A 120,303-nucleotide genomic window follows, 5' to 3' on the forward strand; every position below is an offset into this window, starting at 1 on the left:
CGTTCCGCCCCCTGGCACGGACAGCTCCCTGTAAATACTCAGATCCGACACACGCTTGGAGGCAGTTTCCTACTTAGAGCAGATTTTTGTTCTGGTTCAGGTGCAGCTCCTGGGGACTCGTGGTGAGAGCAATGACCCAGCCTTGCCCTGGCACGGTTAAACCCTGCCAGGAGCGCCCCGAACTCGAGGGCACCGTGTCTCCTTCTGTAGCTTTCTGTAGCCACCCCGTGGTAGCTGAGTGTGGTCCAGGTCGGCTTTCGCATTTGCATCGAGCAGGTTTCATTCGCTGGCTCCAGCAGCTCTGCTTCCCAGGCTTTGTGGGCTCTGGGAGCTGGGCCGCAGGGCAGAGCTGAAGCCACTCCAGGCTGCTTTTTGGGCTCAGTTTGTCCCTTTCTGGCGAGGTTTCCCATGAGGTTTTGGGGTTTTTTTGTACAAGCAAAGCGCAGCAGTCTCAGCTCGGCCGCCTCCAGCACGGCACCACTTGAACCATTTTGTATTTCTCGGTGATACAACCCAATAAAAACCTCGTTTCCATGACTCCCAGCTCTCTGTGTCTTTCTGGGGCAGATCCAGGAATCCCAACTTTCCCTCCCCACGGGATTTTGGCAGGAGAGGGTCAACACTGGGGGTGCAGCACCAGCGGCACCTCCAGCCCTTTTAGAACCCTAAAAATGAGGAAAAAACCTCCGAGATCATCAAGTCTGGCATGAAAACAAAGCTCTCCTGCTCTGGGAAAGGTGGGATCAGTCATTCCAGGGAGGGGAGAGTCCAAGATTCACCTCACTGCCCTCGGATAATCCTGCAGGGACGTTTTTCCCGAGGTTCATGTTCACAGGATAAAAACAAACAAACTCCTTTATCCTCACCCAGATTTAGCTGGAATCACTCAGGAAGCTGGACAGGCTTTGGCCAGGCAGGAAAGGATGAGATTTGTCCTCTTTCCAGCCCAGGTGGAGCAGTTTTGTCTCTCTGGGTGGGAGCCAGACCCTGCCCTGCTCAGCAAGGGACAAGAGGCAGCTCCCAAAGGCTGGACAAACAAAACCCCCTGCTCCTTTCCAGGACTGAAACCATTGCTCAGCAATAATTCCAGGGCACAAAGATGATTTATTTTTTGTCTTCTCACACTTTATTTAGCCAGCCCACACTACTCACTAAGCACTCACACTTTACAACACAGTGCAGGACACCTCCCCCAGGCCCTGTGTGGGCACCAAACGCCCCCCTCCCTCCCCCAGGTGTTCTTTGGTTAGGAAAAAAAGGCTTTTAGAAAAATTCACCACGCAAAGAGCAAAAAAAACCCCAGCCCAGCTGCACACTAGAACTTGTTACACCAGCCCTGCCCCTGCCAGGGCCTGCTCAGGCCCAGCACACAAATATGGCTTCAATTCTTCAACTGGTTTTTTTTTCTTCAAGTAATTCTTCTACAGAAGAGCTTAAACTAAACATCCAGCACAGAGGAGGAACTCGGGAACGCCAGGAGCTGGGATTGTGAGAACAGAACCATCGAGGCCATCGCTGCGCATCCCACGGGATTGCCTCGGGAGGAGTGTGGATACTCCCAGCTCTGCACGAGCTTCCAATAAATACCTGTGACCTCCGGGCAGGGAAAGAGCCCCGCATGCCAGACAATAAATAAAAATATTGCATTTTCTATCGGCCTGTTCAGGAGTCAGTCTGGAATGTTGAAAGGCAGAGGCCCTCGTTAGGCCCAGCTCTGAGGGGCCCTCCTTAGGCCCAGCTCTGAGGGGCCCTCCTTAGGCAGGGAGAGCCTCGAGCTCTTTGGGTTTCAGCAGCTTCTTGGCAGCGATGATGGTGTTTTTCATCAGCATGGCCACGGTCATGGGCCCCACGCCGCCGGGCACCGGCGTGATGTAACTCGCCTTCTTCCTCACCCCTGAGGGGAAAAGCGCAGCTTAAGGGCAAGGCAAGGCTTTCCAGCCTAAAGCCACGCAGGTTCTGGCAGGATTAATGCTTTAGGAACAGGGTCCAGGTGTTTATTCCCTGTTGGCCAAGGGGGCACGGCCCAGTCTGTCCTGCATGGGTGTGAAAGCGGCTTAACTGCGAAGGCTGAGGTGGGGAAAAGCACCGAGCCAGGCCCAAAAGCACCAAGCAAGGCCTAAAAGCACAAGGGTCCAAAAGAGCAAAAAGCCGGGCCCAGAAGCGCCAAAAAGCTGGGCCCAGAAGCGCAAAGGTCTGAAAGCACAAAAAAGCTGGGCCCAAAAGTGCCAAAAAGTCAGGCCTAAAAGTGAGGCCAAAAAGCACAAAAAGCCAGGCCTGGGAGCCACAAAAAGCTGGGCCTAACAGCACCAAGCCAGGCCTAAAAGCACAAAGATCTGAAAGCGCCAGAAAGCTGGGCTTGAAAGCACCAAGGCCTAAAAGCACCAAAGGCCAGGCCTAGAAGGACCAGAAAGCCAGGTCCAAAAGTGCCAAAAAGCCAGGCCTAGAAGCATCAAAATCCGGGCCTAGAAGCACTAAGGCTTCAAAGCACCAAGGCCTAAAAGCACCAAAAAGCTGGGCCTGAAAGCACTAAGGCTTGAAAGCACTACAAGCCAGGCCTAAAAGCTGATTTCCAGCACAAAAACGCCAAACCCAAGAGCAGAGTTCAGAGCCCCAAGTGCGGAGGCTCCGGAGGCTCCTCTGGAGCACCCCACGGAATATCCCGGGATACGCCCCGGGACACGGATGCACCGGAAGAACTGAGCTCAGCCTCCGTCCAGGCCTCCGGCCCCTCTCCCCAGCCCCCTCAGAAGCCGATCCAGAGCCTTTCCCTACCTTCAAAATCCACGTCCCCAACCAGCCTGGGCTTGGCAGTGACGGGATCCTGCACCCTCGTGATCCCCACGTCGATCACGGCGGCTCCTTCCTTGATCATGTCGGCTGTGATCAGGTTGGGGATGCCTGGAAAAGCACAACCACCCCGCTCAGTGGTGCCCTGATCCCCCTCATCCCGCGTTCCCAGCATGTTCCAACCCACCTGCGCCTTCCTGCCTCCCTAAACAATGGGATTCAAGAATCTTACGGGGTTTTTTCCCCAACCTAAACCATCCTAAGAAATGCAATCCTAACCCCAGAGGCACAACTGGCGTTCACTGCAGGTGTTTCAAATTGCAAGAGGGGAAGTTTAGGTGGGATTTTTGGAAGGAATCTTTCCCTGGGAGGGTGGGAGGCCCTGGGCAGAGCAGCTGTGGCTGCCCTGGGAGCCCTGCAAGTATCCAAGGCCAGGCTTGGAAACCCTGATGTGGTGGAAAGGATGATCCTTAAGGTCCTTGCAGCCTGAACCGCTCTGTGATTTCTGTTTTCTGCCAGAGTTGCTCCCTGATAACCTCAGGGCACAGAGCAGGAATCCTCCCCCCGGGAGCTCTGGCAGAGCAGGCAGCACCACACCCCCCTCCACGGGGAAACCTTCCAACATTTCAGCTCCGCGGCTCTTCGGTGCCCATCTTCCAGCTGCCCCGAGGCACGAGGCAGTGCCCGAACCCATCCCAGCCGGGCACGGCTCTGGCTGTGCCAGGAAGGGCTGGCAGCAGCTCCCTGGGGCTCACCCAGCCTGTGAGGGTGGGGTGAGCGTCTGCTTCTGGCAGATATTGGGGGATCCACTCCCAGCCCGCCTTTACCTCCCTCTGCTCCGCTCACGCTTCCCCCGTCACTCCCACCCCGAGCCTGGAGCAGCGCCCGGCTCCGAGGGGATCCTGGTGCCCTGCAGGTGCCTCGGGAGCAGAGGCCACTTTTTGGGACCTTTTATTTCCCCTCCTCCCCACATAAACCCAGGCCCGATGGACAATAGAGGCTGTTGTTGTCCAGCTGCATGGCAGGGCAGGCACAAAGGGTGTCAGGGACACCAGGCTGGGGGCGGGCACTGCTGGGTTCTGCAGGGCTCCATCCTTGGCTCCTCGGCATCCTCACCAAGGGCCTGGGCTCAGGAGCGGGAGGAGCACTGGGTGTGCTGGTGATGCTGAGCTGGGAGCAGCTCTGGGCTGCCCGGAGGGCAGAGAGGCCCTCAGAGAGACCTGGGCAGGGCAGGGAGGGACAATCCCCAAACCTGTGGAGTTTAACCAAGGAAGGGCCGGATTCTGCCCCGGGGGTGGGTACCCCTGGCTGGGTGGGTGGGCTCTGTGTGACAGGGACAGAGCCAGGGAACGGCCGGAGCTGGGCCAGGACAGGCTCAGGCTGGATTTTGAGAAAGGTTCTTCCCCCAGAGGGTGCCGGGCATTGCCCCGAGGCTGCTCCAGGAGCGTTTGGACAGCGCTGCCAGGGATGCCCAGGGTGGGATTTTGGGGTGTCAGTGCAGGGCCAGGGGTTGGGTCAGGGATCCCAGTGGGTCCCTCCCACCCAAACACATTCCCTGATTCTCCATTCCTGCTGAGGATGGCATCAGCTGCTCCCTGCCAGGTGCTGCTTCCCACTCCAAAGGCAGAGCCCCAAACCGGGAACACCAAAAACGCGGCTCTGCCACAGGAGAACCCAGCTCCAAGAGCCCCTCGCCTGCTGCTCCGAGAGCCCAGACCTTCCCAGAGGTCTGCCAGAGGACATTCCACGCCCAGCATTCCCAGCAGGATCACCCTGAGCCCTGCTGGGGCCCCCCTCACCTGCGGCTGCCACCACGATGTCCGCACGGATCGTGTGCTGCTTCAGCTGCTCCTTGGGCGTGTAGCGGTGCGAGATCGTCACCGTGGCGTCACCTGCGGTGACAAGGGGACTCACACACAGCACCCAAACCCAGCCAGCATCTTCCCCTTCAAGGCCAGCCCTGAGTCCATCAGGAACGTCAGGGAACGGCCCCTGGAGGGAGAGGGAGGGATTTGGGGTGGAACGGGGCAAGGAACTGCTGAAGGGTGCTCAGGGGGGACCTCCTGGCTCTCCACAGGATGACAGGAGAGGGCAGCCAGGGCAGGGACAGAACAAGATAAAAAAGCCTCGAGCTGTGCCAGGGGAAGTTCGGGTTGGATATTGGGAAAAAATTTATCATGGAAAGGTTGTAAAGCACTGGAAGAGGCTGCCCAGGGAAATGGCGGAGCGCCCATCCCAGAGGTGTTCAAACCACGTGTGGATGCGGCACTTGAGGCCGGGGGCTGGTGGTGACCCTGGCTGAGGACCTGATGACCTCGGAGACCTTTTCCAACCTGAGCAACCCCGTGATTCCAGGACCGTGTGCAGGATTATGCCACCCTGGGCCAGCTCCCTGACCAAGGAGTGGCTGGGAGCGCTTTAGGAGGCTAAAGAGGAGAGCTGTGAGGTTCCTCCCTGAGGCCACCCCGCTCCTACCTCCGGGCCGCTCGTGGCTGCCGTCGGTGTGGAGCAGCATCGCGATCGGCATCCCCACGTTCTTGGACCTGCCTGCCACCACCACGTTCCTGCCCAGCGTTGGGATTCCTGCAGGGGACAAATCACAGAATCACAGCCTGTCCTGAGCTGGGAAGAACTCACTGGGATCCCTGACCCAACCCCTGGCCCTGCACAGACACCCCAAAATCCCACCCTGGGCATCCCTGGCAGCGCTGTCCAAACGCTCCTGGAGCAGCCTCGGGGCAGTGCCCGGCACCCTCTGGGGGAAGAACCTTTCCCAAAATCCAGCCTGAGCCTCCCTGGCCCAGCTCCGGCCGTTCCCTGGCTCTGTCCCTGTCACACAGAGCCCACCCACCCAGCCAGGGGTGCCCATCCCCGGGGCAGAATCCGGCCCTTCCTTGGTTAAACTCCACAGGTTTGGGGATTGTCCCTCCCTGCCCTGCCCAGGTCTCTCTGAGGGCCTCTCTGCCCTCCGGGCAGCCCAGAGCTGCTCCCAGCTCAGCGTCACCAGCACACCCAGTGCTCCTCCCGCTCCTGAGCCCAGGCCCTTGGTGAGGATGCCGAGGAGCCCAGGGCCGAGGATGGAGCCCTGCAGAACCCAGCAGGTGCCACCGCAGTCCCTGATACCCTTTGTGCTGACCCACGAGCTCCCCCATCACACAACGAACTTCTCCAGCTGGGAACCCTTAAAGCCGAGCTGGAATTATGCTGGGAATCAGCCAAATGCTGCAGCAGCAGCAGCTCTCACCTGTTCTCTTGATGATCTCCCAGACACCCCAGGGCGTGGCAGGAAGCATGGAGTACTGGTCCAGGCACATGCGGCCCACGTTGATCACGTGGAAGCCGTCGACGTCCTTGTCCGGGCTCACGGCGTTGCAGACCTTGCGCTCGTCGATGTGCTCTGGGAGAGGGCAGCGAGTGCTCAGGGAGCAGCCCTGAGCCCGGGCTGTGCTGCCAGCCACGCTCGGCAGCTCTGGCCCTGAGCTGCAACTGGGACCCCAAACTGGAGCTCTGACCCTGAGCCCTGAGCTGCAACTGGGACCCCAAACTGGAGCTCTGACCCTGAGCCCTGAGCTGCAACTGGGACCCCAAACTGGAGCTCTGACCCCAAGCCCTGAGCTGCCAATTGGGACCCCAAACTGGAGCTCTGACCCCGAGCCCTGAGCTGCAACTGGGACCCCCAAACTGGAGCTCTGACCCCGAGCCCTGAGCTGCAACTGGGACCCCAAACTGGAGCTCTGACCCGAGCCCTGAGCTGGAACTGGGACCCCAAACTGGAGCTCTGACCCTGAGCCCTGAGCTGCAACTGGGACCCCAAACTGGAGCTCTGACCCCGAGCCCTGAGCTGGAACTGGGACCCCAAACTGGAGCTCTGACCCCGAGCCCTGAGCTGCAACTGGGACCCCAAACTGGAGCTCTGACCCCGAGCCCTGAGCTGCAACTGGGACCCCAAACTGGAGCTCTGACCCCGAGCCCTGAGCTGCAACTGGGACCCCAAACTGGAGCTCTGACCCTGAGCCCTGAGCTGCAACTGGGACCCCAAACTGGAGCTCTGACCCCGAGCCCTGAGCTGCAATTGGACCCCAAACTGGAGCTCTGACCCCGAGCCCTGAGCTGCAATTGGGACCCCAAACTGGAGCTCTGACCCCGAGCCCTGAGCTGCAACTGGGACCCCCAAACTGGAGCTCTGACCCCGAGCCCTGAGCTGCAACTGGGACCCCAAACTGGAGCTCTGACCCCGGGCCCTGAGCTGGAACTGGGACCCCAAACTGGAGCTCTGACCTGCAATTGCAACCTTGAGCCCTGAGCTGGAATTGTGACCCTGAGCCAGAGTTATAACCCTGAGCTTTGACCCCAAGTCTTGAGCTGGAACTGTGACCCCGAGCCCCAGGCTGGAATTGCGACCCTGAGCTGGAATTTTGATCCCAAGCCCGGACCCAGAGCCCTGTCAGAGCTCTGGGGGCCTGAAGCTGCCCAGCACTCCCAGTTGCACGCTGCCAGCTCCCAGCACGGGGCACTGGAAGCGCTCTGCAACCACAGCCCTGCTCACACCGAGGGTATTTTTAGGCAGCCCCAAGGCCACCGCCCGGCTCGGGAAGTTGATACTCCCAGCACAGGAATAGATTCCCTGACCCCCAGGGGCTGAACTGCTGCAGGCAGCTGGTGCTGAGGAGCAGGATCAGGGCAGGATCCCCCCCGTGCTGCCCCACACCACTCAGGGCAATCCTTGGAAGCTCTGTGGCAATGGAGGAGGAGGGAACTGAGCCGCTCACCAGGCAGGGGAAGCTGCACCAGCAGCCCGTCCACGGCTGCGTCGTTGTTGAGTTTTCCAATCAAATCCAGCAGCTCCTCCTCGGTGATGGAAGCCGGCCTGAGGATGGTCTCGCTGCTGATCCCTGGAATTGCCGAAGCCACGGCATCAGTGAGGCACAAAAGGGCAACTTCCCCGGATTTCGTGGATTTAAGCTGGCCTGGCTCGGTGCCTGGCCAAAGCTGGGCGGTGCCCGCTGAGGATGGCAGGGTTTGTGCAGCTTCCAGGCTGGAGCAGCCTTCACAGGTGCTGGGATTTGGTATTGAGGACAATTATATGGGGCTGGTGGCCTGGGAAAGGGTGTTTGGGACCTTCCCAGGGCAGGGAGAAACCCAAGCAAAGCGTCCTACCGTGAAAACAAAACCACACAGCCTGAGAGCCCCCTGGACACACTAAAAAAGGGATGTTTGCCTAAAAATCTCAGCTCCAAAAGCAGCAGAACCCAAGTTAAAATGACACCAATTATTGCCCCAACCCCGAGCAGGACCTTGGATTGCGAGACGGGTGGGAGTCAGAGGGCAGCGAGGCTGCTGAACAGGGGCTGTGTCGCAGGCAGCCGAGGAAAGGAGGCCAAAAATCCCCTCCTGTGCCTTTTCTGGCTCTGGGAAAGCTGAAAAACCCCAACCACAGAGCTTGGGTTGCCCTGAAGGAGCCAATGGATCACATTTATCCACCACACCCCGGTCCAACCGGGCAGCCACAAGAAGCCAAACTCCAGAGGAAGGCGAAAGGGTGGGTGGATACATCCCAAAAAGCTTCCAGCATCGAGGATTCCCAACCAACCTGCACTTTTTTGGGACGGGAACACCAGACTTACCCACGTCAGCCGCCGCTTTGGTTTTGTTGAGGACGTAGGAGTGGCTGGCTGGGTTCTCCCCCACCAGCACCACGCTCAGGTGGGGCCTCTTGTTCCCCGCCGCCACCCACTGCTGCACCTCGTGCCGCGCTTCCTGCCGGATCTGCCGGGCCAGCTTCCGCCCCGAGATCACCACGGCGTCCCCCCTGCACCAGGGAAAGTGTCAGCACAGCCTCAGGGCCACCAGCTCCCAGCCAGGGCAGGATGGAGCAGGAAAACCGGGAGGAAAAGGCTCCTTCCCTCGAGCTCTGCGGGGGCCTTTGGCACCTCCGTGCTGCTTCACCTCAAGCAGCGCCTTTCAGGCTCGTTTACAGCTTCAAAGCTGGGGCCAAAATCAGAATATCCCGAGCTGGAAGGGACCCAGAGGGATCATCCATCCTGGCACTACATCCCAAAATCCCACCCTGGGCATCCCTGGCAGTGCCAGGATCCTGGAGCTCCTGGAGCTCTGGCAGCCTCGGGGCCGTGCCCATTCCCTGGGCAGCGCCCAGCAGCCTCTGGGGGAGGAAAATCCCAAAAATCCAGCCTAAATCCCCCTGACCACGAGGTCACTTTTTTCCCCAAGAAAAAATAAGGAATACTGTTCTCTTTTCTCCACGGGTATCACTCGTGTGGGGCACGTTTTGAGCTGGGGTACTCTGCGTTCCCATCTTTAGGGAGGCCGTGCCCTGGGAAGGCACAGCAGCTTCCCTACAGAGGGCTGGCACCAGGCACAGCCGACTCCAGAGCAGTTTCTCCAGGTCTGTTCAGTGATCCCGGCAGGAGCAGCACAGGAGGCTCCGAGGGCTGTTCCCACTGATCCTCATCCCCCACAGATTCCTTGGCAAGGCCGTGGGGCCACCCAGCACAGCCCTTCTCCCCCATCCCCTGCTGCATCATCACCACCACAGTCGGCTGCCCAGGCTGCTGGAGTCGAGCCCTGTCCAAGCAGCTCCTTGCACTGATTTCCAGGCTAAACAGGGACTGGGAATATCCAGTCACATTCCAGGCTGCAGTGAGCTGAGAGGCCACAGCTGCTGATCCCACAGGTGGGGTTTTGGGGTGTCTGTGCAGGGCCAGGGGCTGGACCAATGATCCCAGTGGGTCCCTTCCCACTCTGGACATTCTACGATTTAAGCCTGGCCTTGCTGCAAGGTCTCATGCCCAGCACTTGCTGGCCTGATTCTCCTCACCTCCAAGCAAGAGCAGGCAGATGCTCCCCACAGCATTCCTGGGGCCTTCCCAAATTGCTGGAACCTGCCCATTTCTGGAGCAATTCCCAGCCAAACTGCATCACAACTCCAAAACCTACTCCACCTGCCCCAGGAATCCAGAGACAGCTGACCCACAGCGCAGTTTCCAACCCTCCCTGCTCCACCCCAGCCAAGCTCGATTGCTGCACTTTCTCCTCAAAAATGCATCAGCTGCCTCTGGATGCATCTTCTCCTACCCGGATCCTGCATTCAGTCCAACAGCGCTCTTTTCTGATCTTCTCTAGCTACAATCCCGAGCTCCAGGGACAGCTGGAATGATGGAAAACCACCCCGAGGACTGCTCCAAAACTCACCGGGACCTTCCCCCAAGACTGGGCTGCTCCCAGGGAGAGGGAGAAGCACCAGAGCCTCTCAGGCAGGCAAAGAATGAGCTCAGAACCCCGTTTGGAGCAGGGTGGGATGCTCGGGGGTCTCTGCCTGGAGAGTGCTCAGGGTGCTCTCTGTCCCTGTCACCCCAGGGAATGTTTGGGGGTCTCTGCCCCTCTCACCCCAGCACCTGGAGAGTGCTCAGGGTGCTCTCTGTCCCTGTCACCCCAGGGAATGCTCGGGGGTCTCTGCCTGGAGATTGCTCAGGGTGGTCTCTGACCGTGTGCCCCCGTGCCCAAGGAGCGCCTGGGAGTGCTCTCTGTCCCTGCCATGCCAGGGGATGATCGAGAAGCGGGGGTGGTCTCCGTCCTTCTCTGCTCCTCTCACCCCCCGGTCCCTCTGTGCCCGGGGCAGCCCCGCACTCCCACGCAAGGCGGCCGCGGGATTTCATCAGCCTGCAGCGCTCGGCGCGGCCGCTGGGGCCCGCCCGCTCACCCCGGAGCCGTGAGGGCAAAACGGGCCGCGACCCCGGCCCGGGGAGCGACCGAAGCGGCCTGGGCCGCTCCCTCCACAGCCCTCAGCGCGCCGGCACCGGGCGGAGCGGGGCGGGCGCTGCTCCCACCTCCCTCCCAACCACCCCAACACACCCTCCCGGTGTCCCGGGCCGTACCGGGCGGCGCTGAGGTGCAGGCGGCGGTCGCGGGGCTCCAGCGCGGCGCGGCTGAGGGCGCGGAGGGGCCGGAGCGCGGCGGCCATGGCGCGATGGGCACCTCAGGGGCGGCACGAACAGCGCTGAGGGAAACGCCGCTCCTGCCCTTTATATACCGCCGGTAAGCCCCGCCCCCTCCCTCGCGGCAGCCAATGGGGTCGAGTGCCAAAAATGATTCATTCGGGTTCGCACCTCTCGGCACCTTCGCGGCTCCGGGGGTCGCGACAGAGCCGCTGCTCCTGACCTGAAAACCGAGTTTATGACCCGGGAGCGACCGCGGCAGCTCCAAACGGGGTAAAAAAATAATATAAACATCGTCAGGTTGGTTGTTTTGGGTAGTGGGTGCCGCCTCCCGCAGCGGGCACAAGTGAGCGTGGGCGAGAGGCTGGACACGACCCCAAAGGTGGCCTGGGCTGACCCCCAGCATGGGCAGCGGCTCCGGGGGGATTCTGCCCCTCGGTCCCCACCTGCAGCGCTGCCCCCAGCCCTGGGATCCCAGCGGGAGCGCGTGGAGCTGCTGGAGAGAGTCCAGAGGAGGCCACGGAGCTGCTCCAGGGCTGGAGCCCCTCTGGAGCCGGGCTTGGAAAAGGTGGTGATCTTCTTCGTTTGGGGTCTCTCTCAGCTCCAGGGGGGTGCTGGGCTCTGGCAGGTCGATACCTAGCCGTTATCCGCCTCCTTTCTCTACCTGCGGCCACCCTATTTGCCAATAAACAGGTGTTGTTTCTTCCATCTCTGAGCATTCATTTCTCGCTGCTGGAAAGGGATTATTGGAACCCTGAAGGAGATGACTCGTGCCGTTAAATTCTCCTTTCGATTGTCTCGTCCCCACGCCTGAGAGAAGCCGTTTCCAAAGGCAGCAAATTGTTCCTTCCTTTCCAATCCCCCCACCCCCGATCGTTCCCGGACAGGAGACGCCTCAAGACCCCCCAGAACAGAGGGACAGAGACAGCCCCGGGCCATCTGTACTCCTCGCCCTGGCTGAGGCTGGGGGGGCTCCGGCCTCCTCTCCCAGGGGGAGGGCGGGGGCTTTGGGATTTGTTGGGATCACAAGTGACTCGCTGGGAAAGCAAAGATCAGTCAAGGCATTTGATATGATTTTTGCCAATTTTACTTTGTTTTTAACTTTGGTGGGCTGTGGACGGTGTCCGAACTCTTCCGATTTGGCCCCTCGTTGCCTTGGCGGAGTTCCGCCCCTCTCCGTCGGTGTCCGCCGTCCTCACCCCGGGGGACGCTCCGTCGGTGTCCGCCGCCCGTTGCCCCCGGGGGATGCTCTGTCAGGTCCGTCATCCTCACCCCGGGGGACGCTCCGTCGGTATTCGCCTTCCTCAGCCTCGGGGGACGCTCCGTCGGTATCCGCCGTCCTCACCCCGGGGGACGCTCCGTCGGTGTCCGCCGCCCGTTGCCCCCGGGGGACGCTCCGTCGGTGTCCGCCGCCCGTTGCCCCCGGGGGATGCTCCGTCGGTGTCCGCCGTCCTCACCCCGGGGGATGCTCCGTCGGTGTCCGCCGCCCGTTGCCCCCGGGGGATGCTCTGTCAGGTCCGTCATCCTCACCCCGGGGGACGCTCCGTCGGTATCCGCCGTCCTCACCCCGGGGGACGCTCCGTCGGTGTCCGCCGCCCGTTGCCCCCGGGGGATGCTCCGTCGGTGTCCGCCGTCCTCACCCCGGGGGACGCTCCGTCGGTATCCGCCGTCCTCACCCCGGGGGACGCTCCGTCGGTGTCCGCCGCCCGTTGCCCCCGGGGGATGCTCTGTCAGGTCCGTCATCCTCACCCCGGGGGACGCTCCGTCGGTATCCGCCGTCCTCAACCCCGGGGGACGCTCCGTCGGTATCCGCCGTCCTCACCCCGGGGGACGCTCCGTCGGTATCCGCCGTCCTCACCCCGGGGGACGCTCCGTCGGTATCCGCCGTCCTCACCCCGGGGGACGCTCCGTCGGTATCCGCCGTCCTCACCCCGGGGGACGCTCCGTCGGTGTCCGCCGTCCTCACCCCGGGGGATGCTCCGTCGGTGTCCGCCGCCCGTTGCCCCCGGGGGATGCTCCGTCGGTGTCCGCCGTCCTCACCCCGGGGGATGCTCCGTCGGTGTCCGCCGCCCGTTGCCCCCGGGGGATGCTCTGTCAGGTCCGTCATCCTCACCCCGGGGGACGCTCCGTCGGTATCCGCCGTCCTCACCCCGGGGGACGCTCCGTCGGTATCCGCCGTCCTCACCCCGGGGGATGCTCCGTCGGTATCCGCCGTCCTCAACCTCGGGGGATGCTCCGTCGGTATCCGCCGTCCTCACCCCGGGGGACGCTCCGTCGGTATCCGCCGTCCTCACCCCGGGGGATGCTCCGTCGGTGTCCGCCGCCCGTTGCCCCCGGGGGATGCTCCGTCGGTGTCCGCCGTCCTCACCCCGGGGGACGCTCCGTCGGTATCCGCCGTCCTCACCCCGGGGGACGCTCCGTCGGTATCCGCCGTCCTCACCCCGGGGGATGCTCCGTCGGTGTCCGCCGCCCGTTGCCCCCGGGGGATGCTCTGTCAGGTCCGTCATCCTCACCCCGGGGGACGCTCCGTTGGTATTCGCCTTCCTCAGCCTCGGGGGATGCTCCGTCGGTATCCGCCGTCCTCACCCCGGGGGACGCTCCGTCGGTGTCCGCCGCCCGTTGCCCCCGGGGGATGCTCCGTCGGTGTCCGCCGTCCTCACCCCGGGGGATGCTCCGTCGGTGTCCGCCGCCCGTTGCCCCCGGGGGATGCTCCGTCGGTGTCCGCCGTCCTCACCCCGGGGGATGCTCCGTCGGTGTCCGCCGCCCGTTGCCCCCGGGGGATGCTCTGTCAGGTCCGTCATCCTCACCCCGGGGGACGCTCCGTTGGTATTCGCCTTCCTCAGCCTCGGGGGATGCTCCGTCGGTATCCGCCGTCCTCACCCCGGGGGACGCTCCGTCGGTATCCGCCGTCCTCACCCCGGGGGACGCTCCGTCGGTGTCCGCCGCCCGTTGCCCCCGGGGGATGCTCCGTCGGTGTCCGCCGTCCTCACCCCGGGGGACGCTCCGTCGGTGTCCGCCGCCCGTTGCCCCCGGGGGATGCTCCGTCGGTGTCCGCCGTCCTCACCCCGGGGGATGCTCCGTCGGTGTCCGCCGCCCGTTGCCCCCGGGGGATGCTCTGTCAGGTCCGTCATCCTCACCCCGGGGGACGCTCCGTCGGTATCCGCCGTCCTCACCCCGGGGGACGCTCCGTCGGTATCCGCCGTCCTCACCCCGGGGGATGCTCCGTCGGTATCCGCCGTCCTCAACCTCGGGGGACGCTCCGTCGGTATCCGCCGTCCTCACCCCGGGGGACGCTCCGTCGGTATCCGCCGTCCTCACCCCGGGGGACGCTCCGTCGGTATCCGCCGTCCTCACCCCGGGGGACGCTCCGTCGGTGTCCGCCGCCCGTTGCCCCCGGGGGATGCTCCGTCGGTGTCCGCCGCCCGTTGCCCCCGGGGGATGCTCCGTCGGTGTCCGCCGTCCTCACCCCGGGGGACGCTCCGTCGGTATCCGCCGTCCTCACCCCGGGGGACGCTCCGTCGGTATCCGCCGTCCTCACCCCGGGGGATGCTCCGTCGGTGTCCGCCGCCCGTTGCCCCCGGGGGATGCTCCGTCGGTGTCCGCCGTCCTCACCCCGGGGGATGCTCCGTCGGTATCCGCCGTCCTCAACCTCGGGGGATGCTCCGTCGGTGTCCGCCGCCCGTTGCCCCCGGGGGATGCTCTGTCAGGTCCGTCATCCTCACCCCGGGGGACGCTCCGTCGGTATCCGCCGTCCTCACCCCGGGGGACGCTCCGTCGGTATCCGCCGTCCTCACCCCGGGGGATGCTCCGTCGGTATCCGCCGTCCTCAACCTCGGGGGATGCTCCGTCGGTATCCGCCGTCCTCACCCCGGGGATGCTCCGGCCGGTGTCCATCCCTCCACATCCCGTCGCGCCCCCATAGCTCCGCTGCGCCTCTCCTACCGCCTCCGGCCGCACCCCTTTTATAGTCCCGTCAAGCCCCGCCCTCTCTGTGCCAGCCAATGGGAGCTCGGTGACGTTTTGGGGGTGGAGGAGCAGTCTGTCTCCGCCCTGTGTGATATCACAATGAGGGGGCGGAGCCAGGAGAAGCAAGCGGCCTGATTGGTGCGGACGGGGTTTCCCGCGCCAATTGGGCCCGGCGGCGCTGATTGGTTGGTTCGAGGTTGAGGGTGGGGCAAAGCCCGGGAACGGGCGTGGCTGACGTGCGGGGGTCCTGGCCCCGTTCCGGGGGTACCCGGGCCCACGGGGAGGGGTCTCTGAGGGTCCCGGCCCCAATTCCGGGGGTGTCCGGGCCCACGGGGAGGGGTCTCTGGGGGTCCCGGCCCCGTTCCGGGGGTACCCGTGCTCATTCCGAGTCCCAGCCCCCCGTGACCGGGAGGCGGGGCCACGCCTCCTTAGTGAGATTCCCCGCCCCTTCCCGAGCTCTCGCGAGAGTTGGCGGCGCGGGCGGGGCCGGTCCCGCCAGGAGCCGCCGCCGCCGCCGCCGCCGCTCCCTCAGCGCAGCCCGGCCCGGCCCGACCCGTTCCGCTCCCTCCGCCCGGCCCCGCTTCCCTCAGCCCTTTCCGCTCCCTCAAACCGGCCCCGCCTCCCTCCGCTCGCTCCCTCCGCCCTTCCCTCTCCCGCATCCCGGCCTCTCTTCCTTCCGCCCGATCCCTCAGCCCTTCCTGCTCCCGGATCGCGGCCCCGCTCCCTCAGCCCATTTCCGCTCCCCTCAGCTCTTCTCGCTCCCTCAGACCCTTCCCGTCTCCCTCATCCCGTTCCCGCTGCCCTCAGCCCGGCCCGGCCCGTCTCGCCATGAGCTTCCTCTTGTGAGTGTCCGGGCTCTGGGGAGGGTCCTGGGGGCGGCCCCGAGGGGTCCGTGGGAAGGGGCAGCGAGGGGCCGGGGGAGCGCTTGGGCTTGGTCTGGGCGAGGTTGTTTGTGGGGGAAGCGTTTGGGGAGGGACGGAGGGCTGTTCTTTGAGGGGGTTAAGGAGGGGAAGGAGTTCGGGGAGGCAGCTGGGTGCCGTGGGGAGGGGGTGTTGTAGGGATTCCCGAGGGGAGGCCTGGGCTTTGACGAGGATTTGGGGGGGGTCAGAGGCCTCCAGGAGCTGAGGAAGGCTCAGGAGGGCTCTTGGGGGAAGGTTTAGGAGGAATCGCAGAGTGGTTTGAGCCCTTGGAAAGCATCCTTGGGAATGTACAAGGAGGGGCTTCCTCCGCTGTGGGAAGGCTGTGACAGGACCAGAGGAAAGAGCCTCAAGTTGCACCAGGAGAGGTTTAGATTGGATTTTAGGGGAAAATTCTTCACTGCAAGGGTTGGAAAGGCTGCCCAGGCTGGCGGTGGAGTCCACATCCCTGGGAGCGTTCCAAACACGGGGGGATGTGGCACTCGGGGACAGGGGTTAGTGGCCACCGTGGGGGTGGTGCTGCACCGGACTCGATGATCTTGGGGATCTTTTCCAGCCTTACTGACTCCATGGTTCTGTGGCTAACTGGAAACGCTTTTTCTCTCGTCAGTGGGAGCCGGTCTTCGAAAACATTCAAGCCAAAGAAGAACATTCCCGAGGGATCCCACCAGTATGAGCTCCTCAAACACGCCGAGGCCACGCTGGGCAGCGGCAACCTCCGGCAGGCCGTGATGCTGCCCGAGGGCGAGGACCTCAACGAGTGGATTGCGGTGAACAGTGAGTCCTCTGAGAGGGGGAAAACCCCAAAACCACGGGGTTTATCCTTAAACAAACCCCTGAATTCCCCTGGCACGCTCTGCTGGGGTGGCTGAGGTGGGATAAAAGCAGCGGAAGCAGGGCCCACGTCAGGGGGGTGTTGTGCAAGAAGGAAGAGACGGAGCAGCACCGGTGTGGTTTTGGGGTGGCTTTTGACGAGTTCAGGCTCACAGAGGGGATCTGGTTTGTGAATGGTTATTTTTGGAATTATAATATACATATAATATAATAAAATAGTCCAGGGAGAAAACGGAGCTCTATTCCCCCCAAACTCCAGGATTGTAGAGTTTCTTTTTTGGTTTCTCTTTTCAAATCCAATTTGCTTTGAGCAGCTGCTCCCCCTGGCCTTGACCTTTGCTTCTTTCGAGGTTAGAGGGGGGGGAAAGCAGTTTTAAGCAAGGAGGGTAGCGATTCAGGCCAGGAGGGCTCAGCCTAAGGAAGGTCTCAAATCAAACCAAATCAATCAGGCTTTTGAGGAGCCTGGAAGCTAAATCTGCTTTTCCCATGGAATGCTAAGTGGAGCACGGGGTGGTAGCCAGGGGGTGAAAAATGGGCGAAGCAATCCAAATTCCTGGATGGCTGAGGTGTCTCGAAGCCGGGTGGTGTTGTAGGGAAGGGTTTGGTTTTGCCAAGGCTTTTGTGGGACGTTGGTGCTGTGACAGGAAACCCTCGGAGGTGCTGCGGCCTCTCTCTGCTCACACCTTGTCACCCTGAGGTGTTTTCCCTTGGCAGCTGTGGACTTCTTCAACCAGATCAACATGTTGTACGGAACCATCACCGAGTTCTGCACGGAGAGCAGCTGCCCTGTCATGTCTGCAGGGCCCAGGTGAGGAGGGCTGGGGGCTGTGGCCGCAGCTCCTGCCTGAGGGAGCAGGGAGGTGTGTGGAGAAAGAAGCTGGAAAGAGGATGGGACGTGTCCAGGTGGAATCAAGGTGCCACGTTTTGCCCCTCTGGTGTCATTCGTGGTCACACCATCTGGGTGTGTCTTTGCCCCGTCCGTCCTGCCCTGTGTTTGGAAGGTGGTTGTTGGAAAAGGTCTTTTCTTAAATTTTTAAATGTTAAAGGAAATGAGAGATCTGACTTTGCTGGGAGGGGCTGGTCTTGCTGCCAGAGTCTGAGGGAATCCTGGAATGGTTTGGTTTGGAGGGGACCTTAAAGCCCATCCAGTCCCACGGGCAGGGGGCTGCTCCCAGCCCTGTCCAACCTGGCCTGGGACCCTTCCAGGGATGTGGTGGATTTTCAGGAGGCACATTTCATCAGCTCTTAATTTAACTTAATAACTTAATTTAATAATGTGGTGGAAGTGCTCTGTAGGAGAAGGCTGTGGCCTCGGGGAAGGTAGAAAGAACAGAGTGAGGCCTTTTTGGGGGCACCTGGTTGGTTTGAGGCGTGAATTCCCGCAGGGACGCCAGGTGTTGGTTCTGCACTTGTGTGTTCTGCCAGGGCAAAGCCACAGCTGGGAATCCTCCCCGGGAGGTTGCCAAGGCTCTCGGTTTGTAAGCCCAGCACCCTGTGGGTGCCGTGGAACACCCTGCCCTGCTCTCCTGCCCCGCAGGAGCTGCGCTGCCAGTTCCTGGCTCTATTTTTGGGGCCGTTTCCTGTAACAGCTTCCTCTTCGAGTGGCACCGCTTGTTTGCGCTTGTGGTCGGCTGGGAGGCAACAGCCAAGCACGGAGGGGTTTCCTGCTTTTCAGGGACCTCGGAAAAAAGGGGATCGTGGTGGTGTGGGGTGATTCCAGGCTCTGCCGTGGGATCCAGAGGCTCCAAAAGCCTTTGGCTCAGGTCGCACACACAATCACCAGGTTGGAAGAGACCTTGGAGATCACCGAATCCAACCTAACAGCACCTCAGCTAAACCACAGCACCGAGTGCCACATCCAGTCCTTTTAAACACATCCAGGGACAGTGACTCCACCCCCTCCCCGGGCAGACGATCCCAGAACTTTATCACTCTTTCAGTAAAAAACCTCTTCCTAACATCCAGCCTAAACTTCCCTCGGTGCACCTCGAGACTGTGTGCTCAGTTGTTTCCTGGAAAAAGAGACCGACCCCCAGCTGACTGCAGCCTCCTTTCAGGGAGTTGTAGAGAGTGATGAGGTCACCTCTGAGTCTCCTTTGCCCCAGGCTGAACAACCCCAGCTCCCTCAGCCCCTCCTCACAGGGCTGGTGTTCCGAGCCCTTGTGTCCAACCCTCGGGGAGAAGATCCGAATTCCTGGAGGGTGTCTGAGAGCCCCAGAGGGGAGTTCATCCAGGGAGTGGGTGACAGCCCTGGTGCTGCTGCTCTGGTCAGCTTCTGGCTCGTTTGAAGGAAATGATGATGTCAGAGGAGGCTGCCACAGAGCTGAGGTTCACTTTTAACATCCTCCCGAGGGCACCTCTGATCTCTGAGGCCAGGGACGGGATCTGATGGAGTGGCTGGAGCTGAGTCAGGGGGGTTTAGGGTGGATTTTGGGAAAGGTTCTTCCCCCAGAGGGTGCTGGGCACTGCCCAGGCTGCCCAGGGAATGGGCACGGCCCCGAGGCTGCTCCAGGAGCGTTTGGACAGCGCTGCCAGGGATGCCCAGGGTGGGATTTTGGGGGGTCTGTGCAGAGCCAGGGGTTGGATTGATGATCCTGGTGGATCAGCACATTCCATGATTCCGTGACGTTTGAGGGTGGCCGGAGGGGTCAGCACCGACCGTCGGCTTGGGCCGGGAAACCCAAACAGGCTGAGCTCTGCTCTCCTCAGCCCCGAGCGACGCAGGTGTTGCTTGTGGCACCAGGAGGGAGTCCCAGGGCCTGAAATGCCGCTTTTCCTGTGGGAGCCAGGGCTGAACCCCCACCCCACCCCACCCCACAGGTACGAGTACCACTGGGCGGACGGCACCAACATCAAGAAGCCGATCAAGTGCTCGGCGCCCAAGTACATCGATTACCTGATGACGTGGGTGCAGGACCAGCTGGATGACGAGACTCTCTTCCCCTCCAAGATCGGTGGGTGCAGCTTTGTGACCCAGGCTGGCCCCTCCTGGCTGAGCCACGCCCTAATCCCTGCCTGTCCGTGCATTCCAGGCGTCCCCTTCCCCAAGAACTTCATGTCGGTGGCCAAGACCATCCTGAAGCGGCTGTTCCGGGTCTACGCCCACATCTACCACCAGCACTTCGACTCGGTGATGCGGCTGCAGGAGGAGGCTCATCTCAACACCTCCTTCAAGCACTTTATCTTCTTCGTGCAGGTGAGCCGGGAGGGGTTTCAGCTGCCCTGGTGGCTTTTAAAGGATTCGGGTTTAAAGCACCCCCTGGGAGATAACCCCAGCTCCACCTCCCAGCCCAGCTGAGCCCTTCGCACTGGGGATTTTTGTGGGGTTTTTTTTCAGGAATTGAGGCTTGAGTTGGCTGTAAGTGCTCAGATTTCCCTCTCAGGTTTTAATTATCAACCTGCAGCCAACAAAACCAGAATTGGAGGAGAATTCAGGGGGTCTGTAGCTCCAGAATCACCTTGGAAGGAGCAGCAGCAGCCCCTCTTTTCCCTCTCGGTCCTGTTCCGTGACTTGCTGTGCATCCCACATTCGATTCTAACGTGGCTCAGGTTTCGTTGCCCTGAAATGGGATTTCTCCACGAGAAGCAGGAGCGGTGGCTGTCCCAGGAGCTGGCCCAGCATCTGCAGGGTGACACTTTCTCCAGGTTCCCTCAAGTTTTGTGTCTCCTTTTCCCCCGCCAGGAATTCAACCTGATCGACCGGCGGGAGCTGGCGCCGCTGCACGAGCTGATCGAGAAGCTGGGCTCCAAGGACAGATAAAAACATCCCTGGGAGGACCCTTCTGGCCGCTCCTTTTCCGCTTCTTCTTCAGCCACCTCCGCGCTTGGCTCCAGCGGCGCCGGACGGCACCGAGCGGCCTCGCCGCTGCTCTGCAGCCCCCACTGGGCTTTCCTTGCTCGAGTCCGGCCTGGGCGGAGGTGGAGCTGGTTCTGTTTCACACAGGGTGACCTTCCAGGTGCTGCCCAGCCACTTTCTGCTCCCAGAGCTCCCCTCTGGACTCCACAGCCCCACCAGGGCACGCCCAGAGTGGCTCAGCTTAATTTTGGAAGTGCTTTTTTTTTTTTTTTTTCTTTTTTTTTTGGATAAAAGAGGTGCACTTTGGCCCAGAGCCTTAAGCTCCCCGTGGCAGCAGCAGTGGGGGGTGAGGAGGAGAAGTGCCTGGCCCCAGGGGGGGCTGTCCCTGTCCCTGGGTGGGAGGAGCAGCTCTGGGATGTCCCACGGGAGGGGGAGGTGAGGGAGGGACCCTCCTGTGTGGCAAAGGCAATAACAATAATAATAATAATAAAGTTTCTTCCTGCTCTTCTTTCAGAGGAAGAGGGGCTGCTCCTCTTCTTCCCCCCTCCCACGGGGCCCCGAGTGAAAACCCAACACTGGGTGGAGCTCACATCCAGGGAGAGGCAGCCCTGGGCCTCTCCCGGAGCGTTTATTGGTGGTGCGAGCAGCCTCAGGGCTTGGGGGCCGAGGTGAAGATGCGCAGGCCGTGCATGTGCTTGATCTCCTCGCTCAGGGCCTGCAAGGCAAGCACAGCTCTCAGGGCAGCTCTGGGCCAGGGGCCGCACCCTCGGGAGCACCTGAGAGAGTCACACGGACTCCTGGTGCTGCCACACCCCGGTGCACAAACCAAACCCTGCAGGGCAGCTGCACCAAATCCAAACTGCCCTGCAGGCCTGGGGACCCTGCACAACAGCCCAGCGATGTTCTGCCCCCAGAGGGTGCCGGCCACTGCCCGGGCTCCCCGGGAATGGGCACGGCCCCGAGGCTGCTCCAGGAGCGTTCGGACACCGCTCCCAGCGCGGGGTTTTGGGGTGTCTGTGTAGGGCTGGGAGTTGGATCGATGATCCCAGTGGGTCCCTTCCAGCTCAGCAGATCCTGTGATTCTGATTTATTTATCCCCAGGACGGGTGGGCTGTGCTGAGCCCCTCACAGTGGGGCACCCCCGGGTGTCTGTGCACACACAGCACCCAGAATTAACTGCACACTCATCGCCCCGTTACCAGGAAGGGCTGTGCTGTCTCCTCAATAACCAGGGAAGGGTTGTGCTGATGATTGGGGTGGTAAAAAAGGGCTACATTCATTATAGGGGAAAGTGCTGCAGTCCGAGACGTCGGGGCCCTGCTCCCGTTCCCTCACACCCACTCGGTGCCCCAGGGCACCCCCGGAGCCCCCTCACCTGGTTGACCATCTGGTGCTGCTGCACCGTCCGCTTCTCCCGGAACTCCTCGGACTCGATGTGGATCTCGTACATGGCGCCGCAGCCGCCTGAGAAAGCCAAGCCCAGGCCTGAGCACAGCGAGGCACCTCCGTGCCCCCACACTCCTGACCCTCCTGGGGGTCCCCGCAGCCAAGGGAGGGCTGGAGACCGACTCGGCTCCTCCCCCGTGAAGCGCAGGGCTGGTTTGGGACCATAAAGAGCTTTTCCCGTACCTGAGATATCCACAACCTTGATGGCCGAGGCCCGGGGGAACTTCTCCCGCAGCACCCGGGCCAGGCGCGACTCCCCATCCGTGTGAGAGGCGAAGCTGCGCCAGGAGCGGCAGCGCAGCCAGAGCTGGGGGGCAAAACAGCCTTGAGAAACAGCCCGGGGGGACCCCAAATACACGCAGGGGCTGCGCTCACCGGCAGGGGGAACGGCGGGAAGGGGAGGGAAGGCTGATCACCAGCACCGGGGGAAAGGAGGGGAAAACCGGGGGATAGGGGAGAAACCGGAGGATGGGGCGAGGGAAACAGGGGCTGCCTTCCATTGGCACCGAGAGGAGGCGGGAGGGGGCTACCTGTGCCTGGGGGACATTGTGAGGAGCGGAAGCACGGGGAGGGGTACTAGGAAGGGGGGAAAACCGGGAGATGGTGGGGAAACCGGGAGAAGGAGGGATGGAAACGGGAGCGGCCTTTCCCCGGCAGCGGGGCGAGGGGAGGGGAAGGCGCTTCCTCGACCCCAGCACAAGGGCTACCAAGGGGGGGTACGGGCGTGAGGCGGGGATGGGGCACCTTCCCCCAGAGCGGGGCCCCGGGGAGGGGTCACTTTCTGTGAGGGGGCGGTGGGGACCTTCCCCGCGCCCGGGGACTCTCACCGTGAGGGGGCGCGGGCCGCGCTGACCAGCACCGGGGGGACACAAGGGGGAGACGGGCCGGGAGGGGGGCACGGGCAGAGGGAAGGAGGGAGGGAGGGACACAGGGACAAGGACACACGGACACGGGGACTGACAGACACTCACCGGACCCCGGCCCAGCCCCGCCGCCGCCATCCCGGGGCGCGCGCCGGGGTCACCCTCGGCCCAGCCAATCAGCGCGCGGCGAGCGCAGCAGGGGCGGGGCCAGCTCTGCGCCGCCCGACCGCCCCCTGGCGGCTCGGAGGACCCTGGCGGGGACCCGACGCCCCTCTCATGGGGTCCCCTCCTGACCCCCCCCAAAAGAGCCCCCTCCTGACCCCCCCCAAAGAGCCCCCTCCTGACCCCAAAAGAGCCCCCTCCTGACCCCACAGGGCCCCCTCCTGACCCCAAAAGAGCCCCTCCTGACCCCACAGGGCCCCCTCTTGACCCCCCCAAAGAGCCCCCTCCTGACCCCTCAAAGGGCCCCCTCCGGACCTCCCCACAGGGCCCCCTCCTGACCCCCCCGTGCTCATAAAGAAGGTCCCATCCTGCCCCTCCCCTCCATTCCCAAATCCAGGATCCCATCCTGCAGCCCACCCCCCAAGAGGATCCCATCCGACCCCCCCATCCCATAGATGCAGCCCCATCCTGATCCCCCCGCCAAAAGACCCCATGCTGCTCTCCCCCCGCCTTGCCCATACCCAGAGTCCCATCCAGCTCCCCCAATCCCAAAGACCCCCATCCTGCCCCCCATTCCCACACCCAGAGCCCCACCCCGCCCCTCTCCCCCCAATTCCAGCCCCATTCCAGGAGGAATTCCAGCAGAAAAGCCACGGAAGCCTCGTGTTGAGTGCAAAAAATAAATATAAAATTTATTAAAACACCCACAATATTTTAAAGATATCAGGAATAATACAGCCCACGGCCCCGCGGCCGCGCCAACTCAGAATAAAATACAAATTAAAAAAAAAAAAACAACAACAGAACAACAAAAAAAAACCAACAAAACCAAAACCAGGGGGGAGGGGGAGGATCCAAACTTGCAATTTTTAGGCATCCTAAAAAATAAATTTACTGAAACACTGGGGAAAAGGGGAAAAGAAAAGAAGGTTAAGGGGGGAAAAACAACACAAAGAAGGGGAAAAGAAAAAGGGAAAATTATACAAAATAAAATTATCAGCATAAATTTACGGTCCTAGAAGTATCTACAGTTTAATACACATTAATCCTATTGCCTTGAGACATGGGAAAAAAATCTACCGGTCCTCAATCCGCCCCGGAAAAAAACTTCATTTCAAGTAACCACAGTCCCGAGCCGACCAAGAAATCTTCAAGTGTGAATTTTTCGGAGCCGCCGGGACACCCCTGCGGTGTCTCCCCCCTCCACCTGCCGCCGTCCCACCTCCCCACCTCGATTATCCCAAAAAAAGCCCAACGAAAACGCCAAAACACCCGCCCTGCCTCCGACCGAATTCCCGAATCCGAGAAGAAACGGCGCTTGGTTTTTAAATTTGGATTTACCACCTCTTTTTCCTTCGCGCCGCGGTGCAAAAATAAAAACCAAAATAATAAAGTAATAAAAAAACCCCACCGGCCAAAAAAAAAAAAAAAAACCAACTCCTCGCTCCCGGAATCCAAATGAGGCTGAAATTCCGGCGGTTTTGTAATCCCTGAAGGATGCGGAGAAATGAGGAAAAACCCGGGCGGAAAGGGAAAGAGAGGAGGGCGAAAACGAAGAGGGGAAAAATGAAGGAGGAAACACCGCTGCGAAAGGATCCCTGATTTCGGAAAAGCTTCACCCCGGACTCGCTCGCGGGGCTGGGGGGGGCTGAGGTATTTGCCTGGGGGGCTCGGGGGGGCTGCTGCCCACGGGGGAGGAAGTAGCACCAATAAACCCCAAAAAATGGAAAACCAGAAAGGTTTCGGGAAAAGGGGAAAAAGAAAGAGCCGGGCAGAAGCGGGATGGGCGGGGAGAGAGCGGCGAGGCGCGGAGGGGACGAGCGCGAGGAGCTGCGGGAGCGCGGGGCTGAGAGAGGACGGTGCGGGGCTGGACACGGGATGGACACGGGATGGACACGGGATGGACACAGGAATGGACATGGGGATGGACACGGGATGGACACGGGATGGACACGGGATGGACACGGGATGGACACGGGGATGGACACGGGATGGACACGGGATGGACGCAGGGATGGATGTGGTGCTGGACGCGGGATGGACACGGGGATGGACACGGGGATGGACACGGAATGGACATGGGGATGGACACGGGATGGACACGGGATGGACACGGAATGGACATGGGGATGGACACGGGATGGACACGGGGATGGACACGGGATGGACACGGGATGGACACAGGGATGGACACGGGATGGACACGGGGATGGACGCGGGATGGACGCGGGATGGACACGGGATGGACACGGAATGGACATGGGATGGACACGGGATGGACACGGGATGGACGGGGGGATGGAAATGGGGATGGACGCGGGATGGACACGGGATGGACGCGGGATGGACACGGAATGGACATGGGGATGGACACGGGATGGACACGGGGATGGACGCAGGGATGGACACAGGGATGGATGTGGTGCTGGACCATGGGATGGACACGGTGCTGGACACGGGGCTGGACACGGGGCTGGCGCCGGCAGCATGGGGTTGGTGCTGTGGGGGAGCAGTGCCAGGACCGGGCCTGGCCGGGTGGTGCTGGGGGCCAGTGCTGCGCACCGGCGCCGCGCTCCGGCACTGCTGGTCAGCACCGTGCCCATCGGGGTGCCATGGGGGTGCCCAGTGCCTGTGCAGGGTGGGCAACCACCGTGTCCATGCTCCGTGCCCGAGCACCGTGTCCATGCTCCGTGCCCAGACACCGTGTCCACACGCCATGGCCGAGCACCACGGCCGAGCACCGTGACCACACACCCCAGCTCAGCACCACGTCCACACGCCGTGGCCGAGCACCGCGGCCGAGCACCGCGGCTGAGCACCGTGTTCACACACCCCAGCTCAGCACCACGTCCACACGCCGTGGCCGAGCACCGCGGCCGAGCACTGTGTTCACACACCATGCCCGAGCACCGTGTCCCTGCACCCATCCATGGTGGGGGGCCAAGCGCCGTGTCCGCGCACCGTGCCTGAGCACCACCATCGAGCACCGTGCTCAAGCACCACGTCCACAACACATGGTCAGTCACATCGTGGCCGAGCACCACGTCCACGGACTGTGTCCGAGCACCACGGCAGAGCACCGTGCCCGAGCAGCACGTCCAGGACACGTGGCCAAGCACCGAGTCCACGCACCAAGTCCAAGCACCAAGCAGAGCACCCACGTCCAAGCACCACGTCCACAGTGCGTGGCTGAGCACCGTGCCCGAACACCACGTCCATGCACCATGTCCACACACCCTGGCTGAGCACCGTGTCCACACATCATGTCTGAGCACCACGTCCAAGCACCACGTCCACGGTGGCATGGCTGAGCACCATGCCCGAGCACCATGTCCATGTCCGAGAACTGCGGTCAAGCACTGTCCACACACCCTGGCCAAGCACTGCGTCCACACATCATGTTCACGCACCACGGCTGAGCACCATGTCCATGATGCATGGCTGAGCACCATGCCCGAGCACCATGTCCATGCACCATGTCCACACACCCTGTCCAAGCACTGTGGTCAAGCACCACGTCCACACACCATGTCCAAGCACCACAGCAGAGCACCATGCCCAAGCATCATGTCCATGCACCAAGTCCAAGCACCAAACACAGCACCATGGCCACGCACCACGTCCGAGCACCGTGCCCGAGCACCATGTCCATGATGCGTGTCCGAGCACCACGTCCAAGCACCACATCGAGCACCACGTCCACACACCATGTCCAAGCACCATGTCTGAGCACTATGTCCGAGCACCATGTCTGAGCACCGCAGTCAAGCACCATGTCCGAGCACCGTGTCCACGCACCACGTCCGAGCACCACGTCCATCATGTGTGGCCAAACACCGGGACCGAGCACCATGTCCATCATGTGTGGCCAAACACCGGGACCGAGAACCATGTCCACGCACCGGCTCTGAACGCACTGCCGAGCGCCACGTCCGAGCACCACGTCCACAACGTGTGGCCGAGCACCGTGCCTGAGCACCATGTCTGAGCACCACACCCACAAGGTGTGACCGAGCACCGTTCCTGAGCACCACATCCAAGCGCTACGTCCATGACCTGTGGCCGAGCACCACAACCAAGCACCACACCCACAATGTGTGACTGAGCACCATGTCTGAGCACCATGTCCGAGCACTCCGGCCGAACACCGCGGCCAAGCACCGAGACCACACACCTGGCCGAGCCCCGCGCCCGGATGCCACCTCTGAGCACCTCATCCCAGGACCACACCACACAGGGAACGGCTCCGCCACGGCCCCGGCCGGCGGCAGGCCTCGGACGCGGCACCTCTTTCAGTTTGCATAAACCCAACCGGCTCCCGGCACGCCTCGAGCTGTCGCTCCGGAAAAGCAAACTTCCTTCTCAACGACATTGCTTCTTAATTTTTTTTTTTTTTTTTTTTTTTTTAATCTTGGTTCCTTAATTTCATTATATACATTAGTAGCACCTCAGCGAGATGGAATCAGGCAGAAGCGTGATACAGTTTGTTAAAACACCATAGCACCGTTTGTATTACAAGATTTCATTTAATAAAAATATGCCTTATAGAGCCCACAAAGCGTACTCCAGTATTAAAAGGAAAAATCAGCAATTGAGGCACCTCAGGGATTCTGGTTTCCTTCTCCTTCCCATGCCTCATCCCGAAAGCATCGAGATGGGGGGACCCAAGTTGCATCCCCCGTTTCCTGCCCGAGGCGAAGCATCGCGGCCAGAAAAACCGAAGCGGGATGACGGAGCCGGTCGGGGCTCCCCGCGCCGAGCCCTCCCTGGGGTTTCTACCGTGGGTGTTGTTCTAGCACCATTGTGGCCACGACCTGCTGCAAAATCAGGTCCCCACATCCCACTCCAAAGCGATTAAAAACATCCCTCCCCCCGAGCTCCGTGACCCCCGTGGCTTCGGCGCAGGCGGGACGAGCGCGGCCGCCGGGACGGGTAAAGGAAAAGATTTTGCTTGGAAACAGCCTCTCAGCAGCAAGGGGTAAAGAGCTGTGCATAGATTTCGAGTTTGTGTAGAAGTCTGAAGCGTGCGAATTTGTAATGACTGAGAGTTGAGGTAGGTTAGACGTTATGTAGTGTAAAAACATGAGACTGCAGCAGTTCTCGCTCCCCCGACCCGCGGCGCCAGCAGCTCCCCGCTCTCCCGGGATGAACCCGCCGGAGCCAACGCCGCGCCGGACTGACCCCTCCCTGCACCGAAAAACCTCTGAGGAAGCAGGACTTAGACAGGTTACACGGACCATTGCCTTCTCCGAACGCTCCTTCTCCTCCCGACGCTCACCCCGCTGGGCGAAGCTCCAAGGCACCCCCGTCACGCCAGCCAGAGACCCCCGGGCGATGCCAACGGGGCCGGCACCCGAATCCGGCCCCGGATCAGCCGGGTCCCCTCTCCGCGTTCCGAACCACATCGACACGGCGGGTCCCCGGCATCGCCCGCCGGCATCCCTAAAATCTGACTTGCCGTCGACTCTTACAATCCTGATATGCTATTGGGTATTTATAAGAAAAGCGGGAATAGCTCGTTGAGTTTCCTTGTCAAATATACGCGACTTTACAGATTACGGTTAAAAAACGAACCAAAAAAAAAAAAAATTCATTAATGATGAAGGACGGACAAAGCATGTTAAATATTCTGCCAGTATTTACAGTTCTCCCACGAAAATCTTGTTTAAAACATACTGCTTCAAGTTGGGGGCTGGGGGGGGGAGAGGAAAGAGGGGAGTTGTTTGCTTTTTAAGTTTCGCTTTCATTTTTTAAATCTAGGTGAAAGTGCTTTTAAAAAAATTCTTTCCCTATTTACAGGTTTAAAATCAGACCACGTAAATGTTCAGGCTGTTTTACCGAGATCCTGCTGATCCGTGCCCGTGCGCGAGGAAGGAGGGTGACAGTAAACACGAGGTGATCCTGCACGGTGACGGCGTCGGCGCTGCCTCGCTGGCTCTCCAAAAGGCACCTCAAAGTGCAAAAGCAACGACCCCCGGGGACGCCGGTCCCCGGCTCCGGCCACGCCGCGCTCCCAGCGAGCCGCGGGGCAGCTCGGCCGCCCGCCGGCCGTCCCGGCGCGGCTCCGGCGTCAGGCGGGAAGTCTCGACTGAGAGTGTTCGAAAAGCACCACACGGTTGTCGTCGTCGTCGCTGGGTTTATTGGTTGGGTTGGGTTTTTGTTTCGCTTTGTTGGGGGTTTTTTTGCGGGAAGAACGGTGATCCGTAGGAAGGAGGGATGGCACCTGGGGAGAGAAAGAGCACCGAGCCCCAGCGGCGCTGGCCGCGGCTCGCCGGCACCGGCAGGGAAGGCGGACCGGCGGGGTTTTGGCCAGCCAAGTCTTGGGATTCGCTCTTCCCAGAGCCGATTGCACGGAGAAAAGTCCCCCGGAGACGGAAAGCACCAGACTTTAGCAACAGTGATGTACAGAGAGCAACACTCGCTATTCACAGTTTGGGGTTGGTTTGTGGTTTTTTTTCCTGTTTTTTGTATTTTTTGTTTTTCTGTTTTTGTCCCGTCGGCTCCTATGGAGATGCCGCCGCTGCCGCTCACCCTGGGGCCGTGGGCAAAGGAGCCCCAAGTCCGAGCCCGAGTGCGGCCCCCCGGCAGCGGCATTCCCCAGCCCGGACGTGTCCTGAGGTCTCCGGCGCCAGGAAAGACGCCGGCTTGCTTCGTCGCGGCAGAACCGATCCCGCCGGAGGCGAGGAGCCGAGCGAAGACGCGCCGTCCCGGGACAGCCCGCTTGCTCCCGGGCTCCCATTGCTGTAAGAAAGGACTCCTCAAGCTGCAAAATTGGTATTTTTAGGTCCTTGGAATAAAAATAATTGGATGTTCAGCGTGTCTGGCTGACAGTAAAGCACACGGTCCCACCAGCCCCCACGCGTCGGAGCTGGAGGGAGTCACCTCTTGCCTTTAAGCTGGTTTGGTGTTCAGGTTGGTTTGGATTCATGATTAGGGTGGTTTTTCAATGTTGGCTTCTCTTTTGAAGATCGGCTTCGTCATTGTCATCGGAGTAAAAAATAAAATAAAATCAAATCCAACAGATAGGCCATTTTAAGTGGAATTAAAAACCTCTCCTTGCGAAAGGACGCTAGGAAATTCATCCAAGGCTAGATTAAAAAACATGGAGATATAAATATGAGATTACCTAAAATCATCAAACAGCATCGTTCCTCTTGGGTTCTTCAACCAAGATTTGCTTGGTTTGCCAACTCCTCGCTGGGCGCAGCTCTCCGACGGCGTGAGCCCGCGCTGGCTCCGCTGCTCCCGAGTGCGCGCGTTGGTTCTTTTCCTATGGGTTGGATTTTTGTTTTTGTGGTTGTTGTGTTTCGCTTCGGTTTTGTCTATTTACTTTTGTTTTCTTCTCCCCCACGCCCGAGGAGAAAGCACCACGAAGCAACGCCGGGCTCCGGCGCTGCCGAGGGTTGAGGTAAGATGGGGCCACGGCGGTTGCCTGCGTCTCAGATCCAGCGGCTGTAGGGGCCCGTCACCTTGGTGTAGGCGTAGGAGGACACAGTGATGGCGGAGTTGGTGGGGATAGCCACCGCCTGCCGGGTGGGGACTGAGTCCCTCCTCTCCTTGCTGGGCGCCTCGGTCGCCAACGCGCCGCCCCACTTGCGCTTCTTGGCAAAGGCTTTGGCGTCCGGCGGCAGCCCCAGACGCGCCGCCTCCTCCTGCCGGGCCCGAGCCCGCTCCGCCAGCTGCTTCATCTTGGCCTCCCACAGCGCCAGGCCGTGGTTGGGCTGGTTCAAGTTCTTGTGTTGGTAGAAGACGAGGGAGATGCGGGTGGGGTGGCAGCGGTTGGGTTTCTTCAGCGGGGTGGTGGCGTGGAGCTCGCGGCGGGCGCACTCGATGAGGATGGAGCCATGGGCGGCGCCACGGCCACGCCGCCGATGTTCTCATCCAGGAAGTTGTGCTCGCTGTCCGACCACTCCTCCTCCTCTTCCTCCTCCTCTTCCTCCTCCTCGTCCTCTTCCTCCTTCACCGCCTTCTCTGGCAGATCCTCCTCCAGGCCAAAGGGGTCCCACGGCTTCTCCTGGCGGGGCCCTGCCGCCCCCTTCTCCCCCACCGCTGCCTCCCACGGCTTCTCCGGCAGCCCCGGGCTGGGTGCCGGTGTCCTCTGCTCCTCCACCTTCACAGACCCCCATGGCTCGTTGGGGAAGCTGGGCAGCCCTGGCAGAGCCGAGCTGAATCCCAGTGACCCCAGCAGGCTCGGGGTGCCCACGCCAGCCAGCGCCGTCTCCCCCAGCTTGCAGGGGCTCCACGGTTTCGGCAGCAAGCCCGAGCCATGCGCCGCCACTGCCGCCGGCTCCCCCGCCAGGACGTTGGACCACTGCTTCTCTGGCGGTGGCAAGCGCACGGCAGCGTCGAAGGCACTCAGCTTCTCCCGCCCGCCCGAGCCCGGCGCCAGCGCGCTCCACGAGCCCTCGGCCGTGCTAGTCCTCTCGGGGGAAGCCGTGCCCCGGGGTGCTTTGAAGGGGCTCCACCGCTGCTCTGGTGCCGTGCCGTGCGCGGGGACGGCCGGCAGCGCTAAGCCGGTGCCGGGCATGGCCGCTGCGCTGGGAAGGGGCTCGATGGCGGGCGGGGGGTCCGGAGGCTCCTGCTTGATGGGCCGGCTGCCGAAACAGTTCTGTGCAAACGACGGTGCCTCCTCCGAGCCCGAGCTAGTCCTGTGCGCCCCGGCCGCCGCCGCCGCTGCTTTCTGCTGGCTGGCGTAGCGGTTGGCTCGCTCGTAGGTGCGCTGGTGATGGTTTTTGCTCCGCACGCTGTGCGGGACGGGCTCGGGGAAATTGGTGTTCCCGTAGGTGTGGTTGAGATTCTCCTGCAGTGCCGAGACGTCAGGCTTCTTCTCGTAGCCATTGCTCACCCAGCTGCTCCCACTCCTCTCGGGCGCCCCGTAATTGAGAAACTGCGAGGGGAACATGTGGTTGCTGGAAAAGCCGTAATACCCGAAGGAGGGAAGCGCGAACTTGGAGTGAAACCCGTTCACGGAAGGCAGATTGGGCTGTGCATAGTAGGAATGGTAAGAGTAAACACTGTTCATGCTGTACGGGTCGGAGGGCCGGCAGCTGCCCAGCACCGAGTAGCTCTCCACCACCGCATTGCCGTTGTACTTGAAGGCGTTGTAATGGCTCTGGGGTTCCACCTTGATGGAAGGTTTCAGCGGCTGCGGGGGTATCCCGCCTTTCAACGCCATACCTGTGGGACAGCACACACAGCCCCCGTGACCTGCCGGCCGAGGAAGCCACTGGAGGGGAGCCAGGACCCCAAAACACTCAGCCAGACTCAGAAATCCCACGGTGATGGGTTTGCCAGCCAACTGCAGAGGTTGGCATCCCTTGCCATCACCTGGGGCACTGGCATCGATTCACACCTTCGTGAGAACCCAGGTGCCATCCAGCACCGCAACACACCAGCCCAAGAAAGCCCGCAGCCACATCCCCATCCCCTCACGCGCTTTCCGGGCGGCTTGGGGCGGCAGGACCTCACCTCTGCCCCCGTTACCTGGATTTGGCTGGAGTGTGGGGAGCTCGAGCGCTTCCTGCTTGATCTTCTCTGGCGTCATCAGCTTCTCTTTCTGCAGCTTCTTCTTCTCCGCAGCAGCTCTCCTGGCTTCCAGCTGCCGCTGCCGGCAGGACTTGGCGGGCTCGGGCAGCTTGCGGACCTCGCGGGGGAAGGACGTGAGCACCTGGATGGCCCCGCTGCCCACCTTGGCGTTTTGGTTCTCCTCACTGCCGAACTCATCCGTGCTGGACATCTTGTAGAGGGGGAGGACGTGCAGCTGCTCATCTTCGGGAATTTTCCCCACCACACGATTGTCTTCCTTCGTCAGCGTGCAGACCTGGCCAGAGCAGGTGCTGTCAGTGGGATGCTGATGGATGTGGCCCGTGCTGGACGAGCCAAACCTCCCACTTCTTCCCCACACCGACGTGAAGCCGCACCAGCCTGGCATCCCCCCAGCCTGCTCCGGTCCCCGGCTGGTATTTGGAAACCTCCCATGGGGTTTGGGTTGGACAAAAGCAGATGCTGGTCCCTGTTAGCACCATGCTCAAGTCTGGCTGGGGCGGGGGGCTCTGAGCAGCTCGTGTGAGGTGTGCCCATGCCAAGGACCCGGAGTCACAAGGGTGGGACTACTGGGGATGGAGACCCTCAAAAAGGAGCACCCCAAATCAGGGGAGAGCACCCCGAAAAGCCCTGCCAGGCGCCTGCTCACCACGGTGCAGCCGTTGTAGAGGTTATGCTGGTCCTTGTGAGCGTGAGCGCAGAAGTCCATGCACGCCGTCACTCCCGAGAACGGCCTCCCCTCCTTCAAGCCCAGCCGGCAGTCGATCGCTACGTCCTCGTTGGTGACCTGTGGAAGGAAAGAGGAGAGAGCCCTGGTTACCCAGAATCTCCCAAAAACCACCACCCCTCACCCATTCCAGCTGCCTGGCCGCTGTGGCCAAGGGATGGGGTGACCAGCACCTGGTTTTGGTAGGCTTGCGGCGCCAGCCTCTTGTAAAGCGGAGCAACCTCGGTGGCCAAGTCCTGAAAGCTTCTCCGGAGCAGCTCTTCCTGCAGCAGAGAAAAGAGGAGGAGATTACCCAGGGGTTTTGGCAGCAGGGATGGAACTGGGGACAGAGCCCACAGACACCACACGGCACCCAACCCTTCCCACAATATCCACCATGGCACAGAGGACTTCAATTCACACAGTGGCTTCAATTCCTCCTGAGGGTTCGGCCTTCCAACCTCCAGCCTCAGTGTTTGTTGTGCTTTCACTCACCCGACCAAAGAGCCCTCTGGCTCTTCCCTGGGATTTCTACAGAGGCCCCATTTGTGCCACCCTTCTTTTCCTCATCTCTTTAGTCCATAAAAAAGCCCACAAGGAATCCTATTTTCAGCCTGCAAAGCCTTCACTGAAAGGAAAGGAGCTCCAAACCAGCACCGCCCCGGCGCTGCCCCGCTCCACCCGCATCACCCACCTCTTTGGGATTGTCTCCCACCAGCCTGAACTTGCGGGGAGTTTTGCTGCGGGCGTATTTGCAGCCGTTGAAGTACATGCTCCAGGAGCAGCCGAACGAGAAGGAGGCGCCGCAGGTGTTGGGGTCCTTGCCTTGGCACGCGCAGGTCCGGCTGCGGGGGGGACACGGCGGAGCAGCGTCAGCCGCCGGTGCCGCGCGGTGACGGCAGCTCTGGAACGGGAGGGAGCCCCGCATCCCGCATCCCATATCCCACTCCCGCATCCCGCTCCCGCATCCCACTCCCGCATCCCACTCCCACATCCCATTCCCGCATCCCATTCCCGCATCCCATTCCCTGCATCCCGCTCCCGCATCCCGCTCCCACATCCTGCTCCCGCATCCCGCTCCCGCATCCTGCTCCCCCCTCCCGTTCCCACCTTCTGTTCCCGCATCCCGCTCCCACATCCCATTCCTGCATCCTGCTCCCATATCCCGCTCCCGCTTCCCGCTCCTGCATCCCGCTCCTGCATCCCATTCCTGCATCCTGCTCCCACATCCCGCTCCTGCATCCCCCTCCCACATCCCATTCCCACCTCCCTCTCCCGCATCCCGTTCCCAGCCCGGGCTGTGGTGGTGGTGGGACTTACTCATCGTTGAGGCCGCAGCGGCGGCTGGTGGGGTTGCCGTACTTGGTGAGGGTGTCGGTGAGTTCCTGGTACAGCGTGTCGCCCAGCGTGCGGGGGATGCCCTCCCAGGCCAGGATGAGGATGATGATGACGGCGTTCTGGCAGTGGTGGCCGGCCCGGTGCCGCACCAGGCACAGCAGCTTCTCCTCTTGGTTGTGTCTGCGGATCACCTGAGAAACAGAGGGGCCAAGTCAGAGCGCTCCAATGAACACCTCCCGGCGTGGGGAGGATCCCAGAGCGGGTCCTGGATGCCTTCCCCAGTGCCCTGTGGGGTGTGGGGGAGCAGAGCCGGGGGTGTTCCCGTGGCTGCATTCACCCCACGGGCTTTGGGAGGCTGGGCCGAGCTGCTGGCACTGGACATGCCATTCCCCAGGTGCCAAGGGTGGGAAGCCCCACGGAGTTTCCCTGGGGGTGGACACAGCTCCCACTTCCTCCTTGCCAGCCACGAATTGAGCATCCTGCCCCTGCCCACTGTGGCCACACCAGCTGGGGAATTCCTGGCCCCAAGCTCAGGAGGCTCCAACCGGGTCGAGAGGCACTCACCCACTTGGCGATGGGGCAGCCCCGGGAGCTCTTCCCTTCCTTGCCTGTGTAGATGACCTTCTCGATGCGGATGGCCTTGCCCTTCTCGCCGTACCTGCCGGGGGACGGCGGTCAGCTCCACAGCCCCCACATGCCTGAGAGCCCTGCTCGCCTTCACAGGCCCCTCAGGAGCCCCCACTCACAGGACGGACCCCACTCAAGCTCAGGAGCCCCCATCACCCTCACTGGACACTGCTCACTCTCACAAACCCCATGTCCCTGACAGGACCCCACTCACCCTCACAGGACACCACTCACTCTCTCAAACCCCCACATCCCTGACAGGACCCCGCTCACCTTCACAGGACACCACTCACTCTCTCAAACCCCCACATCCCTGACAGGACCCCACTCACCTTCACAGGACACCACTCACTCTCTCAAACCCCTACATCCCTGACAGGACCCCACTCACCCTCACAGGACACCACTCACTCTCTCAAACCCCCACATCCCTGACAGGACCCCACTCACCTTCACAGGACACCGCTCACTCTCTCAAGCCCCCACTCAACTCTCACAAGCCCCCATTCCCTTGACAGGATCCCACTCACTCCCTCAAGCCCCCCTCTCCCCATAGGACCCCGCTCACCCTGACAGGACCCCACTCACTCTCTCAAGTCCCCACTCCCCTGACGGGACCCCAGCCCCTCCTGCACTCACAGCCCCCGTGCTGGGCCCCGTGGTGAGGGGCTCTTACCGCTCCTCCATGAGCTCCCGGATGGAGGCCACGGTGGGCCCTGAGCCCAGGTGGGTGTAATACGGCCCCTCATCCTTCTCCACGATTTGCTCTGCAGAGACAGGAGCGGGGGACAGAGATTTTGGGGTCTGCACCTTTGCCAGCTGCCTTGAAGGATTCCAACCACCCAAATTCCCTCAAACCGAGCACGTGTGCACCAAAAATCAAGGGAAGGAGAAGGACAGTGGGGCTTATGGCAGATGGATGCTGGAGCTGCTGGAGGACACTGGGGCTGTGGGAGGATCCTGAGGATGGTGGCGCTATGGGAAAAGAATAATCAAAATACAGGAGGAGGATGCTGGGGCTGCAGGAGAAGGACACCGGGGCTACAGGAGATCCTGGGGCTGCAGGAGGATGGTGGAGCTATGGGAAAAGAACGTTCAAAATACAGGAGAAGAATGCTGGGGCTGCAGGAGGATCCTGGGGCTGCAGGAGGATGATGCTGGGGCTGCAGGAGGATCCTGGGGCTGGAGGAGGATGCTGGGGCTGCTGCAGGAGGATCCTGGGGCTGCAGGAGGAGGACGCTGGAGCTACAACCCTGCAACCAACACCCCCCTTGCAGCAACAAACCCCTGGCGGCTTTCAGGACACAAAGGTGCCGGTGTGGGAAGCGATGGATGCTCCAAGCAGCCCCAGCCCCGGGTGCGGGGTGGATCCTGCTCCAGTGCTGCCGGGCAGGATGCATCCGGCACCACAGCCGGGGCTGATCTGTCTTTGCATCCCTCTGCTCTCACCGCCCTGATTTTCATTCCCATCATGTCCAGCTGGCTGGGAGCCAGGCCGAGGAGAAAGCCGGGCTCAGCTGGGCTGCAGCTGTCCAGACAGGGATCAATACAGGACGTGCGGCAAAGGCTCGTTTTATTACAGCCTCCAACAGCACTGGCACCCAATAAAGCACCAAGCCTGGCTCCTGCTGCATTTCCTTCTCCCACAGCTTTTCCTTGAGAAAACAGAGAAGTGGCGGGGGGGAGAATCCCCTCTCCCCCAGCCCCTGAACGATGCTGGAAAAGAAAAAGCAATTCCAATCTTCTCCTGGTGACCTCCGAGATGGGTTTGAGCGGCTTCAGAAAAGCTTTCCCTTCTCTCTGTGGAGGTTGGGCTAATTCCTGCTGCCATTTACAAGCAAGTAAATAAATAATCGTGAGCCTCGCTAATAAAGTGCAGCTCGTGCTTAGCCCAGGGCCTGCTCTCCCAGCAGTGGAGGGGTTGTTTTTCCAGAGGGATGCCCCAAATCCTCACCCCTCTGCTCCCAGGGGAGCGCACAGGTCCAGTCTAAATACTGGGGAGGGAATATCCAGCTCCCCCATCCAGCTCGGAGGGAGGTGGACTGAAAGGACTCTCTAGCACTTGCTGCAAAGTCTAACAAATGCTGATACACACCCAAAAAAACCCACCAAAAAAACGCAAATCCAAGAGTTTGGTGATTTTTCAACGCAGCCTGGTGGGACTGGCCAGCGAACAAGGCAGCATCTCAACGGCAAGTATTTTTTCAGTGATAAGCACAAGCATCAAGCCAAAGTTTGGGTTACTCAAAGTAACCTGAACCAGCTAATTTGGCTGAAAATACACCAGGTGAGAGGGCCTTTAGGTGGGACCACCATGGATTCCTGGGATTCAGCCGGTTGAGGTTAAATAGAAGGAAAACCCTACAGCCCTTTTTGGTTTTGCTGCTCATGCAATTCCCCCCCCGGCACAGCCAGGTGCCACCCCCGCGGTGACGCGGCAGGCGCTCGGGATTTCCATCCAACTGTAAAAATAAGAGAGGAGGAGAGAAAGCAAAAGGGAGCTCCACAGCACTGGGGTTTCACCACATGAGTGCCTCACTTCCCCGGAAATCGGGGCTTTGCTGGCGCCACGGCCTCAGTCCATTATCTACCCAGGTCAACCCCACCCTGCAAAGCCACCTCCTCACCCTGCCACCCTCCTCACCACCCCCCAGCACGCCCCAGCACGGCTGCTCGCTCACCAACACAGTCACAGGTGGGGAATTCCGCTTGTGCCCTCTTGGCCGGGGTGTCCAGGAGGCTTTTGGTCGGCGTGTCCAGGTATTTGAGCGGAGACTCCAAAAAGCCGCTCAGGGTGGGCGTCAGCGGCACCTCGTCCTTGGTGGGTGTTCTGTCGACGTTGTCCACGTCTGGGTTTTGGCTTTCTTCAGAGTAAAAACACGTGGTAGACACCACGGTGATAGCACCAGAAGACTCGATTTTGATCTGTTTGGGGGACCGGGCAGTGAAGGGTGGCTCTGACAGCGGCCCCTTCCCTGGAGAGACGCTTTTGGGTCTGACTTGGGGAGCGCTGCTCGGAGCCGGGGCAGCGGTGGCGGTGGTGGGGGACCCTTGCGGGGCTGGTGCTGGAACCCCCGGCAGCTCAGCAGCCCCAGGGGCGAGCGGGGCAGGCGTCTCAGGGGGCGGCAGGTTGAAATTCTCCCCAAATTCGGCTTCAAATTGTCGGATGAGCTCTTCCAACTTGTCATCCACCATGACGGGAGCTGAGGTGGCCGGCTGGGGGGCAGCCGGTGCTTCTTCCGAGCCAGTCGAGCCCGCCGGCGCCAAGTGAATTTGGGGGCCCCCCCCGGGGGCACCCCTTTCCTGAGAGTCGGGAGCCGGGGGGACGCCGTCGAGGGGGTTTGGTGGCGGGGGGCATGCGGCGGGCAGGGGTAGTGCAAGAGGCTGGTGCGGGAAGGCCGGCGGTGGGCAGCGGTTCCGTTTGCATCTCTTCGGCGGGGGGTTCGGCGGGGGGTTCGGCGGCGCCCGAAACCCCTCCAGGCTGATCTGCCAGAGGGGTGGGAAGAGCGGCTGCGAGTCCTTCTGCTTCGCCTTCTTGATCTGCACTTGCTTGCGGAGAGGTTTGGCCGGCGGGGGCTTTTCGGGCGGCGTTTTCTTCTTCTTCTCTTTGGGCTGCTTTTCGAAGGGCTTGGGGGGCACGGCCGGGGTGCTGGGAGCCCACCAGCCACTCGGCTGGTCCGGGGGTGCTGCCGCCGCCGCCGCCAGGCTTTGCTCGAGGAAGAGGCTGCGCTTGTGGTGGAGATGCTGCTGCAGGACCAGCTGCGTCTTCTTGTGCAGGTCGGGCTCCGGCGGTGCCGGCGGCAAGCGGGGGCTGCCCGGTGCTTCCTTGCTGGGTGCTCGCTCGGGAGGTTCTGTTTTGGGGGCTGTCACTTTGCCGGCCGTCGCTTCGGGTCTCTTGAAAGCCGCCTTGATGTAGTCGTCAGCATTCCCCAGCAGCTGCTCCAGCTCTGCCATGGGGTCTCCAGCCCCCGCTGCCACCTCGGCTCCAGCCCCCAAGTGGCTGCGAAGTTTCCCCCGCGGAGGTGCCGCGCCGAAAAATGGCTCAGGTGCTGCTCCCGGCTCCGGCGGGGTAACGGGGCTCATCCCCTCGCTGCCACGCGGGCCCCCCGGCGGGCCGAGGGGGCCGGGGCCGAAGGGGACGGCGGGAGGTGGCGGCGCGGCGGCGGCGGGGGGCTGCCCATCGCCCACGGGGCTGGGCAGAGCGGGCCGAGAGCTGCGTGAGGGCTTCGATGGCTATGGCGGTCTGCAGGCTGATGTTCTTTCTCCTTGGCGATGGTCACGCGCTTTGGGAAAAGGGGAGGCCGTCGGGCGGGCACGGCTCGGCAGCCTCAGGCACCGGCTGGGGGTCGATAGCACCTTCTGGGGGAGGAGGCGGGGGGATGGCGGTGGCGCGGGGCCGCGGCGATGCCAGCTCTTCTCCGAGAGCCGTCTTGATCTTCTGCTCCAGCCATTCCAGGTAGTCGGGGCACTCGGGGCCGTCGCAGTTGCAGTTGGGGGGCTTCACACCGTGCTTGGCCAAAGCCAGGGCAGCCTTGAGGGCGTGCAGGTCCTCTCCCCGTGGCACCCCGTCTGCCGTGCCCAGCCCGCCCCGGCTCATCTCCGAGTCGAACTTCTCGTACAGCAGCGACGGCGACCCCGGCGGCGGGAGCCGGTAGGAGGAAACGGCTTCGGCCACTGCTGAAAAGGCCACCAGGTTCCTGACATCTTCCAAGTGGGCTTTGCCAGTGGCAGGCGGCTGGCCCGGCGACCACCCGCTCGGCTCCATCAGCGCGGTCCCCCCCGCCTCCGGCCGGCCCCCATTCACCAGGCTGAGCCCGCTGCCCTCGTTCAGCCGCCTTTCTTCCACATAATTAATTGGCCCTTCTTCCATTTGGCTTCTGCTGGGTCCATCAACCGCGTCGCCCGCCGAACCTGTCTGTGAAGAGGGAGAGAGAAGAGATGTGAGCATCCCCCTCCACAACCCACCTGCCAGCGCTCCCAACCTTACTTTTTCCCTCTGTTTCCTTTAGTCCTCCTTTCCTCATCTCTTTTTCTGACCGGGGGGGGGGGGGGATGAAGATGAAGACACAGACGAGCCACGCGAGAAACTGATCGCCGTGGGCAAAGCCACGCGGGTTTCTGCCCGGCTGAGTAAGGAGCAGCTCGGCTCGGAAGGAACTCGCTTTCCACCGCGCCGGCCCCGTGCCACCCACGTCCCCACCGGCCGCCGCCCGCTTTCGAAATTGCTCACGGGACGGTTCGGGATTTCCATCACCCGCCGAGGGCGACGCGCGCGGGGTGGGACAGGGAGGGCGTCCCTGGCTCCGGTGACACAGTTTTCCCCAGTGAAGGAAACAGCACGAGGAGAAGAGGGGGGGTTTCTGGAGCCGCGCCAGGAGCAAACATCCTGGCCGGGAGCAGCCGTCCTTCGCCGGGGGCCGCGGCACGGCAGGAAGCCGCCGAGTTGGCTTACGCCGGTGCCAGGGGCTGCTTTCACCTCAAATAACCCGGCGTCTGTATCAACACGGCTGGCCAGGGCCCCCGGCCGCGCCGAGCGGCAGCGCTGGCAGCACCGGCGGCGTGCCAGGGATCAGAGCAAACCCACCCGTCCACGCCAAGGCAAGGTGGTGGCACCCGGGGAGCCCAACACCCCAGCGTCGGGGCTGGACACCCGATTAACGCCCTCCAAGGGGTTTTGCCAGGGATGGGGGGGGGGTTATCTTTCTGTTCTCTGTGTGCTGTCCCACCTCAGCAGCGGGGATTTCAGTGCCGGGCGCTTGGCAGCGCATTGAGCCGCTTGCCAAAAACCAGGGGGAGCTTCCGGCAAGCTAAAAATACAGCAAAGTTCACTGGAAAAACCGTGCCAAAGCAAGCACAGGCTGTGGGCAGAGTTTCCTGCCTCTGGACGGTGCCGGCACCGGCTCGTGGGAAGGATCCGCAGCTCGGATCCGGCGGGAGCCCCGAGTTACAAAGTCACGGCTCCGAGTTAAGCCGCTGCTCTGCGTCCGTGTGCGGCTTCACACACACACGGACTTAACCCTGCAGGCACCACGGCTTCGGCACAGAGCCCTCCACCCTTCGCGGTGAGAGCGTGAGCAGAGCCACGCTGGAGAGATAAGAACGCGACGCTGGAGAGATAAGAACGCTGCTGACTCCGGCGAAACCTTGGAAGAACCACTCCCAGCACGATTCTTTCCCGAAAAACCCCTTCTCCCCAGGGGTGAAAACCCGCAGGGGAGCGCAGCGCCGGTGCAGATCACTGCGGCTCCGCTCCGGCATCACCCCGATGCCGCCGTGGATTTAGAGGGGCTCCGGTGCCTTCGCGGCAGCCGCGGAGCCGCCGCCGGAGCCGCGAGCGATGGGACCGGTCGGTCAGGTCTGAGGAGAAAGTGTTTCTGCCGCAGCCCGGGCAGGGTGGGGACAGCACGCCTCCGCTCTCCTTTGCAAAGCGAGAGAGAAACGGCCTCGCCCGTCCTTCCTACGCCGTCATCCTCCTCCTCCTGCTCCTCCTGCCCAGCCAAAGGGGATTTTCCCAAGTGCCAGGGAGATAAAAGCCCTGAGCCCCCCACCCAAGGGCTCGGGGGGACACGCTGGTGGCCCGAAGCGTCGCGGTGGTGACGCCAGCCCAGGGAAATGATGGCAAGCCTGTTTTGCTCCGGGTGGGGAGAGGCCCCAAGGGTCTCCCCAGGGAGGAACCTGCTGGGAAAGGGCAGGGGAAGCCCCAAAAATCAGCCACAGGGCCAGGGAGGCGTCCTGGGCTGCTCCATCCCATAAACTGGGTTATGGAACCGGGCTGGGAATGTAGGAAAATAGTCCATCCTGTGAACTAAAGGAAGGAGCAAAGGATCCCCCGCTGCTCCTAAAGGGTTAACCCAAAAGCCACAACCTTCCCCAAATCAGTGGAGGAAAAAAACTTCACATATATATATATAAAACTTTTTTTTTCCCTGGCTCTCCCACCCAGCTCCTTTTGTTCTTGGCCCTGTTGGCTGGGAGATGGGAGGACCTTGCAGCTTCTCCCCAAAAATCGATCCCCCTCCCAATCCCGACGCTCTCTGGCTGCATCCGCAGCAATCCCCCCCTCCCTGCCGTGGGCACCAGTTCCTCCGCCCTCAGGATATTTCCCTCGGAAAAAGTGTTGCCTGCCCAAACCTCCTTCCATTCACCCCGGGAAAGGATAAAATCTGGGGAGGGGAGGCAAGGAGGGAGGGGAGGAAATAAATGAAAATAGAGAACCAAGCGATATGGTTCAGGTTAACTCAGCTGCTCCTGCACAGCCCCTTCTGCATCCTCTGGGTGCTACAAAAGGGGGGGAAATCCCCGTGAGGACAAAAACATTCATTTTTTTAAAATCCGTTTTTCCTCTTTTTAATTCCTCCCCCCCCCCCAGTTTAAATGCCTTAAACAGAAGGAAGGAAAAAAAAAAACCAAACCAACCAACCAACCACACGGGCTGAGCCCGGCTTGGAGCGTTTCCAGCCTGGGCTGCGCTCCCTGGGAATAGTCCGGAGCCGTTTATAACGCAGCGAGAGCGCCGGGGAGCGCGGCGGGGGCACGGGGCCGGGTTCGGGCACGGCTCTGGCTCTGGCCGGGCGGCACTTACGTGTGCGGGGCGGGAGGCGAAGCCGCAGGCGACGGCGGGCCCGTCCGGGGAGGAAAGAGCGAGCGGGGCTGCGGGAGCCCCGGGAGCCCCGGCCCTCCCCGCCCCCTGCCAAACCAGCTGGAGGAGCCATTGGTGCCGGCGCCGCGCGCACGTACGGACGGGCCGGCTGCGGCCGGAGCGGGGACGGACGGACGGACGGACGGACGGAGCGGGACGGACGGACGGACGGACGGAGCGGGGATGGACGGACGGACGGACCGAGCGGGATGGACGGAGCGGGGATGGACGGACGGACGGAGCGGGGATGGACGGACGGACGCATGGACAGCGGAGGCCCCACGCCCGCCGCCTTGGCCGGGCCCGAGAGCCGCCTCGACCCCCACGCCCCGTGCGGGGGGACCCGGCGGGGAGGGACGGCCACAGCTCCGGCTGCTGCGGCAGGAACAGCGGCCCTGGAGATGCCAGTGCCCTATGGATCCACTGCCCTGGAGATCCCAGTGCCCTACAGACCCCAGTGCCCTATGGATCCAGCTGCCCTAAAGATCCCACTGCCCTACAGATCCTGCTGTCCTATAGATCCCGCTCCCCTACAGATCCTATTGCCCCACAGATCCTGCTTCCCTATAGATCCAGTGACCCGTATATCCAGCAATCCCATATATCCATCCACCCTATATAACCTATACAACCAAGGACCTGTATATCCAGCAAACTTATACATCCAGGGCCCTATATAATCAGCAATCTCTGACACCTCCACCAGCCTGCATATCCAGCAGCTTATATATTCAGCACCTTAAATGTTCCACAATCCTACACACCAAACAAACCCTAAACACTCAGCAATCCTAAACATCCAAGTCCTGTATACCCAATCGTGGGACCTACACATCCAACAATCCCATATGGCCAGCAGTCCATATATCCAGCAACTCCACACATCCAGCAACCTTATCTATCCAGCATCCCTATGTATCCATCAGCCCTATAAAATCAGCAATCTCATCCATCCAGCAACCCAGGAACCTGATAGATCCAGCAATTCATTCTATCCAGCAACACAGATATTCCACAATCCCATATATCCAGCAACCCTAAATTCCTGAGTCCTATATGCCCAGCAACCCTATATATCCAGTGACCTATACATCCAACACCCCTACATGGCCAGGAACCTGGATATCCCACAGTCCTATACACCCAAATCCCAAAGCAGCCTCAAACTGACCCAAAAACAAGGGGATGATCTGGGTCCCCCCAGGGACACATGTCCGTCCGTCCGTCCATCCATCCATCCATCCATCCATCCATCCTTCCATCCATCCATCCATCCTCCTTACAGCCTGAGCTGTTCCAATCCCGCTTTTCCCCCTTTATTTTTCCCCTTTTTCACGTTTTCAAATTAACTCTTTTCACCTCCTTGCTGGGCTGTACGATGAACAAACTAAACCCGCCCAAACCCAGCAGGGAAATGGATTTTAAATCCCTCGTCCTCCCAAAACACCTGCTCCCCACACCAGGGCCCCAAAGATTCCCCAAAATAAATATTTTGGGAGTTTGTTAAACCCCTCGGCAGGAGCCGAACGGGTCAGGAGCTGCAGAGAACGGAGCAACTCGGCACACACACAGCAGCTGGGACGCTCGGTGCCACCCCACTGCAAAAACCACATGATTTGACTAAAAGCATGGAATTTGGGAGTCAGAGGAGCGCGGAGGAAGCTCGGTGGGAATGCTGAGCCCTTCCCAGCGGCATCGGGGTGGCTGGGGGGGGCACCGTGTGCCAGGGCTGCGGCGAGGGCACGGCCGGGAGCTGCGGAGGTCAGCGGGAGCTGCTGCCAGCCGGTGGCACGGGCCAGCCAAGAGGGAGCTTGGCTGCCGGCCCCGCTCCGGTGGAGCCCGGCCAGCCCCGGCACTCGGATTGTGGTTTTCCTCCTCTGGCAACAACCCCGGGGATCCTCTGTTGGGATGGTGGGTTAGGGGCGCTGCTGGGGGAAGCCCTGAGCATCCCTGAGCACTGGAGACCCTACAACAAGAAACCGCTCAGCTGGTGCCACCGAAGGGCTGTGCCAGGGCCGGGAATGCTGCCGGAATCACACTGATGCTCCTGGGGAACACCGATCCGCGTCGCCACAGCCCAAGAGATGGGAAACCCCCTCCCGGTCCCAATGCACCGCCGCAGTCCCCCGATGCCAGCGGGAGGCAGGCCAGAGAGGAGCAAATGACCTAAATCCAACTCGACGCCCCTGAAAAGGGAAATTCAAGGAAAACTGGGAAGCCCAAGCGCCGAGTGAGACTGGTGAGAGCCCCCCGTGCCCCCCCGGCTCCCCCCGGCCGGGGTACCCACCGCGCCGGCTCGTGGTCCCGCTGCCTCCCGCCGCCGCGGGCGGCCACGGCCGCCTCTCCCGCCTTGTTTTCCAAGCTGTTTCCATGGCCCCGGCTGACCCCAGCGCTGGGGCTGAGCTGCTCACTCCTGTCCTCATTTAGCCCAGAGAAAAGCCGGAATAACGGCGATGCCGAGGGAGCTGAGCTGATTTACGCTGCGGGAAGCCCGGCTCTGCTTTACTCCAGTCCCAGGAGCGCTTTCAGGGACCCCCATGGCCATGACCCCTCTCCGGACGGTGCTGGAGCAACTACTCCACCCCCTTTTCCTCCTCACTGGGGTGTGATGAGCCAGTTGAATGTGACATAGTCCCGCTCCCAGCTCCTGCACTGGCATCCCGCCAGTGCCGGGGGCTGACGAGGGAGATGGAGGATTTTTTCCCAAGGTGGAAAAGAATTTGTTCCCACCTCCAACTGCCTCGTTTCCTGCAGGAAAAGTATTTTCCCTTTTGGAAGGGATGCTTGGGGTGGGGATGTTTGGGGTCAGGATGCTTGGGGAATGGACGATCAAGAGTGGGGATGCTTGGGGTTGGGGTGTTCGGAGCGAGGATGCTTGGGATCAGGAACGCTCAGCAGAGGGATGTCGGAAGCAGGAATGCTCGGTGAAGGCTGGGGCTGGAATGTTTGGATGGGGGATGCTCAGAGTGGGAATGTTTGGGTGAAGATGCTTGCGGTCAGGACACTCGGAGCAGGGACATTGGGAGCAGGGACATTGGGAGCAGGGACACTCGGAGCAGGGACATTTGGAGCAGGGACACTTGGAGCAGGGACACTCGGAGCAGGGACACTTGGAGCAGGGACATTGGGAGCAGGGACACTCGGAACAGGGACACACGGAACAGGGACATTTGGAGCAGGGATACTCGGAGCAGCGACATTGGGAGCAGGGACACTCGGAGCAGGGACATTTGGAGCAGGGACATTGGGAGCAGGGACACTCGGAACAGGGACACACGGAACAGGGACACTCGGAGCAGGGACACTCGGAGCAGGGACATTGGGAGCAGGGACACTCGGAGCAGGGACATTTGGAGCAGGGACACTCGGAGCAGGACACTCGGAGCAGGGACATTTGGAGCAGGGACATGGGAGCAGGGACCTCGGAACCAGGGACACACGGAACAGGGACACTCGGAGCAGGGACACTCGGAGCAGGGACATTGGGAGCAGGGACACTCGGAGCAGGGACACCTCAGAGCAGGGACACTCGGAGCAGGGACACTCGGAGCAGGGACACTCGGAGCAGGGACACTTGGAGCAGGGACACTCGGAGCAGGGACACTCGGAGCAGGGACACTCGGAGCAGGGACATTTGGAGCACGGACATTGGGAGCAGGGACACTCGGAGCAGGGACACTCGGAGCAGGGACATTTGGAGCACGGACATTGGGAGCAGGGACACTTGGAGCAGGGACACTCGGAGCAGGGATGCTCAGCGCTGCGGACAGGCGAGCGATGCCTCAGCAGATGCTCCCAGCGGATGCTCCCACTGGAGCAGTTTTTGGGAAGCAGGATGCCGCAGCCAAGCCACGGCGTGTGTTCCCACCACGCTGCGTCTTCCCAGCGCGGCGCGGAGCCGAGCCGGGAGCCGCCAGTTGGCGCGGGCAGGGGGAAAGGCTTGGCACGGCACAGAGCCGCGTCAGGCTGCCGGCTCCGGGTGGACAGGGAGGGAGCCGAGCTCTTGAAAGGGAAAAGAAGGAGGGGAAAAAAAACCAACCCCACGGGACTATTTTTGTTTCTTGAAGCGGTTTTTTCCTTAAACACAGCTGGCTCCTCTCGTGCCGGCTCCCAGATTGGCACCGGGGCTGGCTTGGCAAGGCTGAATCACAGTGCCTGCTCCGTCCCTGGGGAAGGGAAAGGAGGGATGGAGAGGAAGGGGAAGAGGAAGGGGAGAGGGAAGAAAGGGAAGAGGAAGAAGGGGAAGAAGGGAAAGAGGAAGGAGATGAGGAGAATGAGATGGAGGGAAAGGAAAAGGAGAAAGGCAAGGTGAAGGAGAAGGGGAAGAAGGGGATGGGGGAAAAGGGATGGGGAAGGAGACGAAGGGAATGAAGAGAAATGGGGAGAAAAGCGAAGAAGAGAAGAAAGGAGAAGGAAGGGGAGAAAGGGGATGGGCAAGGAGGGGAAGAGGGGAAAGAAAAGGAAGATGGGGATGAGGAGGAAGGGAAACAAGGAAGAATGGGAAGGGGGCAGGGAGGAAAGGGGCAGGGGCAGGGAAGGAAGAGGACCCATATGGGAAGGAAGTGGAAGTGCATGGTCCATACGGGGAAGGCCTGGGGCCTCTCCTCACCTCCCACCCGGCCCAGCTGCATTTCCCATCCCCCTCCGGCCGCCCCGGTGGCACCGGGCCCAATTTCAGAGCACTCCCCACAGCACCCGGCTCCGTCCCCTCCTGGCCACTCCAGCCCCCACAACCCTCTGTGGGGGCACTTCCACCCTGCCGATCGCTTTGCACCGCAAGCCAGGGCGAAAAGCCACATTTGGAGGAGCGAGGAGGAAAGCACTAACCCAACTGCACCCCAGTTTTCCAGCCTCTGCCCCCGGTTTGAACAGAGGAGGAGTCCCTGCACCCTCCCAGTCCCCAGGTGCAAGTCAGGGATGTGCCAGCCAGCACCCACAGGTGCTCGGCTCCCCTCCAGGTCACCCCCATCCCGTCATACCTGGGGGATGCTGCCGTGCCCCCCTCCCCGGGACGTGGGGCTCCTCACGCCACTGCACAGCCCGACCTTCGGCAGAGGAGGAGGAGGAGGAGGAGGAGGAGGAGGAGGAGAAGAACCGTGTGTGCCGCCACCCTCCCACCCGGCAAGCACGGGCAAGTTGGCGGCGCGACGGCCGGCGGGCAGGAGCCGGGAGATGAGTGGGAGCCGGGCCCTGCCCCATCTGGGAGCAGGAAAAACGCCGCCCCTGCCAAACCTGGAGCTGGTTTCGCTGCCACGACCCGTTTCCCGTGGGGAAAAGCATCTCATGGCAGGTGGGAGACGCGACCCCTTTGGATGAAATCCCTTTTCCAAAGCCGGAGGAAGGTGCACGGGGTGGAAAATGCGTTGGCAGCACGGATACTGGCTCGGCATCAGCAAACTGCAGCACGCTGTACAAAGGAGTCCCTTTTTCTACCCAAAAATTTCAAGCTCTCCCGCTATCCCACTGCCTCCCCGGGGGCCGGGGCCGCTGAGTCAGCACCGGCACTGCTGAGTCACCAGAGCCACCTCAGCCGATGAGCTCAGCGCGGGGGCTTCGGCATCTCCACGCTCGCCGGCACTGCCGGGCCCCCAGGAGGCTTTTGCCAGCACCTCTGCCAACATTTTGGGATCCTCACCAGCTTTTTCTCACCCATCCCCAAAACCACACCGATCAGCATCGCCTTAAATCCAAGGCTGGGGAAACAACCAACAAAGGGTGAGGAAGCCGGGGAAGCCAGTGACGTTTCAACTCTTCCCACCCTCCAGCCGGTGCCGTGGTCCTCTCCAAAAACACCTCGCCACAGACCACCCACGAGCCGGGATGGCAGCCACGCTCGCCATCCGCATCCTCCCCATCTCGCTCGCCAAAAGTGGAAACGGGGAATGGTTAAAAGAACGGAAAACCAAAGTCTGATTTTGCCTTTTGTTTTTTTTCCCCCCCCGCCCCTGGCTGGGGTCAGCAGCACCACGGGGAAAGCGCCGACGCCGCCTCCGGCTTCCCCGGCCCCGGTGACGGGGTTGATGACTCACGGGGAAGGAGGGGGGGAAGCGGCGCGTGCACGGGCCCGTCATGTTTGTAAACCTAAAAAAAGCCATGTGCGGGCAGGCAGCGTGCTCCGGCCGGCAGCGTGATCCAGAGGGGAGGCAGCGTGATCCAGAGGGCAGGCGGCGCTCCCAGTGTGATCCCAGTGTGATCCAGAGGGCAGGCGGCACGCTCCCAGTTTGCTCCCAGTGTGATCTCAGTGTGATCCAGAGGGCAGGCGGCATGCTCCCAGTGTGATCCCAGTGTGATCCAGAGGGCAGGCGGCGTGCCCCCAGTTTGCTCCCAGCGTGATCCCAGTGTGATCCACAGGGCAGGCAGGACGCTCCCAGTGTGCTCCAAAGGACAGGCAGTGTGGTCCAGCCAGCAGGGACTGTGCTCCCAGTGCGCTCCCAGTGAGCTTCCAGTGTGCTCTGGAGGACAGGCAGGATGCTCCCAGTATGCTCCCAGTGTGCTCCAGCTGGCAGACAGGGTGTTCCCAGTAGGCCAGCAGTGTGTTCCCAGTGTGCTCCTGCACCAGCTATTCCAACCAGGAAGGCTCATGGAGACACCTGGCACGGCTGGGAGAAGCCGGCACCGCCACGAGGGCTGGTGCAGTGATGGCGTTAATTAAGTGCCAGGGCTTTAATTGCAACGGCATTAATTGGCGAGGATTTAGGCGCCACAGCTTTAACTGCAGCAGCTTCAATGCAACGGCCTTAAGTGCAGAGGCTTTAATTGCCACACCACCGGGTTCCTCCGAGGCTCAGGGTCTTCGGAGCCCCTCGCTCTGTTGTTCCTCATCCTGCTCCCCATTCCCTGCCACATCCCAGCTGCAGCTCCCGGGATGTTTCTCCATCCTTTCCAGCCAGGCTGGGAAGTGGAGCTGCAGTGAGCGGGGCCGTGCCACCAGCCCCGCGGTGACAAACCCTCCGGTCACCCCACGGCATCCCCGGCCTCAGCGCTGACAACTGCAGCAATTACAACTTGCTCCAATCCGTTTTTTTTTTTTTTCACAGCATTTTCAGAGCTCGGGGTGGTTCGGAATTTTTTTTTCCCCTCATTTGGCTGCGATGGGAACTGCAGGCTCAGGAGCTCGTGGTCCCCAGCTCCCCCCTTCGACAGCAAAATCTCATTTAATCAAAAGATGCGGCGACTGGATGTGCAGAAGCACTTCGCTCTCGCTCTCTTTTTTTTCCCCTTAAGAACTGCCATTTTAGCTGTAGCAAACAAACACACTGCATTGTCCCCGCGACACGGCTCCCTCCGACAGCCCTGCCTGCAAATCCCAGGCCGCCCCGCCGCCGCCCAGCACCCCTGCTCCCGGGGAAAGGGGATTTTGGCCCCGGGATAGAGGAGAAAATTGGGGCTGAGCTGGTTTTGCGGGGCTGGCAGTGGTGTGGCGGGCAGATGTGGAGCGGGGACAGAGCTGATCACAGCTGTTTCACCTCCAGCCTCTTCCCGTTTCATTTCATCTCCCCTTGGATGCCGGCCCGGGAAGCGGAGGGGATAAATGAAAAAAGCTCTTTCATCCTCAAAAATGGTCTGGCACCCTTTTACACAGAGCTCAAAGCACCGAGATTAAAGCGCTGGCAGAGGAGGGAGCAGGGGGGTGTCCCCGAGAGGGATTTGGGGGCATCTCCCTCATCCCAGCCTGCATCCCAATCCGCAGTGGGGACAGCGAGGGGACAGGGATGGTGGGTTTGGCGCTGGCCCCTTCATGACATGCCCTTGAGAAGATTCCCGGCACGCACGTGGAGCGAGGGACACGGTGGGGGCAGGGAATGGGGACCCCAGTGCCACAGGAACAGGGACAGGGAAAGCTGGCACATGCAGGCAGGGGACCGAGGACCCCCCGACATCACAGGAACAAGGGAGCTCAGCACAGGCAGGAAGAGCACTGGGACCCCCCCAGTGGAATGGGAACGGGGACAAGGGAGCCCTGTCCACGCAGGGAAGGGACTGGGGATCCCAATGGCATGGGAATGGGGACAAGGGACCCTGCACATGCAGGGGAGGGATCAGGAACGCCAACGCTGCAGAAACAGGGAGCAGGGACCCAAGCGTGCACAGGTGGGGGACAAGGGACACGGCTGCCGTGGGGATGGGGACACCAGCACACACAAGCAGGGGACCAAGGATCCTGACGCAGTGGGGATGGGGACCGGGAAACTCCCACAGGGAGCAGGCAAGGGGTCGGGAACCCCACTGCTCTGGGGACAGGGACACACACAGCCACAGGGACAGGGGAGCCTGGCACACACGGACTGAGGATGCCGATGTCACACGGATGGGGACCAGGGATCCCAGCACACACAGGCAAAGGACCACGGACCCCGATAATGTGGGAATGGAGACTGGGAACGCTGGTGCATGCAGGAAGGAGTCAAAATCCCAACGGCACAGAGACGGGGACCAGGCACCCCAGCACATGCAGACAGGGGACCAGGGACCCCGATGCCATGGAGACAAGAATTGGGGACTGCAGCACATGCAGAACCGGGACCAAAGACCCTGCTGCCATGGGGACAGGGAATGGGGACTTCAGCACATGCAAGAAGGGGACTGGGGACCCCGGTGCCGTGGGGACAGCTCACTCCCAGTGTGCCAGCGCCAGGGACACCTCAAGAAGGGCTTTTTGGGACACAGACCCAAAGCACAGCCATGTGTCCCAGAGCCATCATGCCGTCCTTGCTCCCAGTGAGGCCACCAAAGGCCCCCACGGAAAAGCCAAAATGTTGGGGACACACACACTTTGCCTTCCCCAGATCCCACCGTCTCCTCTTCGGAGCCACCTTCCCCCCTTAATTACCTGCGACAAAGAGTCCATGTCGGGCAATCCGAAAAACAAACCTCGCCACAGCTAATGAGGTGCCAAAGGCCAAGAGTGGGGCTCGTTTATGGGGCCACCGTAACAACCTGCGAGGACTCTGCTCCGGCGCTGCCCAGCCCTTCCCAGCATGATGCAACCTCGGGGCCGCGCCGCCGCTCAGCGCATCCCGGCACCCGAACCCACCGCCCCGGCACCTGCCACCGGTGGAAATCGAGCTCTGGATTCTTTTTTTTTTTTTTTTTTTTTGCACAGCATCCGCCGCTCCGGAGGCAGCTCCGGCGTTGGCGGGCGCACGCGCCCGGCGCATCCCCGGGTGCGAGATCTGAAGCATCCCCATCCCTGCGAAAACACGTGGTGCCAAAAGCCGCTCACCGCCGACTCCAAACTTCGGGGCGGCCGCGCGTTTTGGCAACGCTCTGCCCTGACCTCGGCGACGTCCCTTGGAGCCACCAGCATCCGCAGCGCTGCCCGCCACCGAAGCACGCCGCTCTTGGCACTGGGATAACCCAAATCGCCGCCTGGGCGGGCAAGTGAGACCCCGCCGAGGAGGACAAGCTGCTTTTTCTGCCCACCTCCATCGTGCCCCCGTGGTTGGCGGCGTGACGGAGAGCGGGGGGTGCCCGCGCCGGACCCGGGTCCTCGTCACGGCGAGGGATGACAGCTGCCACCGGCGGGTGACGTCACCGTGACGTCACGGCGGGGAGCCTCATCGCCCTTGTTCGCATCACCCCCGCCGCACCTCTGAGCTCAGCACATTTCGGGGACGGCCGGCATCAATTAATACAAACGATCATTAATAAAGGCGAAAAGCACACGGGGGAATAACGATGGGGGGGGGGGGGTGGGCACGGTGCACCTTAAGGCTTATCTGCCTCCCACCCCTATCCGTTCTCCCCGCCACCCCCACCCTACCCCCCCCCCCCGCACGAAGCGATGCTGGAGGGAAAGGAAAAGGGATAAAAGAAGGAAAACAGCCACAAAACGGGGGCGGGGGCGCGGGGCGTGTGTCCCTCCCCAGGCCCCGCCGCTTTGTCCTCGCGGCCCCGCGGGGCCGCCAACACCGCGGGGGGGGGGGGTCTTTAACCTCCCCCGCACCGCCCCGCAAGCCCGGCGGGGGATTATTTTGGGGGGGGAGGGGGCTGAGGGGGTGCAGAGGGGGTGTTTTGGGGGGGAAGGGGTGCTCTTACCTCGCCGCTGCCCCCGCGCTGCCCCCGCAGCCCCCGCCGGCCCCGCACGGCGCCGGCCCTCAGGAGGAAGCCATCTTGTCTCCCTCTCCTCCACGCTCCCTCACCGCCGCCCCGCTGCAGCCGGGGGGGGGAATGAGCGCCGCATCCCTGCTCCCCCCCTCTCCTCCTCCTCCTCCTCCTCCTCTTCTTCCCTCCTTCCTCCTCCTTCCTCCTCCTCCTCCTCCTTCTTCTTCCTCCTCCTCCTCCTCCTCCTTTCCCCCCCCACGCGCAGCCCCCCCCTTCCCCACGCAGTGGCACCGCCCGCCCGCTCCCTGCGCTGCGCAGGAGCGGGGACATGAGGGGGACACGGGGGGGGACGCGGACACGGCGCGGGGGACGCGGGCACGGACACGCGACCCCGCACCCGCAAAAAACGGGGTAACGGGACCCCCAAAGCCCGGTCATTGTGAGATTGGACCCCCGGGAAACTGAGGCATCAGCCCACGCGGGGGCCGGGAGCAGGCACAAAACCCCCGGGGACATGGGGTGGGGGGCGTGGGGGGACACAGAGGGGACACGGGAGGGGACACAGGGGGACACTGGGGGGAAACGGGGAGGAACACGGGGGAAACGGGAGAGGGCACGGGAGGACACTGGGGGAGGAAAGGGGGGGCACGCAGCGGGGACACAGGGAGGGACGCAAGGGGGACGTGAGTAGGACACGAGGGAGTGCAGGTGGGGCGCAGAGGACACACGAGGGGGACATGGACATAGACACAAATGCGCGACCCCGTACTCCCAAAATGGGGTAACGGGACCCCCAAACCCTGGTCAGAGTGGGGTTGTCCCTCGGGAAACTGAGGCATCAGCCCACGCAGGGGGGTGGGAGCAGCCACAGGCCCCCCGAGAGCAGCCGAGGGGAGCCCCAAAAACGCTCTTTGCACTCCCTCCCTGCAGTATTTTACCGCCATTTAAACCCCTGGCAACCTCGTTAGATTTTGTGCATTAATTTGGTTGGGTTAATTTGGGAACATTGATCATTTGGGGCCCTCATCAACTTGGGGATATCATTAATTTGGGGTCATCACTAATTTTGGCCCCTAATTAATTTGGGGACATCAGACCTTCGAAACATTTAAATCCTCCTCCAACAACATGCACGTCGTCCGATTGCCCCTTCTTCCCCAAAATCCAGGCCCCGCTGAAGAAAGGGGGGAATGCGGGCGTTATCCCGTGGGGAAAGCAGTGGGAACTGGACGGCGAAAGGGTTAAGGTGGGGCTGGATCCTTGAAAAAGTCCTGGTGGAATTCAGCTCCAGCTTTTCCAACCCGTGTTGGAGCTGGCGGGTCTCCCTGTGATGCACAGAAGTATTTTGGGGGAGGCAGCGGGGAGGGAGAAGGAAAAAAGCGAGCAAGGAAGGCGAATTCCCCCCAAAACTCCTCCATCCAGGCTTGGAGGTGATGCTCCTGCAACGCTTGGAGTTTTCCAAGCCCGTTCTCAGCTAAATCACCAGCAAAACGGCTACAAACTCAAAATTTCCGAAGGTTTCCCAGGAAAACTCTTTTCCAAAGGGATCTGAGGGTCCTGTGAAATGCCCAGTGGGTTGGATGAACCAGATCCCGAGTCCAGGTGGAAGCGCAAGCACAGACCTGACATCCCCATCCCTGCCACGTTCCCTGGAGCTCCTCTCTTCCCGAAAAGGCCACGCGTGAGCCAAGAGCGCGCCGGGATCCGACCTCTGCTCTGAGCGACGCGACTCCCACGGGAATAGCTGGGATAAACCGGTGCCGGCAGCTGGTTTTCCCCCAAATTTCCAGCCTCGCACGGCAGCGCCCGGGCTTGCAAACCCCCTGTGCCCGGCCCAGCTCGGCTCTGCCGGGCAACAGCTCCGTGCAGAGAGCGCGGCGGGGATTTCATCCTGACAGACGCCTCTTCCCTCCCGTCCTCCTCCTCCGCTCCAGCACGCGCCGGCATCCATCGGACTTGCTCCCGAGTCCTTTTAGCTGCTCACATCACAGCCAGGACTGGGAATATTTCCATTTTCCAGGCACGGAGATGGTGAGAATCCCCTCGGATTACCCGGGGACAGCCCTCGGCAGGCGGGTGACATCCTGCAGGTGACACCGGGATGTGCCGAATGAAAATGAGCCGAACCCGAGCCTGTCCTTCATCCCATCCATCCCCCTGATGCTTTTTTTTTGGAGATGCCAGACACGTTTTGGGGCGATTTCACACTGGCGGGGGAAAAAAAAATCCCACCTCAACCCTCCAGGGAAAGCCTCGGAGATGGACAAATTTAGTAACTTTTATTAGTAATGCTTTAAATGAGATTATCCCTAATCTCCAGCGCTCGGCCCCGAGCCTGCCTGCCAAATTCAGTTAGGGGCTTTCATTTCCGAGCGCCGGGAATGCCCCAGGGACGTGCCAGGGACACCTTGAGCTGCGCCACGTCCCATCGCCGCCACCCCACAAAGCGGTTTTGGGGGCCTGGTGTGACCGTTCCTGCTGGGAACGGGGTTTTCTGTGGGGTTTATTTCGGGTTTGTTGCCCAGAGCTGAGGGAGGCAGCTGGGAGCATCCTTCCCTCGGTTTGGGGGGACACCGGCGGCTCCCGGTGCGGAGCGGGGCTGTTCCGCGGTAATGAGCGGCTTCCCGAGACGTTGATTAGTTATGCAAATCAGGAAGACACCCAGAGCCGCCTGGGAAGGCAGGAGAGGGTCTGACAGAGCCGCGCCATGGGGAGCGGAGATAAACCTTGACCTCTGGTATCTTCCCTCCTCCTCCTCTCCCAAATCCTCATGGATGGGGACCAGGAGATCAGCCCCCAAGGGGGACAGCAGGAGCACGGAGCTGCGGGGGCAGAGCCGGCTTTCCCGGGCCTGGCCGAGCCGGAGGAACTGGTGGAACTGGTGCTGGGAAGGGGCTGGCTGCCCGGCTGGCTCCGTCTGCCAAACCACCCCGGGAGAGACGCCGGGACGTGGGAATTGTGGCACACCCCTGGCTCGGCCACCGGCACCATCCCCGGCTCCTGGGCGATCCCGCCGCTGCCGGCCCTGGCTCCAGCAGCATCCTCATAAATCATCTTTTTTTCCCCCCCAGATCCTCGCTGGAAAAGCGCCGGGGACAAACCTTCGCCATCGGCTTTCACCCGCGTTTCGCCAAGGGCAAAGTCCTTCCCCCGCCTCGCCGTGTGCCAAGCGCCGGCCGAGCCACCTGTGCCAACATCCCCACCGCCCCATCCCAGCTTCCCACCAGCCATTCCGAGGGAAAAACCCGCTGGATACGACCCAGAGGCGCAGGGCAGCCGCGCACCCTCAATACCACAAAAAAGCAAAGCAGCGGCAATTTTCTTTTTTTTGGGGGGTGGGGGGGGGGGGGGGAAGCACCAAAACAACCAACCCCGAGCAGATGTTTCTCTATTTCTCCCTCACTCCCACGCTGGAGACCCCCCAGCTGGAGCAGCCCCCCCTTTTCCCTGTCTCCTGCGTGGGCACGACGGGCACAAAATGAGAGATCCCGGTTCCAACCACCCCGGCCGGTAAAACCAGAAGCGCCGAAGGAAGGCGTTGGAATTCTTGGTGAAGAAAACGCCGCGACTTGTTAGCTCCGAGATGCTCCCCCCGGGCACGGCTCTGCCTTCCCTTTCCTCGCCACCCCTTTCTTTTTGGGGACCCCCCACCTCCCCCCCGCCCGGGTGGGTTTCGTGCAGCGTTTTCCTCTTCCATGCCAAGAAATTCCAAGGAATTCAGTTGAAATGTGGGTTTTGTCCTGCTGCCACCCATCCCGCGGCGCTGTTTCGGGGATGCCCCAGGGAGGAGCTGAAATTCTGGGGGGGGGGTGGGGTTTAAGGCATCAAAGTGGCCTTTTAGGCAGCAGAAAGTCCCATTTCCCACGGAAATACCCTTAAAAAAAACCAAACCCATCCACCAACCGAGAAGGGGCTTTCCCTGCCCACCCCGACGAGCCCCCTCCAAGTCACGGTGACGTTACAAAGGAGCCACAAATCACCCCGAAACTGCGGAGGTGTGGGGAGGGACGGATGGGTTTGGGGGAGCCGGGGATCACTCACCTCCCGGCGAAGCCCCTCGTGCGTCTCCATCTCCATCCCGGGGGCAGCCTTAGATTTCGGGGCTCCCCCCGGCCGGGGGGGCAGCGGCGGCTGGCCCGGGCTGGCGGAGCCGGGTGTCCGGCGACAGGGACATCCCGCCGTCACCGCGTCCCCCACCCTGGGGACACCGCCGAGTCCTGCGGGGACAGAGCCGAGGGAAGCCGCGAAGTCACCCCGACTTTTAACCTCCGCGCTGATTCCACCCCGGGGGGCGGCCCCGCTGGGCTCCCCACCCCTCCTGCCCCCGAGCTCCCCCCAAACCGGGGTGCTGCCTCCCCGCTTTTAATCCCACCCCTTCTTTCTTCCAACCCCATTTTCCTTTTCGCTTTTTTCCCCCCCTCCAAACCGCGCGGCTCCGCACAAACTTCACAACTTCAGCCGCGCACCGGCAACTTTCCACCTCCCCCCCCCCCTCCCCAGCTCCCCAAATTCAGATATAAAGAGAGTTTACCGGAAAAAAAAAAAAGGGGTCCGGCCCCCCCCTTGAGAACGGGGGCTCGCCCCGGAGCTGAGCGCTCGCCCGGCGGCGGGGGGCGGCGGGGACGGCGCAGAGGGGCTGGGGGCGCCTCTGGATGTCGCCGGCACCCCGAGGGGACCCGCGGCGGAGCTGCCGCACGTTGCTGCTGCTGCTGCTCTGCTGCTTCCTTTGTTCTGCAGCGCCCGCTCGGGGGGACCCGCCGGGCGGCCGGGGGGCTCCGGGGCAGCGCCCGCAGCCGCCCCCCGGCCCCCTCCGCACCCGGGGGGCACCCGGAGCCTCGGGGGGGGGGGAACGGGGAGGGGGCCCCGGTGCTGGCCCGGGGGAGCGGGGGAGAAGGGGGCTGCGAGTTGTGTGGGGGTGTTTGTGGTGGGGTTGTTGGGTGTGGGGGTGCGCCGGGCCGTTGTTGGTTTGGGGTTGTTGTTGTAGGGTCGCTGGATGTCGGGGTGCGCCGGGTTGTTTTTATAGGATTGTCGTGGGGGGGGGGGGGGTTGCGGCACCGCGTTGGTTTTGTAGGGCCGTCAGCTGTGGGTGCTCTGTTGTTGTTTTTGTAGGGTCGCCAGTGGGGTCTGTGCGGGTCTCGCTCTGTGTTATTGTAGGGTCTCCGGGGAAAATCCCGGGGGATGGCAGCCCGGCTCCTGTGCCGCCCATACCCTGCTCCACAGCCCCCCAAGTTATCCCACCCCAGGTTCCCCCCCCTCCCGGCCCTATATCCTACCCCTCCGCCTCCCAAATCCCCCTCACCACGCCAACCCCGCCCCCCCGTCCCAGTCCCCGCCCCTCCCGTGTTTATGTAGGGTCTCACAACCCCACTAAAGGCCGAGCACCATCCCCCCCCCTTTTAGGTGTCCCCCCTAAAGACCCAATGCCCTCCCCCACCAGCAAACCCCCCCAGCAGGTCCCAAATCCCCTTCGTTTGCCCCAAATCCAGCCCAGCCTGACCCACACCTGGGAGAGCCCCAGGGCACTGCTCCTCCCCCATCCCAACGCCCCAAAACTAAGGGAATAATGTCCCCCCGTGTCCCCCTAGAGCCGCCCTGACCCTGCACTCCCCCTGGTCGCAGACACGGAGCAGCTCCGCAGGGATTTGATCTTAATTTAAGGGGAAAAAATTAGATACAAAATAACAAAATAACAAAATAAAGTACGGGGGTCGGGGGTAACTTCAACGCGGGGATTTTCCGTCGGAATTCAACCAGTGCACGAAACCAACCTCAGGGAGCACCCCCAGTTGGGGATCCCTAAAGGTGGGGAGGGGGTCACAGCAAGGACCTGGTCCCCCGAGCACGGGGAGCCCCCTCTGCCCCCAAAACTCCTCACACGGCTGCACCTCTGAGGATCCGCCTCAAATCTACCCCTCGCCCAGTACAAACAGGCTGAGGGCGCGGCGGGGGACCAGGACATGTCCCTTGTCCTTGGGATCGGGGTCTTCAGGAGGACGATGCCCCTTCCCCGGCTCCGAGAGGGTCGGGAGGTGACGGTGAAGTGCCGGCACTCAGGGATGCCACGAAGGCCTCCACCTGCAAGGAGAACGTGACTGAGGGTGTGGCACTGGGGTGGCACCGGGATGGCACTGGGATGGTGTGGGGTTGGAACTGGCATGGCCCTGGCACAGTGATGGTGTAGGAATGCACTGGGGTGGCACCGGGATGGCACCGGGATGGCGCTGGGACACCTGAGGTTTAAACCAACTCGGACCCACGATGCCAAAGTTATTTTTTCCAAGGAAAACTGAAGCGCAGGCGGAGGCTCGGAGCCAGCGTGGCTCTGATGGCACCGGGAAGCCACCAGGCTGTGCCACCCCACCTGTGCCATGAGGACGCCCTGCAGGGCCACATCGTGCTCGAAGTCCTTGTCCACGTCCAGCACCAGGACGGGCGCGCGCTGCGCGTCCGCAAAGTGGATCCTGCAGGAGGGAGGGAGGGATTAAAACCCCCCAAAAACCACCCCCCAAACTGGGGGTCACCCCAAAGCCCCAGCCCAGGGTGCCAGCCATGGATTGGGACTCACTCCGTGGTCCTGTCCACCAGCCAGTGCTGGTGCTGGGCGTGGAGCTGCTGCAGGTATCCCAGCTGGATCCCGCCCTCCTCGCTCCTCGCCCGCCGCCGCAGCCGCTCCAGGCACGTCTGGGCGGATATCGACGGATGAGATGGAGAAACGGGAGGATAACGGGATGCAGGGACATGGGAGGTCAGTGGGAGAGAGAAGGGACATGGGCATCAAGTGAAGCAGCACCGTGGGAGATGCTGCAGCCCCCTCTCCCCAAAACCCACTCCAGAATCCACGGCAAAACTCCCACCGGCATTCCCATGGGAAGAGAAGCAGGCCCTGCTCCTCCAGGGCGGCGACTTTTGGTTAAACCCCAACATTTTGGCAATTCTGCCGGGATCTAAGTGGGCCTGGTCGCCTCCTGCACCCGGCACCCACCTGGGGCCTGGCCTGCAGGTAGAGGAAGCCGTGGAGGGCGGCGTGGGCCCCCAGGTGCCGCAGCAGGAAATCGTGCCAGTCCTGGTAAATGGCCCATTCCAGGGGCTGCAGGTGCCCGGCCTCGAAGAGGTTCTTGGCAAAGACGTACCTGGGAAGGGATGGAGAGAGGGCACCGGGCAGCTCTGTCACCCCCCACGCCCAGGAGGTTTCGCAGCCATTTGTTTGTTTGGCTTTTTTTGCACCGACGAGGAGCTGCAGGTGGTTAAATCGAGGTGAAAATCCCTGATTTGGGGCACGTGCAGTGCCCAGCACAGCTCAGCCCCACCGAGCCCGACATCACCCAAAGGGCTTCACGCTGCCACCGGACATAGGTGAGGATGTGGCAGCCCCCAAAAATCATTAAAGACCCCCCAAATTACCCCAAAATCCCATTCCTGAAATTAAGCATCGCTCTGGGAGCCACTGGGGACGGTGGCTCTGCTACCCTGGGGACCCAGCATCACAACCCGGCTGCTGCGGATGCTCCCTGTCCCATCCCATCCCTTCATCCCTCTTTCCCTGCTGTTTTTGGGGTGCCGGGTACCTGTCACTGAACACAGAGCGCTCAAAGACCCTCACGGGGTGGGGGGTCCCGGGGGGCCCCTCGTCCGGCGGCTCCAGCATCGCCTTCAGCCGGCTGATGCAGGAGAAGGTCTGGAAGGTGTAGGACCAGCGGGCTGGCTCCTGGTACATCATCTGCAGCAGGTTGGCCGAGCCCACGGACGCCTGCGGAGGGAGGGTGGGGGATGAGGGGGCCGGTGTGGGGCCGGCGGGGCCCGGGCGCGGCCGGAATCGCCGTTACCTGGGCAGCGCCGCCGGCCGGCACCTTGCGCCACTGTGCCACGGGCTCTGTCACCAGGTGCCACTGCGGGAAGGTGGCACCCAGCAGCTTCAGGAAGGTCGATTTCCCCACGGCTGCGGGAGCGGAGGAAGAGTGGGGTGAGCCTGGGTGTCCCCCCCAGCTCTGGACCCTGGGGATTTGGGGTGAGCCTGGGTGTCCCCCCCAGCCCCGCTCCTGGGGATTTGGGCTGAGGCTGCGTGTTCCCCCCAGCTCTGGACCCCGGGGATTTGGGGTGAGCCTGGGTGTCCCCCCAGCCCGGTTCCTGGGGATTTGGGGTGAGCCTGGGTGTCCCCCCAGCCCGGTTCCTGGGGATTTGGGGTGAGCCTGGGTGTCCCCCCCAGCTCTGGACCCTGGGGATGTGGGGTGTCCCCCCCTCAAATCCCAGAAACATGGGGTGAGCCTGGGTGTCCCCCTGCTCCAAATCCCGGGATCCTGGGGTGAGCCTGGGTGTCCCTCCATCTCTGCTTCCAGGAATGTGGGGCGAGCCTGGGTGTCCCCCTGTTCTGGCCCCTGGGAACACGGGGTGAGCCTGGGTGTCCCTCACCCCAAATCCCGGGAACCCGGGGGGAGCCTTTGTGTCCCCCGTCCCAGCAGCGCGGGGTTTTGGGGTGCCCCCGCAGCACTGAGAACCAACCACGGACATTGACTCGCAGCCCGGGATGCTCCAGCCCGCGCCGCCCCCGCTCCCTCCCTCGCACCCCAAATCCCCCCGCTCCCCCGCCGCTCCCTTTGTCCCCGTGTCGCCCCCGGTACCGATGTTCCCCTCCAGGGCCAGGCGCAGCGCGGCCCCGCACCGCCCCATCCCGCCACCGCTTCCGCCTTCCCGCGTCATATGCTAATGACATGGTAATCAGCAGCGCGCGCCACCGCCCCGTGACGTCAACGCGCGGGAAGTGGGCGGGGGAGAAGGCGGGGGGCCGGAAACAGCGGCGGGGGGGGCGGGACGGGGGGGGGCTGAGGGCAGTATGGTAATTAATGCAAATGAGACGCTGCCCACAGCACGTCCAAGCAATGCGGGGGGCGGGGGGGGAGAGGGCGGGGCACAAAAGGAGGGGTGGGGGGCACCAACACGGGGTCAGGGGCGTCAAAGCGGGGTTGGGGTCACCAGAACGACATTGGGGTCACCAGCACGGCGTTGGGGTTACCAGAACAACATTGGGGTCACCTACACGGGGTTGGGGTCATGAGAACAACATTGGGGTCTCCAACACGGGGTTGGGGTCACCAGAACAACATTGGGGTCACCTACACGGGGTTGGGGTCACCAGAACAACATTGGGGTCTCCACCACGGGACGGGGGTCACCAACACAGGGCCAAGGGTGTGGACACGTGGTTGAGGTCCCCAGTGTGGGGTTGGGGTCACCAGCTCAGGGTCGGGGGCATTGATGTGGGGCTGGGGGCATCCCCTGAAGATGGCACCACTGTGGGGCTGAGGGTATCAATGCTGGGGGCATCAGCAAAGGGTCAGGGGCACCAACACGACACTGGGGACACCAATGTGTGGTCAAGGGCATCAGGGCAGGGTTGGGGTCACCCACGTGGGGTTGAGGGCATTGCTGTGGGGTTGGGGGCAGCAAGGCAGAGTCAAGGCCATCAGCAGCAGGACGTGGGCACCAACGCGAAGTCAGGGCTGCCCCACTCTTCCCCCCACTTCACTCTCAGTCCCCCCCCCCCAGCCCCTCCCGGCCCCGGATCTCCCAGGAAAGGCGCAGAGCCTGGAGAAAAGGCTTTTTAATGCGCGGTGGGCGGTGGGGAGGAGCAGCGGGGTCCGAGGAGGAGCGGGACACCCCAGCCTGGGCACGGGGGGCCCCCGCGGGGTGGGGAGGGGGCTTAGAAGCATTTTCGGTGGACGATGGAGGGTCCGGCCTCGTCGTACTCGGGTTTGCTGATCCACATCTGCTGGAAGGTGGAGAGGGACGCCAGGATGGAGCCGCCGATCCACACCGAGTACTTCCGCTCCGGCGGGGCGATGATCTGCGCAGACAGAGCCCTTAGGGTGCACCCCTGATCCCCCCCAAACCCACACCGGGAGAGGATCTGGGGTGCTGGTGGCCACAGTTTGGTCACCCAGCACCTACTTTGATCTTCATGGTGCTGGGAGCCAGCGCCGTGATCTCCTTCTGCATGCGGTCGGCGATGCCGGGGTACATGGTGGTGCCGCCGGACAGGACGTTGTTGGCGTAGAGGTCCTTGCGGATGTCGATGTCGCACTTCATGATGGAGTTGTAGGTCGTCTCGTGGATCCCGGCGGACTCCATGCCTGGGGTGGGAGGGGGCTGTCAGCTCCCTGTCTCCCTCCCGTCCCTCCTCAGGGCTCCCCGAAAGAGCCACAGGGGCACCCATGAGTCTGCCCCACCATTTGGGGTGCAAAGGGCACCCACGGGAGCTGTTTGCCTGCTGGTGGGGATGGGGCAACCACTCCTGGGGGCATTGGGGCGGGCTCACCGATGAAGGAGGGCTGGAAGAGGGTCTCGGGGCAGCGGAAGCGCTCGTTGCCGATGGTGATGACCTGCCCGTCGGGGAGCTCGTAGCTCTTCTCCAGTGAGGAGGAGGAGGCGGCCGTGGCCATCTCGTTCTCGAAGTCCAGGGCCACGTAGCAGAGCTTCTCCTTGATGTCGCGCACGATTTCCCTCTCGGCTGCGGGACACGACGGCGGGAGAGGCTCAACCCGGCGGCACCGCGGGGTCCCCGTGACCCAGCCCGCCTGCCCAGCCCCGTACCGGTGGTGACGAAGGAGTAGCCCCTCTCGGTGAGGATCTTCATGAGGTAGTCGGTGAGGTCGCGGCCGGCCAGGTCGAGACGCATGATGGCGTGGGGCAGGGCGTAGCCCTCGTAGATGGGCACGTTGTGGGTGACGCCGTCCCCGGAGTCCAGGACGATGCCTGGGATGGGGGGGAAGGTGAGGGGGGACACTCCGAGCTGGCTCAGTCCCCATCACCGATGGTCCCCTACTCACCGGTGGTGCGGCCGGAGGCGTAGAGGGAGAGCACGGCTTGGATGGCCACGTACATGGCGGGGACGTTAAAGGTTTCGAACATGATCTGGCAGGGAAAGGGAGAGGGGCAGTGGGGTAGAGGCGGGCACGGGGGTCACCAGCACACCCCACCCCACCCCAACCCGTGGGGGCTGCGCCTTCCTGGGGTCGGGGCACTGCAGGGAAAGCACAGGGATCGCTGCAGTGCAGGGAACAGCGGGTGGATGGTGGCGTTGCACGGCCACGGGGGTCAGTGCAGGGCGCAGAGGGGACAGGGATCGCCGAGCCGCGCCGTGGAACACGGAGCGTGGTGTGGGAGCACGTGGGTAAGGGGTGGCACGGAACCGTGAGGCATTGCCAGAGCCACGTGGGGCCATGGGGAACCCGTGGAGGGGCCGTGCCTCGCGGGGCAAATCCCGCATGTGCTGCCGAGAGACCCCCGGGGCCACCAGGCACACGCGAACTTCCCACGGGGATCTCTGCCCTTATCCAAGCACCAAACTGCCCCCCACAAAACCCCCAAATCCCCCAGCCCTTCCTGTGGTTTTGGAGGGTCCAGCCCCATCCCCAGGGTGCTGCAGTGCCGTACCTGGGTCATCTTCTCGCGGTTGGCCTTGGGGTTGAGGGGTGCCTCGGTGAGCAGGGTCGGGTGCTCCTCGGGGGCCACACGCAGCTCGTTGTAGAAGGAGTGGTGCCAGATCTAAGGCCGGGCAAAGAGTTGGCATCTTACCCCAAACCGAAGGCGGGGCTGACGCCCGCTCCCCATCCCGGGAGGGTCTCACCTTCTCCATGTCGTCCCAGTTGGTGATGATGCCGTGCTCGATGGGGTATTTGAGCGTGAGGATCCCCCTCTTGCTCTGCGCCTCGTCGCCCACGTAGCTGTCCTTCTGCCCCATGCCCACCATGACACCCTAACGCCGGCGAGAGAGGCCTCGTTAGCCACGCTGCGGTGATTAGAGCAGGGCAGGGGCAGCCCCCGGCCCCCCCCGGGTACCCACCTGGTGCCGGGGCCGCCCCACGATGGAGGGGAAGACGGCACGAGGGGCATCGTCGCCGGCGAACCCGGCCTTGCAGAGGCCGGAGCCGTTGTCGCAGACCAGGGCAGTGGTTTCCTCCTCGCACATGGTGGGGCCGGCAGCGCTTGGTGCTCAGGGGACCTGGGGGAAAAGCTGTGGCGAGGGGGGAAAGCGGCGTTAGAGAGCGGCTGGGGGATGAGGTTTGTCCCGCGGCACCGCGTCCGGCACTGTGGTTGGAAGTGTTGGAGTCCTTGGGGATGGGCAGCCCCACAAAATCCTCCAGGGATGCTCTGACCCCGGTGCAGCGATGCTGGGAGGGGGGTGATGCTGGTTCCCCGTGGGTGCTGCTCCACGCTGATGCTGCTTCTCCATCCTTCTCCAGCCGGTGCCCAAAGTCGGTGCCGAAGCCTCCTGCCCGTGCTCCCCGGGGAGCTCCGGTGCTGCCATGCCCGGCTGGTGCCCCCCAAAAGCGGGCAGGGGTTGGCAGGTGATGCCCTCTCAGCCACTTCTGTCTCAGCAGCCTTTTGCTGCTCTGACCTCGCATCCACTCCCAAAAATGGGGAGAAAAAGAGAAGGCCCTTCCCAGGGGTGCCCCCTGCACCAGAGGATGGGCTCCCAGATCCAGAGGGAAACAGGCAAAACCTTGCAGGAGCCCAAAAAACCAAAAAAACCCAAATCACGGGGATTTCTACAAGAGCACAACCTGCTTTGGCTGCAGCCCAGCTCTCGTCACCTCCTGGGAGGCCCCCAGCTGCGGGGTCGTGCCGAGGTCGGCACCCCCTCTGTGCCACGCAAACCGAGCTGGGGCCACCCCATAAATGCTGGGGCACCCCAAAACCACCCCGGGTGTTTTTCCTGCCGGCTCTCCTCCAAGGAAAAAGGGAAGCAGGGCTGGGAAGGGCAGTACTCACCACAGAGGCGAGAGCTCCTTTCCTCTGGGACCGAGCCCCGATGTGCCGTGGGTATAAATACCAGCGAGCCCGTGGAACCTCAGAGGCGGATCCTCTCTAAACAAAGACCCTAAATAGGCTCAGTGATGGTGTGTTGGCCATATGGCCATATAAGGTGTTTTATTTCATTAAATTGACCTTGGGCTGGTGGTAGGACCCAGCACGGTTAATTATTGTAGGAAAATGGATGTGGGGATGCTTGGGAGGCAGCGGCCCCGTTGTGAGGACGTTCCTTTTATGCTCCGCTCCGATAAACAAGCGAGACTCAAGTCCTTATAAGCGACGGGCTCGGAAAAAGGAGGTGCGAGTGACCCCAGTTCCTGGGGAGCGTGTGGAGAAACCCCACCCGGGTGGAGGTGGGTGTTGGGGCTCCGCCGTGGGGACACCCCGGAGCCGGGATGGGAATTTGGCATCGCTGAGATGCTGGAAACGCGCGGGGTTGGTGCCTCGCCTCCTCCCGGCCTCGGTTCCCCCCGCAGCCCTGGCATCCAGCGCTTCTGAGCTGCCTCTCCCTGTGGTTTTCTGCCCCCGCCCCCGTTTTTGGGCTTTTGGTGTCCCAAAGCCCCTCGTGCCCCAAATCCTCGGCCTGAGCCAGGAGTTGTGGCCGGGAGTTGTGGGTCCGAATCCCGACCCCGCGCTGCGGCTGCACCCAGTGCTGATCCCTGCCGGGGGATTTTGGGGGTGGGATGAGCTCAGACCCCTCCAGGGGCCGGGTGGGTGCTGTCCCCGAGCCCCCCTGCCCGGACACAGCCCGGGGGCGCCGGGGCCACCCCCAGCCCTGCGGCCGAGCCCTGGCAGTGGGAGCGGAGCCGCAGAGGCCCCTGGCCCTGGCAGAGGCCAACCAGCAGCTCCCGAGCTCCCGGCTGCCTTTTTAAGGACAACGGGCCCTCACCAGGGAGTCTCCCGGAGCACCCAGGGGAGGCAGGAGAGATGCCCCGGAGTCACCCCCCAGAGCTCGCGGGGCTCGAGGGAAACTGAGGCACGGGGGGGCCCAGGCTGATCCCGAGCTGTGCCCGGGGCAGGGACATCCCGGCACTGGAGCAGTGACAAGGAGCTGCAGCGTCCCACCGCAGCCAAGGGACCAAGGGAAGGTCCTGGTGGGCCCCATGGTGCCAGAGGGAAGGAGCGGGCTCTGGGCTGCCACTCCAGGAGCGGGACAGGGACAGGGACAGGGACACGGGGCGTCCCCAGCGCTGCCAGTCCGTTCACAGCTCCAATGTCCCCCAGGGATGGCTCTGTCCCACCTGGGCTGTCACCCCCGGAGCAGGACAGGGACACGGGGTCCCCCAGCGCTGCCAGTCCGTTCACAGCTCCAATATCCCCCAGGGATGGCTCTGCCAGGCTGTTCCCTTTCCCTGTGACGCAGCTCACAGGGGCTGGATTTGTCCCCTGGCCGGGCATTTGGTGACCCCCCCACGCCCCCAGCCCCGGGGTCCCGCTGCCACCTCACATCCCAGCCCGGCTGGGTCCCCGCCAAACATGAGGTCACCGAGGGGGAAAGGCTGCCATATATGACATGTTGGAAAAAAACCCCTTTAAAATAAATGATCCCCAAACCAAACAGAGCGGGGGTGGGAGAAGGGGGGTGATGGAGGCAACAGCGGCAGAGTCCCCTGTGGAGGAGCACGGCTGTGCCAGGAGTCGCACGGAGTCGGTGGCAGGATCCCATCCCGACCCGAGGCAGGGGGACATTCCCAAAGCCCCGGCAGGATCCCATCCCGACCCGAGGCAGGGGGACATTCCCAAAGCCCCGGCAGGATCCCATCCAGACCCGAGGCAGGGGGACATTCCCAAAGCCCGGCAGGATCCCATCCCGACCCGAGGCAGGGGGACATTCCCAAAGCCCCGGCAGGATCCCATCCCGACCCGAGGCAGGGGGACATTCCCAAAGCCCCGGCAGGATCCCATCCAGACCCGAGGCAGGGGGACATTCCCAAAGCCCCGGCAGGATCCCATCCAGACCCGAGGCAGGGGGACATTCCTAAAGCCCGGCAGGATCCCATCCCGACCCGAGGCAGGGGGACATTCCCTGACCCCTGAGCTGGTGCAAACCGGGGAACACCGACCCCGGACACCCCTCAGCAGCTCCGGGACTCGTCGCTCCTGCTGGGGACGGGTCAGCTCCAGGCTCCCCCATCCCTGTGGGATCCCGACCACGCCGGCCCACGGCGGGGCCGGAGCGGGGCAGGCGGCAGCGCAGCCCCGAGCGGGAGCCCACGCGCAGCCTAAAAAGGCAAGGTTTGGCCCCCGCAGCCAATCCAGCGGCCGGCGGCCCCGGGATGCTCGCAGGAACGCCAGGCATCCCACGGCACAGGCGAGGCCGGGAGCAGCGTGGGACGAGGAGGGGGCAACCCCTGCTCGGCCGCTGCGTTTCAAAACTCCCGGCGCCGGCCCAGCCCTCGGCACCTCCCTCGGGGGGAATGTTCGTGCTTGGAGCCTCTCGGGATGCTGCTGAGGATGGGCAAACCACGATAAGAGGGATGGTGAGAGGGATTTGGATCCGTTCCCTTTCCTGAGGTGGAGATAAGCATCACTCCCTGCCTGCAGGAACCCCCCAGGACACACGACCCGCGTTGTTACAGCCAGTAAATCATTCCTGCCCCAGTAAATCATTCCTGCCACGCGTAGCTCATGTTCACTTTCAGCTCCTCCCAAATCCAACCTCATTTTGGGCGATGTGAAGGTGTGACAGCCACATCTGGCACAGCTGGAGAGCCAGGGTGGGCTCGTGGGACACGGGCAGCAGCGCCAGGACATTGACACACAAAGGGAGGACTCAGGGACTCGGGGTGAAAAAAAAGGGATGAAAAAGCTGGGAGCACTCGGAGCAGCTGGGCCCTGACCTGAGGAACACCCTGCTCCAAGGAACATGGAAAATTCCCTGGGAAGGTTTGTCAGTCCCTGGGACAACACAAAAGTGGTGATGTGCCACCAGCTCCTCTCCTGGAGCCAGCTCAGACCTGAGACCTGCAGGGATGTGGAGCTGGGATAAATCCCTTGGGATATTCCCAACAAATTTGAAGGAATTGCTGCTTTGCAAGATGTAATTTTGCACTTTGTGTCCCCACGCTGCTCCGGGGGAGCCCTCGGGGTGAGGAGCTGCTCTGAGCTGTGGAGAGCTGCGGGATGAACAATCCTACACGGAAACTGCACCCCCCTTCCGAGCATGGTTTAAATTAATTAGGTCTGAAATGAGTTCCCAGAGATGCCCCGAAGGCCCCTCGCTCCCCTCCCACCCCCGGGGCCAGCCTGTTCCCAAAAGCGACTTGGGAAAAGCTGGGAGCAGCACTTGTCACGCAGGGATGGATTCCCTCCGAGCCAGACCCCAACCCACAGACAGAGCTCAAAGAAAACCAGTGGCACAGGAGGCCCGGCCCGGATAATCCCATCCATGTGTGCCCAAGGAACACCACGGGGGGCTGGGTGTACAAGCACACGACAGAAGGACGGCGGCGATGTTTGCTCGCCAGGTGGAAGGCAGCTCCAGCCCGCTCCCCTCCCCGCTCGGCCATGTGCCACCCAGCCCAGCCCAGCCCAGCCCAGCCCAGCCCAGCTCAGCTCAGCCCAGCCCAGCCCTCGGCACAGCTGCTTCCCACCTTGGAATGCTGCTGCTTCCCTCCCCCCCCGAGGGCGGGGGCTCGGCACGGAGCACAGGGGAGGAAAATCTCGGCTTGGCACCCGACTAAAGCACCTCAGAGGAGGGTCCCACACAACAGCGACGTCACGGAGCACTCGGGTTTGGCAAGGACAGGCTTCCTGCTGCTTTGGGATGTGCAGAGGCAATCAGGCACAGGGATCCGTGAGGATGGAAGTGGTCAAAGCTGTTGGAATCCTATCCTGGAGCGGCGATGGCGGCCAGGAGACCGAGCTCCTCCTGGTAACACCAGGGCATCCCCCAGCCAGGAGAAGGGATGAAGTGCCCAGACACCCCTAAACGCTGCTGGGATGGTGCAAAGCAGCGCCACATCCAGGGATCTTCAGCCCTGAAACGCTGCAAGAGGGATCCCAAAGGAGGTCGGGCCCTCTTCCCTCCCCAGAGAGACACACGAGCACCAGGAAGCAGCACTGAGCTCGTGTGGGGCTCAGAGGGGTCAGCAAGGTTGGACTTTAAACTGCAGGAAAGATTTATCTGCTCCTGGAAGCTGTGCTGAGACCAAGCAGCCGGGAAACAGGGACGAAACAGGGCATGGGTTAAACTGGGCAAGTCCCAAAAGCACTTGAAGAGGTTTCCACACCTCAGGGTTGCAGCAAGGCACGGGGAACCTCCCCAGGAGGTCGCTCGAGCCGTGGATTGGAGTTGAACGACTGCAGTAGTGTTGGCTTCTGTCTCTGAGCTCCCAGCTGGCTTCTCCCCACACCTGGAGCTCCAGCCCCATCCGCCAGCCCCACGCGGGCATGGAGGTTCCAGGGGCTTCTGCAGAGGGCAGGGATCCAGCTCCAGCGCGGGGGAGGGAAGGGAGGGATCACTACACGATAGAAATCATCTGCTACAGGAGGGAGAAAATCGATTCCCTAGGCCTAAAGGACGGTGGGTGGTTCCCGGGAAGGGGTAAGGCAAGAGGCTTATCGGAGATCCATCAGCACCACGTCTCTCTCCACTATTGACACGTGGTTGCAGGTCTGGAAGAGAGGAGAAGAGGGGACAGGGGGTTATTCAGATATTCCCACAGCTCAGGTGAGTCTCCTCTACCTCCTGACACAACCTGCAGCCGGTGCTTTCCCAGAACAGCCCTCGGATCCAGTTCCTCGGATCACCCCATCCGCTGGCCCTGCCCGGTGCCACACAGCGACCACGGCAGGCCCCAAACACAAATCCCCGCCTCCAACAGCCCTTGGCTGCTGCCTCACCCTGTTCCTGCAGCCAGGAGCTCTGCACCACACTTCCAGCAGCTGGAAAACCTTGGGAAGCTCCTGCACCTCCACTCTGGGAATTGGAGACCAGCCCCAGCCAGGCTGAGCCTCCTGGTCACAGCCCCGCACCTCAGCGTGGCTTTAATTCAAACACAGCGTCCAACACACCAACTCCCCACCCCACAGCCCCCACGGCCCCAGGGGCACTCACTATGAAGAGAGGGGGGTCTTTGGGGTGGGGGTGGAACCCCTTCTGCCGGCAGGATGAGATCTCCTCCAGGCCGTGCTCCGTCAGCTTGAAGAACCCTGTCCTGGAGCAGAGGAACAGCAGCGCTGTAGCTGGAGCCTCTGCAGGGACAGCCACATCCCCTGGGCCCCCAGGAGCACCTTTGGGGCTGCTCATCTCGAGCAGGAGCAGACATTGAGGCTGAGGGGCACCTCAGTTCCTGGGAAACTCCTCTCCCCAGCCCTGAACCTCGTGTCAGGGGTGGGCAGCCAGACACAGCCCCTGAAAACAGCTCCCAGGAGCTGTCAGGTGTGAGCTGTGAGCTGACACTTCATCCCCTCACCAGGAATCTGAGAGGGGATTCCTTCCCAGCCTTCCCAGCCCACCCCCAGACTCACTGCTGGCATCCCTACTCACTCCTGGTATTTGGGAGAGCACACGATGGCGATGGACTCTGGCAGCATCATCTGGTAGGAGCAGTGGGTGTGCAGGTCCACGCTGGACAGGAACGCTGTCTGTGTGGGGTGGGTCTGCAACGGGCAACACGGGGACAGCAGTTACAGCAGGCTCGGAAAACTGATCCCAAGGGATCGGGTGTGCCAGGAGAACCTTGGGACAGAGGAGACACAGCTCCCTGCAGGGCACAGGGGATGCCCCTGCACACCTGGAGTGGAATTCATGGAATGGTTTGGGTTGGAGGGACCTTAAAGTCCATCCAGTTCCAACCCTGCCACCTTCCACTATCCCAGGTTGCTCCAAGCCCCGTCCAACCTGGCCTTGGACACTTCCCAGCTTCTCTGGGAATTCCATCCCAGCCCCTCCCCACCCTCACAGCCAGGAATTCCTTCCCCATACCCCATCTAACCCTGCCTCTGGCAGTGGGGAGCCATTCCCTGTGTCCTATCACACTCCCTGCTCTTGTCCTAAGTCCCTTCCAGCTCTTTCGGAGCCCCTTTTTTTGGATTATCCTAAACCAGCCGTGCTCCTCTTTTCCATTTGGAGTTGCCTACAAAAGGAGCTCTACATTCCTGCCACATTCCATGGAAAAATCACACCTTTAAGCCACAACCACGGTCCTTGCAGGGCACTTCACACGTTCCTCAAGTGCAGCTCCAGGGGCTCAGCCCATCCGGGGTGCCACAGCACTGCAGGATATCACATTCCATGGAGGATATCACATTCCATGGAGGATATCACATTCCATGGAGGGCTGCACAACCCCTGACCACCACCACCTCACCCAGCTCCTGCTGACAGCCACATTTCACACCTTAACTCCTGATGGAAGCTCTTGCTCCTTTTGCTGCTTGGGTTTGTTTTATTTTGGTTTTTTTTGCCAAGACCACCAGGAGGGCCAAAGGAATTCCGGAGGGTCCCAGAGCGTGGCAGGGCTGTCACTGCAGAGGTGGCCTTGGAGCAGCCACTTGGAGCAGCAGCATTTCCTTGTCCAAGCCCTCGGGGCAGCTGCTGCTTTCGAGAGATTACTCAGCAGCTCTGAACGCTTTGCTTGGCACGGCTCCGACTGCCAAAGGCTCCGTGGGGACAGCAGGGCAGCCAGGGAGGAGCCTGTGACTGGCACAGCTCACAGCAGGGCACCCAGGGCTGCCTGCAAGGCAGGACTGCACAGGGACCCAGCGGGGGAGAGGTGTCCCTCTGGCAGGGGAGCTTGGGATGCCCCCACGGCGCCGCTGGAGTCGGCTTTTAGCTGGAGGAAATGTGAGTTTCATGTCCAAGATCCCACTTCCATAGAATCCCAGGAGGGTTTGGGCTGGAAGGGACCTCAAAGCCCATCCAGTGACATCCCCACCATGGCAGGGACACGTTCCACTGCTCCAGGCTGCTCCAAGCCCCATCCAACCCAGCCTTGGGCACTCCCAGGGATCCAGGGACAGCCACAGCTTCTCCCCAACCTCACAGGGAAGAGTTTCCTTCCAGTATCTCGTCTAAACCTTTCCTCTCTCCCTTTCAAAGGGCTTGATGCTTTAGGAAGGGACCCAAACATAAACCAGGCCTGGGTTTCTCCATCAGAGTAGTGAACGAGACTGGACCAGACGGAGAAAGACAACGAGAGGCTGCTGCCCATTCCCTGCCATCTCCTCCAGTAAGTTCAGCCCTGCTCCACCAGCCCTTCCCCTTCGTGCTGGAGGCCAGGGAAGTGCCAGGGGAAGGAGACTCACGTGGATCCAGCCCAGAGTGACGAGGCCGTGCTGGTCCTGGATGATGAAGAGCTCCTCCTCGTTCTCCGTGGTGCAGGAATCGGGGCCTCCCAGCTGCTTGGGGACGATGACGTGGGTGATGGTGAACTCGTTCCTCATCTGCAAGGCAGTGGCAGCACAGGAGGCTGTTATTCCCCGGACATGAGGGAATTTCCCAAGCCTTGGGAACAAGCCCAGGGATGCACCCACCACCCGTTTGCAGGTGCAGCTCCAAGTTACTGACAAAGGAGTCGCAGGATTTTCTCCCTGTTTCACTCTCCCTGCTGTGCAGAGCCCCCACAGGAGCTCAGAGAAGTCCTGGACACCCCCCCAAACCAAGCTCTCCACTCAAAAGGGGATGATGCCTCATCCCTAAACCATCCCCAGTGTCTGGAAGCAGCTGGACTGCAGGAAGTTGCTACATCAAACAACTTCATTTCAAAGCAAACTTGTGTGAGTGACTCAGGGCAGATGGGCTGGAGCTGCCGACAAAACCTGGGCACGCAAACTCTGGGGGACAGCAGTGTCCTGTCAGCCTCGTCTGCGTGAGGGTCACCAGCTGGGACACCCAAAGGACAAGTGCCCGGAGCTGCCTGCCACCAGGAATGCCACCAGGAATGTCACCAATGGGAGAGAGGAAGCTGAATGGGGACTCAGGTTGGCACCTCACTCAGGGTGGGGAAATCCCAACCTGGAAACGAGGAAAGGGAGAGGCACATCATCCCTAGCACTCCCATGGAAGCCTGAAACCACACTGAAGAATTCCAGGACAAAAATCAGGGTCCTTGAGCCATTCCCAAAGCCATGACACTGTGATAAACAGTCCCCGTGCCCCTTTTGGGGTCTCCATTGGGGCTGTCCCCTTACCAGCTTCCCGCAGAGGATCCCGCAGGTCTCCACACCCCGCACGGTGTTGGCATCAGCCAGCTGCAGGAATTTCTGGCACAGCTCTCTGGGGACAATGACCTGGCGAAGGACATCCACACCTGCATCTGCGGGGAGAAGGGGAGCACAGGGAGCAAAGAGTCAGGAACGCTGGAGAAATGGTCCCTCAGGGCAGGATCTGAGAGGATGAGACTGAGAAAATCCTTCTGGGAAGATAAACTCCCCTTGCAGTGGCGGGCACAGAGAAATGTGTCACTGTGACACTGATAAAGGACAGGCACCAGCTCTTTCAGAGCAGGGGAAGGATCCTTCAGCAGGGTGTCAAAAGGAGTGTTTGGTTAGCAAAAATGAAACCACACACGCTTAGCAAACATTATTTAAAGCAGGACGTGTCACTGGGCAAGACCCAGCCACTGGACACGTCTGAATGAGTGTTTTGGAACCACATTTAGTCGAATTTGGTCAGGAGGAGGATTCAATCAGCCCAGCCAAGAACTAAACCCCAATCTCCAACAAGTATTTGGATCAAGGAAAAGGCAAACAGGCTGCAGACCCTGGAACAGCAGAGAGACTGGGCTGGAAAAGCAGGGAGGGCACATTCCCAAGAGGAGACAGTTCTCCCCAGCCCTGCGAGCGTTCACCGGACATCTTGGGAGAGGAAACCTCCACGAGGGACGGAGCCACCATCAGATAATTCCAAGAGCCTCCCAGAGAAATTGGCTGTGTTTGGCTCAGCCCCAGCAGGGAGAAGGGATGCTCCAAGAGGTACTAACTGCTCTCCGTGCTCCCCAAAGCACTGGGCTTCAAAGATCTGTCCACAACAGGAGGTTTGGATGGGACAGTCCCCGCTGGATGAACTGGAGAGGCCGGAACCTTTGGGGTTAAATCTGTTGGGGGCTTTTCCACGCCAGGGATGAGGGGTCCATCCACACACTGGGGACTCGGCTCTGGCTTTCCAAACTCCTGCACTATCCTCAGGCGCTCCTTCTCCAGCTCCTGCCGCCGGATCATCTCCTCGAAGGCATGGAACTGCTCCTGCTCTGCCTGCTGCTGCTTCATCAGGGCTACCCGAGTCTTCTCCTCCTCCAGCTGCTGCTGCAAAGCCAAAGGGTGTGCAAATTACCCTTCTGCGTCCTGCTGCGAGGAGAAACATACCCAGGGACAGGAGCAGAGAGGAGCCCGGGGCAGACCCCCAGCCATCCCCAGGTTATTTCTAAAGGCTCTGCAAAAGGTCACCAGCAAACAGCGTTTTCTGCAAGGAAACTTCAGCTTGCAGAGCACAGATCCAGAGCCAGCTGCACTGAAGGGAGAAAACCACGGCCTTCCCCTCCCTCTTCCACGGAATTACAGTCCCAGGTTGATTTCCCCCCATCCTGTCCCTAAAGTCCCACTTGCCCTGAGCGTCTGCTTTGCCCACAGAACCCCAGAGCCAGGGACACCTCTGACAGAGCCACCCACGGTGACAGCAGGGGACGAGCCTGGAGCCTGGAAGTTGGGGACATTCCCGAGCACCCAGGGAGCCCTGGAGAGCTGCCCCCTTGCAAACCCTGTGAGGCTGAGGGGCTCCTGAGGAGCACAGGCCTCCAGTCTCCTGTCACTCACCTCCTGCTCCTTGTACTTAGCATAGTCCTTGGCGTACCTCTTTAACAGCTCCTCCTTGAGCTCTTCGGCTCGGGGAAAGGCTACTTCCTTCAGTTTCTGGAGGAGGAAACACAGGGTCAGAGCGGGGCAGCCCCAAGGCAAGAAAAACAAAACCTGAGCAGCTGAAGAGTCCAAAATCCCACCACCAAAATCACCGAGCAAGAGCTCAGGCAGGGCTGCGCTTTCCTCTTGGGAATTGTAGCTTCTTGTGGCTGAGGAATCTCTAAGGATTCCCTGGAATATCACCACTTTGAACATCCACACATGGAAAAGCCACGTGGTCTTTAAAAAGCAGGGACTTGAACAGGGAAAAAAGGACACCCCAGGGCTCAAAAGGAAGTAAACTGGACACCAGTCCAGTGCAAGTGCAACGGGGTAAGGACCCCCCAAACCATAACTCAGAGAATCGTGGGATTGTTTAGGTTGGAAAATACCTCCGGGATCATCAAGTTCCACCATTCCCCCAGCGCTGCCGTGTCCACCCCTAAACCACATCCCCAGGTGTTTTGAAACACTTCCAGGGATGGTGGAGGCCCGTGCCAGGACCGGACAATGCTTTTGGGGAAGGAATTTCCCCAGTATCCACCCTGAGCCTCCCTGGCCCAGCCTGAGGCCGCTCCCTCTCCTCCTGGCCCTGTTCCCTGCGAGCAGAGCCCGACCCCCCCGGCTGCCCCCTCCTGTCAGGGACTTGTGCAGAGCCACAAGGTCCCCCCTGAGCCTCCTTTGCTCCAGCCTGAGCCCCCTTCCCAGCTCCCTCAGCCGCTCCTGGGGCTCCAGCCCCACAATGGATTTCCTGGAGTGAGGGGCCCAGACCTGAATCCCAAGGGGTCAGGACTGCCTGGCCAGGCCAAGGTTTCTCAGTATTTGTAGGGACCACTCATCCCAGAGCCACGGAAGCCCAAGGTCGATGACTCCGACCACGTTCCCGTTCCAGACCCGGCGCTGTCCCCACTTACTTTGACCGTCTCCCTCTTCTCGGGAATGACGGCGCTTTTGTAATCGCGGTGCTGCGGCAGCTTCTCGATGAAGAGCCTGGAAGAACGAGAGAGAAGCCGCAGGTCTGAGCCAGGGCAGGAAGGGAGGAGGCACGGGACACTCAGCAGCGTTTTGGGGGATCCCTGTGCTCCCCATCAGGGCAGTCTGTCTTTCTGCAGGAAACCCTCCATCCCACAGCGGCCCCTGGAGCTCTGCACAGCACTCAGGAGGATCTTGCCTGATCCCAAGGGAGTGCCCCACACAGGTTTCCCTTCCACCTGGCCTCCAGAGATGATCCGCAGGGATAAACACATTTGTTTTGAAGAGAACCATTAATAAGCTGGTCTAAACCACCAAGGACACAGAGGTGATTGAGGAAGGCGCTCGGGCACCTGCCGGCACCTGGGAGCATCCCGGGATTCCACCCCAGCTCAAGGACTCTGCTGACTCAGAGCTCACCATCCTCACGCACCGAGGGACAAGGAGTTTGTGCACGAGGGGAAATTACCTCAGACCTTGGACAGGGAAAACCTGCAGGTGAGTTAAAAGCAAGTTCCCAACAGCCCCAGCCCCTGCAGCGGGAGCCTTTGGGCTCTGCAGCCTGAGCACCCCAGGGACTCCAGGCAGGAGGGAGAATTCCGTGCTGGCTTTGGGGAGGGAAATCAGGGTGGGTATGAACGGGTTAATGCTCAGCTTCTCTGCACCTGGGGGAACTGTTCTCCCCCTCAGAGAACCCCAGGATGGGTTGGCTTAGAAGGGACCTTAAAGCCCATCCAGTGCCAGCCCTGCCATGGCAGGGACACCTTCCACTGTCCCAGGCTGCTCCATGCCCCATCCAGCCTGGCCTGGGACACTGCCAGGGATCCAGGGGCAGCCCCAGCTGCTCTGCCCACCCTGTGCCAGGGCCTCACTGCAAGGCCACAATGAGATCCTCCTGTGGAGCTCTGCAAGCACTAAAACAAGGAGGAAATCCCACAAACAAAGGGCAGTTCACCCTGGCTCAGCTCTCTGAGGCTCCCCAGGCTTGAGACACCTCGATTTAATCTGTGACCAAGCCCCCAGCGGTGACAGGGTGAGCTCAGGGTGAGCTTAGCTAGGCCCTTCTCTCCTGCAAGCCCAGCTTTGCTGGCTCTGGCCATCCACAAAGCTTTGGGGATAACCCAAAATCCCTGCCCTCCCTCCTGCCTCTTGGCTGCACTGCTTCAGCATCCACAGGAGGATGTTCCAGCTCCTTTGGAGAGCAGCCTCCTGTCGAGGCACAGGGAACAAGGGAATACAGGACCAGACCACGCCACAGAGAGCAGCACAAACCAACCCAGCAGAGCCAAGCAGGAAAAACTCAGGGGGGCACAGAAACTCTGAGAAACCTCTGCATGTGCAGTAAACAAACCCAGCTGCTCCAAGCCCTCAGGGACGAGGAAGGACTTTTTGCCACCCGGAACGCTCCTGGCGAGGATGCAGGATCAGCAGAGCCAGGGCACAGCCCTGGAGGGAGCCGTGGAGGGGCCGTGGCTCCCTCCCAAAGCCCCAGCCAGGGGTGTGAAGTAGGTCACTGTGCCGAGGAGGCACAACAAGGCCCCGAGCGCTGCCAACAGCTCGTAGATTAAAATGGAAGGGATTAATTAAGAAGGATTAAGAGCAGATGCTGGCCTGGGCAGGATGGAAAAAACCAGCAAAGACAGCTGGGTTTCCACAAGTCAGGAAGTGGGGGGAAAAAAGTGGGCAGGAGGATGAGAGGAGGGCTCAGGCAGCCAGAGGAAAACTCCAGGACAAGAGCAGCAGTGGCAGGCTGGGATGGGGCAGAGGAAGGGCTGGAACAGCTCAGGTTTCCTATGGACAGCCCTGCTGAGGCTTGGCAAGACCAAAACCTGCAGCTCCCGTGGCCAGGAGTTTGCTGCTGGTTCAAACCTCTGCCTGCCCCTGAGCCCAACGCAGCAGCAGCTGTTTGGCACCGAGCAGCCCCAGCAGGGGCTGTTTTTAAGCACAGCTCCGGTGCCCAGGCCAAGCCAGTGGCTCTCGAGGCCCTTGTGACACCCCTGCGAGTCCCTGGAGCTGGGCCAAGCAAACCAGGGAGCCCCAACACCACAGCAAAGTTGTGTCTTGTTGCTTTTTTCCTTCTTATTTGGCCCTACCAAAACCAACCCTGCGTTCCTGCTGGTGATCCAAGGGAAACACCCACTCGGATCAAGGCAGAAGAAGCCGCTCAGGATGAAAAGCAAGGCAAGACTTGTGAGGTGACAAGACACATGCTAAAAGTCCTGGAGATGGTTACAGAATCATGGAATGGGTTGGGTGGGAAGGGACCTCAAAGCCCATCCAGTGCCACCCCTGCCATGGGCAGGGACACCTCCCACTGTCCCAGGCTGCTCCCAGCCCCAGTGTCCAGCCTGGCCTTGGGCACTGCCAGGGATCCAGGGGCAGCCACAGCTGCTCTGGGCACCCTGTGCCAGGGCCTCCCACCCTCCCAGGGAACAATTCCTTCCCAATATCCTATCCATCCCTGTCCTCTGGCAGTTTAAAACCATCCCCCCTTGGCCTGACACTCTCTGCCTGTATAAAAAGTCCTTTTCTCTCTTTTTTATAACCCCTCTTTAGGGAGTGGATGGGGCTCTAAGGCCTCCCCAGAGCCTTTTCTTCTCCAGGCTGAACACCCCCAGCTCCCCCAGCCTGGCCCCATTCCTAGGAAAGGGAGAGCAGAGCAAATTCAGTAAATTCCCAGTGCCTCCTCTTACTCTCTGGATCAGGACACCTACAAAACATCAAACCTACGGCTTGAGCTCCAGCTTCCCATCTCCACTGGAAGAAATGACGGTGGCATTAAGTTCCTATCTTTGGACAATCCAGGGTAGGAGCTCACATTCGTCAGCCCTGGAGAAATCCCACCAAGGGAAGGTTTTCCACCCTCCTGGCAGCCCAGCAGCCAGGCTGGAAATGCCAGGAGCGTTTGAAAGCTGCTGGAAATACAACCCAGCACCTCTGGCTGCTACAATGAAACAGCCTCAAGTTCATTTGTTTAGTTAAAAAGTTTCTCCTTCGGCCCAGGCTGCGTAAGGGGCCTGGAAAGCTTCCCGAAGGTTTTACACTTCCCAGGGCCCTCGCCACCATGCCCATAAAAGCTCAGGAAGTGCGAGGCAGGGAGGAAAGCTAATCAGAGAAAAATGTGTTGGGTTTAAGGGGCAGGAACCCTGCACATAGGGCAGGGAGGGAAAATGCCCACGGAGATACCAGGCACAGCTTGGGTGAGCAGGGAGAGAGCACAGAGCGCAGCAGCGGCGCCGGGCGGAAGCAGGAGGGACGGATTTAGGGGGAAAAGCCTACAGGAACAGGGCTCTGTGCTGCTGGGATCACAGTTTCCATCCCTGTCAACACCAACAGGCACACAGCTGTGTTGGGGGGGCTGGACTGTGCTCCTGAGGTGTGCAAATAAATCCCCGAGTGGTCCCTGCTCCTGAAGGAGGATCTCGCTCCCTGCTGTGGAAGGCTGTAGTAACCTCAGAGTAAAACAGGCTCTCCTTTATTAGAGAAACCACAACCCAGCCTCGACCCCTCCAGTAGATATGGGATACAAAACTCCCTGACCATGGATCCCTGCCCAGCCCTAGGATGTCACGGCCAACCTAGAGAAAAACTGAGGCCAATTTAGGTGCAGAAACACCTGCAAACTTTGACTTACAGGTGGATAAAATCTCTGCTGCTGACAGGAGTCTCCAGAGGGCCAGAGGAATCCAAGATCAGCCTGGTTCCCAAGGGAATCTCATTCCCATACACACCAGTGTCTCAAAGGGGTGTCAGAGGATGGTGCCAGACTCCTTCCATCGGTGCCCAGTGACAGGACAGGGAGTGATGGCCGTAAGATAAACCACGAGAAGCTCCACCTCAACAGGAGGAAGAACTTCTTTCCACGGAGGGTGGCAGAGCCCTGAACAGCTGCCCAGGGAGGAGTCTCCCTGTCTGGAGACATTCCAAACCCACCTGGATGTGTCCCTGTGTCACCTGCTCCAGGTGCCCCTGCCTGGCAGGGGGTTGGACTGGATGCTCTCCAAGCCAAACCACTCTGGGATTATGGATTCTGTGAGCTGCACCTGAGGGTTTGTGCCTCACACCTCTACCACATCCCCTGGTCAGTCCCACCAGCTGTGGCACCCCTCAGCAGCAGAGCTCTGGCCAGAACCCCGAGTTCTGGAGCTCTCCCAGCTCACCAAAACCTTGCAGCAGCCGGGAGAGGCTCTGAACACCCCTCCCCAAGCCCAGGAACCCCCCGCAGCCCGCGGCTCTTACGTGATGTACTTGTTGTAGAGGATGAAGGCGTGCTCGATGTTGCCCTCCTCGCTGTACACCGTGGCCATGCGCAGCATCTCCACGCCCGAGCGGAAGTAGCGCCGCGGGGGGATGTCCTCGCTCACCTCCACGCTGCTGCCCGCCCGGATCAGCCGCCGCACGCGCTCCTCCGGCGGGAGGCTGGCGCTGCCCTGCCGGGCATGGTGACACACATGGGCCGTGCTCGGGCTCTGTGGCGGGAGGGAGGCAGGGATGTCAGAACCGGGGTGAGACGGACAGGGGATAGCCCGAGGTGGAGGAGCCACAGGGTGGGCAGGTCCAGGCCCTGGTCCTGCACAGGCAGCCCAGCAATCCCAGTCTGTCCCTTAGAGAGCTGTCCCAGTGCTCCTGGAGCTCTGGCAGGGCCTGTGCCCAAACCCTGGGGAGTCTGTGCAGCTCCTGAGCACAGGAACTGGCACGGGACAATCCCCATCCAGTTTCCTCAGGGTTCTTTTTCCTTGACAGAAATCACCCCCCTGCCAGCAGAAAAGCATTTAATCCATGGGCCAAGCTATGTCCTGAGGGAGGGACCTGGGAGAAGCCCAGCTCTTTTTGGGCACAGCACTCGGATATTCACCTGTTCAACCTGAAAAGCAGACAACGCGTTCAAGGTCAGCCCCTGCACGTGGATTCCAAGCTCTCACCCCTCCAAATCTCAGCCAAAGCAGCTCTTCCTTCCCCGCTGCTTCTCCCCAGTGCTGCTCACCAGCCTGGGGTGCCACTGGTTCTGAGGGAGTTCCACTCTGGAGCAGAGCAGCTCCACACGGGGTTTCAGCCCTGCAGCGTTTTCCTGACGGCACCAGGATCCTCCCAGACCCATCCTCACCCAACAGGCTCCATCCCAAACTTGCCATCCCTCTCTGCCTGCGCTGTGGGCGGCACTCCCATCACCCCAGGAATGCGCCACGACCTGATCCGTGTGGGAAAACTCCACAGCCCCACAGCAGGAGCTGGTGGAGGCAGCACCAGGATTGAGGGGCAGCGAGCCCAGAAATCCTCCACAACACTCCTCCTCCTCCAGCAAAAGCAGTTTTTCCTCGGAAAAGCCACGCTGGACCAAGGTAAGGGTTAAACTCCCTGTGACATTGCAGGGACTGCCACATGCACCTTCCTGAGGGAGGGAAAGGTGCCCAGCGGGCCCTGGGAGAGGAGGGGAGCCCCTCTGGGGGTCACCCCGCAGCGGGAGCCCCTTTTTGAGGGCAGGCAGATCCGCGTTTCCCAGCCCACGCCCTGCAGGAGCCTCTTGTCCCGTGGGATTCAGCTCCGCCAGAGGCTCCCAGGCCGAAGCCACAGCTCAGGGGGGGCTTCAGCTTCCCCCCAGCCCTGCTGGTGCTTCGGCTTCAGCCGCTCCCCAAGGCACAGCTCTGAATCCCTGCCTCAGAATAACCCCTGCCAAGTCTCGCAGTCCTTTTCCCCCGGCACAACAGACACCGCCCCCCCTCGCAACTCCCCCGAGCCCCCCTCTAATTCCCACAGCGCCTCTCCAAACGAACTGCCCAGACCACCCCCCCCCCCGCCAAGCCGCAGCCCCCAAACTCCAGACCCTCCCCAGCTCACCGGGACAGAGAGAGGGACCCCTCCCCAAAATCAGAGCGCTCCACAAGCCCCCCAGCCCCTGCCCTGCAGGGGGGAGCAGGGAAAGCTCCCCCCGGAGCGTCACCCCCAAACAGCCGCTCCGCACCGCTGAGGCGCAGGATCCCACAGCCACCCCCGCGACGGGATTCTCCTTCAGCCGCAACACTCCTGAGAGGGTCCCCCTTCTTAAAGGGAAGATTCCAGACCCCTCCAGACCGGACCTCCATGCGAGACCCTCCGGCCCCCCCCCACCGGAGCCCTCCCGCCGCAGTCTCTCGGGACAGGTCGGGACGCCCCAGCACCGCGGCTCCGGCGCCTCAAGCCGTCCGCCATGATCAGAGGGACCCCCCTGGCCGAGGCCGGGACCCCCTGTCCCGGAGGGACCTCCCGAACCCCGGCCCATCCCTGACCTGGCGCGGGCGGCCGCCGTTTCTCCTCAGCACTTCCGGGTTCTTCCCCAACCGCCGGGGCACCGCCCCGCCCCGCTGCCAGCAGCCAATGAGAAGCCGCCTTAACATCCGGGTATGTAGCACCCACCGCCCGCTTCCGCCCGGCCGCGCAGCAGCTTCCTTTCCCTTAGCGGAACGTCGTACGTCGTGACGTCACGCCTTAAAGGGGCAGCACCCGAACCCGGCCGTTCTCACCCCAAAACGGAGCGAGGCCCCCGCCCGAGACCCCCGCGCCCAGCTCAGAGCCGCAGCGCGCACCCTGCCGGGCCCCTCAGACCCGTCCGGGAGGAAATGACTGCTCCACACCCAGGCTCAAATTTGCACACCGTGGAAATTTACTTTAGCAAAAAGTGGGTAAAAAGGAGAAAAAAAAAAAATCTCATCTTTTCAGGCCGAATCCTATTTCTCATTATGTGTTGAAGAAATCAACAAAAGCCCGTTTTGTTGAATGATACAGGGATGCTCGAGGACGTTTCCTTAGGATTATTGCAGCTCTGGTCGAGTCTGTGTTTATTTGAATTCTCTGCATCCCTCGTGGATCAGACTCCGCACAGCGTTGGATTAAAAAACTCCTTGTAAAAGCACGGGGTGGGGGGGAGCAAGGAAAAACAGGAGATTAAAAACCAGCCCAGTTAAGGTGCCCCTCATGTGGGCTGGCAGTTCCTGGCTGGGTTACAGCCGCTCCTCGCAGGGTTTTCCTGGAGCGTTCCCGGCGCTGTCAGGACACCTCCTGCTGCCTCAGTTCGTGTTTCCTGCGCCGGTGCCGGCGTCTCCTGGCGCCTGTGGGCTCCTGGGGCGGGCAGGGCTGGGGGCTCGGGGGGGGGAACAGTCCCTTGTGCTTCTTCTTGGGGGGTGGGGAAATGCAACAGTTCCTCGGGGCCAGACTGCGCGGCTGCCTCTGCTCAGGCAGCTTCTGCTCAGGCTGCTCCAGCTTCTCCAGCTGCCTCTGCTCCAGCTTCTCCAGCTTCTTCTGCTGCTTCTGCTCCAGCTTCTGCTGCTGCCTCTGCTCCAGCTGCCTCTGCTCCAGCTTCTCCAGCTTCTTCTGCTGCTTCTGCTCCAGCTTCTGCTGCTGCCTCTGCTCCAGCTGCCTCTGCTCCAGCTTCTCCAGCTGCCTCTGCTGCTTTTGGTCCAGCTTCTGCTGCTGCTTCTGCTCCAGCTGCCTCTGCTCCAGCTTCTCCAGCTGCCTCTGCTCCAGCTTCTTCTGCTGCTTCTGCTCCAGCTTCTCCAGCTTCTTCTGCTGCTGCCTCTGCTCCAGCTTCTCCAGCTGCCTCTGCTGCTTCTGTTCCAGCTTCTGCTGCTGCTTCTGCTCCAGCTGCTTCTGCTCCAGCTTCTCCAGCTGCCTCTGCTCCAGCTTCTCCAGCTGCCTCTGCTCCAGCTTCTCCAGCTTCTTCTGCTGCTGCCTCTGCTCCAGCTTCTCCAGCTGCCTCTGCTGCTTCTGCTCCAGCTTCTCCAGCTTCTTCTGCTCCAGCTTCTCCAGCTGTCCCTGCTCCAGCTGCTTCTGCTGCAGCTTCTTCTGCTGCCTCTGCACCAGCTGCTCCAATTGCCTCTGCTCCAGCTTCTTCTGGTGCCTCTGCTCCAGGGCCCCGTGCCGCTGTCCCAGCTCCTGGGGCTGTGCCTGAGCCTTGGAGCCAGGCTGCTGCATCTTCTTGGTGCTGCCAGGGTTCCTGGAAGGAAATTCGGGAGTCAGCACCCAAAAAGGGCTGGTTGTGAATGCCCTCAGCCCCTCTGGGTGCACCTGGAGCCTTTTCCTGCAGCCTGAAGGGTGGAATGTGCAGGAAGAACACCTGGAGAGCAGCTGTGCCCCTGAATGCTGACAGCAAGGGAGGTTTTCATCAGGAAGTGCTTCCCGTGCCCCCGAGGGAGGAGGTGAAGGAGCCACAGCTGTGCCAGAAGCTGGCACTGGCTCCCACCTGTGTCCTGGAGGTGGTTTGGGAGCTCCCCCACACAGCCAGGAGCTGCCAGAGGGCATCTCCCAGCTGGGGGAAGCTCTCTGCCCGCACCCCGTGTTCCAGGAGAAGCCCAGAACAGAGGCAGTCGCCAGCTCAGGGAAGAGCTCCCTCACTTGGGCAGCCGAGATCTGTTAGTCCCTGAGAATTCCCAGCTGGAGAACATTCCAGCCCCGCTGGGAGCCAGCTCCCACCCTGCCAGCGATGTCATTCCACACCCACAGGCACAAGAACGTCCTTCCCAGGCAGAGCTTTGCTGCTGTGGGCACAGGAACTTCACTGTTGCCATTTTGGCTCTCAACAACTTCCGGGGAGGTTCTTTACGTCCTCCCAGAGCTGGCAAAGCACGGGGTGAGCTGCAGCTCGGAAAAACCCAGCTGCAGAGGTTCCAAAGGGAGGAAGCAGCTCCCTGAGCCTGCTGAGCTCAGGGCACACCCAGGGGAAGGGGCAAACACCCACCTGGGCACTGCTGGGGGGGGCTGGCCCGAGCGGTGCTGGGGGGGTTTGAGCAGCTGCTTCTGGGGCTTTGCTGCGGTGCCGCCTTTTTTCCTGAGGAGATCCGAGCCCAAATTCTTCAGTTCACAGCTGCTTTGGAAGAGAATTTAAAAGAGAACTCCAGATGTTTTCACTGGAAGAAGTGAGTTTTTCACTCACTCACTGAGGGATCGCATCAGCTCTTCCACACTCAATCCCTGCCCACCCAGAAAGGGCCACAGGCCTGGGGGTCTTTATCCAGTTACAATCCCAGAACGGTTTGGGTCGGAAGGGAGCTTAAATCCCACCCAGTCCCCTCCCTGCCATGGGCAGGGACACCTTCCACTATCCCAGGCTGCTCCAACCTGGCTGTGGACACTGCCAGGGACTGAGCAGCCACGGATTTTCTGGGAATTCCATCCAGCCCCTCACCACCCTCAGGGTGGAATTCCTCAGGAATTCACCATTCCTCAGGGAGGAATTCCTTCCCAGTACCCCACAGAACCCTGCCCTCTGGGAGTTTTAAGGCATTTCCCCCTGCCCTGGCTGTTCTCCCAGCTCCCACACCTCTCACTCCCGGAACACCCGGCCTCACCTTCTCAGGGCTCTCTTCTGAAGATCCTGGATGTAGTTGGTTCTCTCTATGGCATGTCCCCGAGACTTGTTGAACACTGGGGAGAGGCAGCTCTGAGTTACAGCAACACAAGTCACCCTCGGGGCTGCTGAGCAACTAAAACCCTTCAGAAGGGTTTTAACCCCTTCACCCAGACACAGTTCCCTCCCTGGAGCTCCCCCAAACCTCCTGACCATCTAAAACCCCACCGAACCTCCCCAGCCGAGCAGGATACGCACACTCTATGGCAGCATTTGGCTCCATGCCCTCAACATCAATCAGGTACCTGCACAGAGCAGCAAGAAAGCTCTGATCACACAATTAATCATGAAAACGTTGACGAGGTAGTAATGATTTAAGCAGAGAAAAAGAACTGGGGAGTTTCAAAGCTTTTATTGACATGCCACAATGGAGCATCAGCATTCAGGCTGCTGAAGTCAGGGATGGAAAATGCCCCCCAACAAAAGCTGGAAAGCCCTGCAAGTCTGGGGTCACACAGATCACCCGAGTCTTGCTTCCTCCTGGAAACCACTGCCACCACTTAACCCCAACTGACCAAGGGCAACTCACCTGCAAACCAAGTAGCCAGTTCTGTTCAGGCCATGTGTGCAGTGCACCCCGATGAGTTTATCTGTAAGGCACACAGGTGACATTCAGGTGACATTTTGGGAGCTTTTCCTCCCAAATCTCTCCATCTGCATCAAGCCCCCAGCAGGGACACCAACACAGCGAACAGAAATCACCACACACGTCACCGTGTTTATGTCTAATTAGCACCCCTGGCTCAGCTCATCTGCACAATCCCACATCTCCAACTCAATTAAGGCTCGAATCATCACGGAATCCTGGAATGCTCTGGGTGGGAAGGGACCTTAAAGCCAGTGCCATGGGCAAGGATACCTCCCACCATCCCAGGCTGCCCCAAGCCCCAGTGTCCAGCCTGGCCTGGATTACCAGAGCCAACGTGAATTCCTCCACCAGCAAAACCCAACCTGCTGCCCTGACATTCCCGTGCCAAGAGAAGGAGCAGAAATTCCTGCTGGCCCATCCCAGTGACAGCAGAGCCAGGGAAAGCCACGCTCACCGTTGTCTTTGTTGTCTGTCAGGAACCTCTTGACGAGGTACTTGAAGCGCAGGATGGTCCTTCTGTTGGGGATCTTGTGGCCCATGGTCAGGATCTTCGAGTAGCGCAGCGTGGGGGGCAGCTCCTACGGGGAAGGAGCTCAGTCATTCCCAGAAAAGGCACAGGGATTCTCACTAATTAAGGAATCCCAGGCAACAAACCAGGAGAGGATGAGTTTTTTCCCCAAGCCTAAAACAACAGCTACACAGTTTTAGGTAAGAAACTCCTGCTTCGCTCCCTTGGCAGAGCACCAATATTCCAGATTATTTCTCTTGCCTGGGGAGGAAGAAGCACACCCCAGAGCCTGAAACACCTTTTCCATGATTACCCACCCAGCCAAAGGCGTCCGCAATCAGCTCTTCACCCAGAAGAGCCCACAAACCCCGGCTTAACAGCACCCCCAAACTTGGGCTGGTACAAAGAGGATCTGGGGCTTGGAGACTTAATCAGAAAGGCCCTGCTGGCCCACGAGGCTTCACCTCATCCCCTGCCAGAGGGTTCCAGGCCCTCACACTGCCCTGAGCTGCTCTTTTGGCGCTCCCTCAGCACTGACCTCGGGCCCGTAGTAGCGCGTGGTGTACGTCAGGTCGATGATCAGCCCCAGCTCCTCCTTCCGCTCCTTGACTTTCCTGATGAGGTCGTGAGGGGAAAATCTCTCTTCTGGCAGAAGGTTCCGATCAAAGCTCTGCAGGAAGCGGTGGTTTAGAGCAGCTGTCGGAATTCGGGTGGGGTGGGATGGGTGGGAAGAGGCTCCAGAATGTCCCGGAGATGGGGGAGGAGGACTCAGGCAAGGAGCAAAGGCTGAAGCAGAGCAACACGGGAGCCTGCTCCCTGAACTGCAGGGTGCTTTGGGCTGGAAGGGGCCTTAAAGCTCATCCAGCTCCACAGACAAGGACGTGCTCAGGCCCTCAGAGCTTTGGGGCTGCTCAGCTGAGGGCTCCCAGGGCTGAGTGACAACTTTAACTGTGGCAAAAGCCCCCAGTGACACACAGAGCCAGGCACTGCAGCTTTACAGGTGGGAGCTGTAAAGCAGAGCTGCAGCTCAAACACACGGAGCCACCGAGGCTGGAAAAGCCCTTCCAACACCACCGAGTCCAAGCTGTGCCCGATGCCCTCCTTGTCCCCAGCCCAGAGCCCTGAGTGCCACCTCCAGGTCTTGGACACCTCCAGGGATGGGCATTCCAAACCTCCCCGGGCAGTTCCGAGGCCTGAGCGCCCTTTCCATGAGGAAATTCCCGCTGGTGTCCAACGCGAGCCTCCCCTGGCCCAGCCTGAGGCCGTTCCCTCTCCTCCTGTCCCTGTTCCTGGCAGCAGAGCCCGACCCCCCACAGCCCCCACTCCCGAAATCCGACTCTGACACCGAGCTCCTCAGCAATTCACTCAAGGAATCCCCACAAAGAGATGCTTTCCCACAGTTGATCCAGCCCAAACTGACCCAGGACCCCGGTGCTCACCCACCTTCTTCAGGGGCACCTTGAAGGCGATGAAGCGCGTGCCCGGCATCCTCCGGCCCAGCGGGATGTAGTCGGTCCACCTGAACCCATGGAGGTGTCAAACAGGGGCAGAGACCTCCGGCCCGGACCCCCGAACACCCCCAGAACCGGGAACCACAAATCCCCTCCAGGCCCGAGGACCCTCAGCCCCCTCTGGCAAGAAACCCCCGCAGTCCCCCATGTCCGGGGCCCGTCCAACCACCCCGACCCAGGGTCCCTCAAACCCCCTGCCCTGGGGACCCCTCAAACTCTCTCCGGCCCAGGGACCCTCCAATTCCCCCCAGCCCAGGCCCCTCACACCTACCCTGGCTCGGGAACCACGGCCCTGCCCTGGGGACCCTCACACCCCCACCGGGCCCAGGGTTCCCAAACCCCCCCAGGCTCAGGGACCCTCAACACCCACCCCGGCCAGACAAACCCTGCAGACCCTCCAGCCCCACAGACCCTCGTCCCCCACCCCACGACCCCCATGTGACGCTGCCACGCGGCGGCGCCGCCGCTGCCAGGGCCCGGCCGCGTTCTGGGTCCCTCCCGCCGGCGCGGCGCCCGGAACAGCGTCCGGGAGCCCCCGGGCGGGAGGAGGCGCGGGAGGGGCGGCGGGGCCGCACTCACCGCTCCGGGACCCGCGAGGCTCCTCTGTCCGCCATGATGGCGATGGCGCCCGCGCGTGACGTCACTTCCGTCCCCTCCGACAGAGCCGCGGAGCCGCACGAGGCCACGCCCCCGGGAGAGCCACGCCCCCGCGCGAGGCCACGCCCCCAGAAAAGCCACGCCCCCATAGAGGCCACGCCCCCCGCGGCGCTGTGGGACGATGGCGCCGCGTAGCGGTAACGGGCGGTACAGCAGTCCCGGAGCGGCGCCGAACCGGCGGCACCGGCCCGGACCGAGCCAGCGCACCGGCACCGAACCGGCGGCACCGCTCCGGTATCAGCATCACCGCACCGGCACCGAACCAGCAGCACCGCTCCAGTATCAGCGTCACCGCTCCAGTATCGGCGTCACAGCACCGGCACCGAACCGGCAGCACTGGCACGGACCGAGCCAGCGCACCAGCACCGAACCAGCGGCACCGCTACCATACCGGTGTCACCACACCAGCACCGAACTGGCATCACGTCTCCAGAAACAGCGTCACTGCACCGGTACGGAACCAGCATCACTGCCCTGGGACCGAACCAGCGTCACCGCTCCAGTACCAGCGTCACCACACCAGGACCAAAACCGGTATCACTGCACCAGTACCAGCACCAGCATCACTGCCGCAGTACCAAACCAGCATCAGCATGCCAGTGTCGCTGCCCCGGTACCAGCATCGCTGCCCCGGTACCAGTATCACCACTCCAGTGCCAGGACCAGCATTACTGCCCCAGTATCAGCATCCCCAGGGGCAGGAGGAGGGAGGACAAAACCAACCCAAAAGTATCCCAAAATCATCCCCTCCCACCACGGGGGCAGGGCGGGGTAGCACACACATGCGGCAGGGTGGCTGGTGCCTTCCCCTCGGACATGAAAATCACCTCCATCCCCAAAAATGTCATTGGTGGGATGGAAGATTGTTGGCCCTGCAAAACATCACGGGTATGGGAAATCGCCATGGGAATGGGAAAGCTGTGGGGGGATGGGAAACCATCGTGGACATGGAAGTCGTGGTGGGATGGGAAATTGTCATGGGAATGGGAAATCATGGTGAGGATGGGAAATCCCCCTGTGAATGGGAAATCGAGGTTGAGGTTGGGAAATCATCGTGAGAATGGGAAATCAAAGCTGGGGTTGAGAAATCATCTTGAGAATGGGAAATCGCGGTGGGAAATCATCACTGGCATCCCCGTCACTGCCCCAGATCCGGTGTGGGCAGCCGGGACCCCTTTGCCGTGCACAGACACATCCACATCTAAACGAGCTGTGCTAAAAATCCCAGCCTTTCCTGGCCCTGGCAATTTTGTCCCAGGATGGGACAAGCCAAGCCAGGGCAGGATTTTCCTGTCCTCAACATCCCGTTCCCAAGCGGGTGGTGGGGACCAGCCTGGAAAAAAGCTGCCGGCATCTCCAGCTGGGCGGAAAGCCCCTTTTCCAGAGGGAGGGGAACCACAGGGATTAGCATGAACGCCGCGGAGACGGGGGCGTGGGCAGCCGGCGGTGGGGAAGGGCCGGTCGGACCCGCCCGGCCGAGCAGGGTCGCGGCTCTCGGGATGCCCCGCGGCCGTCTGGGCACAGCGGGGCTGCTCCCCCCGCACCAAGAGATCAGGTTGAACCTCCTGCGCTTCCAGCCGAGCCTGTAATTAGCGCTCGACCCATGCCGGGGACTAGGATCCGGCCCTGGGAAGGAGCCGCGGCCGCCTCGGGGTGTGAGACAGGCGCTGGCTGAGCCTGGAAAACTCATCTCACACCCGGTCGGCGAGTGGGCATCGCCAGCTGGGCCTCACTGCCCCCTCTCCGTGTGTTCCCCCTTATTTTCCCTTCTTGTTGCTACCCCGGATCCCGGGATGCTTTTCCACAGGGTGATTCTGCCCCCCAGGTGCCCCATCCGCACATGAGGATCTCCCCACAAGGGCTTTTCCCCCAAGTGATATCCCAAATCCCAGATCCTTCCTTCCACGCTGGCTGTGGTGGGGACGAACACCCTCCAGCCCAAGGCCAGGGGGTCCACCATCCCCCGTCCCCCTCCCCAAAACCCCGGGGAGGCTTTGCCATGGGTTTTGGGAAAGGCCTTGACAGAGGGGACCCCGCGGCGGTGACTCAGGGATGCCGGGGGTTGCGAAACAGGCCTGGGATGGTTTGGGAGACGCCTCCGCGCAGCCCCGCCAAGCCCAGCCGCCCCGGGGAGCCCGTGGGGGGAACAAGCCACGGCAGCGTCTGGCTTTGCGCGGCGGCTGACCCGTCAGGCAGGTTTCCCGGAGCGGGAGCCCAGCCGGAGCGAGCCGTCCAGCGCCGGGAATGCCCCTCCGCCCGCTCGCAGGCTGAAGGAGCCCCCGGCTCTCTCCTCGCCACCGCCGGAGCCATGCGGGCGGCCGGGCTGCTGCTGGCTTGGGCGCTGCTGCACCCCGCTGCCACCCAGCCGTGCCACCCCGCCAGCCCCGGCGGCGTGCTCCGCTTCACCGACAGGCACGCCGAGATCCGGGTGCCCGCGCTGCACCGCGTGCCCAGCTCGCTCGATCCCCTCTACGGCCTCGTCCGGCGCTGCCTGGACCTCATCCAGCAAAACCCGCTGCCCACAGGTGAGCCCCGAGCCGGGGAGCCGCGACCCCGCTGCGGCGGGGGCCGGGCCCTCGGGGGGTTTGCTGGCTGCAATCCCGGCGCCCGGAGTGCTCCAGGGATCCCGAGGGGTTCAGGAAGAGGATTCAGGTTGGGGGTGCATCGGCTGGGACCAGTGCCATGATTATTTTTTGCAGAGCTGCTCAGGACAGCCCTGAATGACCCCGGCTCGGTGCGGACGTCTCAGGTGAGCCGGGACATGGGGCGGGGGATGCCGTGGGGACGTTTTCCACCTGGCACGGGGCACCTGGGCACACGGAGCACCCCGAGCTTGGTGCAGAAGTGCCGACGAGGCTCTCCCGTGGCGCAGGTGGTGCAGTACGAGCTGGGCTATGTCGTCTGTGCCGCGGTGGCTCTGCTCTTCACCGTGGCCGTGCCGGTGGCCGGGATGTGTTTCTGCTACTGCCGGAGCCGGCGGCGGTGCGGGGGCCGCCTCCGCGCCCACCGACGCTCGCTGGGCTGCCCCCGCCGCTGCCTGCTGGCCTGCCTGTCCTTCACCTCCCTCATCATCCTGTGAGTCCCCCAAACCACCCCCAAAACTCGCACTGGGTGGGGGGAACCGTGTCCTACGGGACGGGGAGGCTCTGCCTGACAGCCCCGTCACCGCCTGCTTATTCCCGGCAGGATCAGCGTCACCTGCGCCTTCGTCACCAGCCAGCGGGTGAAGGGGCAGATGGAGCCGGGGCTGGGGGCCGTGCCCTCCACCCTGCGCACGCTGCGACAGCACCTTGCCAATGTCCCCCAGGTGGGTCCCCGAGCGGCCTCGCCCCCGGCATGGGGCGCTGCCCAGGGATGGCCGCGTTTCCCCCAGGGGATAGTTTGGCAGGCAAGAGGAGGTGACGTGGCTGCATTAAAAACGAATTTTGAATGGCAGCGTGGGGCTCCCTCCCCTCTCGGCGGCTGCTACTCCCGGCTGACCGGCTCCTCTTTCCTGGCAGGGGGTGCAGATGGTGGTGGACAAGTTCGAGGTGCCCCGAAAGCAGATAATCTCCGACCTGGGTGGTAAGCGCCGCGCCGGGCAGCACCCCGAGCTTCCCCCGGGGATGAATGAGGTGCTGACGGGGCGCCGGTGCCTTGCAGGGCTCAGCCGGAGCGTGGGGCTCTCCATCCACGCGCAGCTCAAGGCCATGACCTACGCGGCGCTGGCGGACCTGCAGGACAGGGCCGGAGGTACGGCCGGAGCGCGGCCGCCCCCGGGACCGGGGACGGGACCGGGACCGGGGCCGGGGCCGAAGCCTCGCCGGGGCAGCCGAGCGGAGCAGCGTGACCTAGCCCTGGGCTTTCTCTTTAAGACCTACAGACCTCGCTGCACCATTTACAGATTCTCGACAGGACGGCGCGGGCGCTGGCGGCGGCGCGGGCCGAGCTGGAGCCGGCGCTGCGGGAACGAAGGCGCCGCGTGGTCGCGCTCCTGGACGACCCGCGCTGCACCTCCTGCGCCAGCGTCCTGGGCAGGGCACAGAGCCTGGAGCTGGGAGCCGACTACGGCAAGGTGGGGTCAGGGCCCTGGTCGCCCACCGTCACCTCCCCATCCGGCTGCCCCGGGGCTCACGGGTTCCTTCTTCCACTCCCAGGTGCCGTCGGTGGAGAAGGTGTTGAAGGCGCTGGGCGGCCTGCCCCGAAGTGACTTTGCGGAGATGATTCGCCAGGTTGGGGGGTCGGGGTGAAGCAGGGGGGGTCCAGCACCCGCAGACAGCTCCGGCTGAGCTGCTCAGCACCCCCTCTTTCCTCGCAGGGCAATGGCACCTTCAACTCCATCCCAGAGCTGGCCGTGGAGAGGATGGCGCAGGTCATCCAGGGTGAGTGGAGCTGCCACAGCGAGTGGGGACATCCTCCACGGGGCGAATCCCAATTTGGGGACATAGGGTGGGATGCAGGGACCATCCACCCCTCCAGCACAGCCTTGGCCCCGCAGATCTGCGGGACGATTTGACCCGCACGGCGGAGAAGGTGCAGTCCATCGCTGACAGCTTCCCCTTCCCTGACTACACCCGGCCCGTGAGCGAGGCCCTGCTGAAGGCCGAGGACCGGAGCCAGCCGTACCTGCGGGAGGCGGAGCGCTTCGAGCGGTACAGGTGACCCTGGGAGCAGGACGGGCTGCAGGGGGTGCAGCGGAGAAGGGCCCTGAGCCCTCGCCGAGCCCCGGCTGCCTCAGCCCCGCATCTCGAGGCTGTGCCCTGCTGCTCTTCCCTCCAGGTGGATTGCGGGCACGGTGCTGTGCTCCATCATCCTCCTCATCCTCGCCTGCAACGTGATGGGGATGGCCCTGGGGGCGTACGGGCTTTCCAAGCGGGAGGACCCCAGCGACTACGAGTGCCGAGGAGAAGCTGGCGCCAAGTTTCTCCTGGTGTAAGCGTCTCTCTGGGTGCTGGGGGGCCATTCCATCTCACACCCCCCCAAAAAGCAAACCAGAAGGGTAAAGCCAAGGGAGGGACTGGGAGCTGTCCCAGCGGAAAAGCTTTTGAAGCCACCGCCTGCGATGGCAGGTTTGGGAGAAGCTGCTCCTCCCTGGGAGCTGGCAGCTCCCGCGCCCCGGCCCCGCTGCCCGGCACACCCCGCTCCCAGGGCCCTGCCCAGCCCGGCGTGCCCGGGCTCGGGAAGGAGCCGCGGGGCTGCAGCTGGACGGGCAGGTCCCTTCCTGCCCGCTCGGCTCTGCAAAGCCGCCGCCGGCGCCTCCTCTCCCTCTTACAGCGGCGTGGGCTTGGCTTTCCTGTTCTCCTGGCTCCTCATCCTCCTGGTTTTCGCCACCTTCCTGGTTGGGGGCAACATCCATACGCTGGTTTGCAGGAATTGGGTCAACCAGGAGATTTATAAGGTGGGTGGCCACACATCCACCCATCACCCTGTGAATCTCTGCTTGGGTGCATCAAAACATCTCCAAAGGCTCTGTGTTCTCCCCCTAAACCGGACCAGAAAAGCCCCATCCTAGACCAGAAGACTAAGTTTAGGATTAGCTCCTTGGATTTGCATCATCAGCTGGGAATTGCCCTTGTGCTGTTAATTCGCTTCCTGCGGGATTGCTGCTCCCCGGTCCTTGGGGATCCCTGGGGTGCTTGGGGCTGGCAGCGCGGTGTGATGGGGCTGAGAGAGGGATTGGGGGAACGGGAATGGGATCAGGACTCTTCCCAAGGCAGTGCCACACACAGGCGGGTCCAGCACGGGGCTGTCCCTCCAAACACACCCAGCGAGGGTCCTCAGTGGGGAACAGACAAATAAAAGCAGAATTAGCTCAGGCTGGGATGAGCCACCCCAGGATGCACCTGCAAGGGCAGAGCACCCCCAAAATCACTGCTGGGAACACCTGGGCCTTACCCTGACCCTGTTTCTCCTCCTGTTTGTCCCAGTTCATCGACACCCCTGGGAATCTCCCTCCGTCCATGAACCTCACTCGCCAGCTCAACCTCAGGAGGGACTCCAACCTCAGCTCCGCGTACCGGTGAGGGTCGCAGGAGCCCCCCCGTGCAGCGGGGGTGAATTTGGGATCACTCTGCCGACGTCCCTCTGCCTTTCAGGGAGTGCAAGAGCGGCGCGGGGCTCTGGGAGGTGCTGCAGCTCGACAGGTCCTATGACCTGGATGAGCACCTAAAAACCCCCAAGGTGAGGGCTGGCTCCAGCCAGGGCCCCTGGTAGCGGCAGGGGGACGCAGGAGCTTTACTGGGGTTACTGGGAACGCTGCAGATTCCCTGGTCTGATCCTCACAGTACACGGCTGATTTCCAAAAACGCCTGGGCGACTTCACGGCGAACCTGGGGGATGTCCGGCTCCTCCGCAGCGAGGGCAGGCAGGACCTGGAGACCTTCGCCCGCAGCGGAGTGGATGAGGTGGACTATGGGCGCTTCCAGGAGGAGGTGAGGGATGCTCACAGCGAGCTGGGCCCCACTGCAGGATGTGTCCCACACCGGGGCCGCCTGCCAGGGTTGGATTTTGGGCAGCCCCCAGCTCGGTTTTCCTGCAGATGAAAAACCCCGTGGTGCAGACCAGCCTGCCCGGCTTGGCAAGGAACCTCGAGGGGCTGCAGAAGATGCAGGTGAGCGGCGGGGCGGGCGGTGGGGATCCCTCGGTGCCCAGGGGGACACCCTCACCCCGCTGTCCCCCCACAGAGGAACGGCACGGTGGCCGGGCGGCTCGCGGCGGAGGCGCGGGCGCTGTGGCAGATGCAGAACTCTACGGTGCAGTCGCAGGAGGCTTTGGTGGTGAGTCCGTGCCGGGCTGGTGGCAGCGGTGCCGCTGGCACTGCCTGGTGGTGTCCCCTTGAAGGGGACAATGGGGCTTTTGAACCTTTCTCACTTCTCTGTCACACAGGCAAAGCTGGGGGAAAGCGTCCAGTTCCTCTCCCGCTTGGCACCTCACCTCAAGGTACTCGTGAGTCTCTTCCAGCCCCAAAAATCATGAGGTGCCCCGGGGGTACCATCTGCCAAAAAACCCAGTTGCAGGGTAATGGGAGAGCCCGGAAAAATGCCAGCCAGGAGAATCGGTCTCCTTTAGTGATTGGATTTGCTGTTGCAAATCAGAAATCTCCCTGCAAAGGCGTTTTCCTGCTCGGGGCACAGCCCTCTTTCCCTGCCCTCCAGCAACCAGACCCAATTTGAAAGAAACCAGACCCAATTTGAAAGAAACCAGACCCAATCTGAAGCTCGGCAGTGCTTCCTGCACCCCCCGGGCACCCCTCCCGCTGCTCTGGGCCCTAAAGATGCCCTGTCCTCCCCGTGCTTCCCCAGGAGCGGGTGAAGAGGACACTGGCCACCACAGCTTCGGTGGAAGCCCGGCTGCCCGTGCAAGCCCAGCAGATCCTCCGGCAGGTGAGGCGGGGCTGGATCAGCCATCGGGGGGTGCAGAATTCCCACAGCCGGACGGAAAGAGTGAGAACAGGGCGCTGCAGGAGGGCACTGGGAGCCTTCAGTCCTCATTTCCCAGCCTGACATTAGCCCGGAGTGGCTGGAGCGGGGCTGGAGCCGGGCTGGGAAACGCGGGGATGGAGCCGGGCTGGGAAGAGGGGGCTCTCCCTCCATGCTGCCTTCCCTCTGCCCAGGAACTCGGCTGCTTCACCAGGAAGGAGCTGCGCTACTTCACCCAGTACCTCAACTGGGTCGGGCAGACGGTGAGCGCTCCCCTTCACCCCGCGGGGATTCTTGGGGCGCAGGAGCCCCCACGGATCCCTCATGGATCCCCGAGCCGAGGCGGCAGAATGCATCCCAGGAGCCAGGGGTGGGCTGATGCCTTGTCCCTGCTCCTTGTTCCAGCTGAGGGAGGACGTGGCTTCGTGCCAGCCGCTCGCCACGGCCCTGGACAACGGGCGGGTCATCCTGTGCGACCGCATCGCTGACCCCTGGGTAGGGATCCCGGCCCTCCATGGGGGTCCAGCGAGGACCCACGGGAGCACCAAGGCTTCCCAAAACCCTCCAGAGCCCGGGGGCTGCCCGTGCCCTCCCCGCACGGCTCAGCCCCGCGGCGTCTCCTTGCAGAACGCCTTCTGGTTCAGCCTGGGATGCTGCACCTTCTTCCTCATCCCCAACATCATCTTCGCCGTCAGACTCACCAAACACTTCCGCCCCATCCGCAACCGGCTCATGTGAGAGGCGGGCGGGGACGGGGGCACACGGCGTCGGGGGCACACGGGGACGGGGGCACACGGCGTCGGGGGATGTGGGCTCCTCTCTGACCAGCTCCCCGGGCTTTCTTCTTCTCCTTTGCAGCTCTACGGGCTCAGAGGAGACCTGTCCCTTCCACATCCCCCGTGTCACGGCGCTCAAGCTCTAGGACGGGGCTCTGCCGGGTGCGGTGCCCCAGGAGCTCCCACAAACCGGTGCCCAAGCACTGCAGGGCTCCGGATCCCTCTGTCGCCTCTCAGGGCTTTGGATCCCTCTGACGTCTCTTCCTCGGTGTCCTTTGGGGTCTGGCGTCTTTCCCGAGTGCGGGGCGCCCGGAGATCGGGATCCCTCTGACATCTCTTCCTCGGGGGGCTCCCGGAGCCCGGCTGATCCCGGCTGGCAGGGGAGGCTCCCCCGGCTCTCCCCCACCACCGGCGCACCCCTCACACCCCACAGGGAAGGGCGCCCGCCGCTGCCCCACCGCAATTCCCCACTCCCGGGAGCTCCGGGCGCTGTGGGGCGCATTAAAGCCCTCCCCTGCCAAAGCTGCCGCCGGCTCCTTTGTTGGTGCCCTCCGTCTTCCCGTTGTCCGCAGGGCACTGTTCTGAGGGGCCTCAGGGGATAAGGGGAGCCCGCGGCTCGGGGGGGCTCTGGGGATGAGGGGGTCAGGGGCTCCAAGGCTCAGGGGTTGCCACAGCCAAGGGGATTTCAGGGCCGGGGGCTTTGGGGCCAAGGGGGCCGAGGGCAGAACTCTGGGGCGGAGCGGGGCTTTAGGGCTGGCGCTGTGGGGCCAAGGGGGCTTGGGGTCTGAAGGGGCTCTGGGGCTGAGGGGACCCCATGGCTTGGGGTCTGAAGGGGCTCTGGGGTTGAGGGGACCCCATGGCTTGGGGTCTGAAGGGACTCTGGGGCTGAGGGGACCCCATGGCTTGGGGTCTGAAGGGACTCTGGGGTTGAGGGGACCCCTGGCTTGGGGTCTGAAGGGACTCACGGGGACTCCAGGGCTTAGAGGGGCTCATGGCCGAGAGGGGCTCTGGTGCAGAGAAGCTTCAGGGCTGAGGAGTTGCCACAGCCAAGGGGGGCTTTAAGGTTGAGGTTATGGCTGAGGGGGCTCCAGGACTGAGGGGGGTCCATGGCTGAGGGGGACTCTGGGGCTGGGGTTGTGGCCAAGGGGGTTCTGGGGCTGAGGGGGCTCCAGGGCCGAGTGGGCCCCAAGGTTGAAGGGTTGCCACAGCCAGGGGGGGGCCTCAGGGCTGGGATTGTGGCTGAGGGGGCTCCGAGGCTGAGGAGGCTCCAGAGTGCTCCAGGGGAGTTCAGGGGCTGAGGGGGCTCCAGAACTGAGGGGTTGCTGTGGCTGAGGGGGGCTTTGGGGCTGGGGTTGTGGCTGATGGGGCTCCGGGGCTGAGGGGGCTGAGGGGTGACACGGCCATGGGGGCTCCAAGGGCTGAGGGGGCTCTGGGGCTGAGGGGTGACACGGCCATGGGGGCTCCAGGGCTGAGGGGGCTCTGGGGCTGAGGGGTGACACGGCCATGGGGGCTCCAGGCCGGGTCTGAGGCGGCTCCAGGGCCGAGGGGCTCTGGGGCTGAGGGGTGACACGACCATGGGGGCTCCAGGGTTGGGTCTGAGGTGGCTCTGGGGCTGAGGGGGCTTTGGGGCTGAGGGGGCTTTGGGGCTGACATGGCCGTGGGGGCTCCAGGGCCGAGGGGGCTCTGGGGCTGAGGATGTGGGTGGACCAAGCCCCATCCCCACCCCCCGAAGAACCAGGACACAAACACCCTCCCATTGCAGGGCTGGGGGCCCTCCTAGCCTCGGGGTGCAGTTAATTAGAACCTGATTAGAGCTTAATTAGAGCTGGGGGCTTGGGGCTGAAACTGCGGGTCAAGGGGGGCTTGGCTGTGGGTACAGCCATGGAATGGTGGAATGGTTGGGGTTGGAAGGGACATTAAAAGGTCATCTCGTTCCGTCCCCTGGCATGGGGAGGGGGCTCTTCCCCCCATCCCAAGGAAGCCCAGGCAGGGCTTTGCCTCCCAGTTTTTGATTTAGTGTGAAATTCCTGCTTTCCATTCAGATCTTTCATCCCCCGATTTCACAGGGCTTTGCCCAACCAGCAAATTATTCCCAAAATCCGTACGGGAGCCTGCAGATCCACCAAATGAGGATTTCCCTCCCTGAAACGCTCTCTCTTTGCCAGCCAGGAGAGAGAAATGCCCCGTTTGGATGCATTATTGAAAGGCTTTTCCTGCCCGCAGCCAGCAGCGGTGAAAACACCTGGTTTATGCATTATTGAGGTAATTGCTGCCCGCAGCCAGCTGGTTTTAAGTGGTTCCTCAGCCTGCAGAGGTCAGCATTGGAAAGGCTTTTTCCAAAGGGATTTAGGGAGCTGAAATCCCGAGGGATTTCTGCAGGAACCCCCCCATCCCCAGGGGTGTCCTCAGCCCACCTGGAACCCATCGGATGACATCAAAAATCAGCGTTAAAATGGAATATTTTGTGGTCAGAGAGAGTTGTGGTGTGTGGAAAAGTGATGCTCTTACCTGGGATTCAGTCGGGAAATGAGATGCTCCCAGCTGGATCTGAAGGCCTGAAGTCACAAAATTCTGACATAATTAAAAAGGAGAGGTTTGCCTTATTTTTACAAACCCCTCTCTGCGGCAGCCCCGTGTTTTAAACGCTGTAAAACCCACTTGGTGGTGCAGGAGAGCAAAGGGATTATCCACTTTAAACGTTAAGTAACCTAAAAGCAATAATATTTACCGGCTTCATCCACTGATTAAAGCAATCACAGAAACAAACCCGGAGTCGTTTAGGTTGGATCTGAGGTCATCAGATCCAGTGGATTTGTGAACAAACGAGCTGGATTCAGCTGGATCTTCCTGAAGTTATTCCTTGCGGCTGGGTCACAATAAATAACAGATAGACAACAAATAGCAGAGGAATTCACCCCGAAATAAACGTTTGTTATAGATCACCACCGAATATCCCTGTCCCTTGCCTGGAATGTGGGTGGATTAAAAATGTGAGGATCTTTGAGTTCGTGGTAAATCACCCACGAATTATCCAGAGAATTGTCCTAAACCAACCGGAGGGCTCTTTATTTACAGGGAAAAACAATAAAAAAGTGAGGACAAGCTGGGTAATGATTTGTCACCTAGAGCAAGTCAGGATTTATGATTAACATCCAGTCCCTCCCTCACAAAGGCACCTTGTCTCTTCTTCATGACTTTTTGATATTGATAAATAAATTAATAAATACTGATAAATTGATAAATTAAACACTGAAAGTAGCTCATTTCCAGCTCCTAAATGTATTTTTTTATGATTTGGTGTCTCCTCTGTCAGGGTTTTTTGTCCTATCTCAGGTTGTCTGGATCTGTGTTTTTGAGGGGTTTTTTTTCTATCTCGGTTTGTGTGGATCTGTGTTCTTTGCCTTCTAAGGACTGAACTGGTGTTGATTAAACCACTTCCCTTCTCAAACCTCCCCTTGGAATTCAGCCCTTGGGACACCTCAGCTCCCTCGTGCTATCCCTGCTGACCCCGGGAAGGGTCTATAATTAATAGGTAATCAATAATTCACAGGGCTGCCGCTCTGGCAGCTCTCCCTGCTGGGCTGGGAGCTCTGCTCAGCCCAGGTGCTGCCCACCGCCGACTCCTATTTCAGGACACAAATGGTTCTTCTCTATTCCCGGAACTAAGGAGAAATGCAGGAAAAGTCCGGCCAGTTTTGCAGGAATCAGCTTATTCCTGGGATTATAATGGCATTCAGTTTCACCATTCTTATTGCACTTCCCTCTATTTTTCTCCCCATTTCTCACTGAACACCAACCTCCTTTTCTTCCCCACAAAAAGGATCTGTGACCTCTCCCATCTGTTTTTCTCATCACCCCCTAAATACAGCTCAGGGAGCTCAGCCACAAAACAGCTGCCATGGAGAGTTGCTCGAAATGTCATCCCCATCCCCAAAATGTTCTTTTTAGAGCTGTTTGTGCAGCAGAGCTCCAGCAACGAGTGAGGGAGGGAGGAGATCCCAATTCCCAGCTCGATTCTGTTTAACCTCGGCTGAGGACTTGGCGGAATTGTACCAAACTTCCCATTTTTTTTGAGGCGTGGATTGATTCCCTACTGACTCCTTAACCCAGGCTCCCAAACGAGCTCGGCTTTGTGACAAACCAACTCCCAGAGCTTTCGCTCCCATTTTCCATTGTTTTTTAACATGGAAACTCCCTGGATTATTGATGCCACAAAAATATTTTGGAGGCACGGAGGTTCCAGGCCTGAACACAGCCAAGAAAACACCTTGGGAGAAACGATCTGGGCTTTATTAATCCGATTAATTCTGATTAATGCTGATTATTATTTGCTGTTTAATGGCTGTGGACGGGGCTTTGCCTCCCGGGTGACCCCGTGCTCCCAGCCCTGACCCGCTGCTGTGAATGCAAAGCCAATTTCCTTCATTTTCTGTACTTTGACCATTGTTCTGTCCCCAGAGTCCCTCTGGGCTCGCTGGGAAAGGTGCTGGAAGCCAAGCCAGGGGCCAAGGTCGCCGGAGCTGCTGGGAAAAGGGCACGTTCCAGTCGTGTGTGTCAGTGAGAATCAGCTTTAGGGACAACTGCAGGGAGAGGAAAAGTTCTCCTTGCCCATCTCTGGGGCAGAACAGCCCTTCCCAAGCTGGGGTTTGCCCTCTGCTGCTGTGGACTCCCAGCCAGGTTTGTTTTCATCATTTACAAGCCGTTCTCCTCCATGCTCTGGAAGCACCACGGCATAAAAACGCTTTGCAGCTTGTGCTTGGTGCCTCTGGATTTTTTCTCCTGGTGGCTGACGGCAACCCCCAGCCCTGAGGAGACTGTGGGCTCCTTCCCTTGTAATTCCAGCTCTCTGCACAGATTTAACGTGACTCTAATTGCCCCGGAGCTCTCCACGCAGGCCACGAGCTGGGAGTTGCTTTGGAAAAGTTGAGGAGATAAAATCAAGGAGAAATCCTGGGGGAGAATTGTCAGCGCTGCCGCCTCCACTCAGCCCCTAAAACTGGCACATCCCAGCACCACGCTGTGCTCACTATTAAATAGTTTTTATTTATTTTTATTTTTATTTTTATTTTTATTTTTATTCTTTGTTTTTATCCGAAATATTTCCAGCTGGGGGAAAAACCCCCCTCATTTCATCCTTCTCCTCACCCCTGTCAAAGCTCAGCTTCCTCATCCGTTCGCGGGGCAGCCATTCCCACCTCATAATCCCGGCTCGGAGGCAGGAATATTATCGGGAATTTCCAGTGGTGTTGGCGCAAGGCGAGTGAAACCTCGGACCTCAGGGAAGCCGCCTTGGAAACGCCTCCGGGGAGACGCTGCAAATCGCAGCTTTCCCCACATAAAACCCTTCGGAATCCCAGCTGCCTTCGAGCTGCCGCGGGGGGACCTCCCGGCTGCTTCCGAGCGCGGCTTCTTTGCACCAGCTTCAGCTGCCAGCGCCGCTCCTGCATCCCTCGCATCCCTCTGTAGCCATGGAAACGGCCACGGGGGAGCGCCGTGCCCATGACAACCCCGCGGGAGCCGATTGAGCATCCTCAGAGCAGCTCCAGCCTCCGCCTGGGCTTTTCCTCGTGCCAGGCTGCGGCTGTTGGCTCGTCCCTGCTCCCGGGCGGGTGATGGCAAAGCTTTTCCTCACGGGCAGCTCCCCTGCCGGGGTAAAAGGGCAGATGTGACATTTAGTGCCGGGGTATTTGGTGTCTGAAACTTCCCTGGTGTCTTAAGAAAGACAAACTTCGTAAAGAGCCTTTCAAGTGCTGCCTTAGGGGACGGAAAAGCTTTGGACCGAGTCGTGTATGGTCTGGGGTCAACATCCCGGCTGGAAGATGCTCCAAAATGGATGGGAGGGTGCCCATCCCTTGGGAAGCTGTTCCAAGGGGTTAAAAATCCTAATGGATAAAATCCTGGCCCGATTTCCCCCCCGACCCGCATTTCCCAATCCCGGTTTCTCTGTTGATTCTCATTTACACTCAGAGCAAAAGAGGGTGGAACCCCATGAAGTCCCGGCCCCTGGAACTCTTCCCATGGAGGGAAAGGGGGAAATCCGGGTGGAAATTTATTCACCAGCTCAGCTAAGAGGATTTACAAGTTGGGTTTAATCATCTCATCCTCAGTGAGCTTGGGAGGTGGAAACCAGGTCAGGGCAGGGAAAAGCTTGTTGTGTTCTCAGGTGAATAAACAAGGCAAAGACCCGGATCAAAAGTAGGTGTATCAAAGAAAAAATGTGACTTTAAAAATACTATAAGCTTAATTTAAAAATAAATTTTAGAAGTTATTTCTCCATCTTCAACCTGGCTCTTATTTCAGTCTGTCTCGACTTGGTTTTTTTTAAAATAAAAATCAAGTCATTACCTGCATTTCCTGGCATTCAACTTTCACCCACAGCCCCTTTTCCCAGTGGGAAAACTGATTTTTTTCCTGCCCCTTTCCCAACTCAGCCCAGCCAGGAACTCACGAGAAGCACCAAGAAGCGCCCTGTGTCTGTCACACCTCCAAAATTTAAATGCACCAGCCCGAATTTCGACACGTCCCTACAAGCTCTGAGCTCACCGTGACACATTCCGGGCTCGGAGCGATTCCCCCGAGCAGGATCCTGGATGATTGATAACAAAACAATGGGGACGGGAGCGTCTGAGCCCAGCCCGGGTTATTTTTGAGGAGGTGACCTCAGCGCTGCCGCCTGATGTCATCCAGCGTGCCCCCACCGCGGCTCCGAGCTCGGAAAGCCCTTCCAGGGGATCGCGAGTTAAAAATAAACGGGAGAGAAGGAAAGGAAAAGAAAGGAAAACCTCCCGGTGAGTCATGTGTGCCCAACCTTGCCGGCAGGGGAAAAAAAAATAGGGATATTCAGCTTTTCCTGCCAGGGAGCCAGCTGTGGGTAATGGAATTTCGGGGAAGTTTATGGGAATTCTAGGATTTCTGGGAGAGAGTTCGTTCCTGAAGCTTTAGGGAGGAACATGGCGCTTTAAAAGGGCTCGAACGCCGGGTCCCTGCCGGAGCAGAGAACAGATTTATCCACTCAAAGGACACAAGGAGCCCTTTCTGGGAAGGCTTTTCCCAGAGACAGCAGGGAATTGTTGGTGTCCTGCAGCAGCTGCTCCCAAGGCACTGCGAGAGGTTATTTTTAAATCCAACACCGGGCTGAAACCAGAGCAGACAGCAAACATCATCTTGGAACGAGGACCGACTTCTCCCATCGGTTAATCCAGATAGAGGCTCAAATACACAAACTCGATATTTCTTTCCCTCGCTTCAAAGCACTTCTATTATCAGTTTTATATTCTAAAAAAAGGAAAAATTTCCCAATGAGCTTTTTAATGCTTTTTCTTTTAATAAAAGCTGTTATTTTCCCTCCTAGCACCCAGGTGATGCCTGGGAGAGGTCAAAAGCACATTTTTGGGAGCTGTGACCCATCCAGGTGATCTGCCAAGGCCTCGATGCCTCACTGGGAAGGCATCAGGGAAGGGAGGGTCCTTCCCACCCCTAAGGAGCTTACGAGTGCCCCTGCCTGGAATAGCAGCGAGCCCAGGAGCGGGGTTATCACAGCCCTAATCAGATTGGAGCAGCTGGGCGGACGTTTCTAACCCCAGGGATGAACATTTATAACCCCAGGGATGAACATTTATAACCCCATGGATGAACATTTATAACCCCATGGATGAACATTTATAACCCCAATGGATGAACATCTATGACCCCAAGGATAAACATTTATAACCCCGGGGATAAACATTTTTAACCCCAATGGATGAATATTTATAGCCCTGTGGATAAACATTTTTAACCCCAATGGATGAACATTTATAACCCCAATGGATAAATATTTAGAATCCCCATGGATAAACATTTTTAACCCCATAAATGAACATCTTTTACCCCAATGGATAAAGATTTCTAACCCTATAGGTGAACATTTCTAACCCCATGGGTGAACATTTTAACCTGAATGGATGAACATCTATGACCCTATGGATAAACACTTCTGACCCCGTGGAGAAACATTTTTTACCCCAATAGATGAATATTTTAACCCCACAGATGAACATTTAGAGCCTTTTTAAGGCCTTGTCTAAGAGTGAAGCTCAGCAGGATGAGTTCAGCCCCCAATATTTCCTATTCCAGCGGCCGCTCCTGTGGAACAGAAATGAAAATAAATTAATTTGGCCGATTTGCTTCCTCGAGGATCCGGATTTGTCTCGGGAGCACAGCGAGGAAAAGCTCTGCTCGATTTGCTGTTTCCTGCCCCAAACCCACTTTCCCTGGTCCCTCTGGGGAGCCTCCCACAGAGGGAAGATTCCAGCAGGATCCCGGGGCCCGTGAGTCACATCTGCCCGTGGATCCCGTTCCCAAATGACATCACCGAGGGAAGCAGATCCACATGGACAGCACAAACTCCTCCCCAGCACCACGAGCCATAAACTGCTTTATTTTTTCCATGAGCTCCTTGGCTTCTCTACAAAGCCGCCCCTGGCCAAGGAGAAAACCCCTCTGGAAGCAGCGGGGGGTGCTGGATGGAAAGTTTGGCCGGGCGGTTCTTCCCCTCCGTGATTTTCCTCTCCTGGCACGTGTCTCTGGGATTAGGGACATGCTGGGACTTCTCCTCCTCCTCCTCCTCCTCCCCACCGTGGGTTACGTAAGCGGTGACTCCCTGGAAGGGCACGGAGTCAACGTCCTGCTCGTGCCACCCTTCCCTCCTGGCCAGTTTCCCTGTGCAGAAGAGGCTGAAATCGAATCTCTCCTCAGAATCGGGGATGGTTTGGGTTGGGAGGACCTTAAATCTCACCCGAGGTCAGGGACGGCTCCCACTGGCCCCAAACACCTTTTGTCCATGTTTGAGCCCTTTTATCTTGTTCTTCGCTTGGTACAGGAAAGCTTCAAGGTGTCAGGAGCAAAGGAGAAATTCCGTCCGTGAGGGGTGAAATCCTGCGGTTGAACATGGAGTGGTGATGCAGGTCGAGATTTCCCAGGGAAAAGCCTGCCACTAAAAAAGGGGTAAAAATGACATTTCTGCCACTAAAAATGGGGTAAAAATGATATTTCTGCCACTAAAAACGGGCTAAAAAATGACATTTCTGCCACTAAAAACGGGCTAAAAATGATATTTCTGCCACTAAAAAAGGGGTAAAAAAGACATTTCTGCCACCAAAAACAGGCTAAAAAATGATGTTTCTGCCACTAAAAACGGGCTAAAAATGACCTTTTTTCCTCTGGAAGGAGAGCTCTCTGCAGGGAGCCCAGCCCAAGTGAGCAACGAAGGTCTCACCACAAAAAAAAATGCAAAATATCCTCATAAAACCTCAAATTTTTAATTACACACTGAGATGGGAAAACAACAGCATCGCTCCTCCCAGCTGGGAAGGAAGGGCCGCCAGGGCTTTTGCCACTGGCCCTCTCTGTCCCCAGACTGGATTTTCTCTGCTCTCATCCAGGCAGGAGCCAAACATCACCTTCCCAAGAGAATTCCGAGGAGTTCTGCTTCAGAGGGATCATTCCAGGGTGAGTATTCCATCAGAGAATAATCCAGGCTCTGCAGAACACACCTCATCAGCCCTCTGGACATGCTTGCTCCCGATTATTTTTCCCCTTGGAGGGTTTGAAGAGTTTTCTGTGTGAACTGGAAGTGGAATTTGAGCTCGAGTCCGGACTTTTTGCCATCTCCAGGGAGCGAGGGCAGGATGGAAACAGCCCCTGCGACTTCACCCCTTCCTCAAACCCCACCAGATCACCCCAAAACCGTCGGCAGTTGAGCACAGAATGATGATGCAGGTCAAGCTTCCCACACAGTGCAAGGAAAAGACTTTCTGCCAATAAAAATGGGCTAAAAATGACATTTTTTTTCCTCTGGAAGGAGAAAAACCCCACCAGATTACCCCAAAACCAGCTGGATGCCTTCCCCGCCTTTGCTGCGACTCGTTCTGCAGGCAGACCCGGAGCTGCGTGAATAAAAGCGTTTTGCATGAATTAAAGCAATAAAAAATGACACAGAATCAATGAAGGAGATGAACCTTCCTCCCTCCCCGGTCCAGCATTAAACCAAAGTCAGCTTTTTCCGGCCGTTAGGAGAAAAACTCATCCCATTAATGATTTCTAAGCTGGCACAGGGCCTGTTGCGCTATTTCCAGTGTGAATGAGGAAGGGCCAAGCCTCCAGAGGAGATTGATGCAGCTCCTGCCTTGAGGCTGAGAGAAATTTTACCCCGGGATGCAGAGAAACCATTAAAGAGCTGCTGTGGATGCACTGGGCGGGGCACAGAACTCCCACAATAAATTAAATATTCATTCATAATCCATAGGCTGCTCCTGCTTGTTTTGTGGCCGGGGTCTGATGAAAAATGTCTCTGTTTCTGCAAACAGAAATGCTGTTTCCAGAGAAAAAAATGGTTTCGTTTTCACTGTTGGCCAAGCCACAGTTTTCAGTAAATACTCTTTTCGGATAAATAATTTGCCATTGTTGTTGTTCTTCTGGAGTAAATTATGACAGTAAACCCCTGATTTTTAGATTCATGCAGGATTAATTCATCCCAACCAGCCCATTCCTGGTTTACTTTTATTCTTTTGCTGGCACGGGGTTTGGATTGCCCATGGGTGAGTGTTTCAACCCAAAGCAGGCAATCAGGAGCCATCTGCACACAGAACAAATCTGCCCTGCAGGACAGAGCTTCCCCAGGCCCACAGACCTTAATCCTGCCTATTTCATCTTCTCCTGCCCGGGTTAATATCCGTGTTTTGCCAGCACAGCCCATTTCCCTGCCAGGCAGAAATGGCTTTCATTTATTTTAACTTGATCCAACCAGATGGATCCCAAGGCCGTGGAGCATCAGGGCAAAATCCATTTTTACAGCCAGGTGTGCTCTGTGGTCCAGGATGGCCGTTCCTGGTCCGGCTGATTTGGGCAGCAAAACCTCGGGAGGGTTTTGGTGTTAAAATCATAAAATCCTGGAGTGGTTTGGGTTGGAAGGGACCTTAAAGCTCACCCAGTGCCACGGGCAGGGACACCTCCCACTGTCCCAGGCTGCTCCAAGCTCGTCCAGCCCGGCCTTGGGCACTGCCAGGGATCCAGGGGCAGCCACAGTTGCTCTGGAAAACCCATTCCGGCCCCCTCCCAACTGCCACAGAAACCTCCCTGGATTCAAACTGGTCCATTGTAACCCCAAAAGTTGGGAACCACCCCCCATTCTGGTCTTCAGCTCTCTGTTTATTCCAGCCACGTATTTTCACCCTTTGAAAAAGCCCCAGCTTGCCATGAGCATCCCGCAATTGTTAATTTTCTTCTGAGGCACTTCCTCCCATTAAACACCGGGATTCCTGGACATGAAGTGAGACTGTGGGAGCGAGTTCTACTCCTCTGGAGGGAGACAGGTTTGAAAGACAAATTCGTCCTTTCTCCCACAGGCCTGAGCCGGGTTGGTTTCCTCTCCATCAACCCCCGGAGCAGCTCTGTTCCACGGGGTAATGGATGATGGATAATGGATAATGGGTAATGGGTAATGGGTAATGGATACTGGATAATGGGTAATGGATTTGGAGCTGCAGTCAGCAGCTGCTAAAAGTATCCTGCCCTCTCCCAGAGCCTCGACCATGAGATTCCCAACCCACCCCACTGATATCCTCCAGTATCCAGGTGCTGCAATTTCCCAAGGTTTCCAAATCAGCCCCAAACCCTGATATTTCTTCAATTAAAAAGAAAAAATCCGAGCACTGCGATTTTCCAAGGTTCCCAGAACAGCCTCAAACCTCATCGTTCTGTCCAGTGTTTCTTCAGTAAACCATCGGGATACTGCGGTTTTCCAAGGTTTCCCAACCCAGGCCCAAGCCTTGGCATTTCTTCAGTATAAAATCCAAATGCTGCAAAATTCCAAGGTTTTCAGATCAGCCTCAAACCCTGATATTTATTCAATAAACCCATCCAAGAGCTGCAACTTCCCAGGATTTTGAAATCAGCCCCAAGCCCTGGTATTTCTTCAGTGTAAAATCCAAATGCTGCGATATCCCGAGACGTCCAAACCAGCCCCACATCCCGCCGATTCCACCGGTATTTCTTCAACAAACCATCAAAGCACTGCGCTTCTCCGAGATCCCCAAACCAGCCCCAAATCCTGGTGATCCCACCAACATTTCTTCAAACCACCATCCAAGCGCTGCAATTCCCCAGCAGGCCCCACACCCTGAGATTTCCTCCGTTTAAAATCCAACCGCTGCAGCATTCCAAGATTTTTGAAACAGCCTCGAACCCTGGTAATTCTTCAACGAAACCATGGGAATGCCGCGATTTTCCAGGCGCTCCTTTGGCTGCCAGCGTGGCTTCCCGTGCCGGGGGGGGGGACGATTTGGGGTGAAAGCCGGGCTTTGCGGGGAGCTGGCCGCGGTATTCCCTGGGGAAGGGGCTGGAGCTGGCCGGGCTCTGCGGGGCTGGGCTGCGCCAGGAGGCGGCTCCTCCCTCTCTCTATTTATTCCTCCGCGGAGCTCCGTGGCTGAATCGCCTCGGAGCGAGCGGTGCAGCGAGCTCCCAGCCGGTGAGTGCCGGGGCAAGCGGGGCGCAGGGGCTTCGGGAGGGAGAAACCCAGAGGTGAGGGGGGTTTCAGCGCCGAGCGGCATCGCGGGGGCGGGGAGCTGCCTCTTTCTCTGCCATCGCCGCCTAAAAATAGACATTTCCAGCGTCTCCTTAAAAGCCAGAGCTCTGCTCCTGCCCGGCGCTTGTTTACTCAGCGTTTATTCAGCGCTGGAGCTGGTGGGGAATTTCTCCTCCGAGGGTTTTGCCTTTTCCCTCGGCTGCCAGCTGCTCCCTCATGGTTCGGGGCGTTAAAAGAGAAAGGGGATGAGGGGGAGATTTCTAAACCCAGAGGTGACATTTTCGGGGAAATCCCGATTTCATCGCAAATTCCCAGAGCCCCAGCCCGCAATTTTCACCCCCTCCAGGAGCCAGGACATTCCCAGCATCGCCGAGCATCTTCCCACCTCCACCTTCCCCACCTCCCTTCGCTTCTTCTCCCCCGTCCCCGAGGTGATTTTCACGGGTGTTTTGGCACCCGGATGTTGGTTTTTCCCCTCCAAACCGAAACCTCCTCCTTGCCAGCCCCGAGCACGTAATTGCTGCTTGCGATCGCTCCTCGCAGCCTCCATTTTCCGCTGAGGGAGCTCGGAGTTCCTCCAGCTCTCCAGCGCGGATACAAATCCCGCCGGCACAAACCACCTGAATTAATTTCTCATTTCCAGCATCCGCCAGGAGGGCGGATATGGGGGAGGAAGGTTAGAAAGCGTCGGGGAAAAAAAACAAACCAAAAAACGCCTGTGAAGCCTCTCGATCTATAATTTAGTATCGATATCACGGTCACGCCAGAAATGTCATTTCCGAGCACAGGGCCTGAGGAAGCGGCTCCTGACCCCATCCGTGGTTTGTGCCAGCGAATTCATTTATTTGGGGCGAAGCTCCGCGCTCGCTAATTAGCGCGGCGCAAACGAGGCTGCGCGCTGCTCATCAGAGCTCGGCTCTAAAGGCAATTAAGAGGAGCAGGGCAGCGCTGCCAGGCGCTGCAGTGCTCCAAGATTTCTGAATCAGCCTCAAACCCTGAGATTTCTTCAATAAAACCATTGCGGGGCTTTGCCAGAACCCCTCTTTTCAACCAGGGGCTGATTTCCCCCCCCTCGGAACTCACAGCGGGGAGCGACATCTCCAAAAATATATTTTAAAAGTGGCCAATTTGCTGATTTTTCCTCCTCCGTTCTGAATTTTGCCGAGCACCCAGGGAGCGTTCGCTCCTTTGGTTGTTTTTCCTTGCCTTTTGGCTATTTTTAACCCCCCTGATCTCATCCCTGCCCCCAGCGGGTGGGTGCTGCGGGGTGAGGGAGGCAGCAAGCCCGCTCCAAAGCGGGTGCCTTGCGCCCAGATTTTTCCATGGGCAAGCCTGGAATTCCTGCCCGTCACCAGGGACAGGCTCGAGCATCTCCCCTGCATTTTTATTTAGGCCTCTTGCGAACGATCCCAGCCGGAATGCTGAGCTTAAAGGGCTTTGATTCAAACATTTCTGGACATAAAACCAGATTTTGGGGGCGGGAGAAAAGGAGACAAAACATCGTTATCTGAACGCAAAGAGACGAATTTGCTTTTTGTGGCCTACAAAGCCATATCTAGGTTGGAACAGAAGAATTTCTGGCTTAAACAGGGGCTTGTTTGGCCTCTTTGGAGCATCTCGGGAAAGCTCAGCACCTCCTGCCTGCCCTGAGGTTACTCCTGGGGTGACCCCATAGGAAGCTGCTCCATTAATCGCTGCAGAGCACGAACATTTAGGACCCGAATGGAATTGTTTCTTGCTGCCAGAAGGCGCATGCAGGGGTGCTGTGAAATGCCCACCCACACTGAGAATGCTTCTCTCGCCCTCCCCAGCAGGCAAGGAGGGATTTTGGGGGATAGCTCAGCCTCGGGCAGGGTGGAAAAACCCTTTTCTGTTGCTGCACTCGCGTGCTGAACGCGAGGGGAGCAGCAATTCAGCGCCCTTGGCATCGAGGGGAGGCACCCGGAGGGGTTTTGCAGCCTGGGAGGTGTTTTCCGAAGGTCTTTCCAAAGGATTTGCAGGGATCGTCCAGGCGGGATTATGCACACAGGGAGGGAAATGGCTCGTTAAAGGGGATTTCAGCCTTGCCAGCCCTCCAGGCAACGGGGGAGATGCCTGGCGTGCCCCCGGAGTGCCAGCAGCCAAACGCTGAGTCAAGGGATGTTCGCAAACACATTGAACTCCAAAAATGCCGGTTTTCACCTCAGGCCTGTGGCCCCTGAACAGGGATTTGGGCAAAACGCGCTGAATTCCGGCTCTGGGGAAAGCAAGCGTCCGGGGCCAGGCTGGGCGTTGCCCTCCCTGCAGCACCGAGGGCCCAAAAGCTTTGGGATTGGGCTGAATCCGTTCACGGCATCGATCCTGGCACAGCAGAAATCCCATTTCTACCCTCAGACTGGGCAGGGCAGGTTGGTTAAGCGGGGTTTTACCTCCCAATCAGGTGAAGCATTTTCTCCCCAAAGCTTTTCTTTCACTGCTTAAAACTGCCATTGCCGGCAGGGGTCCTGTTGGGGGATAGAGATAAGTACATATATATATGAAATATTTTATATCCAAGTGAGGCGTTTTTGGGGACACAAACACGCATTTAGTCCAAAGCTGTTTATTCTGCAGCCGGATTTAAAGGGAGCAGCTGAGTTTTATGTGATGCAGAAGTGAGGGAGTGTTGAGCCCGGGGGTTTGTGCCCCTGCCCTGACGCTGTCCTTGTCCCCACAGCCATGGCCAGGCTCCTCGGCACCTGCTGCCTGCTGCTGCTGCTCCTCGGCGTCTGCACCGACGTCGCCTTCTCCAAGAAGGGCAAAGGCAAACCCGGCTGGGGCACAGGGAGCCACCGCCAGCCCAGCTACCCCCACAACCCCGGTTATCCCCACAACCCCGGTTATCCCCACAACCCGGGCTACCCCCGCCAGCCCGGCTACCCCCAGAACCCCGGCTACCCCCACAACCCGGGCTACCCGGGCTGGGGACAGGGCTACAACCCGTCCAGCGGAGGAAGCTACCACCAAAAGCCGTGGAAGGCCCCGAAACCCAAGACCAACTTCAAGCACGTGGCGGGGGCGGCGGCGGCGGGGGCCGTGGTGGGCGGGCTGGGGGGCTACGCCATGGGCAGGGTGATGTCGGGGATGCACTACAGCTTCGACAGCCCCGACGAGTACCGCTGGTGGAACCAGAACGCCGCGCGCTACCCCAACCAGGTCTACTACCGCGACTACCAGGGCCACGTGCCGCAGGACGTCTTCGTGGCCGACTGCTTCAACATCACCGTCACCGAGCACAACATCGGCCCGGCCGCCAAGAAGAACTCCTCGGAGGCCGGCGCGGCCGCCAACCAGACGGAGGCAGAGCTGGAGACCAGGGTGGTGACCAAGGTGATCCGCGAGATGTGCATCCAGCAGTACCGCGAGTACCTCCTGGCCTCGGGCATCCGGCCGCACCTCGCCGACGCCTCCCTCGCCGCCCTCCTGCTCCTCGTCCTCTTCGCCCTGCACTAGAGCGCCCCGGGTCCCGCGGCTTCGAGATGTCACCCGTGTCCCCGTGGGGTCCCCCCGGCCCCCCCGTTCTCGCTTGCGGTCGTTCTTGGTGAAGAGCCCCTGGGGCGCTCCCCGGAGTCTCCGGTTTAGGCAACGGGATGCAAATTTCCTTCTCCGCCCCAACCAAGACAGGACAGCGCTGGAGCCGGATGCCCGAAAACGTGGCCTTCACCACCTCCTCCTCCTCCTCGGGGTCACCCCGAGAGGGACCAGGCAGAGGGGAGCTCTCCTTGGCATCCCTGCGAGAGCGTTTCCAAAAATCCTCTTCGCTAACAGGCAGGGTTTTATCCCCTCAGTCCCGCTGCCACCACGCCCTCCCTTTCCCTGGGGTACCCCAGCACCTCTGGGGATTTCGGAGGGGCAGCTGTGGGGTTTTCAAGCTGCCAGGCTGCAATTTGAGCCCTTTAACCCCAAAAACCCCTTCCCCGTGTACATAAGGAGCTGCTGCTCCGCACCCTGCATGCTGCAAAAACCTCCTGCAGCAGCACACCAAAATAAAGTCATTTTTTATTCCCCGCCACTGCGAGCCTGAAGCACCAGTCAGTCTTGAAAGGCAGAAAGCACTGCTGAACGCCCCAAACACCCCCAAAACGGTGTGTCCCAGCCCGAGAAAAAGCTATTTTGGATGCTCTAGGTGACAAGTCACGTTCATGCTTCAGCACCTTGGCCTACAGGACGTTAAAATGCAGCAAAAAGGATTCTCAGGGGGGTCGAGCACGGAGCAAGAGACTGAAATCAGCTAAATCACACCGGACCAGCAAACAGCATCAGGAAGAACGGGCCTGGGAAGGGAGATGCTTAAAAAACATCACATTTGTGAGTAATTCCTCTGACCTGTGGAAGCAATGGGTGAAATTCTTGCTTCTCGTGTGCTGGGTTGATGCCGGGCTGGGGCCGAGCTGTAACATCCGTGGCGCTGCGCTTGCCGAGCCGAGCTCTGTTTAATATCTCTCGTGTATTTTTTGTTTTTGCAAGGCACTGAATAACACTGTCCTCAATGAAATTTGTTTTGTTTTGGTTTTTTTGCATTGGTGTAAGCTAAGTGAAGATATATTATATATTTAAAAAAATATATAAATATATATAAATAGAAAATAAACCTTTCAGGACACCCACCGGAAAAGCAGGGCTTTGAGGTGCCCCGTACTTTGTGATACGCGGATGTTTTGTAAACCCGTCACGGTGCATGCCCGGAATCTGCCGTGCTGAGCCTTTTCTAAGTGTTCCACGTCTGGTACAAATTAAAACGGATAAAGCCAAGATGCCCGGCAGCCTCCTTCGTGCGACAGCCCCCGGCCGGCCCCGCGGAACAGAAGCGGCATTTTCCGCCCTCTCTGTGCCCCCTCCCTGGCCTGAGGGAGCCTTTGTTCCCTCCCAGCGCCGGATCTGGCGCAAACCCCACAGTCCCAGTTAACCTCTGCTCCTCCCCTGCTCCCACTGATGGCATCGCTGCAGTCCAACGAGTATTTTCTGATTTCTGTCTAATTCCAATTTCTGCCTAATAAAAGAGTTTTTACGTTTGCTGTTTCAGTGGCGTTAAGCCCCACCCAGGCCCTGCCTAATCATGGAATGGTTTGGGTTGGAAGGGACCTTAAAGCCCCTCCAGTGCCACCCCTGCCATGGCAGGGACACCTCCCGCTGTCCCAGGCTGCTCCAAGCCCCAATGTCCAGCCTGGCCTTGGGCACTGCCAGGGATCCAGGGGCAGCCACAGCTGCTCTGGGAATTCCATCCCAGCCCCTCCCCACCCTCCCAGGGAACAATTCCTTCCTAATATCCCATCCATCCCTGCCCTCTGGGAAACCATTCCCTGTGTCCTGTCCCTCCATGCCTTGTCCCCAGTCCCTCTCCAGCTCTCCTGGAGCCCCTTCAGGCCCTGGAAAGGGTTTTAAGCTCTCCCTGGATCCTTCCCTTCTCCAGGTGAGCACCCCCAGCTCTCCCAGCCCGGCTCCAGAGGGGCTCCAGCCCTGGAGCAGCTCCGTGGCCTCCTCTGGACTCTCTCCAGCAGCTCCACGCGCTCCCGCTGGGATCCCAGGGCTGGGGGCAGCGCTGCAGGTGGGGACCGAGGGGCAGAATCCCCCCGGAGCCGCTGCCCACACTGGGGATCAGCCCATGCTCAATGCAAATCGGTTTCAATGTGATTTATTTCCATTTATTTGCATTTCACAACCGGAGGACCCATCCTCCGACAGCCCCCGCTCTGAGGTGCTGCAGCTTCGCAGTAGGAGGAAAAATTCCCCCAAAAGAAGGAAGGAAAAGACTTCACCCCATGCAGAAGATGGAATAAAAACCTCCCCAGAAGATGGAATAAAAAACCCTCCCATTTTCCGAGATGAACACATGGATATTTCCAGGAAGAGGCTTCCAGCCCTTGCCCCGTGACCTCCCCTGGGGAGGGTTTGACCTCAGCAGCAGCAGCACCATAAAATACTCATTTTTAACCCTAAAACCCCATCTTCCATTCCCTTCCTGCCAGCACAGGGAAGCTGCTGCAGCCTCCCAGTCACGGGAACCACACTGGCAGTGCTCAGACGAGCTCAAAACCAACATTTCCCCCTCCCTGCACACACAGCACCCCGGTTTTTTTACCCACCACGGGGGAACGGGGCTTTAGGGCGATTATTGGAGCCGTTGGCTCAGCAGGGAAGGTCGGAACTTTCCAGGAGCACCCAAGCAGGATGTGGGGACACAGTCTGAACCCTCGTGTCCTTTAAGGACAGCCGGATCAAATAACCCCGGAGCCCCCTGGGCCCCCTGGAGCGATCTGTTGGACCAGAGAAATTCATTAATTAATTAGCTAAATACTCCAAATCCTGGAGCGTGCACAGGAGCCTCACACGGAGCGAGGACGGGGAGAGTTTCTGGTTTGCCAGGGTGATAATAAACACACCCCGAAGTCTAAATACAGTAAAATCTGAGGTTGTTTTTTCAGAGTCTCCTCCAAATCTCCCATTGCACAGCACCCGGCATCCCCCGTCTCCACGAATGAACACCCCCCATCCAGGCAGAGACACCGAAAATGTTTTCCCTGCCTGGAAAAAGCCGTAAAAAGAGGAATTTTGGTGCACAGCTGCCCCGTTTGCAGAGAGCTGGAGGGGGAATAGTGCGGTTTAGAGGCTTGTGATGCAAAGAGCGAGCACAAACCTCAGCCGGGGGTGATTTTATCCCTGCGGCGGCTCCGGTGTCGGGAATCCCGGGCCAACAGCTCCATCTCCCGTCCGAGCCCGGCTGCAGCTCCCTGGGCTGCTTTTACACGGCTGAATATCCCGAAGAACGCTCCAAAACCCGGCTGAGCTTTGTGCCGGAGCCCGGCGCTCACTCGGTCGCTGTTTCGGAGCTGGGAAATGCCTCGATTCGGCTCCAGCCGCTCTCCCGAAAAGCGCATCCCGAGGGATCTCGGCGTCTGGGGATGTTCGAGATCAGCCCCGTCCAACCCCCAAGCTCCTCAGCGCGAGGCGATTAACGAGGATGTTAATGGCTAATTAGGGCTTTTTTGGAAATTAAACTGAGGGGAGACCGGAGCTTTTGGGTTGGAGGGGACACCTCCCGCTGTCCCAGGCTGCTCCAAGCCCCAATGTCCAGCCTGGCCTCGGACACTCCCAGGGATCCAGGGGCAGCCTTAGCTCCTCTGGGAATTCCATCTCAGCCCCTCCCCACCCTCCCAGGGAGGAATTCCTTCCCAATATCCCATCCATCCCTGCCCTCCGGCAGTGGGAAACCTTTTCCCCTTTTCCCGGCACTCCATGCCCTTGCAAAAAATCCTTCCCACGTCAGAAGTATCCCCAGGTATTGAACATTGATGGGAGGGAAAAGGCAAGAAAAACTTGGGAATGTGATTTAGGAAGAGCAGCGTCATTCCTGCAGCATTTCTGAGCTCAGCTCAAGGCCAGGAACAGAGAATGCTCATGAGGGATGCAGACATTGAAGCTTAACCTGGGCCTGGATGCAAAATACGTGGTGGGAAAATGCAAACCTGAGCTGCGGCTGGAGGTTCTGCTGCGTTTGTTTGGTATTTTAAACGAGCACGTTAAAGCCCAACCCCTCGGCGCGTTGCAGGAATGGATGGGTTTGCTCAGCCCAAAAGCTGCTCCCGAGCCAGGGACGGCGGTGATTTGGGCAAGGCCGTGGCCTCGGGGGCATCCCTGCTCCAGAATGCGGCTGAATCCCTCGGGAGCAAATGACTTCTGTAAAATCTTAAAAGAATGTTGTAAAAGAGGCCCAAAACCAAATATCTGTTGGCTGGGGCTCCTTTCAACCCTCGTTAGAGGTGAAGCCCAGCCCAACTCCTCTCTGGGGGAGACGATAAGGATTTTCACATCCCCAAAACCCCTAATTCCGAGGAGAGGTGACGCACTCACAAACATCCAGGCTCAAAAACCCTTCAGTGAGGACTCACCTGCTGGAGGATGGGGATTACAGCTGCTCACAAGCCTTCATGGGATCCCAAGTTTTTCGCTTGGCCCGGCTTATTTTCTGTTCTCACAGCAAAGGTTGAGCTGCTGCAGCTAAAACCCGAATTTAGGGAAGGTTTGACCCCCCAGGACAGGGATTAGGGAAGAAAACGCAGCTGCTGGAGGGCAAAATATCCCTCACTGCTCCTTTTAATCTCTCCCACGGAGGATTTGCCTCCTCTCTGACAAACACGAAGCGCCTGAGAGAGGCTCAGTCCAACAGCTGGGCGTGTTTTGGGCAGGGGATGCTAAATATTGGAATGTCAAGGATTGGGGGAGATCAGATCAAAGCCAGAGAGACGGGACCCGGTGGGGTTTGTCCACCCCCGCAGCCACCCCCGGAGGTGCGGCTCTTCCATGGGTGGCTCCCGGTGCTAGAGACGAAGGATTTGGTTAAAAACAGAGGCTGTCTCAAGGCCAAACTTTATTGCAAGGCGGAGGGGTCCGTTTCCAAGTCCCACACCCCCCTCCCCACAAGTCCCAGCGCTCTTCTGGGGGGAAAGGAGCGTTTTCTGGTAAAGCCGTGCAACGGGAAACCAGGGCCGAGCGCTGGCGGGGCTGCTCCGGCATCGCTGGAGGTCCTTGCAGGGCCGGCTTCGCTCACGTAGGCGCTGTCCCAGGCGGGGTTTGCAGGATCCATCCGGCTCCCGGGTGAGCCCCGGGACGGCTGCCCAGCTCCGGCAGCGACGGAGCGCCTCTCCACTTCCCCAAGCCACATCCAATCTCCCAGGAAAGTCATTCGCGAGGAAATCCCGGCGGGCGCGGCCGGCCGGGGCTCGCCGTGTGCCCGGGGCGCGCTCAGCGCTGCAGCCCGTGGCTGACGAGGCAGGAGCCCGATGCCAAGAGCAGGGCGAGCCCCAGGCCGGCGCGCCGGTCCCCGGGGGCTCGGCTGGGGGGTCCCCGCTTGGCCCCCATGTCGGGCCAGCCGCCGGCCTGGAACCCGCCCGCGGGCGGCGGCTGTCGCGCCGCCGGGATGCCGTGGCCCAGGCGGGACGGCCGCGGGCGCCCCAGCAGCCCCATCCCGTAGCCCGCGGCAGCGCCGGCCGCGATGGCTCCGGCCACCTTGGAGCCGCGGCCCGGGGCGCCCCCGCCGCGGGACACAGCGCGGAAGCCCCCGCGGAGCCCCCCGGCCCCGCCGCTCCTCCCGCCGGCCCCGCCGCTCCTCCCGCCGGCCCCGCGGCGGGCCGCCGGCCACGTCGCTGAAGAGGGCGAGCAGCAGCATCACCACCCAGCACCAGGCGTGGTCCAGGGGCCGCATCCTGCCCCACCTGCGGAACGGGCACAACGGGGCACGGTGAGGGCGGCGATCCCGGCCCCGGGCTGGTGGAACTCTAACGAGACTCTGACGGAGTCGCGGATCTGTGCGGCTCTGTGCGTTTTGTTCATGTATTTCACCTCACGGAATCCTCTGGGTTGGAAGGGACCCGCAAGGATCAAGTCCAGCCCGCCAGCGGTTTAGCTGACGAGGAGGTGTTAGGTCACAGGTTGGACTTGGTGATCTCCAAGGTCTTTTCCGACCTGGTTCGTTCTGTGATTCTGTGAGTGGCACGTGGAGGGATCGAACCCCCAAACTTCGTGTTATCAGCACCGTGCTGCCACCAGCTGAGCTAACCTCACTGGCTTTTGTCTAGATATATTACATATTACATCATTTATTGATATATTATCTCTACATATTATGTATTTAATCATTTATCTATGTATTATTATATAATATTATACTATTTATTTTTATATGATATGTGATATATGATATATATGATATATGATCTATTATATATTACATATTATATAATTATATATATTACGTATTTTATCATTTATCTATATATTCATTTATTGTTAGGTTACTACTTATATAATATGGAATATATAACAATATGTGATCAATAACCAATGATTTCTAATAGAGAACACATAATACATAATAATAGATAATGTTGTGTGTTATATATTATTGTATATATTATTATAATATATATGTAAATATGTATATAATATGTATATATATGTATATAGTATGTATATATTATTATTATATTATTAAGTGTTATTTTATTATATTTTTATGTATTTATACATATATATATATATATACCTACTTTTTATATGATGTTGATTTAAGTAGATAATACATGGTTAATACATTCCAGTGGAAGGTGTCCCTGCCCATAACAGGGGGTTGGACTGGCTGGTCTTTGAGGTCCCTCCCAACCACACCATTCCAGGATTCTCTGATTTCCTGCACTATTGTACATTTTTACCTTATTCCATACTTTTGATAAGTGGGGAGAGTGGGCGTCGTGGTGCAAACAAACCCTCCCAGCTTCCCAAATTCCCCCTCTCATTCCCCGCACCCCGATACGAAGCTCAGGAGCACGGGGATGAGATTCCCCCACCCGTCCCCCACCCCGCAGCCCCTCCGGCCGGCGGCTGAGCAAACAGACTCATTGTGCTGAAGCTGCTGAGCCATCGTGGGCCCAAAATCATCCCCAAAACAGCAGCGGCCGTGTTGACAAAAGCCTTTTGAAAAAGCAGAGCCCCCCTGGCCGGCAGCCGCGGCCGCGGCATCCCTGTGTCAGCGATTCCCTCCCCGCTGGAAGGTGCCAGGCCTGACCCCCGTTCCAAACCCAGCGCTTCAAAAATGAAAATTGGGCTCGATTAATTTGATTTGCGTCGTTTCCCTGCCCTGCTCCTCCAGCTGTCAGGGTTATTTTAAAGAAAGCCCAGAG

At 60.3% G+C, this 120,303-nt stretch overlaps 12 protein-coding genes and 1 long non-coding RNA gene across 14 annotated transcripts; 4 read left to right on the forward strand and 9 right to left on the reverse strand.

The window, feature by feature from the left end:
* Positions 1-1,100: 1,100 nt before the first annotated feature.
* On the reverse strand, positions 1,101-10,780 carry MTHFD2 (methylenetetrahydrofolate dehydrogenase (NADP+ dependent) 2, methenyltetrahydrofolate cyclohydrolase). Its single transcript, XM_039564404.1, has 8 exons — positions 10,680-10,780; positions 8,412-8,596; positions 7,557-7,679; positions 6,032-6,184; positions 5,263-5,370; positions 4,587-4,679; positions 2,773-2,898; positions 1,101-1,894 (listed from the first exon to the last, which is right to left on the reverse strand). The coding sequence occupies exons 1-8, from the start codon at positions 10,763-10,765 to the stop codon at positions 1,755-1,757; spliced, it is 1,014 nt and encodes a 337-aa protein (XP_039420338.1). The 5' UTR covers positions 10,766-10,780; the 3' UTR covers positions 1,101-1,754.
* Positions 10,781-11,808: 1,028 nt separating this feature from the next.
* Positions 11,809-12,539, reverse strand: LOC120411169 (circumsporozoite protein-like). The gene is made up of 2 exons (XM_039564407.1): positions 12,270-12,539; positions 11,809-12,084 (listed from the first exon to the last, which is right to left on the reverse strand). Exons 1-2 carry the CDS (start codon positions 12,480-12,482, stop codon positions 11,935-11,937), a joined length of 363 nt encoding a protein of 120 aa, XP_039420341.1. The 5' UTR covers positions 12,483-12,539; the 3' UTR covers positions 11,809-11,934.
* A 2,714-nt stretch (positions 12,540-15,253) lies between these two features.
* On the forward strand, positions 15,254-20,747 carry MOB1A (MOB kinase activator 1A). Its single transcript, XM_010390713.3, has 6 exons — positions 15,254-15,547; positions 16,233-16,399; positions 17,171-17,264; positions 19,277-19,410; positions 19,489-19,652; positions 20,139-20,747. Exons 1-6 carry the CDS (start codon positions 15,534-15,536, stop codon positions 20,214-20,216), a joined length of 651 nt encoding a protein of 216 aa, XP_010389015.1. The 5' UTR covers positions 15,254-15,533; the 3' UTR covers positions 20,217-20,747.
* An 85-nt stretch (positions 20,748-20,832) lies between these two features.
* BOLA3 (bolA family member 3) lies at positions 20,833-22,737 on the reverse strand. Its single transcript, XM_039564408.1, has 4 exons — positions 22,670-22,737; positions 21,882-22,005; positions 21,628-21,716; positions 20,833-20,967 (listed from the first exon to the last, which is right to left on the reverse strand). The coding sequence occupies exons 1-4, from the start codon at positions 22,697-22,699 to the stop codon at positions 20,902-20,904; spliced, it is 309 nt and encodes a 102-aa protein (XP_039420342.1). The 5' UTR covers positions 22,700-22,737; the 3' UTR covers positions 20,833-20,901.
* Positions 22,738-27,107: 4,370 nt separating this feature from the next.
* TET3 (tet methylcytosine dioxygenase 3) lies at positions 27,108-56,893 on the reverse strand. The gene is given in 12 exon segments (XM_039564409.1): positions 27,108-30,572; positions 30,575-31,900; positions 32,207-32,543; positions 32,916-33,053; positions 33,167-33,256; positions 33,667-33,817; positions 34,293-34,501; positions 34,875-34,968; positions 35,614-35,704; positions 37,619-39,140; positions 39,142-39,852; positions 56,662-56,893. Coding segments are annotated over 12 exon segments (5,115 nt in total). The 5' UTR covers positions 56,698-56,893; the 3' UTR covers positions 27,108-30,162.
* Positions 56,894-58,253: 1,360 nt separating this feature from the next.
* DGUOK (deoxyguanosine kinase) lies at positions 58,254-61,315 on the reverse strand. Its single transcript, XM_039564405.1, has 7 exons — positions 61,236-61,315; positions 60,444-60,556; positions 60,186-60,367; positions 59,603-59,750; positions 59,186-59,301; positions 58,982-59,081; positions 58,254-58,695 (listed from the first exon to the last, which is right to left on the reverse strand). The coding sequence occupies exons 1-7, from the start codon at positions 61,312-61,314 to the stop codon at positions 58,606-58,608; spliced, it is 828 nt and encodes a 275-aa protein (XP_039420339.1). The 5' UTR covers position 61,315; the 3' UTR covers positions 58,254-58,605.
* Positions 61,316-62,199: 884 nt separating this feature from the next.
* On the reverse strand, positions 62,200-65,470 carry ACTG2 (actin gamma 2, smooth muscle). Its single transcript, XM_039564236.1, has 9 exons — positions 65,386-65,470; positions 64,457-64,627; positions 64,241-64,369; positions 64,048-64,158; positions 63,441-63,525; positions 63,205-63,366; positions 62,930-63,121; positions 62,563-62,744; positions 62,200-62,458 (listed from the first exon to the last, which is right to left on the reverse strand). The coding sequence occupies exons 2-9, from the start codon at positions 64,580-64,582 to the stop codon at positions 62,315-62,317; spliced, it is 1,131 nt and encodes a 376-aa protein (XP_039420170.1). The 5' UTR covers positions 64,583-64,627; positions 65,386-65,470; the 3' UTR covers positions 62,200-62,314.
* A 38-nt stretch (positions 65,471-65,508) lies between these two features.
* LOC120411148 lies at positions 65,509-68,966 on the reverse strand. Its single transcript, XM_039564233.1, has 2 exons — positions 67,134-68,966; positions 65,509-67,085 (listed from the first exon to the last, which is right to left on the reverse strand). Exons 1-2 carry the CDS (start codon positions 68,590-68,592, stop codon positions 66,910-66,912), a joined length of 1,635 nt encoding a protein of 544 aa, XP_039420167.1. The 5' UTR covers positions 68,593-68,966; the 3' UTR covers positions 65,509-66,909.
* Positions 68,967-69,500: 534 nt separating this feature from the next.
* On the reverse strand, positions 69,501-82,717 carry LOC104683754 (STAM binding protein). Of its 2 annotated transcripts, none has more exons than XM_039564235.1 (10): positions 82,500-82,717; positions 80,476-80,705; positions 76,179-76,254; positions 75,184-75,279; positions 74,355-74,673; positions 73,564-73,688; positions 72,679-72,816; positions 70,919-71,031; positions 70,487-70,586; positions 69,501-70,044 (listed from the first exon to the last, which is right to left on the reverse strand). In XM_039564235.1, the coding sequence occupies exons 1-10, from the start codon at positions 82,605-82,607 to the stop codon at positions 69,988-69,990; spliced, it is 1,362 nt and encodes a 453-aa protein (XP_039420169.1). In that variant the 5' UTR covers positions 82,608-82,717; the 3' UTR covers positions 69,501-69,987. The 2 variants fall into 2 exon arrangements, with proteins under 2 accessions (XP_039420169.1, XP_039420168.1); XM_039564234.1 differs by having other exon boundaries at positions 74,355-74,676.
* A 133-nt stretch (positions 82,718-82,850) lies between these two features.
* Positions 82,851-88,899, reverse strand: DUSP11 (dual specificity phosphatase 11). The gene is made up of 10 exons (XM_039564162.1): positions 88,800-88,899; positions 88,153-88,228; positions 87,248-87,379; positions 86,656-86,779; positions 86,142-86,202; positions 85,811-85,857; positions 85,554-85,629; positions 84,944-85,072; positions 84,097-84,202; positions 82,851-83,520 (listed from the first exon to the last, which is right to left on the reverse strand). Exons 1-10 carry the CDS (start codon positions 88,832-88,834, stop codon positions 83,257-83,259), a joined length of 1,050 nt encoding a protein of 349 aa, XP_039420096.1. The 5' UTR covers positions 88,835-88,899; the 3' UTR covers positions 82,851-83,256.
* A 2,117-nt stretch (positions 88,900-91,016) lies between these two features.
* Positions 91,017-97,575, forward strand: PROM2 (prominin 2). Its single transcript, XM_039564232.1, has 23 exons — positions 91,017-91,402; positions 91,577-91,626; positions 91,750-91,952; positions 92,064-92,184; positions 92,378-92,441; positions 92,520-92,609; positions 92,732-92,931; positions 93,014-93,088; positions 93,175-93,238; positions 93,355-93,514; positions 93,636-93,788; positions 94,131-94,254; positions 94,784-94,875; positions 94,952-95,036; positions 95,141-95,287; positions 95,395-95,466; positions 95,540-95,632; positions 95,742-95,795; positions 96,158-96,238; positions 96,469-96,537; positions 96,680-96,769; positions 96,902-97,008; positions 97,133-97,575. Exons 1-23 carry the CDS (start codon positions 91,186-91,188, stop codon positions 97,194-97,196), a joined length of 2,475 nt encoding a protein of 824 aa, XP_039420166.1. The 5' UTR covers positions 91,017-91,185; the 3' UTR covers positions 97,197-97,575.
* A 6,143-nt stretch (positions 97,576-103,718) lies between these two features.
* LOC120411165 lies at positions 103,719-107,328 on the forward strand. Its single transcript, XR_005603560.1, has 2 exons — positions 103,719-103,838; positions 104,402-107,328. It is a non-coding gene; the product is annotated as an uncharacterized LOC120411165 (long non-coding RNA).
* A 2,122-nt stretch (positions 107,329-109,450) lies between these two features.
* Positions 109,451-114,652, forward strand: LOC120411164 (prion protein). The gene is made up of 2 exons (XM_039564373.1): positions 109,451-109,555; positions 112,308-114,652. Exon 2 carries the CDS (start codon positions 112,310-112,312, stop codon positions 113,081-113,083), a length of 774 nt encoding a protein of 257 aa, XP_039420307.1. The 5' UTR covers positions 109,451-109,555; positions 112,308-112,309; the 3' UTR covers positions 113,084-114,652.
* The last annotated feature ends 5,651 nt before the right edge of the window (positions 114,653-120,303 follow it).

The sequence above is a fragment of the Corvus cornix genome, chromosome 22 (assembly GCF_000738735.6).
Source record: "Corvus cornix cornix isolate S_Up_H32 chromosome 22, ASM73873v5, whole genome shotgun sequence".
Lineage (NCBI taxonomy): Eukaryota > Metazoa > Chordata > Aves > Passeriformes > Corvidae > Corvus > Corvus cornix.

What these genes read in the sequence shown, in the direction of transcription:
- DUSP11 (XM_039564162.1), bottom strand. Translation starts at nt 88,834, where the DNA reads ATGGCGGACAGAGGAGCCTCGCGGGTCCCGGAGCG. An exon ending in ACTGGCTACTTGGTTTGCAG is followed by an intron (nt 85,858 to 86,141) that starts GTGAGTTGCCCT and finishes TGCTCTGTGCAG; the next exon opens with GTACCTGATTGATGTTGAGG. An exon ending in GCCAAATGCTGCCATAGAGT is followed by an intron (nt 85,630 to 85,810) that starts GTGCGTATCCTG and finishes GCCTCTCCCCAG; the next exon opens with TGTTCAACAAGTCTCGGGGA.
- MOB1A (XM_010390713.3), top strand. An exon ending in GTCATGTCTGCAGGGCCCAG is followed by an intron (nt 17,265 to 19,276) that starts GTGAGGAGGGCT and finishes CCCACCCCACAG; the next exon opens with GTACGAGTACCACTGGGCGG. An exon ending in ACTTTATCTTCTTCGTGCAG is followed by an intron (nt 19,653 to 20,138) that starts GTGAGCCGGGAG and finishes TTCCCCCGCCAG; the next exon opens with GAATTCAACCTGATCGACCG.
- MTHFD2 (XM_039564404.1), bottom strand. Translation starts at nt 10,765, where the DNA reads ATGGCCGCCGCGCTCCGGCCCCTCCGCGCCCTCAGCCGCGCCGCGCTG. An exon ending in GGAGATCATCAAGAGAACAG is followed by an intron (nt 5,371 to 6,031) that starts GTGAGAGCTGCT and finishes TGTCCCCTGCAG; the next exon opens with GAATCCCAACGCTGGGCAGG. An exon ending in CAGCCACGAGCGGCCCGGAG is followed by an intron (nt 4,680 to 5,262) that starts GTAGGAGCGGGG and finishes TTGTCACCGCAG; the next exon opens with GTGACGCCACGGTGACGATC.
- PROM2 (XM_039564232.1), top strand. Translation starts at nt 91,186, where the DNA reads ATGCGGGCGGCCGGGCTGCTGCTGGCTTGGGCGCTGCTGCACCCCGCT. An exon ending in TTGCGGAGATGATTCGCCAG is followed by an intron (nt 93,089 to 93,174) that starts GTTGGGGGGTCG and finishes CTTTCCTCGCAG; the next exon opens with GGCAATGGCACCTTCAACTC. An exon ending in GAGCGCTTCGAGCGGTACAG is followed by an intron (nt 93,515 to 93,635) that starts GTGACCCTGGGA and finishes TCTTCCCTCCAG; the next exon opens with GTGGATTGCGGGCACGGTGC.
- LOC120411164 (XM_039564373.1), top strand. Translation starts at nt 112,310, where the DNA reads ATGGCCAGGCTCCTCGGCACCTGCTGCCTGCTGCTGCTGCTCCTCGGC.
- BOLA3 (XM_039564408.1), bottom strand. Translation starts at nt 22,699, where the DNA reads ATGGCGGCGGCGGGGCTGGGCCGGGGTCCG. An exon ending in CAAGGTTGTGGATATCTCAG is followed by an intron (nt 21,717 to 21,881) that starts GTACGGGAAAAG and finishes TGGCTTTCTCAG; the next exon opens with GCGGCTGCGGCGCCATGTAC. An exon ending in AGCACCAGATGGTCAACCAG is followed by an intron (nt 20,968 to 21,627) that starts GTGAGGGGGCTC and finishes CTTGCCTTGCAG; the next exon opens with GCCCTGAGCGAGGAGATCAA.
- DGUOK (XM_039564405.1), bottom strand. Translation starts at nt 61,314, where the DNA reads ATGACGCGGGAAGGCGGAAGCGGTGGCGGGATGGGGCGGTGCGGGGCC. An exon ending in ACCTGCAGGCCAGGCCCCAG is followed by an intron (nt 59,302 to 59,602) that starts GTGGGTGCCGGG and finishes ATATCCGCCCAG; the next exon opens with ACGTGCCTGGAGCGGCTGCG. An exon ending in AGGGCGTCCTCATGGCACAG is followed by an intron (nt 58,696 to 58,981) that starts GTGGGGTGGCAC and finishes TTCTCCTTGCAG; the next exon opens with GTGGAGGCCTTCGTGGCATC.
- LOC120411148 (XM_039564233.1), bottom strand. Translation starts at nt 68,592, where the DNA reads ATGCTCGGAAGGGGGGTGCAGTTTCCGTGTAGGATTGTTCATCCCGCA. An exon ending in CCTCGGGTCGGGATGGGATC is followed by an intron (nt 67,086 to 67,133) that starts CTGCCGGGGCTT and finishes CGGGATGGGATC; the next exon opens with CTGCCACCGACTCCGTGCGA.
- LOC120411169 (XM_039564407.1), bottom strand. Translation starts at nt 12,482, where the DNA reads ATGACGGACCTGACAGAGCATCCCCCGGGGGCAACGGGCGGCGGACAC. An exon ending in CCGACGGAGCGTCCCCCGGG is followed by an intron (nt 12,085 to 12,269) that starts GTGAGGATGACG and finishes GCGTCCCCCGGG; the next exon opens with GTGAGGACGGCGGATACCGA.
- ACTG2 (XM_039564236.1), bottom strand. Translation starts at nt 64,582, where the DNA reads ATGTGCGAGGAGGAAACCACTGCCCTGGTCTGCGACAACGGCTCCGGC. An exon ending in CGCCTCCGGCCGCACCACCG is followed by an intron (nt 63,367 to 63,440) that starts GTGAGTAGGGGA and finishes CCCCCATCCCAG; the next exon opens with GCATCGTCCTGGACTCCGGG. An exon ending in CTTCCAGCCCTCCTTCATCG is followed by an intron (nt 62,745 to 62,929) that starts GTGAGCCCGCCC and finishes CTCCCACCCCAG; the next exon opens with GCATGGAGTCCGCCGGGATC.
- LOC104683754 (XM_039564234.1), bottom strand. Translation starts at nt 82,607, where the DNA reads ATGTTAAGGCGGCTTCTCATTGGCTGCTGGCAGCGGGGCGGGGCGGTG. An exon ending in GGATCCTCTGCGGGAAGCTG is followed by an intron (nt 72,817 to 73,563) that starts GTAAGGGGACAG and finishes ACTGCCTTGCAG; the next exon opens with ATGAGGAACGAGTTCACCAT. An exon ending in TGCTCTCCCAAATACCAGGA is followed by an intron (nt 70,587 to 70,918) that starts GTGAGTAGGGAT and finishes CCTCTGCTCCAG; the next exon opens with GACAGGGTTCTTCAAGCTGA.